This window comes from Salvelinus fontinalis, chromosome 20, assembly GCF_029448725.1.
Source record: "Salvelinus fontinalis isolate EN_2023a chromosome 20, ASM2944872v1, whole genome shotgun sequence".
NCBI lineage: Eukaryota > Metazoa > Chordata > Actinopteri > Salmoniformes > Salmonidae > Salvelinus > Salvelinus fontinalis.
Genome location: NC_074684.1, coordinates 7,046,901 through 7,160,174, shown reverse-complemented (window position 1 = coordinate 7,160,174; position 113,274 = coordinate 7,046,901). Strand labels below are relative to the sequence as shown.

Sequence of the window (113,274 nt, the reverse complement as noted above, 5' to 3'; positions counted from 1 at the left end):
TGTAAAACTATGGGCCCATAATGCACCAAGTCACTGACACCATTGTGCGGGTGTCTATTCATTATTTCATGAGTTTCTTTTTTTTAACCTAGCACCTGCAAGTCATTGGATGTGCTTACACTACGTTTGAAACATGAATTATCTATTTCTGGCATGAAAAAAGGACAGCACCGTCATCGCGTATGATTGTGTGCAATACATACAATGTGACTGTTTTTGATTCAAGGTTCTCTGTCCTCCTGCATTCATATCAGCTTACACAGACACACACACACTCCCGAGTTCCACAATGACATGCAATCATATTGCCAAGATCCCTTTGGCGTCCATGTGCCTGTGTTTGACTGTATCATTAAATCAACCCTGAATGTACCTGTCTGATCAGGTTTGGTCATTCTAGTTGATTATAGATCCCATATGGGCATTGGGATCCATATACTGTCTGGGGGAAATTAACTCTAACACTAAAATGTCCAGGTTTTGGGTACAACATTTATCGCCCACAAGGAGGCGCCATAGTGAAACCGAAGTGTGTCTGTGTCTGAGGTTGTGGTTGTTTGCCCTCAGACGTCACGTAAATCATAAACTGTTTAGGTGGTTGCTACTGTGTGTCTGAACTGATGTGGCGTCATTACCCAAAAGATTGGCAAAGACTCTGAGGAATTCTGCTGCACCTCAGACTCCGAGACCAATCACCAGTTTGACTTCATCTCTACCGATATACACACATGCACACACCAATAGTGCACGCACACACACACACACACACACACACACAAAACATGTCTCTCTCTTTCATCAGCCCCGGAGCTATCTCTGTGGGGGTCTCCCCTGTGGCCCTACAGGACCACCTATACTGTATGTTAGTGACAATGAACCCAACAGGACTTCCCTGACCCAGACTCCTCAAGGGTCACACTCCTGTTCTCCTGAGATTCCGCTCCATGTTAGGAGAAATCTGACTAAGCACTTCTTGGCAAACTCTATTCTCAAGTTCAAGTTCAAGTTTGTTTATTCGTCATATACACATGATATACACTGAGTATACCAAACATTAGGAACACCTTCCTAATAGTGATGTCCTTTGGGTGGTGGACCATTCTTGATACACACAGGGAACGGTTGAGCTTGAAAACCCCAGCAGCGTTGCAGTTCTTGACACAAACCTGGGAGCCTGGCACCTACTCCTATACCCCGTTCAAAGGTACTTAAATATTTTGTCTTGCCCGTTCACCCTCTAAATATGTCCCAGGAAAAAGATTGTGCACAATTCCCCGGCACATATACGTCTTAATTTGTTGAGTGCCTTCCTACTCTCTCTCCCTCTCTCTCTGTAATGTCTCTGTCCACATCTGGGTATGAGGAGATGGGTATCCCAAGGAGACACTCATATAGAACAGTCCCACCTAGGGTTGCAGCAAAACTTTCCCAAAATTCCCTGCTTTTCCAGAATCCCTGGTTCCGGGTTTCCTGCTTATTCCCTCCTGATTCTAGGCATCCTCCAACTGGGCTTTCGGGAAAAGCAGGGAGTTTATTGAAAGTTCCCAGAATTTCGCAACGCTTGTCCCACCTGCTGTTGCTCTATCCTGGGAAAACTCCACCAAGCCTGGTCTCCATTTCCCGGTTTCCCTCCTCTGAGACTGGGGAATCACAAGTCACTGAGGCTGGGCTGGGAGTGGGACTTGGGCGTCAACTCAGTTCCCAGGGACAGAAAGTCACAGCTGTTAACTTTGACCCCGCTATAGGGCCCTCCCCGAGTAAAAAGCTGACCGACTGACTGCTATACTGTTCTTTTCGTTCATATTGTGGATTTCTCCCAATTCAATGAATTATAGGGCTGTGGTGAAAGAGTCAAACCATTGTATACAGTATACATCACTCAGAAGGATAACAGTGTCTACCACTCTTGTATACACACCAAACTCCCCAGAGTGTGTGATAAGTGAGATGTGTAAGACGGAGGGCATCATCTATCCTGGTTATCTCTCCTCATTCAAAACAAAACGACCTATTTAGCTGGTTGTCTATCACTCTGGTTTTAACAACAGAAATGTATGATGATTCCACAGGTCCACTACCAGTAACTGCCCACTGGGCAAAAATCGGTTGAATCAATGTTGTTTCCACATCATTTCAACCAAAAATGTCAATGTGAATCAATGTGGAAAACTGATCAACGTAAGGGAATTTCCTCTTTTTTTCACCCAACTTTTAACCAAATTACAATGTGATGGTGAATTTGTTTGTTGATTTCACATTGACCTCACATTAGTCGACAACTCAACCAAATGTAAGTAAAAAATAGACGTTGAACTGACGTCGGTGCCCAGTAGGCATATTCATCATCATCAGGTGTGAGAGTTGTTCTTTGAACTAATAACAGAGCTGTACCGTTATCATGGATGGAGATACAAGGTCATCTTTCCCTCTAGGTGTGAGTAGCATGGCCTATGAGTTGCACATGCACAGTGAATTGTGTATGTACACTGGCCCCTCAGAGTGTGGTCCCTGTCGGGTCTTACCCCAGACATGATGAGGTTATCATGGCACCACTCCAAATATGAGCAGAATGTCTGAAAGGGATCCTCCTCCTTCATTCCTGCAGTCGTGTAAACGCACCATCTCCATCACACGTCTAGACAGATAAGGTGTGTTTGTGTCTACTGGCAGAGGAGGGTTCTAATCTACTCACCCTTAGCCACTGTAAAGACTCGCCGCTGTGATGGGTCAGAAGCACCAACTCACTCTAACTTGGGTGGTGAAAATGAGCTCTGAGAATACTGCATAGATTGGAAGTCGATGACGTGCTTTCCTTCCTTATGAAGTGTTTTGAGCACTTGAAAAAGCAAAATATCTGGTTCATTATCCTAATTCATTCATTATCTTGGAAAATAAATGGATGATGAGAATTTGTAGAGGCTGAAGGTAAACAATCAAGACTTCAGTGCGAGGGAGTACTGGCATGTTGTCATATCTCTCCTGCACATGTCTCAATAATGAACTATCATGTTCATTCCTTCATCAAAAATCACTAAGTATCATACCCTATCACTTATAATTACACATCTGCTGTATTAATTAATCATCACGCAAAGGGATTCAGAGATAATGAGTAATTTCCAAGAGTGTGCAAAGCTGTCATCAAGGCAAAGGGTGCAAAGTTTTTTTTTAAGAATCTCAAATATAAAATACATTTTGATTTGTTTAACACTTTTTTGGTTACTACATGATTCCATATGTGTCATTTCATAGTTTTCGTGTCTTCACTATTATTCTACAATGTAGAAAAACGTTTTTTTTAATATAAAATAAAAACCTGTAATGAGTATGTGTTCAAACTTTTTACTGGTACTGTAAGTGGGGAGAAAGTGTTCGTGTGAGAGGGAGAGAGAGAGAGAGAGAGAGAGAGAGAGAGAGAGAGAGGGAGAGAGAGAGAGAGAGAAGGGAGGCGGAGGAGGTGGGTCTGGGGCAAGACATAACATTATGGGACACTGGAAAGCTTTGATAAGCACTTTAGTGAAAGTAACCTAATTGAATTTCACTAATCACCTTTAGATTAGGCTATATCCAAGCGCTGCAATATAGTATTTGACAAAAAGTCAGTCCTACACTGACTGCTCTTCACGGGCAGCGATAGTCATCCAAGGGTCCCTCACTCTGTTATCGCGTCATTTCTACAGTGGTCGATAATACGCGCATCTCTTTACCTTGACTCAGGACTGTCAATGCCGACAGCCACTCAGATTCAGTGAAATTATTTTGTAAAAATTTGACTGCAAAAAATGAACACCTTTTCCTTCAAGATGCACAATCTCGTCGGCGTCTCGCAGATTTTGGCAACTCTTATGTTCCACTTGGCACCTACTCAGGTAAAGTAGTATGACTGTTTTATAGCCTGTCACTATCAAGGACAACAGAGAACATGTGTTGTGTAAATGGTTAATACAGTTTGTCATGTTGTGATGATATCATTCGGCTTTAGTTCTTGATAAACAATGGTTCAGCCTCCTTGAAAACCTCTGTACTCAGAAACAAATAATGATAGGCTATACATCTTCCTATTAGTTTTAATATAGCAAGTAACACTTTATTAATTTTGTACTTTATTGTATGCTATGTTCCAAACTGGACTCTCTGTAAAAGGTGAGTTCGTAACTGCTTCACATGTCTATATCTCCAATTTCTTCTCTGGACCCAAAATGTCACTCCCATTAAGACTTCACGTGAAAAAGTAATGAGTCACATTTAGAGCAATTTTTTTCTAATACTGTATCTCACTTTTTGTCATTACGCCTCACTTTTACAGTGAGTTCAACATTAGGGAGATCGTAAAATATAGTTAATCCTCTCCTAGCGTATATTGACCTCCTAATACTGAAGTGGCATCAAGATAAATAATGAATAACGATCAGGGTATTACAGTAGTCAGCCTACAAACGCATTAGCAACACATTCAACAGACACCGAGTGGCGACCACCTGCATTGGGCTGTTGAGGTTTTCTGGGAAATGTAGTTTAAAGTTTATACCGACGTAATAGTTTATACAGGGATGCTTTGTGCTGTTTATCGCGACAGCGTGTTGCTAATTAGTCATGCGAGCAGATATTTACAGCAGTAGAAGTCACAGAAGCAGATATCCATCTGCAGCTGCTGGCTAGACCACCTGGGACGGAGCAGATATGTCACAAGAAGATGGATGATATTTACATTTCTAAACGCTACGGTCTGAAAGTGAGAACAGCTGGGAACGTACACACATATTTGTTGCAATATCTTTGTGGCACCAAACGTATGGACAGCGCGCACCAAATAATGCAGTAATGATGAGTTAATGTTGCAGCTGGGAATGTAAGACCGAATGAGTGTGTTGGGGATCGATAGTGAAAGCAAATCATGATTTTGTCGGGTGGAGGGAGCTGGGATCAGAGGAGAGATAGAGACCCGTCGATCACACGGTGTTATATGAGGACGTCCTAAATAAGAGGGTAAAGATGTATAAAATGTGTTCTTTATTACATGTAAAGTACAAGTCTCATACACAAAGAAAGCACTGTGGTGTTGCAGGCAGGGAGAGGTGGAGGGACATGGGTTGGTTCTTAGGGACGTAACGGTAATAGTCTCATTACGCAGGTGCTTCCTTTTCCTGTAGCAACGCCTGACCCGTATTGAGACTTGGGATGTATCTCAACAATCAAAAGTGGCATCCTCTCCCCTTCTCCTTGTGGAACAGCAGGACTGGTGATACTGTCAGCTGACCACTGTTTTCAGATCAGTACAGATAAATGAGAGGAGATGTGGAACCCACATTAATGCGATGCACTCGGCAGGGTGTGCAGTGTCATTGTCACACTACTGCTCAAGCGAGGAACTGTACCACTGTAGCCCCCATGTATGTGAAGTGTACTATGTTCCAAAATAGAGGAGGGTTGTCAAAGTTTTAGTTTTTGTTTGGGGAGGGTTGTGTGTTTTTTTTATTGGGCACGGGAGGGTAGTGCGTTTTCCCCCTGGTTTACATTCTCTCTTTTGCAGGTTTTACTATATAATTTCTTCCATCCTAGCCTAATTTCCTAATCTGCTTACATGCACCTCCCCTATATCATGGTGTTTTGGTACTTACCTTATGCACAACTCTTTCCCGCCTCGAACTTTTACTATACCACATGTCAATATAGTCTACCAGTCGAACTGTTTATCCTGGCCTCTATCCACCATTCATAGTGACAATAGTGGTAGGTGGAGGCCAGGTGCATCATTGCGCATGAAAGAACAGTGAAGACTTGAGACACGCAGCTCAAAAAGGTACCCCATTGATATTGCTTAGGGACAAGACAATTATCCTAGCAGCCTACAACCCCACAATGCAATGAATCATTGTATTTTATTTTATAGCCTATTTAAACAAAATACTCAAACCACCCACCGGCTGGATTAGACCCCCCCACGTGCCGTATGTTTGACGCCCATGCTCTAAAGACTCTGGCAAGTGCACTAGTCCAGTGTCACTTTGATTATGCCTGCACATCATTGTTCACCAGCAGAACCAAACATCTAAAGAATAAGCTACAGACCAGCCAAAACAAGCTTGTAAGAATTGTAATACTCATCTGAATGTCGAGCATTTTTTGTCTGTGTTTCTGTAATGTGTCTGTATCTACGTAATGTGTCTGTATCTACGTAATGTGTCTGTATCTCTGTAATGTGTCTGTATCTCTGTAATGTGTCTGTATCTACGTAATGTGTCTGTATCTCTATAATGTGTCTGTATCTACGTAATGTGTCTGTATCTCTGTAATGTGTCTGTGTCTCTGTAATGTGTCTGTATCTACATAATGTGTCTGTATCTCTGCAATGTGTCTGTATCTACGTAATGTGTCTGTATCTCTGTAATGTGTCTGTGTCTCTGTAATGTGTCTGTATCTACGTAATGTGTCTGTATCTACGTAATGTGTCTGTATCTCTGTAATGTGTCTGTGTCTCTGTAATGTGTCTGTATCTATGTAATGTGTCTGTATCTCTGTAATGTGTCTGTGTCTCTGTAATGTGTCTGTCTCTGTAATGTGTCTGTATCTCTGTAATGTGTCTGTATCTACGTAATGTGTCTGTATCTCTGTAATGTGTCTGTATCTACATAATGTGTCTGTATCTCTGTAATGTGTCTGTATCTACGTAATGTGTCTGTATCTCTGTAATGTGTCTGTATCTACATAATGTGTCTGTATCTGCGTAATGTGTCTGTATCTCTGTAATGTGTCTGTATCTCTGTAATGTGTCTGTATCTACGTAATGTGTCTGTATCTCTGTAATGTGTCTGTATCTACATAATGTGTCTGTATCTGCGTAATGTGTCTGTATCTCTGTAATGTGTCTGTATCTCTGTAATGTGTCTGTATCTACGTAATGTGTCTGTATCTCTGTAATGTGTCTGTATCTACATAATGTGTCTGTGTCTCTGTAATGTGTCTGTATCTACGTAATTGTATATGTATTTATGTCAAAAATACGGACACCAATGGAAATAAGTCTCCGACCTTATTGAGCAATCTTGATGATTTTCCTAAATCGTTGTACTGTGAACAAAAATATAAATTAATCAATCAATCAAATTTACATCAGCTGATGTCACAAAGTGCTGTACAGAAACCCAGCCTAAAACCCCAAACAGCAAGCAATGCAGGTGTATAAGCACGGTGGCTAGGAAAAACTCCCTAGAAAGGCCAGAAACTAGGAAGAAACCTAGAGAGAACCAGGCTATGAGGGGTGGCCAATCCTCTTCTGGCTGTGTCAGGTGGAGATTATAACAGAACATGGCCAAAATGTTCAAATGTTCATAGATGACCAGCAGGGTCAAATAATAATAATCACAGTGGTTGTCGAGGGTGCAACAGGTCAGCACCTCAGGAGTAAATGTCATAGCCGATCATTCAGAGTATCTCTACCGCTCCTGCTGTCTCTAGAGTTGAAAACAGCAGGTCTGGGACAGGTAGCACGTCCGGTGAACAGGTCACGTTTCCATAACCGCAGACAGAACAGTTGAAACTGGAGCAGCAGCATGGCCAGGTGGATTGGGGACAGCAAGGAGTCATCAGGCCAGGCAGTCCTGAGGCATGGTCCTAGGGCTCAGGTCCTCCGAGAGAGAGAGAAAGAAAGAAAGAAAGAGAGAATTAGAGAAAGCATACTTAAATTCACACAGGGCACCGGATAAGACAGGAGAAATACTCCAGATATAACAGACTGACCCTAGCCCCCCGACACATAAACTACTGCAGCATAAATACTGAAGGCTGAGACAGGAGGTGTCGGGAGACACTGGTAAGGCAACATGCAACAATTTCAAAGATTTTACAGTTCATAGAACAAAATCAGTCAATTGAAATAAATAAATTAGTCCCTAATCTATGGATTTCACATGGCATGGGCGCAGCCATGGGTGGGCAAAAGCCCACTCATTTGGGAGCCAGGTCCACCCACTGGTGGGCCAGGCCCAGCCAATCAGAATGAGTTTTTCCCCCACAAAAGGGATTTATTACAGACAGAAATACTCCTCAGCATCCCCCCTCCACAGACGATCCTGCAGGTGAAGAAGCCGGATGTGGAGGTCCTGGGCTGGCGTGGTTACATGTACTCTGTGGTTGTGCAGCCGGTTGGATGTACTGACAAATTCTATAAAAATCTTGTTAGAGGCGGCTTATGGTAGAGAAATGAACATTAGATTATCTGGAAACAGCTCTGTTGGAAATTCCTGCAGTCAGCATGCCAATTGCACACTCTCTCAAAACTTGAGACATCTGTGGCATTATGTTGTGTGACAAAACTGCACATTTTAGAGTATCCTTTTACTGTCCCCAGCATAAGGTGCACCTGTCTAAGGATCATGCTGTTTAATTAGCTTCTTGATGTGCCACCCCTTTCAGGTGGATGGATTATCTTGGCAAAGGAAAAATGCTCACTAACAGGGATGTAAACACATTTGTGCAAAACATTTGAGAGAAATAATATTTTTGTGCATATGGAACATTTCTGGGATCTTTTATTTCAGCTCTTGAAAAATGGGACCAACACTTTACATGTTGCATTTATATTTTTGTTCTGTATATGTATGACACATAAAATCAATAAATAAATCAATCCAAACTGTGCAGCAGCCATTTGATGAATGGGAAGAGACATCTGTTACTAAACCATGTAGGGAGGGATGTATTTTCTGTTTGTCGAGGTTGACATAGTCTATTTATTGTGGTGTTGAAAACGCAAAACATGATATTGAAGAGCCCAAAGTTAGTATGCTCTGTTTATTGGTTGTGTGGTGCAATGGCACAGAAACCATTTGGTGGAAAATGTGTAGCATATATTTTTTATAATTGTAAATATGGCATCGAAATGTTGAAAATCTGATTTCCCCCTAACTAATCATTGTCTTCATCCGGCTCTGATCGTATTGTCACGAAACAGGCAGGGAGAGTGAGCTCGTCCGTGGTGGTTGGCAAACCCTTAAACTTCTGGCCCGTAGCCCTACATGGCATCGACTGTGTGTAACAGTATAACTTTAAACCGTCCCCTCGCCCCGACACGGGCGCGAACCAGGGACCTTCTGCACACATCAACAACAGTCACCCACGAAGCGTCGTTACCCATCGCTCCACAAAAGCCACGGCCCTTGCAGAGCAAGGGGCAACACTACTTCTAGGTTTCAGAGAAAGTGACGTAACTGATTGAAACACTAGTAGCGCGTACCCGCTAACTGGCTAGCCATTTCACATCCGTTACACTCACCCCCCTTTCAACCTTCTCCTTTTCCGCAGCAACCAGTGATCCGGGTCAACAGCATCAATGTAACAGTATAACTTTACGTCGTCCCCTCGCCCCGACACGGGCGCGAACCTGGGACCCTCTGCACACATCAACAACGGTCTCCCACGAAGCATCGTTACCCATCGCGCCACAAAGGCCGCGGCTCTTGCAGAGCAAGGGGCAACACTACTTCTAGGTTTCAGAGCAAGTGACGTAACTGATTGAAACGCTAGTAGCGTGTACCCGCTAACTGGCTAGCCATTTCACATCCGTTACATGTGCCACAAAAGCATGCGGAAGTGGCAAAGTCGAAATCCACGTTTATAAACACAGGGTCACTACAGTTATGGTTATTTGCGGTCGTAAACATGATTTTGAGTTCATTCTAGGGTGCGCAATTTATTTTGAATTTAGATTTGAATGGAGAAAGCTGAGAGCAGTGCTCCCTTTCTGTCACTCTTAGCGACCGTTCTCTCTGCATGGTGTTTTGGGAAACGCATGTTACATCACTCGTAAACCGGGCCCGGGACTTTCCACTCTTCTACCTAAATCACTACAAAACCTGACCACCGCCTCCGTCTCACTTCAGGGGGTTGTGTGTGATAAAATAACCAGCTGAAACCTGTAGAGAGAAAATAACTCTTAGTGTCAACAGGATACATGTAATGGAGGCCAGTATAAAAAGAAGCTAATGGTGAGATTTATTAGAGCCATTGAAACCAGCCCAGATGGGACCACTGGATCCAGAGATACAAACTGACATTTATAAAATACAACTTATGAGAGAGAGAGGGCGAGAGAGAGAGAGATGAGAAAAGAGAGAGAGAGAGAAAGGACAGGAAGAAATCGAGTGAGGAGGAGAGAGAGGGAAAGTGAGACCCGTGAGGTCAAGGGTGGCTAGCAGAATACTGTGAGAACTCTAAAACTGTGTCTCTCCCATTGTCTCTGTGAGCTGCCTGTTCACTGTCTGGGCTTGTATTTGTGTTTGTTTGTGTTCATAGTTCCTGACCGGAGACATGTCTCTCACTGTGTCCAAACAAAGACTTACAGTAGAGACATCCTGGGATGCCTTTTTGTACTTGTGCGTTAGTGGCCAGTGGGAATGGTCATGTATCGTTGGCTATGGTTGGTTATGCGGCGTCACTATGGCGACAGAGATGGATGGCTGCAGTTTTGCCACATCACTGCTTCTTGTTGCTGCTGAGTGACAACACTCAGGTTTTCAGCAGCACTGTAACACCGAGGAAAATGTGTCTCCTTATAGACAGACGTTCTCGTTGCATGGCCTAAGGTTTGTTGAAACCATGGCTTCCTTCCATCAACCCGGCTGACGCAAGCAACGTGAGCTTGTGTCAGCAAGACTATCCTTTCCATGGCTTCAAGTTCACAAAACAGCTTGATTATTAACATCATGTAACAGTTTATTAAAACAGCAGGGGGTATCATTCTACATTTGGAACTTTGAGCTTATCCAAACCATGGCTTCACCGGAACTGTCAACCCTCATTGGAACTCAAAAAGCCCCAGAGTGGGTGGAATCAGTACGGGAAAACAAGGAGAGAACATCTTTGGTCCTGAGGAAAAAGATCTCTCTCTCTCTCTCTCTCTCTCTCTCTCTCTCTCTCTCTCTCTCTCTCTCTCTCTCTCTCTCTCACTCTCTCTCTCACTCTCTCTCTCTCTCTCACTCTCTCTCTCTCTCTCTCTCTATTACTGGAGATGATCCTGCTATCCTACATTATCCCACTGCACTGCTTTAGTCTGGATATAAGTCTATGGTCTGGACTCTGGGGCCCTGTAAGATTATCATGTCTGCCCCCTCTGCCTTGGTTGAGCTGAAAATAGGCTATTACAGAACTCGTGCTTGCTCACAGCTGTAGGATTTTCTTTCTACCACAAGAGTTCGCCGCCCAATAAATATGTTCAGAGTCGACGTTTCTGTGACTGACTGAGTGGGCGTCAACTGTCACTATGTATTGGCTATGTTGTTCACAGTGATGTCTACCTGTGGTCATTTCCTTCTATCTGAAATATAACATAGCATTTTTTCGCCTTCTTTTTATTCCAGACTTCTCACTCCCCAGTGGAACCACACTCTAGAGGTAAGTGCCTCTTTTGTTCCTTAAATTAAGTAACTGTCTTATTAATATTTCTTAGAGACAGTGAATACATTGGTCAGCTGTCAATCAACCTGGGTCTGCGTGATAGTTCATTGGTCAACTCTTGTTGCAGTGATGCTGTTCCGGGAAGTCTTGGAGCGGAGTTTGTGTCGTTCGATGGAGCGATTGGTGGAGGTGGAGCAGGAGTACCCTGGAGGGGTGGAATATATTTTTAGCCCTGCCTGCGTGCCCCTGTGGCGATGCGCTGGTTGCTGTGGAGACGAGAACCTGGAGTGTCACCCCACCCTCACACGTAACGTCACCATGCAGGTGGGGGTCACTTTGTGTCAGGAGGCCACATATTGCCTTGGGCTACCCTCTTCCAACCTTAAATAGATATATGTTCCGGTAAAACACCCAATGCCTGTCCACATCTTTGAGCGCATGGACACCTCAATGCATGTGTTTGTGTTTTCCTCTGTGTGTTTGTATGTGTGTCAGTTGATGAGGATAACTCCGACTGAGAGGACAGGGCAGTACGTGGAGCTGACGTTTGTGGAGCATCAGACCTGTGAGTGCAGGTAATAAAGCCTAATATCATCTGACATGTAATGCTATCTAAGTAATTCAAAATAGCTCTTTCACCCAGGCACATTCTCTTAAAAACGGAGTTGTATTCACTGGGAACGAAACGGAAGCAATCAGGCCAAAATGGGAAGGGACTACCCTGACCGTATTGAATAAGAAATGCTTGTTTTCATTTGCCGTTGCCAAATGTTTTGCTATGGTGCGCACTAATGAATATGAATGACCTTGATGAGACTCATAACACCGGTCCTCTTGTTTTTAGACACAGGAAGATGCATTTGAATGAGAGGTGAGTAAGTTAATGATTACTTCTATGGTTACAGATCTGATATTGGGTAGCACTTTATTTTACAGTACAGTAATAGTGAAATGGTAATCACATAGTAACTACCTAAGAATGACGTGTTTGTTTCTGTAGATTTGTTAACTCAAGCCCCACTGCTTTCCCTCCTTTTCAGCAGTCCCAGAGTCAGGATCCATCCCAGGAGGAGGAAGCACAGGAAAAGATCCAAAGACTGTGGCAAGTAAGTGGCACTAGACTGCCCTCAGCTGGTGATGGGAAGTCTTACACACACACAGAGATACACACCAGAGAGAGAGACAGCGAGAAAGAAGCGGGAGAGAGGAGAGAGAGAGAGAGAAACTTAATTGCCTACGCATAAGACTGATACTCACGCCGCGGTGGTGGGTTCGAGGGTGGGAGCTGAACTACGCAGCGACCCAGACCTCCCACTGTCGAAGACAACACACACTCCCATTCATATATATATATATATATATATATATATATATATATATATATATATATATATTGTTGTTGTAATGTACGTAATCTGTAATGTACGTCTTGTATTGTAAATGTTTGGTATGCTTTGGCCATACATACTGCCTGAATATCATGCCAATAAAGCAACCTTGAATTGAGAGAGTGAGACAGAGAAAGAGAGAGAGAGAAAGAGAAGAGGAATAGAGAAGTGCTTTTAACAGTGTGAGCATAGCATCAGATGATGGAGCATTTACTCTGCCTGTTTCTTTGCAGGTGTCAGAACCCACACAGCTAGTTGGATACTTGGGTCCCCGTCCTTCCAGTCCGCTGTCCAATCACCACTCAGCTGTGGAATGAAGACAGCATAGGGGGAAACCAGACACCTACTCGTTTACCCCCCAGATACAAAAATTCCTCAACTCATTGTCCATGATAATACACTAACCCCAAACTGCAATTTATACCAGAGTAATATCAACTTTAGTTTTCTGATACTGGATACCCAATATCAGCCTTGAGAATACTTTTACACTTTTACATGGATGATATTATACTGTAATAGCAGATACAGTAGCTCCACCTCTTGGACATAGAGGAGATGGACAGAGGGACGGCAGGGCAGGAGATAAGCAATTGCCAAGGGACAAGGGATTAAGCCGCACCTTGCAGGCAGTGTTCTTGAAAAGCAGTAGGCCAATAAATGGATTTAGCTTCAATCTGGTATGGAACAACAACGAAGAAGGCTAAAACAGATGCAGAATGGGTGTGGACTGAACTAGGGAGAGAACGGACACCTTCACAGTATACCTCTCCCTATGATGATCATATTACAGTACAGAATGTTCTGAACTGAAGAGTGCATGATCAAAGGGAGGGATGGACATACTGTAGGTTATATCGAGACCTATAATGTTTATATCTCTAACTTTCATCAGACAGAGAAGAATAACAACTCCATATGGATTCCACTGTATTATATATGAAAATGAAATATATTCAAATGTAAATAAGTTTATAGCGATCACTGTATCAGGAATGGCATCTGGGAATTACATTTTGAGTTGTTTATGTTAGAATTACATCTTTGTCTTGGGAATGTGCTGTGTTCATTTACTGAGTGTCATGATGTGTCTGACTGACTCTCTTGGAAAGGAGTAAATATAAGATTTAACTCAGGTGGGTTGTTTCGATTGTGTGTGTGTGTGTGTGTCCTGATGCCCTCCCCTTGAAAACTAGTATGTCATGTAACAGCACACTATGGTCTTACATCACGGATTCCCCATACAGGCGAAATGCCAGGTTTCCACTCGTTACCACAAACACAAAGTCAAAATGAGCTATATCGTGAAAATTAATGAAAACAAAAATATGCTTTTTGGTCAGGGTTAGTCATAAGGTTAGGGTTAGGCATAAGGTTAGGTTTATGGTTACATTTCTAACAAATTGTAGAAATGGGCGGGGTTTGGGCCTTTGTAGTTGTGGTAACTAGTGGTGGCCGAAATGCCTGTACTGTGCTACCTAAGGTGTTTATAACTAAACCAAGATAGATAACAGCCTGTCGTTTCCAACGGGAACAAATTAGTCATAGTGGGCAGAACAAGCAAGGATGTGGGCAGAGTCAAGCACGAGAAAGCGAGATCATATTAGCCCCGTGTGGCTCAGTTGGTAGAGCATGGCGCTTGCAACGCAAGGGTTGTGGGTTCGATTCCCACGGGGGGCCAGTACAAAAAAAGTATGAATGTATGTACTTGTAAGTCGCTCTGGATAAGAGCGTCTGCTAAATGACTTAAATGTAAATGTGAATCATATTGGCTTGTTCTAGAATATATCTGCATATTTCCGTTAGGGAACGCCTCCTTTGTAAATTCTCCTTTGCACTCCTTTTAAACAACGCAATTTGTATAAACGTTGTTGTTTTTTTTAAACAAAGAGTAAAGTATCCTAAACTTAGTCCACTCTGTTCATAACAGATTTTAGTTTTGGAAACAGAAAACTGTATTGGGATCAAATGTTTCATCGATGAGAACATTTGCAGAAGGTCGGCCAAAATCCATCTCGTTCCATCTTCTCCCACTGCCAGCAAGAGGGCTTCCTCTCACTACCGTATTTGAAAGGCCAAGCGGATGCTTCACATTTATTCATCCGGTGAAATATATGTGTCATTGTTCTATCTGTGGCACAACTCCCATAGTTCACTGTTGAACACAAAGTCGTTAGATGGCATACGGGTGAAATATAGTAGTGGGTGGGCTAGACAGCACAAAAAACGCTTAGAACACGACGATACGCCCACATACTTCCAAATATGGATAGGTGAGGTACAAAGACTCTAGACTAGAATATGGCGTCTCATCCGGTTTCTCACTGCCGGGAGAACATTGTTGATCATTCGGAACGTTAGCTACTCACTCCCTGTGGTGTTGCTGCACCGTCTCGATCAAGAAAATCGCATCGCATCGGATTCTCCTGGAGTTCCTCGCTGCATGTGCGCTAGCTGGCAGGAGTGTACCAGAAGTCTAGTCCCGTGTACATGTGTACTTTACCTTGCCGACTAACGTTACACACTCACACCAGACCGACAGATAGACTGTGGCGGAGACTGCGAGCGGACGACAGAATCCAAGTTAGGGTTGGGCAAGGACACGAAGTTGGCAACATTTGTATTGTTTCAATCATGTCTATGCATTGTTCTGTATTGTAATCGTCGCTAGCTAATACGTCCAAAGGAAAGATGTAACTAGATACGTTGCATTCAGACATGCTAACGTAGTTGGTATAGCTAGCAGGTGGTCTGTAACAATCAAGTAGCCAACGTTAGTTAGCTAACTTCAAAAGCCAGAAATTGGAGTAGCTAGCAGTTATGCTAAAAGTGCAGCTAGCTACTGAACTATAATCCTAGCAGGAGGGACACAAAAACGTCTAGATTCTAACAGAATAGAAAGAGTATTGCACCCCTAGAACAGTATTGCACCCCTATAACACGGAAGGAGTTGCAATAGATATGTAGTAACTAACCATACAATAATGCTGATTTTGTTTGGGGGGGTGCATCCCAGGTTTCCTACTGATACACTGATGTGGGTGTAGTAGTCTGAGTGACTGACAAGACCATTGAAAAAAAACAGACAAGATGAGTAGTACCAAGAAGAAAGCAGAAGGGCAATCTAGGACCATGGGCAAACTACGAACCATGAAGTCAGGAAGCTCCAGAACAGACTCGGAGAGAGACTCTGGCTTCTCAGGTTAGTCCCTCACCGAGTCCCTTCGTTCTGATGTCTTTACTACCATCCTCATCATTTAGCTTCGAAAGGTGATTTCTACTATACTTCCCTTTGTTGATTCCCAACTGTCTTCCACCACCATATCATTGAAGTTGTCTCTATTTTTCTGGTCCCGAAAACACTAAATCGATCTTCTCCTCCTTCCCTCCACAGATGCCAGCACCATAGACCTGACAGATTCTGAGGACTCATCTCGCGCTGTGTCCAAGAGAGAGGCTCAGCGCCCTGCATCGGGGTCTCATCCCTCACAGCTAGCTGTGGTGGGGGGGTCCTACTCCAACATGTCCCCCATGATCATGAAAAATGTCCTCCTAAAACAGGTATGTTAGAAATGTCCCTCTAAACCATCAGTGAAGTTGTAGCTGTTCATGATTTCTTGGAGTGTCTGATTTGATTTGTATTACTTTGATGGTTCATAAAAAATAAAAAATCATTTCCAGGATGTAAGAATATTTTGTCGTTTCATTTTCCACCTTCTTTTATCCTAGTCATGGATTATTAATCTGTGTATTGGGACTGATTTCTATGTAGCCTTCTATAATACTTAAAGTATTGTCCATGGGCTAGTCTGTATTGTGATTGACTGTGTCCTCTGTCTTGAGCCTTGTGATACTCTCTTATACTATTGTTCATGAACTAATCTTTCTGTTTTTTGTCTGTGTCGCTCTCTCTCTCTCTCTCGCTCTCTCCAGCCCGGGAACAACCCTCCCTCTCAGAAGCCATGGGGGTTCAGCCCAGCTGTGGAGATGGTCCAGCAGCCTCAGGTGGTCTTCGTCCAGCCCGTTGTCTCCCCTGTGGTCTCCCACTGCACCACATCCAACCCTAAGGAGGCCTCCTCCAAACGCCGGCGCCCCAAGAAGTATCTGCCCATCCTCAGGTCCTACCCGAAGATCGCCCCTCACCCTAGAGATTGTTCAAGTTCCTCCGGGAGAGAAAGCTCTTGTTATTTCCCCTCTTCTTCCCCCTCGGCCTCCAGCCACCGGGAACACCATCACAACCACAGAAACAAACATCAGAGGCACCAGTCTAGTAGTTTTAGCTGTGGTTCTTCTCGTTGCAGCACCCCCAGTCTCCCTCCTCCCTCTAGCTCCCTGTCCCCCTCTCCCCAGCATAGGCTCACCCCCTCCCTCACAGACTCCAGTGCTTGCAGCAGCCCTGCAAGATCCTCTCTCGCCGTCAGTAGATCAGAGTTCTCCCCAGCCCCATCCCCTGCCTTAACCGTAACCCCTTCAGACACCCTCACCACTGAGGTCCCTGAGAAAACCAACACCCTCTCCCTCCCACAACCCACCGTCGCCACAACCAACGACAACAGCTGCTACGATGACGGCAACCACGACGACAATGGCGATGACCATAACATAAAGCGCAAGCGTTTCTGCAACACGTACAACATCCTGTCCAAGTCTGGCCTGCTGGAGATCACCCTGAGTACCAAGGACCTGATTCGTCAGAACCGCAGGACCCAGGTAGACCTGGACCGGCTCAAGGAGCACACCAACCTCTTCCTGGAGGCCCTGCAGACCGGAGATACCAGCATCTGGAGCAAGCTGCAGACCAGCCTCCAGGAAGAGCAGGAAGAGAAAGGCAGTGGGCAGCAGAGCAGCTTAAAGGCGGATACAGATTAGATTTGAGTAAAAGCAGGGTTTCATCTGTTAGACTGGGCAGAGACGGAGTTGAGGTGGGGGAGGCTGAGGCAGCTAGACTGGCAGTAATATGCCCATAATGATCACACAGACATATACTCTAACCTACATAGTAGCAGTAGTCTCTACTAGCAGTATATATATATATCTATATACTATACTATAGCCTGCCTGCCTTACCCCAGGCCAGGTTGGATAGCAGGCTTCTGTACAATATGAAATCGCTCTATTCCCCATAAACTGCACTACTGTGACTCTAGTGCACTACTTTGATTCTCCTGAAAGTCTACACACCCCTTGCACAGTCTTCACATTTTGCTGCCTTAAAATCAAATCAATTTTCTTTCCCTACCGATCTACTCCACATTTTCATATTGAAAGAATATGTGTAGAACATTTTCCAAATGAGTAAGAAATACAAAAACAAAGATGTATTGATTGCGTATGTCTTCACAACCCAGAGTTAATACTTGGTGGAAGCACCTTTGGCAGCCATTACAGCTGTGAATAATTTTGAATAAGTTTCCTCCAACTTTGTACAATTCTTAGGGCAATGTATATCCATTGTTTTTGTCAAAATACTCTACATTTGATTGGGAGTCATTGATGGATACCAATATTCAAAGCTTTGTCTCTGGTTTTCAAGCTAATTTAAATCAGGAAAGAGACTGGACCAATGAGGAACATTCAACACCTCTTGGAAAGCCATTCTGGGGGGCAGTGCTAGCTGTGCAACTAGAGATTCTGGGTTCGAGTCCAGGCTCTGTCGCAGCCGGCCGCGACCGAGAGACCCATGGGGCGGCGCACAATTGGCCCAGCATCGTCCGGGTTAGGGGACGGTTTGGCTGGTAAGGGTATCCTTGTCCGATGGAGCACTAGCGACGCCGGGTGCAGTGCATGCTGACACAGTGCATGCTGGTAGCCAGGTGTATGGGGTTTCCTCCGACACATTGGTGTGGCTGGCTTCCAGGTTAAGTGGGCATTGTGTCAAGAAGCAGTGTGGTTTGGTTGGGTTGTGTTTCAGAGGACGCACGGCTCTCAACCTTCGCCTCTCCCGACTCCGTACGGTTGTTGCAGCGATGAGACAAGACTGTAACTACCAATTGAATACCATGAAATTGGGGAGAAAAAGAGATTAAAATTAAGAAGAAGAAAAAAAGAAAACCATTCTGGTGTTTCTTCGACATTAACTCTTGTTTTATTGTCCTGTGGAAAAAATAAAACTTCCAAGCGTAGGTTATCAGAAAACTGCGGCGGGTTTCCCTCTAACTTTTTACCTGAGCTTTGCTCCTTTAATATTTATTTTGATCCTGACAAACTCCCTAGTCCCTGTTGGTGACAAGCATACCCATAACATGATGCTGTCAAAAAGTTTATTTGTATATTTATTTGCTGTGTTGTCTTGCAGTATTGTTCAACGTCCTTGTTGCAAACAGAATGGATGATTTGAAGTGGATTTATAACACAGGCTTCCTTCTTTTCAATTTGTCATACAGGCCAATAATGTGGAGTGACTGCAAATGTTGTTGATCTGTATTTTCAAGTATTGTGGTGGCAGCATCATGTTATGAGTGCTTGTCATGCTGGGTATCTCTGAGATAAGTCATAGGGGGCTGTTTTACTGAAAATGTAAGTGTCCACCAGCTGACACTTTAACCAGTTGTAGTTATGACTTGAAATGGGGCATGCTGAGTAAAATAGGCCTATTTTGAGGAAAGCTTGCGTGGTATGGTTAGTGAGAGTGCTAGAATGGGTACCTGGACTGAACCCAACAAACAAACAATTCAAATGTATGGTCTAAATTTAAAATGAAGATCTTTATTGATAGGTTTTACAATAGCCAGTAGGTTTCCACTGTAAAATGTCTAAGAAGAATGGAAAGCAGGCAACACAGAATACTTTATTCCTTTGTGAATTCATGGACTTCTGGACAAGGAAAGACAGTGATTTACCTAAAGACTCCTTCAGGACTCCAGTGAGGATTCTGTTCATCAAAGCATTTTTTTAAACAACAAAGACTGATGTAAGAAAATGTTCAAGGCCTTCTCAAAAAGCTGAACTTTATTTAAAACCTTGTATTGTATTTGCATGGGAAGTTACTCCCAAGTAAGACTTAAGTTGGCACAATTTATCATGAGGTTTAAGTTATTTTTAAACCTGCGATTGTGTTTTTGTAATAGACCAAGCATCATATCTTCCTGTCCTATGTTACTTTCATGGCCTTATTTAGACAATTGATTATGTGGTGTTCAATTACTTAATTTTTTCAAATAAGGAGTTCTCCATAAGAAGATAGACTGTCAGGGGTACAGTAGCCCTTCGTGACATATTTTGTTATTTAGTCCTGCAAAGCATTGGAGTGCCTCAAAGTTATTACAAATGCAAAGAAGGTGATATAATTTGTGCTTTACAGCCTAAAATGCAAATAACAGTAGATGTTATCTTCAGTGTAAGTAGTAATAGGCCTCAGGGAAGCCATTTTAAAACTTGAGCTTCCTGAATTTCTCATCTATAAGAACTGCATAACACCTGTATGTGCTTGTTACCACAGTTCAAATAGGTAAAAACTGTAAAAGTTTGTCTTTATATTTAAATGTTGGCAGCTGTTTTTCTATCATTGTTATCCTGCCTCCTCATCGCAAGGACATGAATGAAATGTAATTATATGTATATTATAAGCTCAATGTTTCAATAGCACAGCAGTAGTAGCTTGTGATTGATAACAAAATTAGAAAATAAATCTTAACAGATTCTGCACCAATGTTTTATATTACTAGTCTTTATTTAAATGATAAACTTTGTAAAAGCTGCAGAAAAATACATTGATCATGATGTTGACTTCCTTGCAGCTATGCAAATCACGATCCTTTTAATTGAATGACGGTTAGTAAAATGCAGTATCTGTGTTTGTGTTGCTCAAGTGAACCTTTTTTTGTTCATTTTCTAGAAGGTACATTGCTTGCTCAATAAACGTTATTTCCAAGAACACGGTCTCTGTCTGTGGTGATGAAGCACGGTAATATCTAAGTCAATATAATTGAGAAGAGAAGGTGGATGAGATCACACACGGCTGACTCCTTTATATTGCAACAACATAAGTAACTCATGATAGAGGAAACCAAGTGAACAGACCCATGACAGTCATATCAAACATACTAACTGAAAGATTATTGGAATCTGTTTGGGTCGCTAGACAGGTAGGATGACTGACAATAGTGAAGGTGAACAGGTGGTCACAGGTCAGGTGACTGAAAGGTATGGAGGAGACTGAGGCAGGAATTCCTTTAGCCACAAAGTAGTATGTTTGACTGGGTAGTTTGTCTGTGCTGTATAACAAAGGAAACAGAGTAACATGTGTCCAATCAAATTCATAATCACAAAAGTCAAATAATAACAATCATTCTCATTAACATTATTAGGTAATTCAGCAATTCAGATCAATAGGAATCATGATCGAGCCATTTAGGATCATAACCATTTAATTATAATCATGAGAATGATAATGCAAATAAATCGAACCAGTTATCAATTATTCAATCAGTAATCTCAATCAGTTTGATATCAGGATTGATCAATTCAGCAAATAATAATTACGTTTCGAATTTCATCCTTCCAGGTTTGTCTTCATATGTACATGTAATTTCGTTACATTTTAACCTTATGTCAATGGCATAATTAACCTGTGATGATCTGTAGGGCCGTGATCATTGTCCATTGTCATTGTAAATAAGACTGCGCAAGTGGCCATGAACTAAAGGGCGATTCCACCAACTCCATGGACCTTTTCTACACTAACAATCCAGAGAGAGGATCGGATGTGTTTTACCAAAGATTTGTTATAACTAACCCAAGAAGACCACAGCCTGTCGTATTTGTAAGAAATTGTAATAGAGACTGGAAACTAGTAATAACTACATTTCAACATAAGCCATATTTTATACAAAATACACATACTCCTCATTTCTCTTGGACATATGCTGGACTTATTAAGACACCAACTACAGACACACATAATTCCCCTCCCCCATGATAACCATAGACACACAACACAAGGTTGGAGCTCAAGACAAAGAACTATCTCAGGAACCAATGGAACGTGGACACCAGGCCTGTTCAGGACTACCCAAGACCCAGATCGACCAATCGGAAGGCCAGACTCACAGATCAACCTACTTTGCTTGTTGTCTATATAAAACTGTACAACTGTTGAAACTAGCCTCTTTTCCGGACGGTTCCATAAGAATCAGAAAGAAAGAGCCTTGCTGCAAGATTTTACTAAGATATCTTTACATGTGATTAAACGGCCTTATTATAAAATTATCCACCTCGTCCTATTGTCTCCTCTTGTTCTCCTGTCAACAGTAAACGTTTTATCAACATTTCCAATGGGAACAAATGAGTCGTAGTGGGCAGAACAAGCAAGGAGGGGGCCAGAGCAAAGCACGAGCTAGCAAGATCCTATTAGCGTGTTCTAGCATGTATTTGCATATTTCCGTTAGGGAACGCCTACTCCGTGAAGTAGGCGTGTCGGCCAAAATCCTTTTCCCTCAATCTTCTCCCACTGCCGGACTCTGGGTTTCTTCTCATCACCATATGTGGTAGTAAGTGGAACCCCCAACCGGATTATTCACACTTACATATCCGGTGAAATATCTGGCTCATTGTTCTATCTGTGGTTTTGCTCACTTTTACACACTGTCAACACTACAAGCATGGTACAAGAGGGGAAAGTCCATATTTACATAGGAAGGCTGTACTTCTTTCAAAAAGTAATTTACATTTATTTTAGAGCTGACCCAGACAGTAGAAAGGTTAAAAACTGTATTCTGCCTTTGTTGAGATAAAAGTAAAGATGGAGAGTAGTCGAGTGTAGCCTCTTCCTCTTTGTTTTTATACATTTAACTAATCAGGGTGGCATCGGAAAGACTGCCTTAGTTCCTACCCTGTCACACCCTGTATACCCTGTATGATCAGTAAATAAATAAACATCAAATTCATTGCTTTGACAAGACTGACATAGACTTCAGAGACGGAACTAAAATGTCCAATAAACATTAAACCTTTTATTATAAGCCACAGTTAACTTCTTCCTTGCAGTGGGCTGTACACCGATCGTAGATAAGATATATATTGTTGACAGCCTTCCTTCGAAATTACGCTACACTATCATCTTTATCATCTTTACCTGCAGCTGAGTTTCTCGCCGGGCACGGTGGCGTGTGCCTGTAACCCAAGTCACTGGGAGGCTGAGGTTGGTGGATCAAGTGAGCTGAGGAGCTCTGGGCTGCAGCATGCTATGTCAAACGGGTGTCCACGCTAAGTTCGGTATCGACATGGTGATCCTGGGGGAGCCTGGGACTACCAGGTTGTCTAAGGAGGGGTGAACCGGCCCAGGTCGGAAACGAAGCAGGTCAAATCCCCCGTGCTGTCCAGTAGTGGGTTAGCGCCTGTGAGTAGATGCTGCAGTGCAGCCTTGGCAAGACAGCGAAACCTAATCTTTTTAATTAATTTAGTTGTATTTGTTAAAAAATAAGTAAATCGCGGTGGCAGCTGCTGCGATACAAATAATCGAGCATCCCACAAAAATAGTAAAAAAGAAAGCAGAAGAACAAATTTAACAGGCACTTTTCTCCTGAACATTTTGAATTACACTGACTCCTACTGGCGAAGTAGTACAGTATTTAGAACAGCTCGCCGAAAGCAGGCTTTTTATTTTTTATTTTATTTTTTATGTTTTTTATTCAAAATACAGATCAACAATTTACATTCTTACATCATACAAAACAGAATGCAGGTATTAACAAGAAAATACTAAAACAAACTAAAAATATAAAAAATAAACAATTCTAGTGCAATTGGTAATCACTCTGAAAAAATCTTATTGTAATGATTTCGGAAAATGTTTTTCTTGTTGTTATTCACTAGGGTTAATGTGTATATGTGACAAATAAGATTTGATTTGATTTGTTTTAATAAAATAGTTAAATTCAATAAAAAAAATCTGTAATTTTGGTATAGAATTTTGGAATTTTTGTTTCTGTATAAAGCATTTGGCAACAAGAATTAAAAAAATTCACAATCATTTCAATGGTCTTGTTATTATTGTAATAGTAACATATAATATCTTTTATGTCAAAAACATGGGTAGTGTTCATAATTGTAAATAAGTATTTTGCAAGGTTTTCCCAAAATTCGGACACAAATTTACATTCAAAGAACAAGTGAGACAGATTCTCATCTTCTTTTTCACAAAAAACGCAGATATCATCAATAGCCACTAAATTTGAATATCATGGATTTACATGGATATATCTTATGTAAAATTTTAAAGTGAACTTTCTTAACTTTGTTTGGTATACAATATTTGTAAGGCTTTTACCAGGAATAAGCATGTTCCAGAAAAATGTTCCTCTCGGTGTAAGTTGGTTTTATGAATGAAGAATTTGTCTTATATATTAATTACAACAAGATTTCTCAAGTAAGCCCACGCCTTCCAATCTGAGTTCTGGATAAACTTTGTGATCATTACCAAAGCTAAGATGAGTTTTCATTAGTGTAGTTAGACCACTGGGAATGGCTTTGATCACAGAAATAAACTCTCTGAAAGATATTGGAAACTCTTTCAATGTTATAGATTGTTCATGTGAGAATATTGCCCTTGTTGTCAAAAACGTCAAGAACAAAGTCAATATTCCTCTCATGCCAGCTGGGGTAGAACAATGGTTTATTCCTCACAGTTATGTCTGAATTATTCCACAAAAGAGCTTTATGTGGGGAAAAATTGTGCAGGAAACATATTTTCCAGGCCATTAAAGCTTGTTGGTGAAACCTAGCCATATATATAATTACATTTCAGTAAAAATTGAAGAGCTCCCAACTTATTAAACACATTATTTGGAATGAAATTCCATATTGAATCAGTATTAATCAAACATCTTTTCAACCAGTTGATCTTGAAAGTGTTATTTATGTCAACAAAATCCAACACTTCCAGACCGCCTTCTGCTCTTTTGTTAGAAAGGACTGACTTTTTAAGTTTGTGAGACTTATTTTTCCAGATGAAGTCAAGAAAGGTCTTATTGATCTCTTTACATGTAGCAGGATTTACACATAAAGATAATGAGGAGTACACAAAACAAGACAGTCCCTCTGCCTTGGACAGAAGTACTCTGTCCAAGCAAGTATAGAAAGATATCTTTGTAGTCAATTATTAAATATATTTTTGGTTTTCTTAATTTTAGGAGAGAAATTCAAATGTTGTCTGACTAAGTGTTTTTTTGACAGATGTATTCCTAAATATTTAACACAGTCCTTTACAGGAATATTTTCTATTTCTTTATCATCAGAGTCAAGTAAACATAAGATTTCACATTTAGAAACATTCAGTTTTAATTCTGATGTAATAGAGAATGCAGTGATAGCATTAAGGGCATGGGCGACCTGGTCTCATCAGCCAGTTGGGAAATGTTGATTTCTTTGTTAAAAATGGATATCCATACAAATTTGCATTATTCAGAATATCTAGAGATAGAAGTTCCACAACCAAAATTAATAAAATGGCGAAATTGGGCATCCCTGTCGTACACTTCTGTTGATACTGAATCTTTTGGAAGTAATAAGGTTTAGTAACACAGAACTATTTATATCTTTGTAAAACATGCGAATTACTTTGGTAAAACCTTGACCGAATCCCCAAAAATTAAGGGACCTAAAGAGAAATTCATGTTCGATTATGTCAAAGGCTTTACAGAAGTCCAAAAATAAGACAACCGCATCTGAGTCAATTGCATCTGAATAATTTATAAGGTCCAAGACTAAACAAATGTTAGGGTTTATGTGGCGGCCCTTCATAAATCCTGTTTGAGTCTCATTTATAATGGTATCCTTTCCTTTCTTTAATCCTTTGGCATAAACAAGAGCAATCAATTTGTAATCAATATTTAATAAAGTCATTGGTCTTCAATTGTCAATGAGAGAAGGGTCTTTATCGGGCTTCGGAAACAATGAAATAAGGTCTTGTTTCATAGTGGAGACCATTTCCCCACTTTTAATGCAATCTTGAAACATATTAAAAATCGGGTCTTCTAGTAACTCCCAAAACTGTCTATAGAATTCAACTGACAGGCCATCAGGGCAAGGTGATTTCCCTTTTTTCATTGAATTCAGAGCCTCTCTAATTTCTTCAATTGACACAGGTGAATCGCAATCTGAGTGGAAATCATCCTCAATTACAGGGACATAATTCTGAATGTGGCAAATGTAGCTTTCACAACCATCTTCCTGAAATTGAGAGCTGTAAAGGTTTTCATAAAAGGAATTGACAAATGATGATATTGTAATGGGATCTTTGCATAAAACATTGTTTCATTTTAAGTGCAGTTATAGATTTTCTTTTGTAGTTTCTCTTTTCAAGTGCAAGAAAGTAACTAGTGTTTCTTTCCCCCTCTTCAATCCATTTTGCTCTTGACCTTACAAAGGCACCCTTTGCAAGATCCGTGTAAAGCTGTTCTAATTTTAGTTGTAAAGACTTGAATACAGACTATTCTTCAGATAGATTAACTTTCTTTAGAAAACTGTCACGCTTGCTCATCATCTCTTTTTCTCTAAGGTTCTTTAAGTGCATCAGCTCTTCGGCCCGTTTAATGGCTACCACTCTGACTTTTTATTTGAAAAATTCCCATCTACTTCCATGACCCAAGTCTTTTCTTGCAAAAATATCTTTAGCTAACGATTTGATGTGTTCAATGTGAGTAGTATATTTTAGAAGTGTGTTGTTTAATTTCCAATATCCTCGAGTACCTTTGGATTTTTTAGTAGCTTGTAAACTCAGGGAAATCAAGTGATGATCAGAAAAGGGAGCCAACTGATGATCTACATCTATAACAAATTGTAACAAAAAGGGGGAAATTAGGAATAAATATATTCTAGATTTGCGTGACAGTTTTGTTGGTCCAGGTATAACCTTTCGCATCCTGATTGAAACAACGCCAGGCATCCTCAACACAGAGATCCTTGCATAAAGTAGTGATACTATTTCTATTTTGAGGGCTTTGACTCGTTCTAGGAGGAAAACGATCAGCAGATGCATCGGGTGTTTCATTAAAATCCCCTGAAATAATTAGAAAAGCCTCTGCTCGAAAAGCAGGCTTCTCTCAACAGGAAGGGGAGGCGTGACGACTAGATTTTGGAGGTTTAGCAACGCGAGACTACAGCTGACCACACAGCAACCAGCAGATATCAACTGCCGTTTCCAAAACTGAAATGCGGAAGTACCTGTTTTGTCTCTCAAGAAGTGCCGTAGAATTGGGTTGGCTGGTACATTTATTTTATGTACAAATAAGAAAAAAAGGTAAAACGTTTAAATTAATCTTTAATAATGAATGTTTTGTCTTAGTGTTTTGATTATAGTGTAGATGTGCGACGTAGATTGACTGTTGAGAAGCTTTGTTTTGGCATAAGAAGCTAGCAAGATATTAACTGCAATGTTAACAAACTCACCGGCTAACTAGCTAACGTTAAAATAGCCACAGTTTTCGATTCACTTTTTTTATTTATTTTTGTAGCTGCAATAGGAATTAAAAAATACCCCACAGTATGAAGATAGCCAGAAACTGCTTAGCCAATAGAAATCCCAGATCACGGTTGTAGGCGATGATTGCTAGCTGCTCATGCGCAGTTAAACGTCATCGTGTCTAACGGTCGTCTCGTGCTGAATTTCTAAGTACAGGCTGTCAAATCGAAGGCACTCCTTCGATATAGTGTTTTTTTGATGAAAAGGAAAACTTGTCAGTTTGTCACGTTCAGGAAGTTGGAGTAATGACATGTTCAAATACTTAAAGCATTGTCTCGAATCTAGGTTGTTCCTTTTAGATTTCGAGAAAATGACCAACTAAGGAGTTTCTAAAAAACTTCTCACATTGATTTCTCAACTCCCTAAACCCCGGCCTGGTCTGTTTGGTCTGTTTTGCAAGCGTTCCCGGAAGTCTCGCGATGTTGCGACTCTGTGTTTAGAAACTCTGTGGATTTGGTGTTGACCAGTAAGTAACACAGCGGTAATCTATCATAACTGGTAACATAGCTATATTCTGTTTGGAGAAACAGTAGCTACTGTGCTGGTGGTGTTGGTAGCTTGCTATGCAGCCAACCAACAGTATTGATGTTGCATTAGCTAAACATAGAGGCTGTGCTAATTAGCCAGCTAACTAGTTAGCTTTCACAGATTATGCAAAGCTTGTTGTGATTCATAGTGAGTTTACGAACTAACAGCTCAGTTAAGTAATAGACATTGTATCCAGCACGCACTTTTGTTGAGATTGTTGTTTGCTAGCTTCAACAAGTCATTCAACCAAAGAGGTGTATATAATCTATTTAGGTTTATGACGACTTCATGAATGGAAAACACTGGAAACTGATGAAACCGAGATGATCATTCTCACCCCAACCCTAATAGGACATCTCACTTAAAAGATTATTTTTGGGGTAAGTAATGGACAGTAAAGTACAGTAAGTTTGTGTAAGGTTGAAAATTCCTCCTCAGTGTAATGCATCGTTTGATTTATCCCAACAGATCTCTCAAGGCGTAATCCATGCTGTCAGATGAGCTTGACTCCAAACCTGAGGTAACAACACACTATTCACCTGCCAACATGAATGCATGGCTGTATTTATTTGGAGTCTTCCATTTGCACTTATAGATCCACCCTTAGCTACATAACAGTTTGATAGATTCTCTCTTCTTCACTTCCCCCTCTGCTTCTGCAGCTGCTGGTTCAGTTTGTCCAGAACGCATCCATACCTCTGGGGCAGGGTCTGGAGGACTCGGAGCCCAAACACATCTGCCTTCCCCTGCTGGCTCCCGCAGACAGCTCCCTGTGTACACAGCTGGGTCTGACAGGTCAGACAGATAGCATGAGACGGCTATCGAAAAGAATGACTGGAAATCATCATAGATAATCTACCATAAAAATACCTTGTGTTTTTCATATGATATATTCCCACTTGGACTAAATCTCTCTATGAACCTGCTCTGTCATTGGTCCTCAGGCAACTAACCACTCCACTAATGTAATCTGTTACTTTATTCCTCAGAGGGTGGTCTCAGCCATGTGTCAGCAAGGTCTCCGTCCCGTTCAGAGTTTGGGGGTGCAGAGAGGAGCCCCATGGTGGTGCACCACCACCCCCGCAGCCCTCACATGCCCCCCAGCCCCCCTCCCGTCCTCCATGACCTGCAACGGTCAGAGAGCACCTCCTATGTCCTACTGAACCTCGCCAAAGGTATGGAGACGCAGGCCCTAGGCATAGAAAACCCCCACTTCTATCACCATATTTCTATATAGACAGCCCCCCTTTCTTCCAGGGCATGCCTGCATGTGGTGCTGTAAGATGAACATGAGATGTTGATACTCTTTGAAGAGGTAGGGTTTTAGACATTTTCGGGTATGGGCATGGACTCTTCTGTCCTAGCATCATGGGGAAGCTGGTTCCACCATTAAGGTGTCAGGACAGAAAAGAGCTTTGACTGGGCTAAGTGGGAGCTGACCTAAGTACTTGGACAAATTTCACTTATTGTGTATTAAAGTAGTGAAATGTAGTATTTGGTCCCATATTCCTAATGCAATTATTAAATCAGGCTTGCGACTCTACACACTTGTTGGATGCATTTACAGCTTATTTTGGTTGTGTTTCAGGTTATGTTTTGTTTTATAGGAAGTGACTGGTGAATAATGTATAGTGTCATTTTGGAATCACTTTTATTATAGAACATGTTTGTGAACAATTCTACATAAATGTGGATGCTACTATGATTATGGGATAATCATGATGAATGATGTAGCCTAGAGGTTGAGAGTGTTGGGCCCGTAACCAACAAGTCTCTGGTTTAAATCTGTAACTGGTTTAAATCTGTAAATATGTGACTTTCTCACTCATCATTATCTACTCACATAGAAAGAGAATCACTCCAGTCATCATTCACCATTCAGTTCCTATCGTTTCAAGTTTAAACGTTTATTCGCCATGTGCACAGGATACAACCGGTGTAAAATAGTACAGTGTGATTCTTCCCTCGATAGCCGTTTCCCAACAATGCAGTGATAGTAGTAATATGAATATAGAAAATATAATCAAATGAAAAAACACCAGAAGTGCGATATAGGTTGAAGAAACAAGAGAATACAAGTATTATACATAAAAAGTGACAGGTAGTAGGATATATACAGTTGAAGTCGGAAGTTTACATACACCTTAGCCAAATACATTTTAACTCAGTTTTTCAACAATTCCTGACATTTAATCCGAGTAAACATTCCCTGTCTTAGATCAGTTAGGATCACCACTTTATTTTAAGAATGAGAAATGTCAGAATAATAGTAGAGTGAATGATTTATTTCATCTTTTCTTTCATCACATTCGCAGTTGGTCAGAAGTTTACATACACTCAATTAGTATTTGGTAGCATTGCCTTTAAATTGGGTCAAACGTTTCGGGTAGCCTTCCACAAGCTTCCCACAATAAGCTGGGTGAATTTTGGCCCATTCCTCCTGACAGAGCTGGTGTAACTGAGTCAGGTTCGTAGGCCTCCTTGCTCGCACACGCTTTTTCAGTTCTGCCCACAAATTGTCTATGGGATTGAGGTCAGGGCTTTGTGATGGCCACCCCAATACCTTGACTTTGTTGTCCTTGAGCCAATTTGCCACAACTTTGGAAGTATGCTTGGGGTCATTGTTCATTTGGAAGACCCATTTGCGACCAAGCTTTAACTTCCTGACTGATGTCTTGTATATATAAACACTTATGGTAATATATTAATGGTAATATATACATGTAAAGAAGAGTAATAGTGACCAGTAGCAGTATTTAGATAACCCAAAACGAACTGCAAATGCACCCAACGTATTTGTAGAGTCACAAGCTTGATGTAGTCATTGTGTGCTAGGAATATGGGACAAATGCTAAACTCATTCCAAAATCATGGCCATTAATATGGAGTTGGTCTCCCCCCTTTGCTTCCATAACATCCTCCATTCTTCTGGAAGGCTTTCCGCTAGATGTTGGAACGTTGCTGGGTTTACCTGCTTCCATTTAGCCACAGGAGCATTAGTGAGGTCGGGCACTGATGTTGGGCGATTAGGCCTGGCTCGCAGTCGGAGTTCCAATTCATCCCTAATGTGGTTGAGGTCAGGGCTCTATGCAGGGCAGTCAAGTTCTTCCAAACCGATCTCGACAAACCATTTCTGTATGGCCCTCGCTTTGACTGCATCAAATCTGAGAAAATAAACTTTCTAGCTAGACTAAGTGAGGCAGCATTTGCTGCGCTCCCTGAGCTTGTCTACAAAAACCAACGAGTCCATTCAGATTAAACAGCCTACCTGATGGTTGCTCATTGTAGCCTACTGCCTGCTTGTTCTCATTTAGCTAACTTTTAATTCCCTAATTTAAATTCCATTTTGCATTGCATCGCTCACTTTATTTACTGCACATGGATCCTCTTTGACTGTAGTGGCGCTTTGATAGGCTGACAAAAACAACTAGCTACACACATGAAGGCTACTGGTATGTGTTTATTTTTCTTTTTCAGGCACACGTCATAAAAACTACATTCAAAAGTATGTTTTATTAAATTAAGAATTTCAAATGTCATGGTATATCCTTGTATGTAACAATGTCACATGGATATTTTAATTTAATTTAGACAATGCCTTTCATTGTTAAAATAGGCCTATACAACAAACAAAAAATAATTCACACAAGTAATCGAATACTAACGTCCGTTTGGGTATTAGAATAACCGTGGCCATCCCTAGTTTTGAAATGCTGTATTTAACGGTTATCTGTACTGTGGTGTGACAGCAGCTTTGAAATGTCATGGAAATGCACTGACAAGTGTTATTATCTCATCTCTGGATGCTCTGTCTTTGCCATGCTCTGTCTCTGTCTGGCAAATGATCACAATTATTCTCTTATGACCTTGTTTTGTTTACATTGTAGGACTTGAGATAACGTGACAAGGACACTTCATCATGCCCTGACAAACTCTCTCCCCCTCCACCTTCCCTCCCCTCATTTTTCTCTCCGCCCTCCCCTTCCTCCCTCTTCTCCCAGGTCTAGCAGCCTCCTCTGAGCCCCTAATCTTCTCAGCAGATGGTGCAGAGGAGGAGGAACAAGAGGATATCTCGTCCGGGGACTGTGGCGTGGATGGCACTGCCCCCTGGTACCTGCGGGTACAGGAGCTGGCGCACGACAGCCTCATCGCAGCCACGCGGGCACAGCTGGCTAAAGATGCCAAGGCTAGCCAGGACGCTAGGGCTGGGAATGGCACCAACAGTAAGTCAGATCTGTGGAAGACATTTGACTTAGTTGTGGAAACTACTGAAGATCCAGAAAAAGGAGGGTATAGGAGCAAGCATTGCGAGTGTGCCAAAAAGTTGCTGTAAGATTACAATATAATTTTTTTCTGACCATTTGGAGCAGTGTACACAACATTCAGTAAATAAGTGGACCTGAGAGTCTGTTCTAACGAAAAACAAGATATTTAAAGCCTTTACTACAGCAGACGAAAAACAGTTGCATGCCTTTGTGAATTGAAGTTTGTTTTTTGTTTAGGCTAATTATTCAAAGCTCCCTTTGTTATTTAACTTTAAAACTAAAATGCTCGATTGCTTTTCAAAGCATGAATGTCTCATATGCTGTGTGATGGCATGAATTAATAAATTATTGGTTGATACATTAGCCCATTAATTCAAATATACAGTAGGCCTAAGTAAGTTAGGGTATTAAGCCTAAATATGACTTGTTCTTAGGCCTACAGCTCGAAGGTGGTTATACAAGGCTACTATACTAAGCCTACTAATGATAACGACATTACTTATTATAATGATGATCATAATAATAATTGTAATAAGAAGAAGATCTAGAAAAAGGAGGGTATAGGAGCAAGATCTACTTGTATATTGTGTGTGACAAACAGGTGCTGTTAGATTACAATATTATTTTTCTGGTTTGGAACAGTGTAAATAACACTAAGTAGTAAGTAATATTTAAAAAAAATCGTACACTTTTTTTTCTCCCCCAATTTCATGATATCCAATTGGTATTTTTTTAGTCTTGTCCCGTTGGACTCGGGAGAGGTGAAGGTCGAGAGCCATGCGTCCTCCAGGAACATGACCCCGCCAATTCGCACTGCTTCTTGACACTGCCCGCTTAAACCGGAAGCCAGCCGCACCAATGTGTCGGAGGAAATGCCATATAGCTGGCGAACGAAGTCAGCGTGCATACGCCTGGCCGCCACAAGGAGTCACTAGAGCGCGATGGGACAAGGACACCCCAGCCGGCCAAACCCTCCCCTAACCCGGACGACGCTGGGCCAATTGTGCGCCGCCTCATGGGTCTCCCGGTCGCAGCCGGCTATGACACAGCCCAGGATCTAACCCTGATCTGTAGTGACGCCTCTAGCACTGGAATACAGTGCCTTAGACCGCTGTGCCACTCGGGAGGCCCCATACCACTCTGTTCTAACAAAAAAAATGTGGCTTGGTGCTCAGTAGGTTATTCAAAAATCACTGAGGCAACTGAAGCATGTAGATATATAGTACCAATCAAAGGTTTGGACACACCTACTCATTCCAGGATTTTTCTTTATTTTTACTATTTTCTACATGGTAGAATAACACTGAAGACATCAACACTATGAAAGTAGTAACCAAAAAAGTGTTAAACAAATCAAAACATGTTTTATATATGAGATTCTTCAAAGTAGCCACCCTTTGATTTGATAACAGCTTTGCACACTCTTGGCATTGTTTTAACCAGCTTCATGAGGTAGTCACCTGGAATGCATTTCAATTAAGAGGTGTGCCTTGTTAATTTGTGGTATGTCTTTCCTTCTCAATGCATTTGAACCAATAGTTGTGTTGTGACTAGGTAGGGGTGGAATGCAGGCGATAGTGCTATTTCGTAAAAGACAAGGTCTATATTATGGCAAGAACGGCTCAAATATGCAAATGGAAATGACATGTCAGTCAATCCGGAAAATTTCAAGAACTTTCAAAGTTTCTTCAAGTGCAGTCGCAAAAAACATCAAGCGCTGTGATGAAAAAGGCTCTCATGAGGACTGCCACAGGAAAGGAAGACCCAGAGTTACCTCTGCTGCGGAGGATACGTTCGTTAGAGTTACCAGCCTCAGAAATTGCAGCCCAAATAAATGCTTCACATAGTTCAATTAACAGACATCTCAACGTCAACTGTTCAGAGGAGACTGCGTGAATCAGGCACTTCATGGTTGAATTTCTGCAAAGAAACCACCACTACTAAAGGACACCAATAAGAAGAAGATACTTGCTTGGGCAAAGAAATATAAGCAATGGATATTAGACCGGTTGAACAAATGAACAAATGATCTCCGCATGTGTGGTTCCCACCGTGAAGCATGGAGGAGGAGGTGTGATGGTGTGGGGGTGCTTTGCTGGTGACACTGTCTGTGATTTATTTAGAATTCAAGGCACACTTAACCAGCATGGCTACCACAGCATTCTGCAGCGATACGCAATCCCATCTGGTTTGCGCTTAGTGGGACTATCATTTGTTTTCAACAGGACAATGACCCAACACACCTCCAAGCTGTGTAAGGGCTATTTGACCAAGAAGGATGGAATGCTGCATCAGATGACTTGGCCTCCACAGTCACCTGACCTCAACCCAATTGAGACTGTTTGGGATGAGTTGGACCACAGAGTGAAGGAAAAGCAGCCAACAAGGGCTCAGCATATGTGGGAACTCCTTCAAAACTGTTGGAAAAGTATTCCAGGTGAAGTTGGTTGAGAGAATGCCAAGATTGTGCAAAGCTGTCATCCAGGCAAAGGGTGGCTGCTTTTGAAAAATATAAAATGGAGTTGAAGTCGGAAGTTTACATACACCTTAGCCAAATACATTTAAACTCAGTTTTTCACAATTCCTGACATTTAATCCTAGTAAAAATTCCCTGTCTTATGTCAGTTAGGATCACCACTTTTTATTTTAAGAATGTGAAATGTCAGAATAATAGTAGAGTGATTTATTTCAGCTTTTATTTCTTTCATCACATTCCCAGTGGGTCAGAAGTTTACATGCACTCAATTAGTATTTGGTAGCATTGCCTTTAAATTGTTTAACTTGGGTCAAACATTTCGGGTAGCCTTCCACAAGCTTCCCACAATAAGTTTTGTCCCATTCCTCCTGACAGAGCTGGTGTAACTGAGTCAGGTTTGTAGGCCTCCTTGCTCGCACACGCTTTTACAGTTCTGCCAACAGATTTTCTATAGGATTGAGGTCAGGGCTTTGTGATGGCCACTCCAATACCCTGACTTTGTTGTCCTTAAGCCATTTTGCCACAACTTCGGAAGTATGCTTGGGGTCATTGTCCATTTGGAAGACCCATTTGCGACCAAGCTTTAACTGACTGACTTGAGATGTTGCTTCAATATATCCACATAATTTTTATATCCTCATGATGCCATCTATTTTGTGAAGTGCACCAGTCCCTCCTGCAGCAAAGCACCCCTACAACATGGTGCCATCTCCGTGCTTCACGGTTGGGATGATGTTCTTCAGCTTGCAAGCATCCCCCTTTTTTCTCCAAACATAATGATGGTCATTATGGCCAAACAGTTCTATTTATGTTTCATCAGACCAGAGGACATTTCTCCAAAAAGTACGATATTTGTCCCCATGTGCAGTTGCAAACCGTAGTCTGGCTTTTTATGGCGGTTTTGGAGAATTGGCTTCTTCCTTGCTGAGCGGCCTTTCAGGTTATGTCGATATCGGACTCGTTTTACTGTGGATATAGATGCTGGAGGAAACAGTTACAAGGTCCTTTGCTGTTGTTCTGGGATTGATTTGCACTTTTTCCACCAAAGTAGGTTCATCTCTAGGAGACAGAACGCGTCTCCTTCCTGAGTGGTATGACTGCTGCGTGGTCCCATGGTGTTTATGCTTCAAATCAAATTTGATTTGTCACATACACATGGTTAGCAGGTGTTAATGCGAGTGTAGCGAAATGCTTGTGCTTCTAGTTCTGACAATGCAGTAATAACCCAAGAGTAATCTAACCTAACAATTCCACAACTACTACCTTATACACACAAGTGTAAAGGGATGAAGAATATGTACATAAAGATTTATGAATGAGTGATGGTACAGAACGGCATAGGCAAGATGCAGTAGATGGTATCGAGTACAGTATATACATATGAGATGAGTAATGTAGGGTATGTAAACATAAAAGTGCATAGTTTAAAGTGGCTAGTGATACATGTATTATATAAAGATGGCAAGATGCAGTAGATATAGAGTACAGTATATACATATACATTATATTAAGTGGCATTGTTTAAAGTGGCTAGTGATACATTTTTTATCAATTTCCATTATTAAAGTGAGCTGGAGTTGAGTCAGTATGTTGGCAGCAGCCACTCGATGTTAGTGGTGGCTGTTTAACAGTCTGATGGCCTTGAGATAGAAGCTGTTTTTCAGTCTCTTGGTCCCTGCTTTGATGCACCTGTACTGACCTCGCCTTCTGGATGATAGTGGGGTGAACAGGCAGTGGCTCGGGTGGTTGTTGTCCTTGATGATCTTTATGGCCTTCCTGTGACATCGGGGGGTGTAGGTTTCCTGGAGGGCAGATAGTTTGCCCCCAGTGATGCGTTGTGCAGACCTCACTACCCTCTGGAGAGCCTTACGGTTGTGGGCGGAGCAGTTGCCGTACCAGGCGGTGATACAGCCCGACAGGATGCTCTCGATTGTGCATCTGTAGAAGTTTGTGAGTGCTTTTGGTGACAAGCCGAATTTCTTCAGCCTCCTGAGGTTGAAGAGGCGCTGCTGCGCCTTCTTCACCACGCTGTCTGTGTGGGTGGACCAATTCAGTTTGTCCGTGATGTGTACGCCGAGGAACTTAAAACTTACTACCCTCTCCACTACTGTCCCGTCGATGTGGATAGGGGGGTGCTCCCTCTGCCGTTTTCTGAAGTCCACAATGCTTGCTTACTATTGTTTGTACAGATGAATGTGGTACCTTCAGGCATTTGGAAATTGCTCCCAAAGATCAGCCAGACTTGTGGAGGTCTACAATCTTTTTCAATGTCTACAATTCTTTTCAAGAAATTTCTGGAGTGGTTGAAAAACGAGTTTTAATGACTCCAACCTAAGTGTATGTAAACTTCCGACTTCAACTGTATATTTTGATTTGTTTAACGCTTTGTTTTGGTTACTACATGATTCCATGTGTTATTTCATAGTTTTGATGTCTTCACTATTATTCTACAATGTAGAAAATTAGTACAAAATAAAGAATTCTCACGGGACTAGTATTACTAGAGAAAGATGGTTACGCAATTATTACCCCAGAATGTTCGTTATTCCAGAGGATGACTCGGACGGGATTATCTTTTATCGAAACTGCCCCCTGTTATTCTTTTTTACCAATAAATTGACAGTTATGATTAAGCCTGGAGGTTTTTATCTTGGCGTGAAGATAGTGCAACACCTCCAGGCGATAATAGGGCTACACTGATAACCCAAACTTGGTTCCCAAGTCTCTAAACCATACCAAACCATCTTTGGTATAGTGTCTCCATAATATTTGGATTGAGAAAATGTGATCATAATCATTAGGATATTTTAGCAATCTGCAGTAGATGTCCTAAATGCCCCCCAGCCTTCATGTGAGCTAAACAGTGCACTTGCACTTGAGATGCGTTTTAAGGCTATAGATGTGAAAGTGAACTACAAACGTTTAGGTCAGTTACATTAAATATCCGCAATATATTTTACTGATGCATTTGGCGATATTCAATTCATACGCACAAAACATATGAACAACAGCATTCACTGTAAACATTGATACATGGAGGCCCTTCATATATAGGCTATGCGCAGCACTTTGTTCAATTTATCAAATCACTTATTGTTTTTTTTCTCAAACCTTGTGCAACCCCTGTCAAACAGACATTTGTCTCAAAACACAGATGTCGATTCGCACGGGACTAGTATTATCGCCAATAAACAGTAGGTTATTCTGGCTGGAATTGTTACTCTCTTGCCATGTACAAATTACTGACATGGAAGATTCGTACAGGACAAAAATGACAGATGTGGTGTTTTGCACTGGTACATGTAATTACATTCCCCTCCCCAGTAAAACTAATCCAGTCCGAATAGGGCTTAAGGAAAGGGCCGTTCCTGCTGCTGCCTCCGCCGCATTGTTCTCAATCCCAATATGCTGGTTTATTATGCATATAGCAATATGGGGTAAGGCGCCAATTCTACAGTGCACTGAAGATTGTTTCAGAACCGCGGACAGCGACCGTATCCAACGAGGGAGAAGGCGCATTTGTTATACAATTATATTAGAGTGCACCATTATTTTTACATAATATAACCATGTACAATTTCATCATCACATATTTTAGAGTGATGGACTGTGCCATCCCTGTGGCCTCCGCAATTGATTAGTCCACGAGACAGGCGTGAATCAGATAGTTGTCTTGTGCACCATGGGGGGAAAAAATGAAAAATTGTGACTGCTCGACTAAAGAAACCTCGGTCGACCAACAGCCTGTTAACCAAACAATTGACCTGTCGACTAAATGGGGTCAGCCCTAGTTTACTGTCACCAACTGGCCATTGAAGAGCAAGTGTTATCGCTGATACTGATACTTTAGCTGATACTGAGTATTTGGTATGTATTAGGATCCCCATTAGCCGCTGCAAAAGCAGCAGCTACTCTTCATGTGCACTATAATGCACAGGAAGACTTCAGTATATGGAATCACATCCCATTTCTGCTTTTGTTGTCTAGGTGACCACCTGCCCAGCTTCCTATCGGAGGGGGCGAAGAGAGAACAGCCGGCGAGGCCCAATCGTACGCTGTCGTCTAAACAGATCCTCCGCTGCTCCTTTGAGGGGTGCTACAGAACCTTCACCTGGCCTGCTCACCTCAAATACCACCTCAAAACACACAGGTATACACACACACACACACCATATTCTCCATATTCTCAAATATCACCTCAAATGTTCATATACGTGCGTGTGCTTGCGTGTGTCAGGAACGACCGCACGTTCCGGTGTGGGGCAGAGGGCTGTGGGAAGAGTTTCTACGTGCTGCAGCGTCTGCAGGTCCACATGAGAACTCACAACGGCGACAAGCCCTTCATCTGCAAGGAGAAAAACTGTGGCAAGAAGTTCACCACCGCAGGAAACCTCAAGAACCATAAACGCACACACACAGGTGGGGACAGTCAGAAACACACACACACACACACACACACACACACACACACAGAGAGGTACACAGCGCTAGAGCTCAAGTGCACATACGCAGGAAGGACATCTCTTTTAGTCTGCTCTGTATCCAGTTGTAGGGCATAGAAGTAAACTAAATGTATATTATGTGTTTTCAGTGCTGTTTTCAGTGCTGTGGGAGGATATGTGATGCGTTTGTGTGGGAGAGAGTGGTATAATGGTTGGTCTGAGAAAAAAAGTGTAATCATTGTATTTGTATTTATTATGGATCCGCACTCTTCTTGGGGTCCAGCCAAATTAAGGCAGTTTATACGATTTTTAAAAACATTACAATACATTCACAGATTTCACAACACACTGTGTGCCCTCAGGCCCCTACTCCACCACTACCACATATGTACAATACTAAATGTATGTGTGTGTATAGTGCGTATGTTATCATGTGTGTGTATGCATGTGTCTGTGCCATGTTTGTGTTGCTTCACAGTCCCCGCTGTTCCGTAAGGTGTTTTTTAAATCTAATTTTACTGCTTGTGTAAGTTACTTGATGTGGAATATAGAGTTCCATGTAGTCATGGCTCTATGTAGTACTGTGCGCCTCCCATAGTCTGTTCTGGACTTGGGGACTGTGAAGAGACGTCTGGTGGGGTATGCATGGGTGTCTGAGCTGTGTGCCAGTAGTTTAGACAGACCGCTCGGTGCATTCAACATGTCAATACCTCTCATAAATACAAGTAGTGATGAAGTCAATCTCTCCTCCACTTTGAGCCAGGAGAGATTGACATGCATATTATTAATATTAGCTCTCTGTGTACATCCAAGGGCCAGCTGTGCTGCCCTATTTTGAGTCAATTGCAATTTTCCTAAGTCCTTTTTTGTGGCACCTGACCACACGACTGAACAGTTATCAAGGTGCGACAAAACTAGGGCTGTAGGACATGCCTTGTTGATAGTTTTGTTAAGAAGGCAGAGCATCGCTTTATTATGGGCAGACTTCTCCCCATCTTAGCTACTACTGTATAAATATGTTTTGACCATGACAGTTTACAATCTAGGGTTACTCCAAGCAGTTTAGTCATCTCAACTTGCTCAATTTCCACATTATTTATTACAAGATTTAGTTGAGATTTAGGGTTTAGTGAATGTTTTTTCCCTACTACAATGCTTTTAGTTTTAGAAATATTTAGGGCTAACTTATTCCTTGCCACCCACCCTGAAACTAACTGCAGCTCTTAAGTGTTGCAGTCATTTCAGTTGCTGTAGTAGCTGACGTGTATAGTGTTGAGTGGCTATGTATGAGGATGACTCAAAGTCAGTGGCATGTCGTTAGTAAAAAAGCAAACAATTTAAAACCAAAACAGCTACCCTGGGGAATTCCTGATTTTACCTGGATTATGTTTGAGAAGCTTCCATTAAAGAACATCCTCTGTGTTCTGTAAGACTAGTAACTCTTTATCCACATTATAGCAGGGGGTGTAAAGCCATAACACAAGTGTTTCCAGCAGCAGACTATGATCGATAATGTCAAAAGCTGCACTCATCTAACAAGACAGCCCCCACAATCATTTTATCATCAATTTCTCTCAGCCAATCATGAGTCATTTGTGTAAGTGCTGTGCTTGTTGAGTGTCCTTCCCTATACGTGTGCTGAAAGTCTGTTGTCAATTTGTTTACTGTGGGCCTCCCGGGTGGCGCAGTGGTCTAAAGCACTGCATCGCAGTGCTAGCTGCCGGCCGTGACCGGGAGGTCCATGGGGCGACGCACAATTGGCCTAGCGTCGTCCGGGTTTGGGAGGGTTTGGCCGGTAGGGATATCCTTGTCTCATCGCGCACTAGCGACTCCTGTGGTGGGCCGGGCGCAGTGCGCGCTGACGAGGTCACTAGGTGTACTGTGTTTCCTCCGACACATTGGTGCGGCTGGCTTCCGGGTTGGAGGTGCGCTGTGTTAAAAAGTAGTGCGGCTTGGTTGGGTTGTGTTTCGGAGGACGCACGGCTCTCGACCTTCGTCTCTCCCGAGCCCGTACGGGAGTTGTAGCGATGAGACAAGATAGTAACTACTAACAATTGGATACCACGAAATTGGGGAGAAAAAGGGGATAAAAAATGAATTAACAAAAATATAAAAAATGTAAAATTGTTTGCTGTGAAATAGCATTGTATCTGGTCAAACACAATTTTTTCCCAGAATTTTACTAAGGGTTGGTAACAGGCTATTTGAGCCAGTAAAGGGGGCTTTACTATTATTGGGTAGACTTTCACTTCCCTGAGGGCACACACTTTCTAGTAGGCTTAAATTGAAGATGGGGCAATATCGTCTGCTATTATCCTCAGTAATTTTCCATCCAGATTGTCAGACCCCGGTGGCTTTTCATTGTTGATAGACAAACAAACAAAAATCACCTCTTCCACACGGACTTTACGGAGTTAAAAAGTACAATTCTTGTTTTTCATAATTTGGTCCGATATACTTGGATGTGTAGTGTCAGCATTTGTTGCTGGCATGTCATCCCTAAGTTTTCTTATCTTGCCAATGAAAAAAATAATTAAAGTAGTTGGCAATATCAGTGGGCTTTGTGATGAATGAGCCATCTGATTCAATGAATGATGGAGCGGAGTTGGCTTTTTTCCCCAAAAATTTCATTTAAGGTGCCCCAAAGCTTTTTACTATCATTCTTTATATAATTGATCTTTGTTTCACAGTATATTTATTTTTATTTAGTTTAGTTACATGATTTCTTAATTTGCAGTACGTTTGCCAATCAGTTGGGCTGCCAGACTTATTTGCCATACCTTTTGCCTCATCCCTCTCAACCATACAATTTTTCAATTCCTCATCAATCCAAGGCGATTTTAACATTTTCGTCATGGGTGCGTGCTTATTAGTGATTGGAATAAGCAATTTCATGTGTCAAGTGCAGCTTCTGGTTGCTCCTCATTACACACCACAGACCAGCAAATATTATTTACCTCATCAACATATGATTCACTACAAAACTTATTGCATGACCTCCTTATACACTATATTAGACCCAGCCTTTGGAACTTTGGTTTTCCTAGATATGACTATTATATTGTGATCACTACATCCTATGGATTTGGATACTGCTTAAAAGCACATTTCTGCAGCGTTAGTAAAGATGTGATCAATACATGTTGATGATTTAATTCATGCGCTGTTTGTAACTACACTGGTAGGTTGACTGACAACCTGAACCAGGTTGCAGACACTGGCTACAGTTTGAAGTTTTTTCTTGAGTCGGCAGCTTGATGATAGCTAGTCAATATTTAAATCACCCAGATATTATACTTCTCTGTTGATATCACATACATTATCAAGCATTTCACACACATTATCCAGATACTGACTGTTAGCACTTGGTGTTCTTCAGTACCTTCCCACAAGAATGGGCTTTAGGTGAGGCAGATGAACCTGTAGCCATATTATTTAACATTAGATCGTCTCTAAGCTTTACAGGAATGTGGTTCCTGTACTGCAACACCGCCCCTTTTCGTTAGATGTTATTACCATGTATTGCTACCACTATCATCAACGGTATTATCTAAGTGAGTTTTAGAGATAGTCAGAATATGAATGTCATCTGTTACAAGCAAGTTATTAACTTCATGGACCTTGCTTCTTAGGCTACATATGTTAATATGGGCTATTTTTTTAGCACATTTCTGGGTTCCTTGATTGTCTTTAATTCTTTACTGGGAAGCTTATCAGAAGTAGACTTACTCATGTTATTTACATTGGAGCTGATAGTGCAGGGTGAGCTGCACAAAGTGGTCTTCCTGCTAGGGCACACTGCCTCAGTGCTAACAGTGTGTGTTGTCTACAGGTGAGAAGCCTTAACTGTATGTGCCTTCAAGCGTGTTTGTGGGGGGGAAACATGTGATCATTAATTGGTGTGTGTTGTCTGCAGGGGAGAAGCCCTTCTTGTGTGAAGCAGATGGTTGTGGTCGGTCCTTCGCTGAGTACTCCAGTCTACGCAAACACATGCTCGTACACTCAGGTGAGAACAACATGCCAGTTTCAGCTTTTCATTCTATATATAGTGAAATTACAACAGTTAGCTTCGTTTATCTATGTCAACTGAATATGTGGAAATCGACTTCCTACTGTCTACAAACAAATAACTTTAGCTTCAGTGTGTGTCACTGGTTGTCTCTCATGACACCCTATTCCCTATATAGTGCACTCCTTTTGACCAGAGCCTAGTGGCCTTATGTGCAAAGGTAGTGCACTGAATAGAGTTCCATTTAAGATGCAACCACTGATATGTGTTACTGTGTCTATCGTGTTCCAGGAGAAAAGCCCCACCAGTGTGGGATCTGTGGGAAGACGTTCTCTCAGAGCGGTAGCAGGAACGTTCACATGAGGAAGAGACATGGAGAGGAGGCTCTGGGGAACGAGGGCAGAGAAACGGGTAACACACACACAAACTAGGCTAGTGGTCGCCAAGCCTGGTTACGAGCGTTCTTCCAGTTCCAACCCAGCACAAACGCACCTAATTCAGCCGCAGCCTTGGAGTGTGTGTGTGTATGTGTGTGTGTGCGTGTGTGTGGAACCAGCCCTTTGTTTTCCATCTGGAATGTTCAATATGGCACACAAACATACCTGTAATGTACAGAATGTCCCCTGTGTGTTATTGACAGGTGAGGCTTTGACACACAGCAGTTTACTGGAGGCCGACGGGTCGCCTGGCGACACCATGGTCACCATGACTACAGGGGTTGATCCAATTAACGTCCACCATGCCATGCTGCGAGCCCAAGGTAGACACAGTCACACACCCCGTCACAAATGCAAACCCCGATACTCTCCAATCCTAATACTCTTTAAGTTAGCAACGCTGTTATATTCTTGTCCAAAACCAGGGGAACAGCCTATGACCATGTTAGTTATTTAATGCCTTCCCTCCTCCTCTTCCTTTCTTTCTAGGCTCGGCAGACTCGGTGGTTGTTCTCTCTCAACCCCATGACCTGGTCACCATGACAACAGCAAGTCACACATACCCAGAGGATGTGGTGGCCCTGTTGTAGTCAAGTCTGTTGGGCAAATCTCAGGCATTTGAGGCAAAGCTCTCTGTACATAGATGCATCCTTCACTTTTAGCCCTGTAGATATCTGTAATTAGCTACTAAGGGTTTTATTATGAGAAAGACAGTATGAAATGTTCTTGAACTTGTACAAAGACTTTCTGTAGTTTATAAATACAAATAACTATCAGGTGACTTTCCAAAGAAATAAGACAGATATACAAATCATGAGTTTTATTAAAAGAAAGTACATGTATAGCTACCTGGATTTGTCATTGTGAAACGTCCTTAATCAATTGTGTAAGCTCACCTGAGAGCAGATGAGGTTAACATGCAGTGATATTCCTTTTGTAAAACAATATTAAGGCTGTTGCTTTTAGTTTAATTCACAAATTAATCAAGTCAATAGCTGACGTAAAACTATTTGAAAATGACATTAAATGTGCTCCGTCCTCCATCATTAATAGAAAGGAAACTTTGAAATCAGTTCCAAACTCACAAGCTGCTATTGGAACTAAGGCACAGTAAGATTTGATGCACAGAGGGCTGCATGTAGAACAATTGAACACGCTATTTTTGCAAAGCACACTCATACCAGTTTTTTTTAATTGAAAATAAATTTCGCACCCAAGTGATATTAAACAGACGGTCAAAATATCCACCTTTTATACAGTAACACAACTCAGTGGCGTTTGTCAGCGACAGCCCCCAGTGCTTTAATAGAGATGTAAATAATATAAGACCACTGTGCTATAGCAACCAGTCACATGAAAACAACAGACCTACTGAACTATAGTACCAGCCATTTAGGTGTTGGGTAACACAATAGTTGTAACAATTGTAATGTTATCTCAGAAAGGTCAAATCTTGATAGTCAAAGATGCAAGGCATATTTTTAAGACATTACAAGGCAGGAACAAAGGCTGTTAAGTTTAAAACAACAAGAATTCCTCAGTCCATTTATTTTTGAGCACCATCTAATCCAGTGGTTTTCTCCTCCTACCCACCCAGACCTGTGGCTCCTTGTCTATCTGTGGATCTTTAGGTTCTGGAAGTGGTTGAACGTGGCACCTAAAGCCCAGCTAGTCTCCACGTTGTTGACTTTCTTAGTCAGCTAGGGAAATGAGACAACACACACACACACCAAATCACTCAACATGCCTTTTTGTATTTATTTAAATAAATAAAACATTTGAACTGATCCTGTCTTTAAAAAGTGTGGTTTTGCTTTACTGACTTGCCAAAAAGGACTATTGTGCATTACGGCTTTACTGTCTCACCTGCAGTACAGTGTTCTCCTTGAAGCCAAAGCCGTCTTTGAGCAGACAGGTGATGTAGGTCATGTCCATACACAGGAAGGGGCTGATCGGACGGTACTTAGACATCTTGTTACACACTGGAATAAGAAACAAAAATCAGTGCAGTAAATGAAAGAGGAGAGGAAGACACTTTCAGCCAATGAGACTTCTCCAGTACACAGCGCAGTAAGTCTGATATGGGTATAATACATTGCCATGCACGGCATGTCTGAAGTGCACTGCGCAGAGAAAGAAGCAAGTCTCCCACTAAATAGTAACGATAAATCCATAAATCCATTGCTATGCATATCATGATTCAGGCTTATCTGGTTCTAACCCTCTTTAGCTCTCTTCTTGAAGTCCCTGACCTCCAGCATTCCTCCTTGGGTCCTGTCTGAAAGAGAGGAGCGATAGGGGTCGTTAACCTTTCCATCAGAAAGAAACACTTATCACACTATCATTCATAATGACAGCAGGGCTACACACTACATCTCCATCATACTAACAATTGGGCCTGCAACCTTTCTCATCTCACTCACTGATGAGTCGACAACCAAGGACACCACTGTAATAACTTCACATCTACAACGCACCACTGAGTCCAGTGTTTCCCCTACAGTTGAAGTCGGAAGTTTACATACACCTCAGCCAAATAGATTTAAACTCAGTTTCACAATTCCTGACATTTAATCCTAGTACAAATTCCCTGTTTTAGGTCAGTTAGGATCACCACTTTATTTTAAGAATGTGAAATGTCAGAATAATAGAGTGATTTATTTCAGCTTTTATTTCTTTCATCACATTCCCAGTGGATCAGAAGTTTACATACACTCAATTAGTATTTGGTAGCCTTGCCTTTATATTGTTTAACTTGGGTCAAATGTTTCGGGAAGCTTCCACAAGCTTCCGACAATAAGTTGGGTGAATGTTGGCCCATTCCTCCAGACAGAGCTGGTGTAACTGAGTCAGGTTTGTAGACCTCCTTGCTCACACACGCTTTTCAGCTCTGCCTACAACTTTTCAATGGGATTGAGATCAGGGCTTTGTGATGGCTACTCCAATACCTTGACTTTGTTGTCCTTAAGCCATTTTGCTTAAGGACAACTTTGGAAGTATGCTTGGGGTCATTTTCCATTTGGAAGACCCATTTCCAACCAAGCTTTAACTTCCTGACTGATGTCTTGAGATGTTGCTTCAATATATCCATATAATTTTCTATCCTCATGATGCCATCTATTTTGTGAAGTGCACCAGTCCCTCCTGCAGCAAAGCACCCCCTCAACATGATGCTGCCACCCCCGTGCTTCACGGTTGGGATGGTGTTCTTCGGCTTGCAAGCTTCCCCTTTTTACTCCAAAGATATTGATGGTCATCATGGCCAAACAGTTCTATTTTTCTTTCATCAGACCAGAGGACATTTCTCCAAAAAGTAGTACGATCTTTGTCCCCATGTGCAGTTGCAAACTGTAGTCTGGCTTTTTTTTATGGCAGTTTTGAAGCAGTGGCTTCTTCCTTGCTGAGCGGCCTTTCAAGTTATGTCGATAGGACTAATTTTACTGTGGATATAGATACTTTTGTACCCGTTTCCTCCAGCATCTTCACAAGGTCCTTTGCTATTGTGGGATTGATTTGCACTTTTCGCACCAAAGTACGTTCATCTCTAGGAGACAGAACGCGTCTCCTTCCTGAGCGGTATGACGGCTGTGTGGTCCCATGGTGTTTATACAGATGAATGTGGTACCTTCAGACGTTTGGAAATTGTTCCCAAGGATGAAAAAGACTTGTGGAGGTCCACAATTTTTTTCTGCGGTCTTGGCTGATTTATTTAGATTTTTCCATGATTTCAAGCAAAGAGGCACTGAGTTTGAAGGTAGGCCTTAAAATACATCCACAGGTACACCTCCAATTGACTCAAATTATGTCAATTAACCTATCAGAAGCTTCTAAAGCATTGACATTTTCTGGAATTTTCCAAGCTGTTTAAAGGCACAGTCAACTTAGTGTTTTGTAAACTTCTGACCCACTGGAATTGTGATACAGTGAAATAATCTGTCTGTAAACAATTGTTGACTTGTGTCATGCACAAAGTAGATGTCCTAATTGACTTGCCAAAACTATAGTTTGTTAACAAGAAATTTGTGGAGGGGTTGAAATACGAGTTTAAATTATTACAACCTAAGTGTATGTAAACTTCCGACTTCAACTGTAAATGCATTTAGCAGCAGCATGCCGCTGCCAATGCAAAAAATATATATTTGGGGATGGTAAAATATTTTAAGTGTAAACTTAAACTACTAAAACCAGAGAAAGTATGTAGAAAATATAATGGCGCAATATATTTTCAAATATGATCACTTTTCAAACTGAAATTTGTCTCTCAGCCTCGGGACAAAACCTGTAGAATTGCAGGAAACTAGCTTTAAAACGTACTCTGCCCAATGGCAAAATGTGTAGAATTGCAGGAAATTTGCCCTAAACCCATGCATTGGCCCCGCCCACTACCATGTACCCCCAACCCCCCACCCGCTAACTTTGCCACCGCTGCTGAAAGAAATCCTAGGGGAAACACTGGAGTCAATCACCTCAGCAATGAGTAATTTTTCCCTGTCGAGAGGGAGGAGGTGAATAAATCTAATTCTAGCAGTGAGTAATTATACTAACTGTGTGTGTGTCCTCTCACTGAAAAGTCCACTGCTCGGTTGAAGTATTGTGTGTAAGTCATAGTGTGTGTGTGTTTCCTCTCACCAATAAGGCCTGCATCCACGGCTCGGTCAAAGTAATAGGAGAAAGCGTAGAACACACTGTTGTCTTTCAACTCATAGGGCTGGTGAACTATTCCCTTTACCACCTTCAGCACTTCCTGGTAACACAGCTTGTATCCCACATAACCTGGGACAGGGACAGAAACAGGATACTATTATGACCTCAAGTTTTCAATCAATCAATGAAATGCATGTGTATAGCACTCTTCACACACATTAGTGACAAACTGCTCAACAGCAACCGAGACCTAATACCCCGATGAGCAAACTCAGGTAAACCTTACCACCCTGCATAGAGGACATATTGAGAGGTACCTCAGCATGCTATGTTTTGTGTTACCATCCAAAGAACTGTTCCAAGCTTGATCTACTATGGTACATATTTGACTGTACTTCTAGCAGATATAGTGTTGGCTGACTCTCACCATCAGGTATCCCACTGACTATGTAGGTGAGTCCTCCAAAGCTCCACTCCTCTCTGAACTTCTTAGGCAGGCAGGAGCTTTTGAACACTCTCCACTCTAACCCTGGAGGGTAAAGTAACATAATAATATATGGGGGGGGTCTATGACTAACATGGGAAAGTAAACATTTGATACATGTTCTGAAACCTATATTGTCGAAATGGAGATAACATGCTGATGATGATATGTAAAATATGTAATCCCTGTACCGTCTGCCCCCAGTGCTCCTAGGGCTGCAAGTCTAGCTGCCATCAGTCCATTACCCAGGTAGCTGTCAATTAAATCAATCAATCAATCTTACGTGGAAAACAGTTTTACAAAGACCTACATTTATGGATTTGTTACAAATAAATATCACTGTTTATACTTGCTGCATCAGTGGATATAGATTGTATACCTGTGAGTGTAGAGTTCATATGTCGAGTTGAACATGTCAATTCTGGCAATGTAGTCATCAGGAGAACTTCCAATGGTTTTCTGCACAGGAAAAAATTAATCAATAAATGTTATTACCATTCCAATAAAAACTGTATTAACACAACATAGAAACACAATATTGAAAATGAACCAAATTGTACAAATGGACACTAACCTTGGATTTAGGAAGAAAAGTGATTTGAGTCGATCCTCCCCCCAAATCCAGAATCCCCACTGTCTTCCTGGTCTCAGCATACAGATGACCTAAAATAACATGCTTCACATTTGAACCAACTTTATTGACAAGTTCCCTCTGTAGACGGTGGGAGTCAGCTGTCTGATTTATGTGTATATACAAGTAACTGCCAAAATAAATTAAACACCAACATAAAGCGTCTTAATAGTGCGTTGGGCCCCCCGAGCCAGAACAGCTTCAATGCACCTTGTCATAGATTCTACAAGTGTCCGGAACTCTATTGGAGGGATTCGACACCATTCTTCCACGAGAAATTCCATTATTTAGTGTTTTGTTGGTGATGGAAAACGTCTCAGGCGCCGCTCCAGAATCTCCCATAAGTGTTCAATTGGGTTGAGAACTGGTGGCTGATAATGCCATGGCATATTGTTTACTCGTGCCCTTTGGATGGGGGCATTGTCATCCTATGGTGGCATAACCATGGTAGCAAAATTAATGGCCTGCCCAGAATTTTTATACATGACCCTAAACATGATGGGATGATAATTGCTTAATTAACTCAGGAACCACACCTGTGTGGAAGCACCTGTTTTCAATATACATACGTTGTATCCCTCTTTTACTGTGTTTCCATTATTTTGGCAGTTACCTGTTTATATCTGACCCTACAACCTGATAATAGAATAGCCTAAACAAAATAGTTTGAAAAGTGACAATAATGCATTACAATATGTACTATGAAAAAAAGTTACAAGCCTCACCTGTCAAAAAGTTCACAGTAACCCACGCCAAGATTCCTACAAGAACAAAAGAGTAGAATTCAAGTGAGGCTAATACTGATCTGACAGTGCAGTTAACGCGTCACTTGTTTGACATGCATAAGCATTAGTTTGACATTAGTTTGTGTAAGAGGGCTATCATTTTCGACAAAATGCTGACAAATCAATTACACCACACAAGGTTTGGTAAACCACTAAATCCATTCACCACATAATTACACCTTTTTGAGTTGTAACCAAGACCAGACTATCAACAACAACCCTCTTTTTCTACAGCGTCATCATAACAGACCGGGGTAAGAAAGTGTACAGCAAGCTGTCGAAGAAGAACAGTGACTGATGCCACCAAGAGGCGAGCGCTGCTGAAGCATGCCTCCGGAGTGCTGATGAATAGGTCTGACTGGAGGTTGACTACGGGTTATGGGTAGACGAGGCTTTACCTTCATTTGTACCGTTCATTATGCTGACGCTATCGTCTGGCACGAAGAAGGGAGATTCATCAAAAACATCCTGCACCTGTGGGGTGGAGTGGGAACGGAGAGATGACAGCAGAAAGGGTGAATGCAGTGTCAACACCTATGGCAGTACCATACCTGATTTAATAGTCCTCCAGCCCCCTATCAGACATAGGAGTGCCCTAACTCCCACCCAAACCTGTTCCAGCAGAGCCTGGGCTTTCTCTGAGGGCAGCAGCCTGAGTCCTGCTGTAGCTTTCAAGACCAGCGGGGTTCTCTTCCATTCCAGCCGAGGGACGGTTTTCTTAGCCACTTTCAGAAGCTGCCTCACTGTATACCCACCCTGGGGAGAGAATGTGGTGGTGGAGATGATGATTATGATGTGCATTTTAGGGACTCAAGCCATTTGAAGTGTTTTTGAAATATTTGAATATTTGAATACCACTTGCTGCATCGACAATTATAACCACTGCTGTCTCACCATTTCAGGCATGTCTGCATATGCTGACAGACCAGGCTTGATGGAATGGAACATCTCATTATCCAACACTGGTAACTCCTCTGTCAGACAAAAGATACACATGAACGATCCGTCAACAGAAAAAAAACATACAATTGAGATGACAAAATCCACTTGGATCAATAAGCATTTAATTTACAATTTGCAAACATGAACAGTATTTTATGAAGATGTGCATAGTGTTATGTTTACTGATGAGCATTTAATAATATACCAATTCAATTTTGCTTGAAGTAAATGGGCAATTCAATACCACAACATTGCACAGAGTAACACATCAGGGAGCATCTAAACACCACCTCTCTCTCCAGTAGAGTTTTAGCATAACTCACCAGGGTCTTTCTGTATGAAGGTATAGACGTGGATGCGTGTGCCAGTGCTGCCAGCGTCAAACATTACCACATAGAAGATCCGGCTGGAGTTGGCTGGTCGGCTGAGGCTGGGGAGGAGGTTACCCAGGCTGGCTGAGAAGTCCAGGACAGAAGCCTTGGGGTGGGCATGGGTCAGCCCTGTCAGAACCCACACAACCAGAACCAGTGACAGGACCACCGCAGGTAGGAGAGAAGCCTGGGGAGACATCTCTGGGGAAGGAGTAGGAGATGAGTGTCCCTCTGATGGGTACGAGGCCAGGAGGATTAGGCAGAAAATGAGGGACTGAAGGGTATCTTAGTCAACTCAACTAATAGGAGAGTGGACCACTGAGGCAGTCATGCAGAGGAAAGTTTATTTTAGCCAACAGCACGCTAGATATTTGACACTGCTCCTGAGTCCTGACCTAACTGGATAGACGACACAAGGTCCCAAATAGAAACAACAACCAACAGAAGAGCCCCAAAGCAATAGCATACAGTTATATGCACTTTGACCACACCCTAACTAGCCATTCACCAATCAGAAGGGAGCCTTCTGGAGGATGACGTTGACACTTCCACCAAGCAGGATTGTTAGACAAATGTACAGTACTCCCCTTACAACTGTTTCGCCCGAGTGGAGCAGCGGTCTAAGACACTGCATCTCAGTGCTAGAGACGTCAATACAGACCCTGGTTTGATTCCAGGCTGTATCACAACCCAACGTGATTGGGAGTCCCATAGGGTGGTGCACAATTGGCCCAGCGTCGTCCGGGTTAGGGTTTGGCCGGGGTAGGCCGTCATCGTAAATAAAAATTTGTTCTTAACCGACTTGCCTAGTTAAATAAAGGTTAAATAAATACAAATAAAATAAAAAGAACTAACTCTCATATGTGTGACAAATACTATAGACTATTGTGAGAAATTCAGATGCTCTCTCTCCTGTCCACGCGGTCCACCTTGTTTGAACATCTTGAAAAACGATCTGGCCACGTATACTCAAAAACGGTCCCGGTACAGCCAGAAGAGGACTGGCAAGCCCTCTGAGCCTGGTTCCTCTGTTGGTTTCTTCCTAGGTTCCTGCTTTCTAGGGATTTTTTTCTAGCCACTTTGCTTCTGTCTCTGCATTGCTTCCTCTTTGGGGTTTTAGGCTGGGTTTCTGTAAAGCAGATTGACAACTGTGATGTAAAAAGGGCTTTATAAAATACATTTGATTGATTGACCTTGTTTAAATGTTTACAGGAATATGTTACTGGTTTTTAATAGTGAATAAACATGTTATAACCTCATGTTATATAAGCTAACCCCATGGAAAACCTACAGTATTGCAAGAGAAACCACAACGCTGCAGCTGTCAAGAATATAACGTAAACTCACCCCATTCCGTACAAATGTGCGCAACCGCAACATTCAAACGAGGCTACAAAGAAAACTAATGGGACTGTAGCGACTGTGTTGACTTCAAAATCGGGGGTGTGAACTACGTTTCTATTCAAGCGTTGATCGACATGGTAATGGCTCTATAGTATTGGAGAAAAGTTGAAAAACGGACCCTCCGTTACATCGTGACGTGTCATGTCGTAATGTACAGTACGCATAAAGCAACTATTTCTGTCTTACAATCTCCCTCCACCAGGTGTAGCACTTCTCTCATCGTTTAAAAACAAGAAATGGACAGTGACGGGGGTAAGGGGGGATACCTAGTCATTTTTTGCGTCATCATTGCATGCGATCATCATTCTCAAAGCCGCTGTTTACTTTAAGATCACTTAGCACCTCCCTAAAAACCTGATTCAAATTCAACACAAACCTTCAAATATGTATGTAATGACACATTATATAAACTCTTTATAGTGTTTTATTTACATTTTAGAGGCGATAAGGTGATAAGTTGGGACAGCTCGAGTGAAAAAAAGCTATTTTCCCACACAACATCTCTCCTTCTCACTGTCATGCATTAGTTTCGCTTCCCCACCCGCCATTTTTAAAAAGACCTGACGGGGCTCAATGCATGCTTGGATTATGCAGAAACGGGCAGCGTGGGGGTCATGTAATTGATTCTGTTGGAAAGGGGAGAAATTGTGCTATACAATGGTATTGACATTACAGTTGACCTGGAAGTATTACTTTTTTGGGGTGCTAAAATAAGGGCAATTGTACGGACCAAGGCAATGTACGAGTTTACGTTACACAGTTCTGTAATGATCCTGTTAAAAAACAAGGCTGTTAAAAGGCTACTCTGTTCAAATTTCGAGTGCAGTGCCGTCAAATTCTCAAGACTATGATAGCTAGCTGCTAGCCACCGAGGGCTTCCTCTTTGGTCCTCAGTTGATGCATAGAAGACTGAATGGGATTGTGTACAATAGTCCCGAAGCTTTTTCTACACTTTAATAATGCTTGTTTCTAATGCGATTTTGGAAACCTTTGGAAGTTTACTTTACTATAATCCAGAAAGATGTTTCATTAAACAAATTGTTGAATTACGACACACACCTGTATAGCGTTAGGGTTCCCACATGTCCATGTTACAGCGCTTGTTTACCCAAAGACAGAAGAAACCACCAGTTCTAATTAGCTATAGCGTCTCCAAACACCTGTGTGTGATGAAAGGACGCCAGAAGTGTTCCATGTAACTGAACTAAAACAGAGTACAGTAGTGTATATTTAGCATTTTTTAAATTATTTTTGTGTGTGTGTTATGAAAGTAGATATTATGTTTCTAGAACGAAATCGGAATTGAGAATCGATTCATGTTCAGAGGGAGTATTTGGCTGTTTTGGCTGCCAGAGCCAGTTTACCTCTGAAAATGTCATGGTCCTGACCTGTCGACTCGCCTACATTTCTTTAATTAACATATTATTGTGCTAGCTAGCTAACTTACACTGCATGCAAATAAAGAAACGATAGCTGCTACCTATATAGTGGCATGTTGTGTAAATAAATGCTGGGAATAAAATAGGCACAAAAGTTTATATTTAGCTCATTTCTGACTGCAGTTGACCCATGCCGTTGCACGATTTACCAATTGACAGCTAACGTGCTATCTAACTGGCTAACCAGTGACTTCTTCCGAAGAGACCACAAGATGTACTGCAAATAAAACAAACTATATACATTTCTTCTCTGGCAATGCAGGTAGTCACAGCCATAAAAAATACATATCTAGCTAGCTAATGATTTTACTATTCATGTCAACTAGCTAGCTTGTTTGGCAGCTAAACTGGAGGACAAACCTACGTCATCAATGTTATGCTTATGAACGTCGCCTCATAGCTCTTCGCGCTATTGATGCTGCAACAATGTTGCCACACACATACCTACTTGTTAACAAAATTAAGGAAGTTTCCTTTAAAATTATTCATAAATATTATCCTGCCAACCACTATATGAAGAAGTTTAAGGAAAACATAAACTCTAATTGCTCCTTTTGTAATGATCACTCAGAAACAGTGTTGCATCTTTTTTGGCATTGTATTCACGTAAGATAACTGTGGAAAGACATCAGTAGATTTATAATTGAACACATTTATAAGTGTATTATTAAGGTCCTTGTGTAATGTGATATTGTACCCCCAAGCCCAATTGTCCTTTGTATATTATTTATATATACTCGTGTTCCCACATGTACTTCCTGTATTGATTTTTTGTTAATTAAAAAATATAAAAAAGATGCGGCAAAACAACTGGGAACTCAAAGAAAAAAAGCAGGTAAAATCATGACTTTGGTGATCTTCAGGTCAAAAGTTAGAGCTCTAGAAAGATGCCAGAATTTCCCTCTTGGAATTCTGAGCTGTTTGACCGTTCAAAACGATTTTTCCCAGTCGGAGCTTCTTTCCTCCCCCCCGAGTTCCCAGTTGGTTTGAACGCGGCATCTGTCAAACCACTGACAAAATAAAACTGTATAATTCTCATGTAGATTGTTGTTTTCCATACATTAAGGTAATCTTGCTGACAATGTAAATAAAGACCATAAAGGTTAATCCCGAAAGAATGAACATGCTGAGGAAACGAAACAATCAACCCACAATACCAATTTTCAGCATGTTCAATGCAGTCAAGGGAAACTCACTGTAATTAGTTTTGTGCCAGCACGGCAGAAGCATATTTCTATTGTTGGGATTTTGCAACAAGTAGCATGGTCTGTCTGTCAAAACATATGAATTTCTTAGGCAGCAAAATACCAGTTTTACTGCTTAAAGTTTTTAACTCTGCCGCTTTACTGTTCACAATGTCTATGTGAAAGGGTTTTCACAACCAAAATAACCACCAGACATCAGATTTAGGATTGCTAGGAAAATCTCTGGGCCCTGGTCAGGACTCCGCTATTTATGAATAGAAAAGCAAGGTCTGTAGCCAAAAAAAAACATTGCAAACCCCATGGTAATCTGACTACCTAGTGTTATCAAATGTTTATGATAAACATTTACATCCATGTCTAATTCTGTACTTTAACAACAGCAAAGCCTTGTCAAAGCTTGTTCACGAAGTTCCGTTTATGTAAGTTACAAAATGCAAACATCCATACAACCTACCAGTCGCGTGTGTTATTCTGTGGCCTAAAGAACATATAATCAGGAACTTCAGGGACCACAAAGCTTAACGACTCATCAAAGGGTGGCTCTAAAAGGTGTCTGACTCGCAAATACCTGCATTTACATCTTCAACAAAACATGTTTTCCCCAGATTCATGCTTGAGAGAGCAATATTTAGTTATAGTTGCAATATATAGAGCTCATTGAAGAAGTGTCTTTAGCAACAGTATTCAATGGAAATCTTTATGCCATGTAAAACAGGGTGCATCATTGCATCATTTATTTTTTAAATCTTTATTTAACTAGGCAGGTCAGTTATTTACAATGACGGCCTACCCCGGCCAAACCCTACCGACGCTGGGCCAATTGTGCACCGCCCTATGGGACTCCCAATCACGGCCAGTTGTGATACAGTGCCTTAGACAGCTGCGCCACTCGGGAGCAGAGGTCTCGGCACTAACATCACAAATTGGATTATTCTAATGTATACTCACTGAAATACTAACAGAGACCGGTTAGCACAAAATACATTTGTAGAAACAATAATGTGCCCAGTGTCACTAACCAGGTTTCCATGAACCCTTATGTGAATAATGCACATTTCAGATAAAAAACATGGAAACAGCAAAATGTCAGTAAACTTTCCAAATGTCGACAAAACAAAATACACTAGTTGAGGTGGGATGTTTTGTATCTGTACAATTAGTTATATTATTAATGTCAGTGGAAACACCTTTATGCTCAAATATTAATATAATAACCATCATATCGCAGTAAACTTGGAATAACGTGATATGTTGTGTGGTCCTTCTACTACCACTCAAGAAAGCATGCTGTTTCCAGCAGAGGCGCAGCCAGGGATAGGCCTACCACCCCAAAAAATTCCCAGAAATGAGTCAATATAAATTGTATTTTATTTTATTTACATTTTTAAAATAAACGCAGGTGAGATGTATTTTCTATGGGTAATTGTATTATAATGTAACAAAGTAATAGTCAGCGACAATCAAATTGGCTTCCATTTAAAGCTGGTGGTTCCTTTTAACATGAGTCTTCAATATTCCCAGTTAAGAAGTTTTAGGTTGTAGTTATTATAGGACTATTTCTCTCTATACCATTTGTATTTCATAGACCATTGACTATTGGATGTTCTTATAGGCACTATAGTATTGCCAGCCTAATCTCAGGAGTTGATAGATTTGAAGTCATAAACAGAGCTGTGCTTCAAGCATTGCGAAAAGCTGCTGGCAAACGAAGGAAAGTGCGGTTTGAATGAATGCCTGCTGCTGCCTACCACCGCTCAGTCGGACTGCTCTATCGAATATCAAATCATAGGTCATTAATATGGTCAAATCCGAAAACTATCATTTCGAAAACAAAACATTCGCTATATAATGCAACATTTGATGTGACAAAACAATCAGAGTTAAATGCGATGGAAACCAATTTACAGTGTATTTTTTGATTCGGTACATGGGAATTTAACCGCAAAAGTTTATATGTGCACCTCGTCATAACACACAGCCTTTAAAATCGGCAACAAGTCAACTTCATGGAAACATCTCTGGTGAGAAAATTCACATTGTATGCAGATTTTAGAATATTTGCATGAATCTATCGCCAATTGGATGGAAACCTAGCTAGTGTCTCCGTTACACAGATTGGGAACACTAATGCCCACAAGAGACTGGGTGAAGCTGTTTATCTATGGTGTCCTGCTGTCCCCCTCCTAATAGTTAGAGTTAGGATGCAAGCTGAGAAAGATCTTAAAAATAAATAAAATATTTTTAAGATGTAACCTTTATAAGTAAGCAAGTCAGTTAAGAACAAATTCTTATTTACAATGACGGCCTACCGGGGAACAGTGGCCTGCTCAGGGGCAGGCAGCCAACAGATTTTTACCTTGTCAGCTCAGGGATTCGATCCAGCAACCTTTCGGTTACTGGTCCAACGCTCTAACCACTAGACTACCTGCCGCCGGCCTTCTCTCACCCATTGCATTCCACCAGCACATGACTAGTGTTTGAACAGAGGATTTGTTGCTACAGTAACAGTACATTTCAGATTAAAATCTGCCATCACCCTACAGGAAGCAATTTCAGTAACAGGGTCAAACTCAAATACAAAAACTTTTCTCATATAGTACACTCTGTATAAAACATATTACATGACCGCAATAGACTTTTCAGTTGTTCGTACCCCTTCTGAATGTTAACGCATGTCAGTCAGTATGTAGAACGTCGTGCCAGGTAGAGAACACCACATTAACAAGTGCACATTCCGTTTAGCGTCCCATGGTCGGCATGGTAACGGCTGGGCTCTTCGTGGTGGCGTCTTCGGCCTTCCACTGTGATGTAACAGTCTTGATCTGAGTGTAGAACTGGATGCCCTGTAGAAAGACAACACAGAGAAGAGGAGCAGACAGTCAACACTAGAAAATGTCCACCTCATACTGTATAGCTGACTGCAGAAACGATTAATTAGGACCAATATGGTCATATGATTAAAAAAAAAAAATATATATATATATATATATTTTTTTTTTAATCGATGGGTGAGAAACAGTTGTGGGCTTGTGCTGGTTGTTGCGAGCTAACCTGTTTGCCATAGAAGTTGGTGTCGCCCCTGAAGGAACCTCTGGAGCCGGTGAAGGAGAACATGGGAAGGGGGACAGGGATGGGCACGTTCACGCCAATCTAAATGAGAAACGCACACACAGTAGGGTTTAATATTTCCCCCGAAAAAGATGTCAGACAGCTTTGTTGGCCCTTTTCTCTCCTCTTGCTCCTGGCTTTCGGGGAAATTTGGGAGCGTTGTTTTTACTTTACGATCACCCGTTTGTGACGACTCAGATTATCCCCTGAATAAATCAGATAAACTAATAGTCGCCCTAGGCCAGCGGAGATTCAGCACCATAGATATCGCAGTTGATCGCAAATCTAACCAATTGGCCCACAGTGCGCTTGCTTTGCAAATGTCCATTTCCTCAAGCGCTCGTGGACACACTGCATCAGCCGTTTTGTGATTAGCAACAGTTTATATTCTCAGCCTGTGTCACACGTTAGTTTGGAGATCTGAATGTGAGCTGGAGATTGAACGTTATCGACCATAACTGCGTCGAGAGGTTGTGTGTAGCCTGCACATATAGTGAGCAATTAAAATGTATAGAAGCTATGCTGTAGCCTAAGGGTCTAATATCTGCTAATTTGCCCTTCTTTCTCAGCATATCCTCTCACCAGTTGTGATTAGGGCTGTGACTGTCTTGAAATCGAAGTTACGGTAGTTGGCCAGGGGGGGGTTTGCGCATATCAGACAAAAGAAAACGTGGCTTTTCTCTGAAACTTCACTATTACACTTCGTTATCATTAGTAGCATCATTATTATTCATGTTCTCTAAATATTAGTCTAGTATACAAATTAAGAAGTTTCAGATTGGCAAGGAATCCCCCCCCCCAAGGATCTGTCTGTACTTTGCTCTGTTCATCTTTCCCTCAATCCTGACTAGTCTGGCAGTCCCTGCCGCTGAAAAACAGCCCCACAGCATGATGTTGCCACCACCATGCTTCAACGTAGGGATGGTGCCAGGTTTCCTCCAGACGTGGTGCTTGGCATTCAGGCCAAAGAGTTTATTATTGGTTTCATCAGACCAAAGAACATTGCTTCTCATGGTCAGAGTCCTTTTGGCAAACTCCAAGCGTGTTGTCATGTGCCTTTTACTGAGGAGTGGCTTCCGTCTGGCCACTCTACCATAAAGGCCTGCTTGGTCGACTGCTGCAGAGGTGGTTGTCTTTCTGGAAGGTTCTCCCATTTCCACAGAGGAACTCTGGAGCTCTATCAGAGTGACCATCGGGTTCTTGGTAACCTGCCTTACCAAGGCCCTTCTCCCCCACGATTGTTCAGTTTGACCTGGCAGCCAGCTCTATGAAAAGTCTTGGTGGTTCCAAACTTCTTCAATTTAAGAATGATGAGGCCACTAAGTTCTTGAGGACCTTCAATGCTGCAGAAATGTTTTGGTACCATTCCCCAGTTCTGTGCCGACACAATCCTATCTCGGAGCTCTACGGACAATTCCTTCGACCTCATGGCTTGGTTTTTGCTCTGACATGCACTGTCAACTGTGGGACCTTATATAGACAGGTGTGCCTTTCCAAATCATGTCCAATCAATTGCATTTACCACAGGTGGACTCCAATAAGTAGAAACATCAAGGATTATCAATGGAACCAGGATGCACCGGAGCTCAATTGAGTCTCATAGCAAAGGGTCTGAATACTTACGTAAATAAGGTATATTTAATACATTTGCAAAACATTCTAAACCTTTATTCGCTTTGTCATGAAGGTGGATTTTCTGTGTAGATTGAGGGGAAAAAATCTATTTAACACATTTTAGAATAAGGCATAACAAAATGTGGAAAAAGTAAAGGGGACTCAATACTTTCCTGAATGCACTGTATTTATGGAAGTAGTTTAGTGCCTAACAAAGGGTTAAATGTGCAAACAACAAACTACAGATCTTTCTCTCTCAGATATAGGACAGACACTTCAAAAATAAACTTACGATATTTCCCATCTGGTACCGGGTCGGATCTACCTTTGCCCCCAGAACATCCTGAATTCTCAGGGGCATTGATTCTACAAGTCAGAAACATTCCACAGGTATGTTGGTCCATGCTGACGCGATACACCGCCGCCACTAGACTGGGTCCATTGACTCATGCCAAATCCTAACTGCCATCAGCATGATGAGGCAGGAACTGGGATTCATCGGACCAGGCCGTTTTTCCCACTCCTCAATTGTCCAGTGTTGGTGATCGCATGCACACTGGAGCCGCTTCTTTTTTAGCTGATAGGAGTGGAACACAGTGCGGTCGTCTGCTGCAATTGACCATCTGTGACAAGGATCGATGAGTTGTGAGATGCCGGTCTGTGCCGTTATTTGTCTGTTTGTGGCCAGCCTGTTAGCTTGCACGATTCTTGCCATTCTCCTTCAACCTCTCATCAACAAGCTGTTTTTGCCCGCAGGATTGCCGCTGACTGACAAAATGTTTTGTTTTTCGCACCATTCTCAGGAAAACCCTAGACCCCGAAGATCATACCATGCTCAAAGTAAATGTATTTTTATTGAATATATAAAAAAAAAAATCAGTCATCTAACAGACTCCCAACTAGAGTGACACAGAAGCAACCAGGGTCAATGCCTTGCTCAAGGACACGTCGACAGATCTCCCACCAGATCAAAAAACGGGGACCCGAACCAGCGACCCATCAGCCACCGGCCCAAACTCCCAACCGCCAGGCCACCAGCACTCCAAGACCCCCCCCCCCACAGTTCACCAAGAGCTGCCCCTCAACCATCCAAGAACCCCACCCATCCCTCGTCCAATACACCAACAACCAACGAAATGAACCAATGATAGAAAAGGAAAACAATGCAAAAAAAAAAAACAAGACTTAAAAAGGACAACAAAAATCATAACAGCAAGGCCAACTGAGTAGGTTTGAGTGCATGTATGGCACTATTTCCATGTGAGTGTGCATTTGAATGAGTGTGTGTGTGTGTGTGTGTATATGCAGGTGTACAAACACCTGCACGCCATCAGCCTCAGGCAAACAGGCATTAGCTGTAATGATACCGCCCCTCAGTGTCATTCAAACATACTTTTTGTTACGTTTAAAAAAAATCTTTGACCGTCATTCTATCCCCCGCCAAGCAACTCCACTCCCATATACCAACCCTCAGACCACACATCTCTGCCGGCCACCCTCTTCGGATTTCGACGCACCATATCTATCTATATATCTCTTTCAACTACGCTGTGATGTTTTACATACAATTTGAATCTAATCGAATCCACAGACTGCGAGTTGAAGATACTTTTACTACGAGTATTAGTAATTGACTGACCAGGTCTCTCCAGATCTCCCAACAATGCTATTTCTAGGGTCAATTTTATGCATTTTTAGCCATTCTTGAACCCAAGACCAGAAACAGGCTACCCGAGGGCAATAACAAAACAAATTGTCTATTGACTCTGTATCCTCACAACAAAATCTGCAGAGTTGCGATGATTGCATGCCCCAAATATTCAACATTTTGTTGGTGGCAAGCATTCTGTACAATCATTTTAGCTGAAAAACACAGTCTTGAATCTCGTGGTGTTTTATATCTCAACTCATACACCCTATACGATGGAATTGGTACATCAAAAATGCTTAAAAGTTGCTTACGTCACTAATTCTGCCCATTCTAACGTTCAATCGAAACAGTAACTGAATGCCTTGATGCCTGTCTGCCTGCTTTATATTGCAAGCCACGGCCACGTGACTCAGTGTCTGTAGGAGTGATCCATTTTCATGAATGGTGTGGTGTACCTAATAAATAGAGAATCAGCGAACTCCCCCCCCCCCCCCCCCCCCCCATAAATGGACTTGTCAATCAAAGCCACCGGTGTATGTCAGACAAGAGCAAATACTTCACCTTTCCTTGAAACATATATATTTTTTTAAATGAAAAACCTTAGGCTTTCTGAAAGTAGGCTATAAGATAATGAATTGATAAGTATGAAGGGGACAGCAATGCGATAGTATGAAGATGAAATGGACAATTATTAAAATAGAAACAAATACACACATGTCCATGGCCTATTTATCACTGTTGATTAGTCTATAAATTAAGAAAAGATTCCATATCAAATTATACCTTGCCAGGTTGGATAGGATTGGCGCATTGTCTATTTAACAACACTAGCGCATTATAAGCCTCAGAGCCAGAACAACCTTGTCGACTGCTGTTGAACAATTTAATGAAGTCAGGCACATCCAACCTTAATTCTAATCATTTGTACACTGCAAACTGACCACAACTTACCCCAAAAATAGATTGTATTTGAAAATACCAACTGCCATAATTTGATACCTTGATTATTGAGACACAATCACGTCTCTTTTTATTATTTGGAGAAGATTTTCTAAAAAAAAAAGGTATTTATTTTTTAGCTGAATTCCTGGTGATTTTAGTATTTTTACCAAAAACTAAATTCCTAAACTTTGGGGAGGCCAAATATTTTCTTTAAAATGAAATAGAAAAACGACCCCTGGTATAGGCTATGGACATCATTTTTGACCGTTGATCTGATGTAGCCTAGCCCATAGGCCTACTTACTGTTTGCAATGGCATAGTACTGTAGGAGAACCAGTCACACACAGCACATTGAATTTATGGCCATTTCTTTTTTGTAAGTAAATAGGCCTACGTTAGACTAAAACAGCACACACACAGATGAACCAGCAGAGAAGGATGTAGAAAAGACAGATTTAGACATCGCATATCATTTAAATAGTAAGTTTTACGTTACACTGTTCATAAAAATTACTTATCATTTACTGGTTTCTCACCATAATTTATCTCAGTAACTCGGTTCCTGCTATTAAACCCTAACACACACAATTATACAGCCCAACGTTAACCTACAAATTACACCTTCAACGACCCATGACAAAGACTTGCATACACAACAAAAATAGTGTGGTAAACAATAGATGACCCCGTATGGCTCAGTTGGTAGAGCATGGCATTTACAACGCCAGGGTTGTGGGTTCGATTCCCACGGGGGGCCAGTACGAATTAAAAATGTATGCACTCACTACCGTAAGTCGCTCTGGATAAGAGCATCTGCTAAATAACTAAAATGTAATTAAAGTTGCATTAAATTATCCTCAGAGTTACCACAAGCTATGAATCACTGCATAGTCGCCCATCTATCTAGAAATGAAGTTAAATGGGAAATACTTGTACTGTTGGACGCCAATCACACAAGTCTTACTTCCCCACGCACCTACCGGAAGTCTCTGAACTATGGCTCACCTGTCCGACATCCACCTCGTGTGTGTACTTGCGGGCGGTGGCGCCGTTGGTGGTGAAGATGGCGGTTCCGTTACCGTACTGGTTGTTGTTGACCAGGGAGATGGCTTCATCCAGAGTGTCAGCCTCCAGAACCACCAGCACCGGCCCAAAGATCTCCTCCGTATAGCACTTCATCGCTGGCTGGGGAGGGGAGAAAAAGCCTGAGATTAAGTCATCATCAGTTTTCCTCGTCATGTCATTCATTGCATAGAGAGCTATTTATAACTTGTCAGAAATGTCCAGATCAACTAGCTAACTTTTTAATCTAGGTTTTGTAGCCCTAGATTGTCGTGTTGGGTTCTGAGAATATGAAATACGTATTCAGGGAGAGAGGGGGATGTATAACGTTTACATTCTGTCCGGATATGTTATTGCCATCAAGGATCCTACGGGAGGAAAAAAGACAGTCTGGTACGAGTCAACATAACAGCCGTGAGTTGGAGAGGAGTGAGCACTTTGGGGCAGAGGTCAGATGAAGTGAGGAAGAACAGATATCACTACGGTTCTGTCACGCAACAGAGATGCATTGGCTGTTCAGATGTGTAGGAGACTCCCCATAGGAGAAAGGGTTAAATATCAGTGCTTGTGTGAATATGTCTTTTGTCTTATGCAGCTGTATGACCCAATGGGGGTATAAACTTGGTTTGAGCTTTATTAAGCGTCCATGAAATTTTATAAGGTTCCTTTAGAACCTAACACTGGTATATCAAACGTTTGTATTTATTTGTTTTTACTTATGTCAAAGTGTAATTTCCACAGTACCAAGCTTCAACGTTGTTCTGAGATACTCCATTGATGCATGACCCTTCCAAGTGTAGTGGAGATGGTTCACCAAAATGTACATGATCTATGAAATACAGTAACCTGTGTAGTTTGTAGATGTGGAAACCTAGGATTTAGCTAAGCGTGCTAACAGTCAATCAAAACTCAAATGACACAATTCTTGCAAACTGAATGTTCTATAAACTCAGCAAAAAAGAAACGTCTCTTTCAAAACCCTGTCTTTCAAAGATAATTCGTAAAAATCCAAATAACTTCACAGATCTTCATTGTAAAGGGTTTAAACACCGTTTCCCCATGCTTGTTCATTGAACCATAAACAACTAATGAACATGCACCTGTGGAACGGTCGTTCAGACACTAACAGCTTACAGATGGTAGGCAATTAAGGTCACAGTTATGAAAACGTAAGACACTAAAGAGGCCTTTCTACTGACTCTGAAAAACACCAAAAGAAAGATGCCCAAGATCCCTGCTCATCTGCATGAACGTGCCTTAGGCATGCTGCAAGGAGGCATGAGGACTGCAGATGTGGCCAGGGCAATAAATTGCAATGTCAGTACTGTGAGACTCCTAAGACAGCGCTACAGGGAGACAGGACGGACAGCTGATCGTCCTCGCAGTGGCAGACCATGTGTAACAACACCTGCACAGGATCGGTACATCACACCTGCGGGACAGGTACAGGATGGCAACAACTGCCCAAGATACACCAGGAACGCACAATCCTTGAAATACATCCACAGGTACACCTCCAATAGGCTAATTGACATCATTTGAGTCAATTGGAGGTGTACCTGTGGATGTATTTCAAGGTCTACCTTCAAACTCAGTTCCTCTTTGCTTGACATCATGGGAAAATCAAAAGAAATCAGCCAAGAACTCAGAAAATACAGACCTCCACAAGTCTGGTTCATCCTTGGGAGCAATTTCCAAACGCCTGAAGGTACCACATTCATCTGTAAAAACAATAGTACGCAAGTATAAACACCATGGGACCACGCAGCCATCATACTGCTCAGGAAGGAGACGCGTTCTGTCTCCTAGAGATGAACGTACTTTGGTGCGAAAAGTGCAAATCAATCCCACAACAATAGCAAAGGACCTTGTGAAGATGCTGGAGGAAACTGGTACAAAAGTATCTATATCCACAGTAAAATGAGTCCTATATCGACATAACCTGAAAGGCCGCTCAGCAAGGAAGAAGCCACTGCTCCAAAACCACCATAAAAAAGCCAGACTACGGTTTGCAACTGCACATGGGGAGAAACATCGTACTTTTTGGAGAAATGTCCTCTGGTCTGATGAAACAAAAATAGAACTGTTTGGCCATAATGACCATCAATATGTTTGGAGGAAAAAGGGGGAGGCTTGCAAACTGAAGAACACCATCCCAACCGTGAAGCACGGGGGTGGCAGCATCATGTTGTGGGGGTGCTTTGCTGCAGGAGGGACTGGTGCACTTCACAAAATAGATGGCATCATGAGGATATAAAAATTATGTGGATATATTGAAGCAACATCTCAAGACATCAGTCAGGAAGTTAAAGCTTGGGTCTTCCAAATGGACAATGACCCCAAGCATACTTCCAAAGTTGTGGCAAAATGGCTTAAGGACAACAAAGTCAAGTATTGGAGTGGCCATCACAAAGCCCTGACCTCAATCCTATAGAAAATTTGTGGGCAGAATTGAAAAAGCGTGTGCGAGCAAGGAGACCTACAAACCTGACTCAGTTACACCAGCTCTGTCAGGAGGAATGGGCCAAAATTCACCCAGCTTATTGTGGGAAGCTTGTGGAAGGCTACCCGAAACATTTGACCCAAGTTAAACAATTTAAAGGCAATGCTACCAAATACTAATTGAGTGTATGTAAACTTCCGACCCACTGCGAATGTGATGAAAGAAATAAAAGCGTCTCTCTAATATTATTCTGACATTTCACATTCTTAAAATAAAGTGATGATCCTAACTGACCTAAGACAGGACATTTTTTACTAGGATTAAATGTCAGGAATTGTGAAACTTAGTTTAAATGTATTTGGATATATATATACACACACACACACACAGATACATACATATACAGGGATGTCAGCTGACCTGGGTTCAAAGCCAGGTCGGTTATAGCCCCCCCCCCCCCCCCCCCATACCGTAACGTTGCCGATGATGGTGGGCCCTACAAAGTTGCCATTCTCGTATCCTTTGACGTGGACATTGCGTCCATCCAGCAGCAGCGTAGCTCCCTCGTCCACGCCGCTCTGGATCAACATTTCAACACGGGCCCTGGCTTCAGGGGAGATCAGAGGACCCACGTCGGCACCCGGCTGGTCACCTAAACACACACAGAGAGGAAGAAAACACACAATTAGAACTCTATTCTATGACATACACTATGCGTACTGGCGCTGGTCGTCATATTGGATGCACTATTTGAAATGTTTAATTAAATCAATGTTCTCACACATAGGGGGAAACCATTTTGATTTGTAAGAAGTTCTGCTGAGGAAAAAAATAATCATCATATATCCACACAGGGTATTGAAAGTCCCTTTAGGTAAAAGAGTGAAAGGTACAGTGCCTGGTGAAAGTATTCACCCTTGGCATTTTTCCTATTTAGTTGCCTTACAACCTGGAATTAAAATAGATTTTTGGGGGGTTTGTATCATTTGATTTACGCAACATGCCTACCACTTTGAAGATGCAAAATATTTTTTATTGTGAAACAAACAAGAAATAAGACAAAAAAACTGAACTTGTGTTTATAACTATTCACCCCCGCAAAGTCAATACTTTGTAGAGACACCTTTGCAGAAATTACAGCTGCAAGTCTCATGGAATATGTCTCTATAAGCTTGGCACATCTAGCCACTGGCATGTTTTCCCATTCTTCAAGGCAAAACTGCTCCAGCTCCTTCAAGTAGGATGGGTTCCACTGGTGTACAGCAATCTTTAAGTCATACCACAGATTCTCAATTGGATTGAGGTCTGGGCTTTGACTAGGCCATTCCAACTCATGTAAATGTTTCCCCTTAAACCACCCAAGTGTTGCTTTAGCAGTATGCTTAGGGTCATTGTCCAGCTGGAAGGTGAACCTCCGTCCCAGTCTCAAATCTCTGGAAGACTGAAACAAGTTTCCCTCAAGAATTTCCCTGTATTTAGCACCATCCATCATTCCTTAAATTCTGACCCGTTTCCCAGTCCCTGCCAATGAAAAACATCCCCACAGCATGATGCTGCCACCACCATGCTTCACTGTGGGGATGGTGTTCTCGGGGTGATGAGGTGTTGGGTTTGTGCCAGACATAGAGTCTTCCTTGATGGCCAAAAAGCTAAATTTTTGTCTCATCTGACCAGTGTACCTTCTTCCATATGTTTGGGGAGTCTCCCACATGCCTTTTGGCAAACACCAAACGTGTTTGCTTATTTTTTTCTTTAAGCAATGGCTTTTTTCTGGCCACTCTTTCATAAACCCCAGCTCTGTGGAGTGTACGGCTTAAAGTAGTCCTATGGACAAATAGTCCAATCTCCGCTGTGGAGCATTGCAGTTCCTTCAGGGTTATCATTGGTCTCTCAGTTGCCTCTGATTAATGGCCTCCTTGCCTGGTCTGTGAGTTTTGGTGGGCAGGTTTGTTGTGGTGCCATATTCTTTCCATTTTTTAATAATGGATTTAATGGTGCTCCGTGGGATGTTCAAAGTTTCTGATATTTTTTATAACCCAACCCTGATCTGTACTTCTCCACAACTTTGTCCCTGACCTGTTTGGAGAGCTCCTTGATCTTCATGGTGCCGCTTGCTTAGTGGTGTTGCAGACTCTGGGATCTTTCAAAACAGGTGTGTATGTATTTATGTATGTACGTATTATATAGATATATACCCATACTGGTGGACTTTCATGGACTTTAATTAATTATGTGACTTCTGAAGGTAATTGGTTGCACCAGATCTTATTTTAGGGGCTTCATAGCAAAGGGGGTGAATACATATGCACACACCACTTCTTTTTTTTTTTTTTTTAAACAAGTAATTGTTTTTCATTTCACTTCACCAATTTGGACTATTTTGTGTATGTCCATTACATGAAATCCAAATAAAAATCAATTTAAATGACAGGTTGTAATGCAACAAAATAGGAAAAACGTCAAGGGGGTGAATACTTTTGCAAGGCACTGTACCTGCATTGACACGCAGGGCTTTGGAGCGCTCCACCAGCTCTGGGAGCCATTCACGAGCCTCGCCTACGAGAATGGCGGTTGAGAGAGCCATACAACGCTGTCCTGCAGCGCCGAAGGCCGCGCCCACCAGCTGGTTCAGAGTGTTCTCCTTGTTTGCGTCAGGCATCACCACACCGTGGTTCTTAGCTCCCTACGAGGCAGAATACAAGGGTTGGTAGGTTTACTGCCATGCGTTTTCGGAATGTGCGAAGACAGACCTAAGCAATAAGAAACTCAAGGAACTTTAGCCATCTACTGGTTCAGGATTGATAATGTGGTAGAACTATTCATCTTGCAGTATGGTTAAGGGCACTGTAGACAATTTAAGACAGACATATTTCCCTAAGCATCTAAGGATTCCCTTCATTCGTTTAGTCCCCAATTGACCCTATTCACAGACCCTATTCGGTTATCATATTTACCATGTTGGACTGCACTCTCTTTCCATTCTTGGATCCTCTCTCGTAGATGTACTCTCCTGCCTGGTTGGAGCCCACAAAGCTGATGGCCTTGATGGCAGGGTGGTCACAGATGAAGTTCACAGCTACGGAAAGAGGTCAAAGGTCATGTTATTTCACTCCTCAACATGGTACTAAGGGCACAAGATGGCGGTGTAATCACCTTGGAAATGAAACCTGCAACAAAACAAACAGTGTTTCCTATATGGACTGCTACCCCCTACGGCACTTAAACACATTTACCTACACACACATTAAGCTAAGCGTTCACTTAACATAAAGTGCTGGGTCGACAGGACACTCAAAGAGTACCAATGTACCTCAGGCACTAACTAACACACATGATCAGCATAGCCTGGTTTTTCCTTACATCCTGGGAAACAGGACACACTTCAATAGCAGGTTTTATAAAGACTCATCACACACACGCCCCCTGGTCTTACCAGCGTGCTGTCCATGGATGATGTTCAGGGTCCCGTCGGGCATCCCTGCGTCCTGCAGCAGCTTGGCCAGCAGCATGGTGCATCCTGGGACGCGCTCGGAAGGCTTCATCAGGTAGGTGTTGCCACACACCATACCCATGGGGAACATCCACAGAGGGATCATGGCAGGGAAGTTGAAGGGGGCAATACCAGCACACACCCCGATGGGCAGGCGGTAGGTGTAGGTATCCATGTCTTTGGCGATGGAGGGCAGGGTCTCCCCCAGCATCAGGGAGGTGATGCTGCAGGCGTGCTCTGCCACCTCTAGGGGGCAGAGAGACAGTGAGTAAAGCCAAGGTCAAACAGTATATGTGGAGGTAGAGATAAGAGTAGCAGTGAAAGACATACAAGTGGTGGGCAGAGGGTCAAATATTTGTGGTGCAAGGAGATAGCGATTGCAGAACAGAGACTTCAATACAGACTACAGAGACAAGTTGTTATCTCCCGGTTTCAATCAGTTCAAACATTTTCTCCCGTTTCCCCATGCCTACTTAGCATGACTGGTCTACCTACGCAATCCTCTGAAGACGTCTCCCTCCGCGTCAGCCAGAGTCTTGCCCTGTTCCAGGGTGATCAGCCTGGCTAGCTCTTTCTGAAAACACAGATGAAAATAAATAAATGAACCAATCATCTTTGATGAACATTCATGTTTTAGGCCCCAGTTGCTGCAAAGAAATATGTTTGTAGCTTATTCTTTGGATCACGACTTTCAATACAGCTCAAAAGGCATAATATTGAACAAAGAATTGGGAACCATTCCTATGAAGGCTCGTTTTCAGACCAGGGTCTTTCCTTACAATGTTTTCCTTGATGAGCTGCTGGTATCGGAGGAAGATCTGCTGGCGGGTGAGGATGGAGGTCTCGGCCCAGGAGGCGTAGGCCCTGGAGCAGGACTCTACTGCAGCTAACATCTCTGTCTGGGTGGCTTTGGGCACGCGACCCACCACCTCGTTAGTGGCCTGAGGTAGGGAGAGAAGAAGGATAATATATAAATAATCACATCATTGTGAACAGAGACACACTACATAAGGGGCCTGTCCAGGAGGGTGTAACATAAAAATTGATTGTGTACAGGTACAACATTATATCATGACATGTAGAATAGGCAGTTGAGTCAGACAGCGCTTCATTATGGTCTTTTTAGTGAGACTGAATGTTTGAGGGGGACTTTTCTATCTTTTACCAAGGTTTTTAGCATTATAAATAATACATAAATAATTTTTAGGTTAACATTTAGATTAAATTATTTGTAGGGAAGAGATTTATGGTCTTCTGGGTGTGTAGCTGATTCCGCATTCAACAGCCGTATATAGTTGCCTTGCCAAAAGCAAGTCAACAGCAAGTTTCCCTAAAGTAGATGCAGAGTTATAGTGAATGTTAGAATAAGCTTTCATTTCTACACTTTGCAAATCATACAGATTAAATATGACACCCTCAAGACATATTCAACTTCCAACCCGACCGGCTTATACATTGTGTACACCTGTTGTGATGTGTGTGTGTGTGTGTTGTTAGTGTGTGTAAAGATTGACACTTACAGGGTTGTGAATATCCAGCCATTCTGAGGTGTTGGACTCTACAAACTTGCCGTCAATGAACAGCTTGGTGGTGGGCTGCAAGAAGACGGGAAATGACAACCTCACAATGGACATGTCATCGACAATGTCAAACATGTCTGTGCAGGTGTAAATTGCATGAGCATATATTTTAATACAAGTCTTAGATAGCGAGCTACAGTATATATACGACCACTCATAAATATAGTTATTATACGATTGCAAGATGTTAACTCACCACTGATGATGATGAATAACACACGAGACCCATCCGAAGTGGTGCCTGAAGAGAGGACACACGAGGATCAATTTTCAACATTACGTTTCCATTGCCCAGCTAGCTAAGATCCAAAACCCTACCTTTCTGCTAGCTAACTAGTTAGCTAAGCTAACTAACTGTGACATTGAAGCTAGTTCGCTAACTAGTTGACTCGTTCAACCTGTTAATCATGCATTGACCGCATGCTACAGAATATAGCTAACGTTACATGTTGCAATGCCAAAAAGGAAATAATCGTACATGACTGCTTAGACTTTTTTTCAAAAGTGTGGCGATACTTAGCTAACTAGCTACTGTGTCATGCTACTATGCTAGCAATTTATATAGCTAGCTAGCCAATCAAGTATAAAACAATGCATTTAGCTAGAAAAGCTGCACCGGGAATGTGGTTGACCTTTTTGCTCCATAACGATCTCGCTAGAATCCCTGCCATGGTAGAAGAGACTATGACTGCTTTCACCCCAAAGTACGCACACCAGAGTCCCTAAACACAGACACCTCTGGCCACTGATAAGGTTAGCTATCTAGCAGTTATACGTTCATGAAGTCAAACAGACTGAGAACGTAGAAAACGCAAAAGCTGCACTTTTTATTTGATCTTTCAATGAGACAGCAACTTTAGGCCACGTTGATGAATGCAGCAGATACTTTATTCATCTGTGAAATGGAAACGCTAGATTCCCGTGAAGAGGACGCAACATGTGAGGGACATACGCTTGGAAGAGAACCAATCAGTTGGCGAAAACAAAAACACGCCCCAAAATGTATGAAGCGGATTGGCCGGCCTCTCATGATAGGGACCAGTCGTCGTTGACATTGGGCAAATTCGTTTTACACGGTCCGGTATTCCGGTTGAGTGAATTTGAAATCCACTCAACCGGAATACCGGAATAACCGGAATAAGGACCAATGGAATAGTCGAAAATGTATAACTCCAAACCCAGGACACCGAGTTATGCAAAATAATTTATCCTTGCAATTAGTGCCCGCCCCAGCTCTGTTACATGTCTTTCATTGGTGCAAAATCGAGTCCATAATTTTACTTTATGCATTTTTTTCTTATCCAACAGAGCTTAAAGTATCATGTGAGAACTGTTCTTTTTTCGGAACATACATTAAATTAAGTAAATTTAACTTTATAGAATAAGGTAGAATACATTATAATAGTATAGAATAGACCATAGTCAATAAGTCACTACATTACTTTATTTCTGATTCCACTTTTTATAATGTGACAGACACTTTTTACATTGGCCTTGGTCTGAGTTTTAATGCTATAATTAAGTTACATCAGGATGCATTTTAACATATTTCTATAGCTAACATGTTATATTTAGGCGTGAGCAAAGTAATTTGACCCAATGGAAAACTGCGACTGAGCTACGTTGGCTTCTTTCCTTACAGCTAGGTTGAAGATGACATAAACACTTTCAACCTAGCTTGACATGTGACGGTTTCTATGATACCGCGCGCGCACACACACCCAGGCAACATGGCGTTCCTTCACTGGAGTTGCCAGGCCTTGACAAAATAGATAGGATCCTTAGGATATCCACAGTATACAGTGAGTGAGCTATCACATTGTTTTATGACGTTACTAATTTCTTTACAATGCCAAATAACTTTTCCATTTTCTTTTTGCTAGCCTAGCATTAGTGTACAGCAGTCCACTTTGCTGATGGCGACTAGTCAACGACTCTGTCTTTATCCACCCCAGGCCTGTTTCACTGAGAACCTCATCACAGGTAAAAAGCTGATTTATGTAAATTGCCACTATCTGTCATGATTAGGAATCACAGACTTTGAGGATATGAAGGTAAAGGGAAATTAAGCTGAGAAGCTTTCAGATTCTAAGCCTGCACTGGATACTTATAGCAATTTCAGTAGAGTGGTGTTGATTGAAAAGGTCTGAATGTAAAGTAGAAATAGGCTAGGCTACAGTAATCTCTGCATTAAGGCACTAAAATGTCCTGGAAGCGCCACCATGAATGTATGCAGGATTGTTCCAACCCAAATAAGAAAACCTTGGCCAATCTTCCCATCTCAGTGGTAGGCTAATTATTCAAGATGGGTCACACAACATGATATATCCAGGAAGGGGATATATGCAGACAATCAGATTCAGCACTGAGAATAATTCATATTTCATAGGCCAACTAATGAGGGTTGCATCTAAACTGGAGCCTGAGTTTATATTTCTAATGTGCATGGTGATATCATCATTTATAGCCTTTTATTAAGTTAGGGTTATCCCTACCTTTCAAGCACACTTGAACATTCCTGTAAATAGAAGGATGCAACCTACTGAACATTGCAGATAGAAATACTATGAATAGAGCTGCGATTTTTTTTTTCTCCCTCTGTACATTTCAGAGGGACATGTCTATTCTAAAATACAATACATTTCTATCTGAAGATTCTACAACATACCCGACTGAATATGACCCTCAGATCTAGCCTACGGTTTGGCTCAGCTCCTCCCTGTATTCCCCCCTTCCCCCCCATCTCTGCCTATGTGCGTGAGCTGCTGGGGATTTCAGAGCCGATGTGGAGGCACAGCATCGCAGATCCCCCCCAGAGACAGCATGGGCCTTTTCCTGGAGAAGAAGAGCAGGACAGGGGACTGGGACGACTCCTTCACCTACAAACAGCTCCTCAACGACAGGAAACAATGAATGGGATTTGGTGTCTGATAAAAGAAACGTGAATGGATTAAATGTCTGTCAGTGTGTTGTTGGTAAGAATCAGAATCACCTTTTTTCGCCAAGTATATTTAAAATTTCTAGAATTTTACTTGGTGATGTGCTACGAGCAATAGACAACAGATAGAATACAGACAGAGGAATTTACACAAAGTTTATGTACATTATATACAAAATAGATAAAGTATGCATAGAACTGTACAGTAAGAGAATTTACAGAGAGGATTTACAAATGTACATTATAAATATATATGTGCAGAGGTAAGAATGCTCCGTGATGTAGTGCAACAACAGGTGCCTATGTACAGTTTATATGCAGTGTTAATGTGCAGAGCTGAACAGAGTGCAATTATGGTAGTGCGGCTATTATATGTGCAGTTCGAAGATGGCTTGATGCAGTGCGCAGCAGAGAGTGCATAGTCCCTTAGTTTCTGTGGACCAGATGGCCAATTGGTGAGGAACACAGCGTGGGGAAAGAAACTGTTTAGCTGTCAGGTTGTTTTGGTCATGATTGCCCTGAACCGTTTACCAGAGGGGAGTGTTTGGAAGAGGGGGTGTCTGGGGTGGGCGGGGTCGGCAATGATATTTCCTGCACGCCTCCTTACCCGGGGGGGGGGGGGGGGGGCAGGTCCTCGATGGAGGGCAGGTGGTAGCCGATGACCCTCTCCGCAGACCGGACAATGCGTTGCAGTTTGCCCTTGGAGGGAGGAGTGGTTTAGTTGTGAATGACGCAGCAATAACGTTCCAATCAATTACAGATGTTGACGTTGATTGTAACGACAGGGGTTTGTAAGGCGCTTTGTGATTAAATTGGTGCTCTGGAGAGTGTGCTAATGTTTTTCTGATGATTTCATTTGTAATATCATAGTGATTGAGGAGTAACACCTGGTTCAGTGCAGGGTTTAGAACTATGACCCTGTAGTTATTATACTATCACATGTGCCAATAGGGTCCAGACCTCCTGGCATAGTATGCTGAACAGATACATATCCTTAGCCAAGGGTCCAAGGCTATGTTCCACATATTCTCGTTTTCTTTCTAAAAATGTTCTACTCCGCTAGCCAGCACTTCGCCTAACCAGGCTTGCGTTTCTTCCACCTCCAGATTGACCACTTATTCATGGTCCAATAGAGTAGGAAGGTTTGATTGGAGAATATTAATACTCCATTGGTCCATGAACAAGTGGGACACAGTTGCCTTGTCACAATGTCCTTTATTGATTAACTAGGTAATGAAAGCTACAACAACAGGATGTCATTTTCTGCATTCTAAAGAATATATTAGACAGACGAAAACTGCAAAGGCTCCTGGAATCACCATAGATTCCTTCATTCCAACACCTTGGGCATACATTGTCTCTATTGATCTGAACCCTGCCTGTATACAGTGGCGGAATGAGGCTATATATTGATTCGCAGTAGAACTCCTCAGTGCAGTGCTGTAGTAGATGAAACACAACACCTTGTGAATTATGAGGAGCTGGGCTAAGAGGCAGGAAAGGCTTTGTTTTGAGGACAAAAACAACGAGTCTGATGGTATTTCCTGTTCAGAGAATGCATTTAGAGAACACACATGGGCTTTGTCAACGTGAAGAAGTGGAGAATAAGATCAGAAGATGACATACGATGTATCATCCCGGGTATCATCTTCTGCACGTCACAGTACCGTGTAAGCCTGCGGGGCTAAAACCGAGACATTAGCTCAGGTAGCTAACACAAATATTTAGGTCTCAAGCAAGGTTGCGATTCACCGAACCACCTCCGTTACGTAACCACAGCAGCAGTAGCCTTTGGCTAGCCCTGTGCTTTAGCCTGAGGAGTGGGTGCCAGAGACAAGGCAGAGAGTGCCAAGATGGTTACAGCCAACCTGCCATTTTCTTGTGACCTTATTGAATGCAGAAGTAGTCATGTTGGTACCCAGCTACCTGGGCATCTCTTGAAAGCTTTTTAAATGAACATATGGTCATTTTTCAGTTTGCCAATAGTTCATACACATTTTAAGGCTATGTTCAATAGCCTATACATTTTTGGTTATTTGTGTGCTTGCTTGTTTGCAGAGGTGCCTGCAGCAGATCAATTCTTAAATTGTGTTTGTATGTCACTGCATCAAATCATTGAGCTTAATGATTGCTCATGAATGTGTTAAGCTCACAATCATTGTGATGATAAATGAATAACAGCATGGTGATTAATACAGTATTTCCATATAGCCTACTATAGGGACAATGCACTGTCAGATTGAAGCTGAGTTCATACAGCCTACTAATTTAAATAATCAGTATACAGGTGCAAGATTGTGCTGGGAGGCATTGCAACTGTCTGTCTGTCTGTGGATGAATGCACAAATGGCCCTAGTGCTGGGGGGCGCCCTCGATTACCATTCCAAGCACAGCAGTGCACCTCTGGTCACCCGCGAAATTGAGTTGGCTCGCTGGCGGGGAAAGGTTGATAGTATAGTCCACGACTTGTGTGACGCCCGGACCGGAGGACAGAGGGGATCTAGCGGGGTGTCAGTCTGACTAGGTTGCTTTGAGCCGGCATGTCACCGGCGGACCTGCTGAGAAAAAGCGATGCGAACATCTGACTTCTACGCGATCCGAATGCAGCACCAGCAGTCAGTAGACAGCGCCGTATCGCTACAAAGGCGTTTTCTCTGCTATTAAACGGTTCATGCCGTCCGAGTGCGCAGAGGCAATCCTCTGTGGTGTGGTTGGAAAGCTGTAGACTCAAAGCGATAGCGGGACCTCATCCTCCTGCAGTTTTCTTTTAGATAGCCAACATCAAGTGTGCATTTCCCACGTAGATACACCGGGGAAGTAAGTAAGACGTTGGAATGTTGCTTTCTATGGTCATGGATTTCTTGAAGGGCATCGCTGGTTTCGAAGGCCATTCTCACAGACTATATTAGGATCCAGCGCACATTTTTGGGAGACCTGAGTCGGCTCAAGGAACCACCATTTAGATTACACAGAATTCTGTCAAAATGTTTTGGCGCTCATAACAGCATTTGCGGAAGAATTTACGCGGTAGGCCTACTACCCCAGATTGAACAGGGCTGATGCTCCGTCTTCAAGGTAAACTTTAAGCAATATTTTTTTATAGCCTACCATACATTAAATGCATCGCATTGTTGTTGAACTCTTTTGGGTAATCGGCTTTGAAGAAATTGCATGAGGAGCAGCAGTACGGTTTTTACTGCAATTAGGCTCCCATCCTCATTGCCTCTCACGGCGGGGTGTCTGAAAAGGTGAGGGATCTCCTAAAGACAGCTGTCATGCGCCTAGATCTTTGAAAAGCTAGGCTATAACACCTCAAGGTCAAAAAATCCCTTCAGATGATGAGCAAAGCGGTCAGATTACAAATTGTATTTATATAACCCCCTTGTTTGCGTGCGGAGTTTTTTTTGTCTAGTTGAAACTGAAAATCATGTAATGTACCAATTAGGGTCTTGTCCACTTACAGATGCATGGTGGATCGCATCAGATTGAATTAAGATGGGAAATGACTGCGCTTGTGCTCGGACATTATATGAGTTCTTGTTAGTCCAACCAAAATAACTTGCAGAGTGGTAAGAGAGAATGAAATATGACCACAAAACAAAATATTCGCCATAAACAGCCCTTACTGGAATGCAAATGAGGCATCAGTCATTCACTTGTTATCTTGTTGTAGGCTATTGCCTATAATAAAACAGCCTGGATTGAGTAGCCCAATGAAAGACTGGACAAGGTACAGTTCAATACAGATGTATGTTGATACAGGTCTCTGCAATGTGAATTTGTGGCCCTAATGACTTATAAACGTGTTTCATCTTTTTATGTCGGGTGTTGGTTATCATCTATTTGATTATTCATGGTAGCCTGAGGCACCATTGTAACTGCCACACCAAAGCACCCTGTAGGCCTGATTATAATGCTTCTGTTTGCTGACTCCTCGAAAGGCTACAACGCTCTCTGATCACAACATTCAATATCACGTTGAAACATTCATCATGGCGTAGCCTTTTCATTGAAGGCAATGCTTATGTCTTTCACTAACATGATTCATAGTCTAAAAAGAGAGGGATGTGTAGTATAGTTCCTTTCACCACCAACGCATCCAAGGAGCTGTGGCTTGGGCTACAGTAGACTGAGCACATCGACCTAATTTACATTGCTTACCTCACAATAGCTTTGCTGAATGCACAGCATATTCAGTAAGAAAGGGGGGAAGGCAAACAGTGGGCCTATTGATTATTCAGCTCATAGGATTGGATGTATTTGCCAGGAGAAACAATCTATTCCCTCTACAAGGTGAAAAACAACAGATGCATTTTTGGATCTTCACGCCAAAGGGAAAAGGAGGGTTCACACCAAAAAAGGAAGACTCTAAAAGCACTGAAGACAATTCTATTGATAGAGAGGGGCCTGTTCACTCAGCCTGCTAAGACATCCCTCTTCATTCTGAAACTGAACCAGTGCCACCTCAGACCCCACAGTTCTTTGGGATCTCCTCGACTGGAGAACGTAGCTGGCGGCTCATTACATCCACGGTTTAGGTCACCTCAGCCATGTTACCTACGGTACCTATCTAACATCAATGGGAAGAAAATGAAAGGATTGAAGCGTTATTTTATGCCTCTGTGTAGATCGATCTGACTGTGTGTGTGTGTGTGTGTGAGAGAGAGAGAGCTATAAGATCAGTTGGATCCAGCCACCCCTTTCATTAGGCCACGCTAAATGTATTTGACCTTTTCCTCCATAATTCAGACCTCATCAAAGTATGACCCCAATGGCAAACAAAACACCAGATGTTATTGATGGACCTACCGTAGTAGCATTGGAATCTAATAGGGCAATGAAATCTGTGGGACAATAGTACTGACTCAACGCAGTATTAGGTTGTCTGAGAATGAACCTTTAAAGACATGCCATCCCAAAGTGAGGTTTTGGTGTTGCCATGGTATCAAGGATGTCACCCTAGACCTAGCACATCGCATTGGCAGACACTGATGTAAATTGGTATTCCAACAAACACACACTCTCTGTCTCACACACCCACACATACTCTTTCTCTGACTCGCTCTCGCATGTGCACACGCATGCATGCACGCACGCACAGACACACAGGCTGATGGTGTGTTCAGGACATACTTAAACCGTTCAACACCAATTTATCCAGTTTAATTAAGGAATGTTTTTAATCAAACACTAACTAATTTCATGTGGTGAACAATTCTCTCCTAGGTCAACAAATCAGAACGTGTTTATATCAGCATGAGGGTGTCTGTAATGCTACCAAGCATTAATGTGTTTCTCCTTATAAAATAGGAAATATCAGTTTCATACCACAACCTCAATACATGTACTGAAAGCATTTTGCTTCCGATGGAGAATGCAGTATCTAGCTTTGTCTCTGCAGTACCTAGGTGAGACAGGGCCACTACGCAGAAGTTCCATCTGTAAGCATGACAAGCATTAGTTTTCTCTCTCTCTTTCTTTCTTTCTTTCTCTTTCTCTCTCTCCCCCCTCCCGGTTCCAAGCCCAGGGCCCACAGCCCAGCAGCAATGTGATGATGCAGTAGAGGCTTTCTCTATATGAGGCCCAGCATACGTTAGACCATCTGAAAACAGATCCCTCATGACCCAACTGGCCCAGCTGCCTGCCTGCTGCAGAAGTGTGTTTGTGTGTGTGTGTGTGTGTGTGTGTGTGTGTGTGTGAGCGAGAGAGAGTGTGTGTGTAGGATGCTGTATAAGGCTTTTCTGGATGATCGCTGCCCCAGGGAGAGCATAGATATCCTCCACTAAAACAGTAGTATGCCTCTGCTGCTGCCATTGCGCTTGAGTGTCACTGTAAATGTTGATGTCTACCAAGCTGCTTTCTATTAGGAATAATCCACCCATGTGTGTGTGTGAGTGAGTGTGTGCATATGTGTGTGTGTCTGAAAGTGTTCTCTATATTATCTAAGGTTTGACATTCTAAGGTTGAGTAAAGCATTGATTAAATCATTGATTGATTATCTAGTTATTTGTTCATCTACGGGATGAATGTGACCTGCTATGCAAATTGCTGTGTAGAAACCCCACCGTAATTAAATGCAAATTAGGGAGACCGGCGCCGACATGTATTTCCTGCTTCTCATCATGTCTTGGCGATGGGGTTGTACTTTTGTCCTCACAAAGCGAATTTCGCAGTGATAACCGTCTCAACCATTCTCTTCACGTTTGGCTGAGTTATCACCGGCGAAAAAAGCCCCATCTCTACGGAGTGAATCAATATCGCGTCTCCATTGCCATTTGAGTCGGGAAGGAGCAGGTCCTCTCTGCCTCATTGCACATCCAGAGGCTGTGCCATCCAGAGCAAAGCAGAAGGTTGGTTGGCACGCACGCATAAACACACACTTGCACGCATACTAACTCGCTATCTCTCTTTCACACACAGAAAAGCACACACACCTACACACATGCAAACCCACCTACACACGCTACCACTATCACAAAAACAGACAAACACCTAACCCCTCAACACACGCACACACACATTCTCCCATTACACACTCTCTCTGGCGCACCCACACACCATCAGCCGTATTTCCTCAGTTTGGGTCACGATCTGGCAGTCGTTTGCCATGCTTAAGGAGTGTCATAACTTGTCCATTTAACAATTACACCACAGTCCATTTGTCATTGACTTACTTAGGCCCTCACTGCTAAGCCTACTACTCCCCTCTCACCAGCACCAGCCACCCAAGCAGTCAACACAGGACAGAGAGTCAACACATTTCTATAACTGTTACTCAGTCGTGGTAAAACGTCCTATAAAACAAGGGCATAAACCTGTTCTCCAAGAAAAGTGGGATTTTTATGTAGCGTGGCGTTCATTGAAATGTCAGACCAGGGAGACAGTGTGTGCTCTGCTCTCTCTAAAATGATTTCACTGTGTTCTCGTTTTTATTGTCGGCCGCACACTCCTAGGCGGCAACCTTTTTCCTTTAGTCGTCAGGCCAGGATGTGTTTTACAGCTGTCAGATGACAGGTGTTGTCACTATGTTCCCACCAGGCCTCAGTCTCCGTTAACGTTGCAACAGAACGCTCCCCCATGGCAGTTTGTCACTCATGTTCCATCTGCAGAATTCTTCATTCCCTGACACATTCTGAGAATTCCGAGACATTCTGAGAATTCCTCAAACTATTTTGACAGTTAAGGTTATTGTTTTACAGATTCTATATCAAAAGCTGCAGGTGGAAAAAGCTTTTGAAGGTGTACAGAGAGCTTCCAGGCTTTTAGGCAGATAAAAACGCATTTATACTGACACATTATTCAAGACACAGAGATATAACCTCAGTTATTTAAAACATTTTTTATTCAACCAGGCAAGTCAGTTAAGAATCAATTCTTATTTACAATGACAGCTTACCAGGGAACAGTAGGTTAACTGCCTTGTTCAGGGGCAGAACAACAGATTTTTACCTTGTCAGCTCAGGGATTCAATCCAGCAACCTTACGGTTACTGGCCCAACGCTCGAACCACTAGGCTACCTGCCACCCGAGGACCAAAGAAAAACCAATGATGATATAACATTCTGTGTCTAAAGGTTCGGCTTTGAGTTATGCTGCTGTTGTGAGATCTTTAGGCGTTAGACATTGCACCTTCCTCCCGTAATCAAGAACCATGAGACACGCATGGTAGATTCATGTTTTCTGTACATGTAGCCAATAAGAATGAGTTATATAACTCATTATGAGCAGTATTTCACGTGTCGTTAGGCAAACTCTCTCTGCACTCCAGCTGCAGTATCCCCCGCTACTCACTAGACTACCTGCAGAGCTCTTTTTCTAAGGTCTCAGGATTCAGAATAGAATACTTTGCACTCTCTGGCATTGTTTTTGTCTGGGTGTATGATTGTTTTGTCTGAGCTCCAGGAAGAGTAGCTCTGGATAAAGTAACAGCTAATGGTAATCCAAATACAATTCTGTCTCTCTCGTCTCTACTTCGTTGCTTTTCTGTGGGTGTATATGATTGCTTTGTTTTGTGATTTGAGTGGACCCCAGGATCCAGGAAGAGAGCTGTACCCAAATGAACAAATACAATCTTTTCTCTCCAGTCTCTACTTCAGCGTACACAGCCATCCTATCAGGAGAAAAAAAACGGACCTTAGATCAGTCTGGTGAAACTTCATCCAACTGCATGTAATTAAAATCCTTTCTATGTTGTCTCCTATTTAGGCGGAAATTACCTTAGATCAGTGTCTTGGGGTTATCTCTATCCAACTCCACGTAGGATATTACAGTTCTTTCTCTCTCTTATCTGGCCAGGTGTGTTAGCCTGACTGGAAAGCCTGATGGAGACCCTGCTAGTTTACCTGATGGTCCTTGGCATGGCTGTAAAGGCCCACAAGGTCCAGCTGTGCCCAAAACGCTGTGTCTGCCAGATGCTCAACCCCAACCTGGCAACCCTCTGCGACAAGAAGGGCCTCCTCTTCGTCCCCCCAAACATCGACCGGCACACCGTCGAGATGCGTCTGGGCGATAACTTCGTCACGAGCATCAAACAGCGGGACTTTGCCAACATGACCAAGCTTCAGGACCTGACGTTGTCTCGGAACACCATCGGTTCCATCTCGCCTCACGCCTTTAAAGATCTGGAGAACCTCAGGGCCTTGCACTTGGACAGCAACCGTCTGACGAGGCTCACCAACGACACCTTCAGCGGGATGTCCAAACTTCACCATCTCATTCTTAACAACAACCAACTGATTCATATCCACACTGGGGCCTTCAATGATCTCACGGCACTAGAAGAGTTAGATCTGTCCTACAACAACTTAGAAAGCACCCCCTGGGTGGCCATCCAGAGAATGACCAGCCTCCACACCCTGGGCTTGGACCACAACATGCTTAGCTACATCCCTATAGGAACCTTCTCCGGCCTGCAGAAGCTCAAACGGCTTGACGTCACCTCCAACAAGCTCCAGAAGCTTCCGCCAGACCCTGTGTTCCAGCGGGCTGGGGTTCTGGCCACGTCAGGAAGCATGGGTCCGTCGTCATTCGCGTTGAGTTTTGGGGGGAACCCACTGAGGTGTAACTGTGAGCTGCTGTGGCTGAGGAGGCTGAGGCGGGAGGATGATCTGGAGACATGTGCGGCTCCGCAGCACCTGGCTGGGCGGTACTTCTGGACCGTGTCTGAGGAAGAGTTCCTCTGTGAGCCGCCTCTCATCACCAGACACTCCCAGGTAAGGCTGAGATGATAATAAGATCATTTGTCAATAGTATTGCAATAATCCAGTGATAACAGAAGCATTATAACTGTTTTTATCATGCTATTTGACACGGACAAAAAGTAACTATCATGTATATCACTGAACACACTTTTTTTAACATGATAATTAATGAAATATTGATCATCATGTCATCCCTTTCCAGAATAAACACATTTATTGCAATAATTGTCAAACATCGATTATCGTGCTATTGCTAACCACGATAACTGTTTTAATCACGATAATTCAATACCTATCACGGTAATATCGTTCACCCTACCCCACCATCTAACTGCCTCCAGGAGCTGCGAGCGCTGGAGGGTCAGAGTGTAGCTCTGCGCTGTAAGGCCAGGGGCGACCCAGACCCCATCATCCACTGGATTGCGCCAGACGGCCGGCTCATGTCCAATTCCTCCCGGGCTGTGGTGCACAGTGACGGGACTCTGGACATCCTCATCACCACTGTGAAGGACTCAGGTGGGTGTCATTGAAACGTCTGTTGTGGTAGACTATGTTGAGTGTTTCTGTTTGTATGCTCTGGTTTTTCAGTAGGCCCTGAGGTCAGCTTTTCAGACCATTTGATCTGTATCAAAATGATCCTACGATGAACTCTGTTCTCCCATTACATTTAGTTCCCCCTTTTTTGTTTTAAAGGAAACAGAAAAGCTAATAAATGTTCATAGAGTTGTGAATGTTAATAAAGTTTCAACATTGAAAAACAATTATCCATACGCCCATCCGCCAATATTTCACACATTACCAGGCAAATCATTTATTTATATATTTACAGCAATGCTGGCCTATAGAGACCATTGGGAAACCCAAATACTGAACCGTCCAATGATGGGATTTATAAATAATTGATCTGGACTCTCAAAGGAATGATCTCTATAATATATAAACAACTTTTTTAATCTGAACAACCGTTTAACTTGAGCAGAATATGGAAAAATATGACCTTGGCATCCTGTAACCCGAACCATAAACATATACATTTTAAGTTTGTTTACAGACTGTATTTAACACGAACTGTTCATAGAGTCCCCTAAATCAGGTAGGCACATTCCTCCGTATGATGTGGGAGTGCCCTGCAGTTAAATGTTTCTGGGGCAAGGTCACAAAATTCATTTTGAATTGCTTGAATGTAAATATTCAATGCTTTGCATCTGTTATGCTACTTAACGATGATATCTCCTTGAATCTCTCAATCAATCAAAGACATTTGCTGCAAAACAATGATGTTGGCTCTTAGATTGCAATCACCTCACTCTCTTCCAATTCATAAGTGAATACAGTTACTATTAGAAGCTGTAACATTAGAATTATCGACAGCGAGAATGAATGGTGCTAGTCAAGGAACAATTGAGGCCTGGACAAATATACTTCACTCTGTAAAGAATAATCTTGGCTAAAGCCCAACACATTCTCTCTCTCTGTCTGTCTGTCTGTGTGTATATATATATATACATACACGCACAGTACCAGTCAAAAGTTTGGACACACCGACTCATTCACGGGTTTTTCTTTATTTTTTACTATTTTCATTGTAGAATAATACTGAATACATCAAAACAATGAAATAACACATATGGAATCATGTAGTAACCAAAAAAGGGATAAACATCAAAATATATTTTATATTTAAGATTATTCAAAGTAGCCACCCTTTGCCTTGATGACAGCGTTACACACTCTTGGCATTCTCTCGAGTTCCCACATATGCTGAGCACTTGTTGGCTGCTTTTCCTTCACACGGTTTATGGGAGTGGGGGTAGGGGGTGGGGCGGGTTGGATGGAGACATGTTGGCTGGGTGGGGTTGGGAGAATGGGATGGGAGGTTGGGCTGGAGGCCTACTTATTTTTTTGTTTTGCTTTTCCTGTTTATACTGAATTTATCACTTAAACGCTGTAAATCAAATCAAATTGTGTTTGTCACATACACGTGTTTAGCAGATGTTATTGCGGCTGTAGCAAAATGCGTGTGTTTCTAGCTCCAATAGTGCAGTAATATCTAACAATACACACAATCTAAAGTCAAGGAATGGAATTAAGATTATATAAATATTTGGACGAGTAATGTCAGAGCGGCATAGACTAAGATACAGTAGAATAGTTGAAGTTGGAAGTTTACATACACCTTAGCCAAATACATTTAAACTCAGTTTTTCACAATTCCTGACATTTAATCCTAGTAAAAAGTCCCTGTCTTAGGTCAGTTAGGATCACCACTTTTTATTTTAAGAATGTGAAATGTCAGAATAATAGTAGAGAGAAATTTATTTCAGCTTTTATTTATTTCATCACATTCCCAGTGGGTCAGAAGTTTACATACATTCAATTAGTATTTGGTAGCATTGCCTTTAAATTGTTTAACTTGGGTCAAACGTTTCGGGTAGCCTTCCACAAGCTTCCCACAATAAGTTGGGTGAATTTTGGTCCATTCCTCCTGACAGAGCTGGTGTAATTGAGTCAGGTTTGTAGGCCTCCTTGCTCGCACACACTTTTTCAGTTCTGCCCACAACTTTTCTATAGGATTGAGGTCAGGGCTTTGTGATGGCCACTCCAATACCTTGACTTTGTTGTCCTTAACCCATTTTGCCACAACTTTGGAAGTATGCTTGGGGTCATTGTCCATTTGGAAGACCGATTTGCGACCAAGCTTTAACTTCCTGACTGATGTCTTGAGATGTTGCTTCAATATATCCACATAATTGTCCCCCCTCATGATGCCATCTATTTTGTGAATTGCACCAGTCCCTCCTGCAGCAAAGCACCCCCACAACATGATCCTGCCACCCCCGTGCTTCACGGTTGGGATGGTGTTCTTCGACTTGCAAGCCTCCCCCTTTTTCCTTCAAACATATTGATGGTCATTATGGCCAAACAGTTCTATTTTTCTTTCATCAGACATTTACATTTAAGTCATTTAGCAGACGCTCTTATCCAGAGCGACTTAAATTGGTGCATTCACCTTATGACATCCAGTGGAACAGCCACTTTACAATAGTGCATCTAAATCTTTTAAGGGGGGGGGGGGGGTCAGAAGGATTGCTTTATCCTATCCTAGGTATTCCTTAAAGAGGTGGGGTTTCAGGTGTCTCCGGAAGGTGGTGATTGACTCCGCTGTCCTGGCGTCGTGAGGGAGTTTGTTCCACCATTGGGGTGCCAGAGCAGCGAACAGTTTTGACTGGGCTGAGCGGGAACTGTACTTCCTCAGTGGTAGGGAGGCGAGCAGGCCAGAGGTGGATGAACGCAGTGCCCTTGTTTGGGTATAGGGCCTGATCAGAGCCTGAAGGTACTGAGGTGCCGTTCCCCTCACAGCTCCGTAGGCAAGCACCATGGTCTTGTAGCGGATGCGAGCTTCAACTGGAAGCCAGTGGAGAGAGCGGAGGAGCGGGGTGACGTGAGAGAACTTGGGAAGGTTGAACACCAGACGGGCTGCGGCGTTCTGGATGAGTTGTAGGGGTTTAATGGCACAGGCAGGGAGCCCAGCCAACAGCGAGTTGCAGTAATCCAGACGGGAGATGACAAGTGCCTGGATTAGGACCTGCGCCGCTTCCTGTGTGAGGCAGGGTCGTACTCTGCGGATGTTGTAGAGCATGAACCTACAGGAACGGGCCACCGCCTTGATGTTAGTTGAGAACGACAGGGTGTTGTCCAGGATCACGCCAAGGTTCTTTGCGCTCTGGGAGGAGGACACAATGGAGTTGTCAACCGTGATGGCGAGATCATGGAACGGGCAGTCCTTCCCCGGGAGGAAGAGCAGCTCCGTCTTGCCGAGGTTCAGCTTGAGGTGGTGATCCGTCATCCACACTGATATGTCTGCCAGACATGCAGAGATGCGATTCGCCACCTGGTCATCAGAAGGGGGAAAGGAGAAGATTAATTGTGTGTCGTCTGCATAGCAATGATAGGAGAGACCATGTGAGGTTATGACAGAGCCAAGTGGCTTGGTGTATAGCGAGAATAGGAGAGGGCCTAGAACAGAGCCCTGGGGGACACCAGTGGTGAGAGCGCGTGGTGAGGAGACAGATTCTCGCCACGCCACCTGGTAGGAGCGACCTGTCAGGTAGGACGCAATCCAAGCGTGGGCCGCGCCGGAGATGCCCAACTCGGAGAGGGTGAAGAGGAGGATCTGATGGTTCACAGTATCGAAGGCAGCCGATAGGTCTAGAAGGATGAGAGCAGAGGAAAGAGAGTTAGCTTTAGCAGTGCGGAGCGCCTCCGTGATACAGAGAAGAGCAGTCTCAGTTGAATGACTATTCTTGAAACCTGACTGATTTGGATCAAGAAGGCCATTCTGAGAGAGATAGCAGGAGAGCTGGCCAAGGACGGCACGTTCAAGAGTTTGAGAGAAAAGAAAGGGATACTGGTCTGTAGTTGTTGACATCGGAGGGATCGAGTGTAGGTTTTTTCAGAAGGGGTGCAACTCTCGCTCTCTTGAAGATGGAAGGGACGTAGCCAGCGGTCAAGGATGAGTTGATGAGCGAGGTGAGATAAGGGAGAAGGTCTCCGGAAATGGTCTGGAGAAGAGAGGGGATAGGGTCAAGCGGGCAGGTTGTTGGGCAGCCGGCCGTCACAAGACGCGAGATTTCATCTGGAGAGAGAGGGGAGAAAGAGGTCAGAGCACAGGGTAGGGCAGTGTGAGCAGAACCAGCGGTGTCGTTTGACTTAGCAAACGAGGATCGGATGTCGTCGACCTTCTTTTCAAAATGGTTGACGAAGTCATCTGCAGAGAGGGAAGAGGGGGGGGGGGGGGGGGAGGATTCAGGAGGGCGGAGAAGGTGGCAAAGAGCTTCCTAGGGTTAGAGGCAGATGCTTGGAATTTAGAGTGGTAGAAAGTGGCTTTAGCAGCAGAGACAGAAGAGGAAAATGTAGAGAGGAGGGAGTGAAAGGATGCCAGGTCCGCAGGGAGGCGAGTTTTCCTCCATTTCCGCTCGGCTGCCCGGAGCCCTGTTCTGTGAGCTCGCAATGAGTCGTCGAGCCACGGAGCGGGAGGGGAGGACCGAGCCGGCCTGGAGGATAGGGGACATAGAGAGTCAAAGGATGCAGAAAGGGAGGAGAGGAGGGTTGAGGAGGCAGAATCAGGAGATAGGTTGGAGAAGGTTTGAGCAGAGGGAAGAGATGATAGGATGGAAGAGGAGAGAGTAGCGGGGGAGAGAGAGCGAAGGTTGGGACGGCGCGATACCATTCGAGTAGGGGCAGTGTGGGAAGTGTTGGATGAGAGCGAGAGGGAAAAGGATACAAGGTAGTGGTCGGAGACTTGGAGGGGAGTTGCAATAAGGTTAGTGGAAGAACAGCATCTAGTAAAGATGAGGTCAAGCGTATTGCCTGCCTTGTGAGTAGGGGGGGAAGGTGAGAGGGTGAGGTCAAAAGAGGAGAGGAGTGGAAAGAAGGAGGCAGAGAGGAATGAGTCAAAGGTAGACGTGGGGAGGTTAAAGTCACCCAGAACTGTGAGAGGTGAGCCGTCCTCAGGAAAGGAGCTTATCAAGGCATCAAGCTCATTGATGAACTCTCCGAGGGAACCTGGAGGGCGATAAATGATAAGGATGTTAAGCTTGAAAGGGCTGGTAACTGTGACAGCATGGAATTCAAAGGAGGCGATAGACAGATGGGTAAGGGGAGAAAGAGAGAATGACCACTTGGGAGAGATGAGGATCCCGGTGCCACCACCCCGCTGACCAGAAGCTCTCGGGGTGTGCGAGAACACGTGGGCAGACGAAGAGAGAGCAGTAGGAGTAGCAGTGTTATCTGTGGTGATCCATGTTTCCGTCAGTGCCAAGAAGTCGAGGGACTGGAGGGAAGCATAGGCTGAGATGAACTCTGCCTTGTTGGCCGCAGATCGGCAGTTCCAGAGGCTACCGGAGACCTGGAACTCCACGTGGGTCGTGCGGGCTGGGACCACCAGGTTAGGGTGGCCGCGGCCACGCAGTGTGAAGCGTTTGTATGGTCTGTGCAGAGAGGAGAGAACAGGGATAGACAGACACATAGTTGACAGGCTACAGAAGAGGCTACGCTAATGCAAAGGAGATTGGAATGACAAGTGGACTACACGTCTCGAATGTTCAGAAAGTTAAGCTTACGTTGCAAAAATCTTATTGACTAAAATGATTAAAATGATACAGTACTGCTGAAGTAGGCTGGCTAGCAGTGGCTGCGTTGACTTTGTTTGAAAGTGTAGCTGGCTAGGTAACCTCAATAGCTGGCCAGGTAACCTTGGTAACTGGCCAGATAATTAGTCTAACTACACAATTGTCCTAGATACAAGGACAGCAAAGACAACTATGTAGCTAGCTAACACTAGCTAGCTAACACTACACTAATCAAATCGTTCCGTTGTAATGTAATAGTTTCTACAGTGCTGCTATTCGGTAGAAGTTGGCTAGCTAGCAGTGTTAGCAGTGTTGACTAGCAGTATTGACTAGGTAGGGGAACGGCAGCGCGGCGGATGAAAATAGCTGGCTAGGTAACCGAAAATTACTCTAGACTCCACAGTTATCTTAGATACAAGGACAGCAAAGACAACTGTGTAGCTAGCTAACACTACACTAATCAAGTCGTTCCGTTGAATGTAATAGATTCTACAGTGCTGCTATTCGGTGGCTAGCTGGCTAGCTAGCAGTGTTGATTACGTTACGTTAAAAGGACGAAAATAGCTGGCTAGCTAACCTAGAAAATCGCTCTAAACTACACAATTATCTTTGATACAAAGACGGCTATGTAGCTAGCTAAGATCAAACAAATCAAACCGTTGTACTGTAATGAAATGAAGTGAAATGTGATACTACCTGTGGAGCGAAGCGGAATGCGACCGGACTCTCCAAATCCTTTACAGTTACACCAGAGGACATTTCTCCAAAAAGTACGATCTTTGTCCCCATGTGCAGTTGCAAACCGTAGTCTGGCTTTTTTTTAATGGCGGTTTTGGCTTCTTCCTTGCTGAGCGGCATTTCAGGTTATGTCGATATAGGACTTGTTTTACTGTGGATATAGACACTTTTGTACCTGTTTTCTCCAGCATCTTCACAAGGTCCTTTGCTGTTGTTGTGGGATTGATTTGCACTTTTCGCACCAAAGTACGTTCATCTCTAGGAGACAGAACGCGTCTCCTTCCTGAGCGGTATGACGGCTGCATGGTTCCATGGTGTTTAATCTTGCGGACTATTGTTTGTACAGATGAACGTGGTACCTTCAGGCGTTTGGGAATTGCTCCCAAGGATGAACCAGACTTGTGGAGGTCTACAATCTTTTTTTTTGAGGTCTTGGCTTATTTCTTTATATTTTCCCATGATGTTAAGCAAAGAGGCACTGAGTTTGAAGGTAGGCCTTGAAATACATCCACAGGTACACCTCCAATTGATTCAAATTATGTCAATTAGCCTATCAGAAGCTTCTAAAGCCATGACATCATTTTCTGGAATTTTCCAAGCTGTTTAAAGGCACAGTCAACTTAGTGTATGTAAACTTCTGACCCACTGGAATTGTGATACAGTGAATTATAAGTGAAATAATCTATCTGTAAACAATTGTTGGAAAAATTACTTGTGTCACGCACAAAGTAGATGTCCTAACCGACTTGCCAGAACTATAGTTTGTTAACAAGACATTTGTGGAGTGGTTGAAAAACTAGTTTTAATGACTCCAACCTAAGTGTATGAAAACTTCCGACTTCAACTGTATATATGAGATGAGTATTGTGTAAAAATATGTAAACTTGTAAACATGTTTTTCTTACTGGGTTTATTTCTTCTTTTGAGTAGCAGCCTACAGGTACATGTTTTAATAAACATATCATTTAACATGGAAAATGTACCTTTAACCCCCACTAACAAAAGTTACAAATTTGGTTTTTAAAAAAAAAGTAAGTTCTCAATCGCTCCATCAGGCTCCTTCACCTGTGTCGCCTCCAACCCGGCCGGGGAGGCTCAACAAACTGTGGACCTGGTGATCGTCAAACTCCCACACATCACCAACGGTACTGTGAAGAAGGAACCGAACCCAGGTTCTTCTGATATCGCCACGGTAATGAAGACGGCTGGGGAAGGCGGAAGCGTGGTGCCACTGGGAAACACGAAGACGAGCCAGGAGAAGAAGGTGGTGATCACTGAGGCAACGTCTACCTCCGTCCTGGTCAGGTTCAACTTCCAGAGGAGTATACCGGGCATCCGAATGTTCCAGATCCAATACAACGGGACCTACGATGACTCTCTGGTTTACAGGTGAGCCTTGGCTTATATAGGGACTATTTTTGATGATTGATATTGATGCCTCATTTCGACTCTCCGAACCAAATGAGAACTAGGCACAATGGTCTGTTGTAGTATACCTGATGGTGTTGAGGGGTGTTTAAGTTGTTGAAAAATGTATTCAAATGTTCATTGTTTGACGGGCTATTACTCTAACCGCATGAAGTAATTAATTTACATTTAAGTCATTTAGCAGATGCTCTTATCCAGAGCGACTTACAAATTGGAAAGTTCATACATATTCATCCTGGTCCCCCCGTGGGAATTGAACCCTGGTCCCCCCGTGGGAATTGAACCCACAACCCTGGCGTTGCAAGCGCCATGCTCTACCAACTGAGCCACACGTGACCACATTAATGTACTGGCATTCTTGTTCAGTGACTTACAAAGTCACCTTGGTACAGTGTGTTGCAGTACGTATACAGTACAGGGTCATTCCAGCAATTAGGTGCCTTTTTGAATAACTTGGAGAAAATGTTTACATTCTGTCATGTTCAACTTAATAAAAAAACATGTTTTCCCATCTCTTAAATAAAACAAAATGACTACGGTAAGTGCCTATTAAGTGCCAAATAAAGTAACAGGGTTGATGATTTCATCTTAAATCCTCTATAAATATCCTTGTGACAGGGGGATTGGAAGCTTGTTGTGTGTAACAGGGAGTGGCAATTGAAGGCAAGCTTCACAAAAAATATTACGTTGTTAATCTTTTTTTGCCTGTCTATCTATGGGTAACAGGGTTGACGTGTTATGCTCACCTTGCTCCGTTGTCCACCACAAAACACCAGAACATTGCCAAAAAGAGTAGAACCAGCTCACCTGCTTTTGCACTATAATTTGACTATTAGATGTTCAATGTTTCTTTTGAAAATAATTCAGTTCATGACCTTAAAATGAGGGACAGATTTATAGAATTTTCCATGCAGTCTATATTAAGGGGCACTTCATTTATAAAGGGCTTTTAAAATTCTATATTTGTGCTTTCCTCCTACAATATCAAAGGGACGCAAAAGGCACTCATTTCGTGGAATGACCCTACACAAAACATGTACACTACATGACCAAAAGTATGTAGACACCTGCTCGTCGAGCATCTCATTCCAAAATCATGTTGCTCCTAGACATTTCCACTTCACAATAACAGCACTTACAGTTGACCAGGGCAGCTCTAGTAGGGCAGACTTGTTGGAAAGGTGGCATCCTATGATGGTGCAACGTTGAAAGTCACTGAGCTGTTCAGTAAGGCCATTCTACTGCCAGTGTTTGTCTATGGAGATTGCATGGCTGATTTTATACACCTGTCAGCAAAGGGTGTTGCTGAAATAACCGAATCCACTAATTTGAAGGGGTGACCTCATACACTATTACACAAAGATAAATGACATAATGAATGATAATAAAAAGCTTTGGAGCATTGGGAAAAAGGCAAAATCAGCCCCATCATTAATTCATCACAAAACCACTGATATTGCCAACTACTTTAATGATTTTTTTCATTGGCAAGATTAGCAATCTTAGGCATGACATTCCAGCAACAAACGCTGACACTACACATCCAAGTATAGCTGACCAAATTATGAAAGACAAGCATTGTAATTTTGAATTCCGTAAAGTGAGTGTGGAAGAGGTGAAAAATGTATTGTTGTCTATCAACAATGAAAGGTCACCGGGGTCTGACAACTTGGATGGACAATTACTGAGGATAATAGCAGACGACATAGCCTCTCCTATTTGCCATATCTTCAATTTAAGCCTACTATAAAATGTGTGCCTGCAGGCCTGGAGGAAAGCAAAAGTTTGCTACCTAAGAATAGTAAAGCCCCCTTTACTGGCTCAAATAGCCGGCCAATCACCCTGTTACCAACCCTTAGTAAACTTTTGGAAAAATTTGTGTTTGACCAGATACAATGCTATTTTACAGTAAACAAATTGACAACAGACTTTCAGCAAGCTTATAAGGAAAGACATTTAACAAGCACAGCACTTACACAAATGAATGATGATTGGCTGAGAGAATTTTATGATAAAAGATTGTGGGGGCTGTTTTGTTAGACTTGAGTGCAGCTTTTGACATTATCGATCATAGTCTGCTGCTGGAAAAACGTGTGTTATGGCTTTACACCCCCTGCTATAATGTGGATAAAGAGTCACCTGTCTAACAGAACAGAGGTTGTTCTTTAACGGAAACCTTTCGAACATCATCCAGGTAGAATCAGAAATTCCCCAGGGCAGCTGTCTAGGCCCCTTACTTTTTTCAATCTTTACAAACGACATGCCACTGGCTTTGAGTAAAGCCAGTGTGTCTATGTATGCGGATGACTCAACACAATACATCTACTACAGCGACTGAAATGACTGCAACACTTAAGAAAGAGCTGCAGTTAGTTTCAGAATGGGTGGCAAGGAATAAGTTAGTCCTAAATATTTCTAAAACTTAAAGCATTGCATTTGGGACAAATCGTTCACTAAACCCTAAATCTCAACTAAATATTGTAATAAATAATGTGGAAATTGAGCAAGTTGAGGTGACTAAACTGCTTGGAGTAACCCTAGATTGTAAACTGTCATGGTCAAAACATATTGATACAGTAGTAGCTAAGATGGGGAGAAGTCTGTCCATAATAAAGCCCTTCTCTGCCTTCTTAACAACACTTTCAACAAGGCAGGTCCTACAGGTCCTAGTTCTGTCGCACCTGGACTACTGTTCAGTCGTGTGGTCAGGTGCCATTAAAAGGGACTTTTTGCAAGGAAAATTGCAATTGGCTCAGAATAGGGCAGCACGGCTGGCCCTTGGATGTACACAGAGAGCTAACATTAATAATACGCATGTCAATCTCTCCTGGCTCAAAGTGGAGGAGAAATTGACGTCATCACTACTTGTATTTAGGAGAGGTGTATGTTGAATGCACCGAGCTGTCTGTTTGAACTACTGTCACACAGCTCAGACACCCATGCATACCCCACAAGACATGCCACAAGAGGTCTCTTCACAGTCCCCAAGTCCAGAACAGACTATGGGAGGTACTACATAGAGCCATGACTATATGGAACTCTATTCCACATCAAGTAACTGATGCAAGCAGTAAAATTAGATTTTAAAAACTGATAAAATACACCTTATGGAACAGCGGGCACTGTGAAGCAACACATACACATGCATACACACACACAATAACATACGCACTATACACACACGTACACATGGATTTTGTACTGTAAATATGTGGATGTGTTTGAGTAGGGGCCTGAGGGCACACAGTGTTGTGAAATCTGTGAATGTGTTGTAATGTTTTTAAAATGGTATAAACTGCCTTAATTTTCCTGGACCCCAGGCTAGAGTGGCTGCTGCCTTGGCAGGTCCATAATAAATACAAATATTTGTGTATATATAGTATACCTAATCAACAGAATCAAAATGAAATGTCAGCACTGAGCTGTAAAGAGAAGCCGAGATGAAAGAGAAAGCAGAATGTTACAAAAAGCTTCTGAAGATCTTTCAGGCCCCTTCTGAGAAATGAGTCGACACAATGTTCTTTCATCCGGCAACTCTTTCATTCCATATTTGAAGCTTATCTTCATGATACAATATGACGTGACCATTTAGAACACACTTTTATTCAAAGTGACTTACAGTCAACAAATACTGTACATACAGTATATTGATCGTATGAGATCCAGTTGGGAATAAGAAATCCACAGCTCTAGTCTTTCAAGCACACAGCACCATGATCCAACCACCGAGCCATTGGATCTAATGTGACTTTCTCTCCTGAGAGATGGATGTGCATACAATCTTTCATCTTTAATGCCTCCGACTTCTCAGTGGGTGTTTTTGTGTCTCAAGGGGGTTGGGTAAAAAATAACTCATTTGGACAATAAAGTATTCTTTTTCATCTTTCACCCCTTTCACTGCACATTAGCAATTCTACTTTCTTTTTTTAACCATTGGAATCCCGGCGACTCTGTTACTCGTCCACTCACGACAATGCTGCTCATAGCATTCTCTCTTCTCTTACCATTTCCAAGCCATAGCCCTGTGCTCTTTGTTATTGCAATATAATGTACAGTATAATTGGTCTACAGTTGGTCTAGTATGCTCTCATCTCTTTCATTCCACACTAACTGTCTCTCTCTCTATATTTTCAGAATGATCCCTTCAAGCAGTAAGAGTATCCTGGTGAACAACCTGGCGGCCGGTACACAGTATGACCTGTGTGTGCTGGCCATCTACGACGACCTGGTGACCTCCCTGACTGCCACGCGGGTGGTGGGGTGTGTCCGCTTCACCACCGAGCCACAGTACCTCCGCTGCCACTTCATGCAGTCCCAGTTCCTGGGAGGCACCATCGTGGTCATCATCGGAGGGATCATCGTGGCGTCCGTCTTAGCCTTCATCATCTTCCTCATCGTGAGGTACCGAGTGTGTAACCAAGGCGATGAGGATAAGGTAGGAGTATTGAGTAGTACTCTTTTCTTTGGGGCTACTGTCTCTGGATTATTTGTGTTGTACAGATGTGATGATGAATGTTGAGGTCATTTCTCCCTGGGGATTAATAAAATCTCTCTCAATCTCTTTCATAAGGCTTTGGAGATGGGTGAGATCCCATCTCTGAGCAGTGATGGTCAGCTCCAGGGCTGCGGCGTCCCCAAGACCATGTCCAAATCTCTGTCCAAGCAGATCCTCCAGCCAGAGAAACCAGAGACGGAGGACCAGGAGTCTCTGAGGGTGGCCCTTCCTCCTCGTAAACCGGTCAAGCAGCAGCAACCCTCAGCCCCAACCACCACCACATCTACCAAGCCCTCCATCCCCGACTGCACTGTCTCTACTTCCGCAGCCAGCCACTCCTGGCACCCTGCCTCCCCGGTCACCCTGAGGCAAAAACGGGCCGATATCACTGCCACCGGGGGTCCGAAACCCGGAGAAGCTCGCCGAGCCGAAGGCCAGACAGATGTGGAGTTAGAGAACACAAACCGTAATAACTCGTCGGAAGCTAAAATTGCTGCCGCCTTGGCCGTACCTGTTCCTGCCCGTTCCACAAAATGGACGCCGGTCGCTAGGCGGCCGCGCCCCCCTGGAGCCTCCTCCCACCATTACATGACGGTACCTACAGGGGGTGTGAGGGTGAACCGGCGGCACTCGCTGAACGTGGACTCGTACAAGGAGCGCTGCTATGTCAGCCTGGTACAGCAGCAGCCAAAACCTGGCGGGAGTTTGTGCTCCAAACGCAGTCTGTCCATGAGCGGAGAATTGCCCACGTTGGAGAGTGCAATGGCAAACATACGCAGAGGCAGAGACAAGCTGTCCCGATCTGAGTGGCTTCTCGAAAGCACTCTATGATCTGGATTTCACTGGCTTATAGGTTCTTTGTTTTACTGGATTGGATTTGTGGCCCGTCGTGGAGCATACAGTAACTTTATGCCTTGTCTTTTATCTACAAGACCCATAGATTCCTCTTGTATTTCTGAAGACAAGGCAGCAAAACAGGGTTTTAACAATGTTTCACATTTTGTCTTTCTACCTAAAAAGCAAATATCCTCTCAAAGTCATCTGTATAGCGACTTCGGATATAACTTTGATGAAAGGCACAAAAAACTGTATAAAGCAACTTCATGTACAAAAATGTTGAGTTGTGTAACATATAGGCTAACACGATACACCCGTAAGTGTTCATATGGTACTGAATGCAGTATACTTGGAAGTCTAGCATCATTTAGAGAGGGTGAAAAAGGGATGGATGATCAAGTTTGTTATAACATTGCCTGTTACTTAAAGTGATTACAATAACTGTGTAGACAATGAACGGACATATTTCTTGTCATCAGTTTTTCAGACAGTTGGTGACATGTCTTAACTTGGCGGCGTTTGGAGGAATTGTGAATGTGCAGAGATGTAGAACACAATGTATCCAGGTGGTGTCCCAAATGGCACCCTATTCTCTATAGTGCACTACTTTTTGACCAGGGCTCTGGAAAGTAGTGCACTATATAACGAATAGGGTGCCATTTGGGCCACACACCTCAGTCTAGTGACAGAGCTGGATCTTTTCATCAAGCCGCACCAGACACACAGCACAATGCAACATTGATGGCAACCCGTCGGTGTCGATTGAGCCTAATACTGCCCTCCGGGTTGAATCAATACATTTTTATCACGTAATTACACATACAGACTCACGCTCATAGGATTCCTGTCGCAACTGATATGACAGTCTAAACCAACACAGACAGGATTCCTGTCGCAACTGATATGACAGTCTAAACCAGTCTAAACCACAGACAGGATTCCTGTCGCAACTGATATGACAGTCTAAACCACAGACAGGATGACTGGTGCGATTCCAGTACGTCAGCAGGTGGATGGGGATCCATAAAGGATTGGTGGTCCATTTTCATGTTTTTTTTACTATTATTAAGACAATTTGTCATGTCAGGCCAAGAACCGTTGTAAATTGACTTGTTGGTAAAGAGAAAACGAAAGCCACCAAAACAGTAGGCTATCTGAGAAGTCGGCTCTTGATTTTGCTGTTGTTTCTGTTTGATGTTTACCAGTATAAATAAACCAATGAGAAAAATCTATCTAATGTAGAAAATACCTGTACAGTTATTGCTTGTGACATTCATTAGCCAGGTATCTACTGTAGCTTTCTTGAGTCCTATAACATGAAAGGCAACACTGAGGACACAGCAGAAGTCATTTCAGTTTTAGCTCCATTTTCCAGGTACCGTCTAACACGAACCCTTCTGAAGTCTGACAACATAACATGCAGAGGGATACCTAGGACGTCATGTTCACAGTAGCCCACATTTTGGTGGATAGATTCCATCTCAAACTACCTTCAATCTCGAGTCATGACTGACAAAAGAAATGAGATCTTTTTCTCTGGCGAGCCAGCCGGGAGATTCATCTCATCTGTAATGATTTTTCAGGTTCATTATAATCTTAAAACATTTGAATCTCCCCTCCTTCTCACTGAGAGTAGAAAGAACGGCAGATCTCTGCTCTCAGCTCCTGTGTTTGTTCAAAGGCAATGAGAAGCAAATGATGAAAAGAGGCCATGCTAGTCACCTGGGACTCCCCCTTTCCCTCCCCCTACACACACAGAGAGAGAAGGAGTAGGGCTCTTAGAGAGAGAGAGAGAGCCCTCTGCAGAGGTTAAAGACTCCAGCGTCGGTCAGTAGGAATCATGGCACCATGGGCCTCGGAGTCACAGAAACGAATCTGCCATCGCAGTAATGTTTCAGATCGTGGAGAGTAGGGTCCATTTCACTTCAATCATATGATCAGTATTTATATCTGCTGTTAGACAGTATGCGCTCTGAATCCACGGTTTAGATGTTGGATAGATTTTTTTTTAATGTGGTCTGATTGACTCCATCCCTGAATTAGAGCTGCACCTTGAAAGGGATACGCCCCATCACCTTCGCTCTGAAACTCCCTGGTAAAATATAGTTGAGTATTAAACAGTAGGCTTGTTAAGATGTGCTGCACATATGTCAGACATAAATTAATTAATGTCATCCAAACAGACCGGGCCTTTTAATACTGATTTCTCTCTCATTAGCATAATTATAAATGTGTCGTGGAGGAGCCGGGTCCGGACATCCACTCAGTCTCTTGAGGGTGCCAGAGGTGTGTGATAATAATACATGAGTTCCTGGGGAGAGAAAAGAGAAAGAGAGAGAGGGAAAGTGAGAGGAAGAGGGGAAGAAGAGGGATGTTTGAGAAAGAGGGAGAGTGGGGAGGTAAAGAAAGCGAAGGAGAGGCCAGAAAGAGAAAAACAGAAAGTGAGAAGGAGAGAAAAGAGCATCTGTGTAAGTCAGCCATGCAGCCTACAGCTTCTCAGCATTCACTGCACCTCTGCAGGAGTGAGGTAGGGGGTGAGGAGGGTTGGACGGGTTGGACGGGGGGGTCACAGGAGGCTGCTGAGGGGAGAAAGGCTCATAATAATGGACGGAACAGCGCAAATGGAATGACATCAAACACCTAGAAACCATGTGTTTGATGTATTTGATACCATTCCACTAATTCCGCTCCAGTCATTACCACGAGCCTGTTCTCCCCAATTAAGTTCCCACCAACCTCCTGTGGTGGAAATGGACCAATGCCGAGTGAAGTGTGCCCCGCGGCCAAATACAGAACCACACGTTTCCCCTCACACACTGCGGGGTTCTGCCCGACTTCTAACCCCCCTTCTGCCCTGCTGCTGCCCCCTGCCAACTCCTGCCTTCCCCTCTAGCACTTACTCCTCCACCATCCTTCTACTCCTGCATGTTTCTGGAACTACTCCCACTGCCTCCCTCGGGCCCTCCTCCCCTGTTAACCCGCACCTGCCCCTGCTCCCTCCTCCTGCACCCTCTCCTCCCCTCCATCCTTCCTTGATCCACTGCAGGGCTCTTCTTCCGCACTGAGCACCGCCCTGTCATCAAATCCTGACCTGCAATGCCCCTTAGTCCCAATCGCTGTCACCCGCCAATCATGTGTCACTGGCCCTGCCAGTCTGTCAGAGTCAGTCAAACAGCCAATCACCTCTCTGTGGGGTTTTGAACAGTCAATCATAGATCACTGGGCTTTAACAAACTGTCAGAGCAAGAGGCAAGCTGGCCAATTACTTCTCAGTGGGGGAACTGATCCGCCAATTATTTCTCACATGTTCATCATACCTGTTACATTAACTACCTGCTGGTACAGGTGATGGCATTGGCATAATCCTTTTTTTCGCTGTACAAGTGTTTCTCAGAATTGGTTCACAACCGCTAACATTCCGAAAGAAATCTACTGGAACGATTACTGACGCCACAATTATCTTTTGCTAATTGTAATTGGGACAGGGAGAGTAGTTATCCCACCAGGCCACTGATGGCAACAATTTGTGTCCAATTGCATGGTTTAACGTGATCTTTGAGTCTGTTTCAGTGTGAAGGGGCTATTACGATCACAGTGAGAGAGAGAAGATGATAGAGATGTTTAACTGTTGATGACAGGGGTGCTACAAATGTTGCATTACATTGTTTTGCGAACACTTGGCACCCCTTCATAGAGTAGGCTAAATCGCCTGTCAGACATTTGTGAAACATTGAAGAAGAGGAAGAGTAGTTTATTGTCAATTTGTAGGGATGTAAATTGTGTCTTTTCAGCTTCTTACAGCTGGAATCCTTAATGGTGAAACAGCACATCCGTTTGCAAAATTACAACAATAAAGACGTTACTGCAAACATGGAGCACAGTTTTTCCACCTCTGACATCATTGCACACGCGATAAAAGCAGGGGCGAAAATCTGATATCAACCTTGGAGGGGACAATTACATGAAATTTTCTCAGGAGCAATTCCTGAGGGGGACACCAAAAGTAGTGCTGTAACACATAGACTATGTTGTAATATGTTAAATGTATATTGAGGGACCATAATCACTACTACTGGATAATTGTTAGGTACAGTAGTTAACTGAAGGGTTGTCCCAACTTGTTTAAATCATTATAATACTAATAATAATAATAGTTATAGCAATGTTCCTTATCAGTGCAGTGTTCCTCTCTTGAAACGTTTGCAAGAGTTTGCGGTTCTATAAATTGTGGGTGTGGCTGATATGGTTTTGTGTCATCACTGAGGTAACTGGACGATGCTGTGCCACTGTCCCCTATACTGGTGCTGCTGGCAACAAGGGTGACACCTGGTCCTGCCGTGGCTGTGACACTGTCCTCAAGTCTCTCTCCTTGGCTCTTTCCCTTTCACCACCCTCACTGACTCACAGTCTGTCTCCTAGAAAAGAAATAAGGTGTTTGCTGTACTCCTAACTACCGGTACCCAAAACTACACAATTAATCACAACAGCAATACCATTGCCTTAAACAAATCTTGGTTCAGTCACCAGTTTAAATTGAGAGTGGGGGTATCCATGGCATTTTCCAATTATGTCCCTATTTTACAAATCAAAAAAATTGAGAACCTTTCATAATGTTGCCAAACAAAGACTCAACAAACTTACCTGAGACTCCCTGTCTCTGCCAGTCTGTCCCTGCATATCTGTCCCCAGCTCTGCTGTCTGTGTGCCATCTGTTACCTGCTCTGCCTAATGACATCATTGTGAAATATTTCCATTAGCATTTCACTTCTTTCTTATGAACATTTTATCAACTGGTCTTTGAGATATTAGGCTACTAGAGTTCTTACTTTGCGTTTTGGTGTACTGAAAAATACTCTGATGTCCGTCTTTTTACTTTTTTCTGACATTTTTCTACCTGGCTGGCTGGCTGACCGGTCTAGCTGCACACACACATTTACACAACACATGCTGCAACGTTTTGAAATTTTAACATAGTTTGTTTCATATTGGCAGGCTTCCAACAATAGCTGAATTTGCAAAGCTAGCGAGCACCAATTCCGTTTCTGTGGTGTTTGCTATAATCTTTGCTACCTGGTTAAAGGTGAAAAAAATAAAAAAATCACTAGCGACAATTTAGCTTTTGCAACGAGACCATTAAATATATTTAAGACAATGGTATAAGAGAGTGTAGTTTTGTTCAGTTTGGACTTCAGTTTATCGCTAACCTTATCACAGGGACTTTGAAGCACTACAGCTGCATGCTAATCTTGGAATAAACTGACGATAGCAAATATTCCATCTTTGACGACGCCACATAAATGGAATAGGTACTAGCTAGCTTGATAGTTAATGTTTGCTTTAGTTTGCGCGCTAGCTCTGCAAATTCAGCTAGTGTGTGAACCCTGCAACATGAAAAAAATATATACATTGCTAAGGCGCGATTGACTGGATTACCTCACGTCAGTTACGTACATTGAGTGACTTTCGGACAGTAGATACGAGCCCTCTATTACCTTGCCAGCTAAAGAACTGGCAGTGGATCAAACCATTGTGAGGCAATCTTGTGAAATTTAAAAACGCGCTATTAAGTGTCTATAATCAGTACAAGTGCTTTCATTGCATATTATTAATATTATTGAAATTACATAGTTATGTTTACAGTGATATATTGGGGGGGACAAATCATATTTTCCCCAGGATGGGGGGGTCGTGTCCCCCCCGTCCCCCCTGGGATTTCCGCCTATGGATAAAAGAGCACAATATGTAGGTGACTTTTTTCAACTTAAAAAAACAAAACATTTATTTATTCAGGGGAACCAATTGAGACCAGGCTCCCAATTACATTGGTGCCCTGAGGACAACAATACAACAAATTCAAAATTATCAATTAAAATAAAATAGTCTACAAATGACAGAATCAACAAACACTACAGCTTCAAACACCACAAATTCAATCCAAACAGTTGCAATTCTCATTAAATTCATTCAACATTAAAGTCCTAAACTGCCATAGAGGTACCAGTCAAGATGTTGGGAGTTTTGTAGGCTATTCTAAAAATGGGGGGCACTAAAACTGAAGGCGGATTTACTGGTACATATTAGTTGAACCTCGAGAGTTAACCATCCCTGTGAACGGGTTTGGTGTCTCATATTTTTACATTTTAACAGTGAAGTTATGATCTCTTTCTATAAAAGAAGGCTAGCCTACTTTAAATCTGAGCTTCTTAAACTCATCCATATGTTTTTTTAATCGTAAAATTATTGTAAATCCAAAAGCCCAGATATTTATTGGCGGGAACCTGAGCGATGAAAGAATCATCCAATCCATAAATGTGTAAGCCATCTGAAATATTTCTATGAGAATTAGAAAATGGTATACATTTCGTTTTTCCTGCATTAAGTACCAATTTTAAATCAACAAGGACTTTCTTCAAGGTGACAAAATCAAATTGCAGCTACAACATAGCCTACTGTAATTTTACCATGCTGCGCAACGCTCCTCAGCTTAGTAACAAAAACAATAACAAAGGTGGTGGAGCGCTGTTTCCACCTACTACGGATTCCATCTTTGAACAACCCCTGAGATACAAACATACACACGCCCGCATACAAACAGCGTTTTCCTGTTTGTATACTGCCATAAGCAAACAGGAGACCACTTATCCAGAGGCGGCACTCCTAGTGCCCGGGGACTTTAATGCAGGGAACCTTAAATTTGTTTTACCTCATTTCTACCAGCATGTTAAATGTGCAACCAGGGGGAAAAAACTATAGATCACCTTTACTCCACACACAGAGACACATAAAAGCTCTCCCTCACCCTCCATTTGGCAAATCTGACCATAACTCTGTCCTCCTGCTTACAAGCAAAAATTAAAGCAGGACGCACCAGTGACTCGGTCAATAAAAAAGTGGTCAGATGAAGCAGATGCTAAGCTACAGGACTGTTTTGCTAGCACAGACTGGAATATGTTCCGGGATTCTTCCGATGGTATTGAGGAGTATACCACATCAGTCACTGGCTTCATCAATAAGTGCATCGATGACATCGTCCCCACAGTGACTGTATGTACATACCCCAACCAGAAGCCATGGATTACAGGCAACATCTGCACTGAGCTAAAGGGTAGAGCTTCCGCTTTCAAGGAGTTCGATCCTAACCCGGAAGCTTATAAGTTATCCCGCTATTCCATCCAACGAACCATCAAACAGGCAAAGCATCAATACAGGACTAAGATGGAATCATACTACACCGGCTCCGATGCTCGTCGGATGTGGCAGGGCTTGCTAACTATTATAGACTACAAGGGGAAGCACAGTCAATAGCTGCCCAGTGACACAAGCCTACCAGACAAGCTAATTTACTTCTGTGCTCGCTTTGAGGCAAGTAACACTGAAACATTCATGAGAGCATCAGCTGTTCCGGATGACTGTGTGATCACGCTCTCCACAGCCAATGTGAGTAAGACCTTTAAACAGGTCAACATTCACAAGGCCGCAGGGCAAGACGGATTACCAGGACGTGTACTCCGAGCATGCGCTGACCTCTCCTTGTCTGGGTCTGTAATACCAACATGTTTTAAGCAGACCACCATAGTCCCTGTGCCCAAGAACACTAAGGTACCCTGCCTAAAATACTACCGACCCGTAGCACTCACGTCTGTAGCCATGAAGTGCTTTGAAAGGCTGGTCATGGCTCACATCAACACCATTATCCCAGAAACCCTAGACCCACGCTTATTTGCATACCACCCCAACAGATCCACAAATGTTGCAATCTCTATTGCACTCCACACTGCCCTTTTACACTTGGACAAAAGGAACACCTATGTGAGAATGCTATTCATTGACTACAGCTCAGCGTTCAACACCATAGTACCCTCAAAGCTCATCACTAAGCTAAGGACCCTGGGACTACACACCTCCTTCTTCAACTGGATCCTGGACTTCCTGACGGGCCGCTCCCAGGTAGTAAGCGTAGGTAACAACACATCCGCCACGCTGATCCTCAACATGGGGGCCCCTCAGGGGTGCGTGCTCAGTCCCCTTCTGTACTCCCTGTTCACTCATGACTGCACGGCCAGACACGACTCCAACACCATCATTAAGTTTGCCGATGACACAACAGTTGTAGGCCTGATCACCGACAACGATGAGACAGCCTATAGGGAGGAGATCAGAGACCTGACCGTGTGGTGCCAGGACAGCAACCTCTCCCTCAACGTGATCAAGACAAAGGAGATGATTGTGGACTACAGGAAAAGGAGGACCGAGCATGCCCCCATTCTCATTGACAGGGCTGTAGTGGAGCAGGTTGAGAGCTTCAAGTTCCTTGACGTCCACATCTCCAAAAAACATTGTCCAAGCACACCAAGACAGTCGTGAAGAAGGCACAACAAAACCTTTACCCCCTCAGGAGACTGAAAAGATTTGTCATGGGTCCTCAGATCCTCAAAAGGTTCTACAGCTGCACCATCGAAAGCATCCTGACGGGTTGCGTCACTGCCTGGTATGGCAACTGCTCGGCCTACGACCGCAAGGCACTACACAGGGTAGTGCGTACGGCCCAGTACATCACTGGGTCCAAGCTTCCTGCCATCCTGGACCTCTATACCAGGCGGTGTCAGAGGAAGGCCCTAAAAATGGTCAAAGACTCCAGCTACCCTAGTCATAGACTGTTCTCTCTGCTACCACACGGCAAGCGGTATCGTAGCGCCAAGTCTAGGTTCAAGAGGCTTCTAAACAGCTTCTACCCCCAAGCCATAAGATTTCTGAACAAATAATCAAATGGCTACCCAGAGTATTTGCATTGCCCCCCCCCCCCCCCCCCTCATTTACACTGCTGCTACTCTCTGTTATTATCTATGCAGAGTCACTTTAATAACTCTACCTACATGTACATATTACCACAATTACCTCGAATAACCGGTGCCCCCGCACATTGACTCTGTACCGGTACCCCCTGTATATAGCCTCGCTATTGTTATTTTACTGCTGCTCTTTAATTATTTGTTACTTTTATTTCTTTGTTTATTTCTTTGTTACTTTCTATTTCTTTGATCAATGTTACTTTTATTTCTTTAGTGGACTACAGGAAAAAGAGGACCGAGCACGCAGACATTCTCATCGACCGGGCTGCAGTGGAGCAGGTTGAGAGCTTCAAGTACCTTGGTGTCCACATCACCAACAAACTAACATGGTCCAAGCACACCAAGACAGTCGTGAAAAGGGCACAACAAAACCTTTTCCCCCTCAGGAGACTGAAAAGATTTGGCATGGGTCCTCAGATCCTCAAAAGGTTATACAGCTGCACCATCGAGAGCATCCTGACTGGTTGCATCACTGCCTGGTATGGCAACTGCTTAGCCTCCGACCGCAAGGTACTACAGAGGGTAGTGCGAACGGTCCAGTACATCACTGGGGCCAAGCTTCCAGCCATCCAGGACCTCTATACCAGTCGGTGTCAGAGGAAGGCCCTAAAAATTGTCAAAGACTCCAGCCACCCTAGTCATAGACTGTTCTCTACACTACCGCACGGCAAGCGGTACCGGAGCACCATCTAGGTCCAAGAGGCTTCTAAACAGCTTCTACCCCCAAGCCATAAGACTCCTGAACATCTAGTCAAATGGCTACCCAGATTATTTGCAGTGCACCCCCCCCCCCCCCCCCCCCCTCTTTACACCACTGCTACTCTCTGTTGTCATCTATGCATAGTCACTTTAATAACTCTACCTACATGTACATACTACCTCAAATAACCGGTGCCCCCACACATTGACTCTGAACCGGTACCCCCCTGTATATTGTCTCGCTATTGTTATTTCACTGCTGCTCTTTAATTACTTGTAACTTTTATCTCATTCTTATCTGTATTTTTTTTTAACTGCATTGTTGGTTAGGGGCTCGTAAGTAAGCATTTCACTGTAAGGTCTACACCTGTTCTATTCGGAGCATGTGACAAATAAAATTTGATTGGATGCCTGTCTCAAACACTTTCTCCCAGACTCTGTCTCTCCTCTCTCTTGTCTCTTCTTCTCTTTCTCACTTTTTCTCATTATGCTTTCTCCTGTCTCTCTCATTCTACCCCTCCGTGTTCATTATGCCCTCTTCCTACCTCACTCTGTATCTATCACTCTTATCCTCTGTCTATGCCTCTCTCTCCTTCTCTCCCAGTTCCTCATCTGCTCTGGGGGGGTGGGTAAAGAGGCTGGCAGCAGTTTACACCAGACAAGCCAGGCACCATTAGGAACCATTTTCTGCCCATTTGCCTGATAGCTGGTATCGCTTATGGAGGTTATTTTCTCTCTGTCTCCCTCCTAAGCACCTGTAGTGATGGATTCCTCATTGATTAGCCAGTGATAGAGATATGTGAATAGGAGCTACCTAATGGGCTAGCAGACTGCCAGTCAGTCAGAGTCAGCTCTATAACTTTCAGCTCCTGGCGAAGGAAGAGGGGAGACTAATCCTCTCTAAGAAGCCCTTTCATTCTCAGTGACTTTCTAAGACAAAGCTTATGCTAATCTTGTTATCACTGCAGATTTCCGGTAATGGAGGATATTGGAGGATAGAGACTGCTAGGGGAGTCCGGGACCATTTCTCTTTGTTCAAACACAACTCAGTCAGAGAGGCCCTTGCAGTCAGCTGTGCAGAGTAAGATGAAGTTGACCCTAGCTGCTGATCTGAGGCCAGTGTTGCATTTTTGATTCACTAATGGTTACGGTTAGGTTTGAGGGAAGGTAAGCTGATCCTAGATCTGTGCCTATGGGCAATGTCAAAATAGGTCTATCCTCTGCAAACTGCTGATCGTATGTAGTATATGAAGACGGGTCATTTAACAACAAATCACTACATGGATGTCACCCCTCTTGGTTTATCACGCGATTACAAATACAGTAAAACTATTTATTAACACCATAGCTCCACCTGCTCAATTAGGGGTTGCTTATATTTGTCTCGTTTCACTGCTTGTTCAAGTTATTTTAACCTGCACAAGTGTGAGATGGAAATGTGTTTCTTGCATATCCCATCTTCCCCCTGAGACACATCAGCCATTATCGCCAGTGACCCTGGAGTATTTAGGGTTAAGTGCCTCGCTCACTTCGACGGATGTTAACACCTTGCCGGCTCAGGGATTCGAACAAGCAACCTTTGATATCTGATGCTTCCTCTACGACCGTGCATAGTAAATTGAGATGTCAAACCATTCTCAAACAATGTCCCATTGGGCAGAATGTCATATTACACTAACTTGTCTAAATAAACTGAAAATTGGAGACAAATGAACTGATCAGTCGAATAGTAATACAGTCATTTGTTTGATCAGTTGTCACTGGTTTAGGTTTATGGCACCGTGCCCCAGGTGGGAATTCATGTGTTTAGGGAGAAAATGTCAGCTAGCTCATCAGAAACAAGGCTTTAAGGGTATTTTGATCTAAACGTGACCATGTTTTCCGTGTAAAACCAGCTACAGTATACAGCCGTTCCTATTGCTATTCAGTGCTTTTGAGACCGCTGACTTGAAATGTAGATGCAATAGCTATGCTCTTTTGAAGAGGAGCGCACGTGGCACATTTGGTAACTGGGTGGAATGAGGACGAGACTTAATAAGGATTATAAAATAGAAGTTATCAAATAAAAGGTTGACACGTTTGTGATGTGCATTGGATTTGAACGCTTTGCATTGAACACTTTGCATTTACATCAAGGTGATGAGAAAAACACTTTGATCCTTATGAGGAACATTTTGGCTAAATTGTCACATAGACACCTAGGCTAAAATATAACATTTCAATGTTTCAAAGCTACACAATGGTAGGCCTAATGTTTTATTTCTTTCTTGAGCTAACCTATCTGCCCTGTTCCTGATGCAGAGTGACGTATTTTGGGGCTCTGCTCGCCCCACGACTACTGCTGCAGTCCTGGAATTCAGATAATTTCCCAGCGCTCACTCAGCCTCTCACGTCTCTGTTACCTTGGCAACATATTCCTGCATGAAAATAGCATCTGAGAGAAGCGAGCTGTTCCCACCGCAAAGAACCACAACCACAACATTTATATGTGTCAGTGTCAAGAGCGGCAATGATCCTCAGAGAGAGACACCTCAACCGCCGTTATCACTGCAGCAATTGGACAGGCATAAGTGAACCGTTTCATGCATGTCATTTGTTATAGGCTATTTAGCTGGCCCCTAGTGAAAGGCCGGGTAAGTGACTACATGTGCAAATTTTTAAGGAAAAGTGGTGCACTATGTGGGGAAAATGATGCAATTTGAGAATTAGCCTAATCTGTAACCAAATGTATGGTAAGGAAATTGATATTTGCCACACTAGCAAATGCATGCACTCATAAGGCAGAGTACAGAGCAGCGCGAGGATCAGGAACATCATTAATAAATGTAAAATAATAAATAATAAATCAGAAAAGGGCTCAGGGTCAAATCCTGGTGGATTTCCTACTTTAAATTTGCTGGGGAGGATTTAGTGCTGTATCTTTTGCTTATGCTTCCTTCCCAGTTAGGATTGGTATTGATTGGTAACCATTCCATATACACTACCGTTCAAAAGTTTGGGGTCAATTAGAAAAGTCCTTGTTTCTGAAAGAAAAGTACATTTTTGTCCATTAAAATGACATAAAATTGATCAGAAATACAGTATAGACATTGTTGATGTTGTAAATGACTATTGTAGCTGGAAACAGCTGATTTTCTTTTTAATGGAATATCTACATAGGCGTACAGAGGCCCATTACCAGCAACTTCTGTGTTCCAATGGCACATTGTGTAGCTAATCCAAGTTTATCATTTTAAAAGGCTAATTGATCATTAGAAAAACCTTTTGCAAATATATTACCACAGCTGAAAACTGTTGTTCTGATTAAAGTAGCAATAAAACTGGCCTTCTTTAAACTAGTTGAGTATCTGGAGCATCAGCATTGGTGGGTTCGATTACAGGGTCAAAATGGCCAGAAACAAATAACTTTTTTCTGAAACTCATCAGTCTATTCTTGTTCTGAGAAATGAAGGCTATTCCATGCGAGAAATTGCCAAGAAACTGAAGATCTCGTACAACAATGTGTACTACTCCCTTCACAGAACAGCGCAAACTGGCTCTAACCAGAATAGAAAGAGTGGGAGGCCCCGGTTCACAACTGAGCAAGAGGACAAGTACATTAGAGTGTCTAGTTTGAGAAACAGAAGCCTCACAAGTCCTCAACTGGCAGCTTCATTAAATAGTACCCACAAAACACCAGTCTCAACGTCAACAGTGAAGAGGCGACCCCGAGATGCTGGCCTTCTAGGCAGAGTTGGAAAGAAACAGCCATATCTCAGACTGGCCAATAAATAGAAAAGATTAAGATGGGCAAAAGAACACAGACACTGGACAGATTAACTCTGCCTAAAAGGCCAACATCCCGGAGCCGCCTCTTTACTGTTGACGTTGAGACTGGTGTTTTAATGCTGTGGTAATATATTTGCAAAAGGGTTTTCTAATGATCAATTAGCCTTTTAAAATTATTAACTTGGATTAGCTAACACAACGTGCCATTGGAACACAGGAGTGATGGTTGCTGATAATGAGACTCTGTACACCTACTTAGATATTCCATTAAAAATCAGCCACTTCCAGCTACAATAGTCACTTACAACATTAACAATGTCTACACTGTATTTCTGATCAATTTGATGTTATTTTAATGGCTTTTCTTTCAAAAACAACAACATTTCTAAGTGACACCAAAATTTTGAACCAAAGTGTAAATTGTATTGTTATGTGCTCTAGGGGAAAGTTTTTGGACAAACAGCAACACCAAATTACATTTGAATGTAATGTCCGACTGTTAGATGCGGTGAAGGCCAGAATATTTGGCATGGCAACAACAATCTAGAAGAGTTGTCTGAAGCAGAGAGCGACAGAATGGTATCCAGGCTAACCTTCCACCAATCCATCATAAAAACAAGAAGTCTCTTCAACATGGGAGAGAAGCGCTTAATGAAATAAGCATCTGAGAGAGCAGGTGTTGGAGGCTTGACAGACTTTAGCTGCATAACAAGTAGCACGCTTTAACATCCCTGCCTTCGTCAATCAAACGGCCAATCGCCTGAATAAATGCTCCCTAAATAAGCAAAATGCTTGGGCGCCCATGTCGTCATGCCTGAGCAAGATTTACAATTATAGGCCTACTAGTACAAACAAAACCATACACACACACACACACACACAGGTAGGAGTAACACAGTTGCTTTAAACACCAATCAGAAAGTTGCATCCCACGTGGCGTCTTCAGATTCAATGGAATGGATAGACAGTTTGTGAATATTAACCAGGTGTCAGAGGTGCGCCTGTGAGTTCCCTGCGATGTTTAAGAAGCTGACAACACATCAAGAATGCACTTGAATTGAAATGATGTATTTCTTTAGGAGGTATAATTAAATAAGTAGCCTACTTTCCCTTTTATATGTCAGTGATCTTTGAAATAGTTGTATTCTCACTTCAGTTCAGTTAGAAAATCCACTGTAGACACAAGGTGCATTTGGGAGAGGGGGAGAGACAAAAGAAAATAAACCAATAAACCTTCTGTTGTTGTTGAATGCAAATGCTGTTCTGTCTGTAAGCCATGATCCAGATTTATTAAAAAAGGGTATTTTCTTTTAAGCATTGACCAGATGCCAGTCTTTGTATCAGAGCAAACAGAGCTTATAGACTTGTGCTGCACAGATATAGCCCAGCCAGGCACCGTTTCTCAAATCCAGACCTCTAGGTCAGAATAGAAGAAGGCCTACTGCCCTCTTATCACGGACCGATTCAGCGCTCGGACACCAGGTGAGAGAAATCTTGCTAGTCAGTGATATGAACCAACTATATTAGGTTTCACACCTTAAGTATTGAATTCAAAATAAAATTAACCATAAACATGAAAAATAAAGTTGAAAATGTAAAAATAGTATTTGAGGAAAGGTTAAATTATAGATTGTTGAAATAAAAAATGTAATAAATTGAGAGCAAAATGAGTAGAATTGTAAACAAAAATGATATCAAAAGCAAAACAAAAAACACTTGCAAGCAAATTATTTAAAAGGTAGGGCAAATTGTTTGAAAACTAATGCAGAAATTGTTCAGTTAAACTTTTCCAACAACCCTATTGAATCCATTTTGCAGTTACATGTACCTTTAGTTAGGTTACTCAGATATTTTCCTTCTCCATCTGTCTCTTAGCTTTCAGTGCCATTTCTTTTGATTGCAAGATTTGGCACAGTTTTTCCATGAATGTGGGATTTAAAGGGAAGCGTAGATAATGCGTCTCCATTGGTCCACTACGGAGTAAAGAAAACAAGCACTAATGCCTTCACTGGCTCGGATTTGGCGATCACTGTCGTGCAAGTTTGCCAGGTCTAGCAAAAATGTATAGTCCAATGACATCAGAAAAACGAACCACAAGGCCTGAAAACTAGGCTAAAAATGTTTTTTCGCAGCAAGAGAGGGGTTGCTACATTTATCCAATAAACCCTTTTTACATAGTGTTATTGAGCACATTAAGGAACATCAGTCATTTTTAATGATGTAGGCTAAGACGCAAAATATATTTTTCCATCAAAATAATAATTATTGCGAGTTGAACAATATGTTGCAAGAGAAGAGAAATCACCCTTATTAAAATCTCCAGATCATTTTCCATCAAGCTAAGACCCAGATGCAGACACAGGGGGCAGATAGTACGAGTCTCCGAGTTTATTATAATACGAGTCTCTGAGTTTATTATAGTACAAGTAGCAGGCAAAAGGTAAGCCAAGGCAGGCAAAGTGTCGTAATCCAAATCAGAGTCAGGGAGGTACAGGACGGCAGGCAGGGTCAGGACAGGCAGAAAGGTCAGAACTGGGAAAACTAGAGCACAGGAAACACGGGAACATGCTGGTAGGACTTGACGGGACAAGACGAATTGGCAACAGACAAACAGAAAAAGCAGGTATAAATACACAGGGGATAAGGACAGGAGATGGGAGACACCTGGTGGGGGGTGGAGACAAGCACAAAGACAGGTGAAACAGATCAGGGTGTGACAACGGCTAAGGGCTGTTCTTAGAACATGTTTAAGGGCTGTTCTTAGGACATAAGCCTTAGCCGTGGTATATTAGCCATATACCACAAAGAACAGCCATATACCACAAGCTCCTGAGGTGCCCTATTGCTATTATAAATGGGTTACCAATGTAATTAGAACAGTAAAAAGTATGTTTTCATTCCTGTGGTACACATCCGATATACCATGGCTTTCAACCAATCAGCCTTCAGGGCTCAATTGTAATTATAAACTGGGTGGTTCGAGCCCTGAATTCTGATTGTCT

The 113,274-nt window shown here is 42.6% G+C and overlaps 6 protein-coding genes and 1 non-coding gene across 13 annotated transcripts; 5 read left to right on the top strand and 2 right to left on the bottom strand.

Moving 5' to 3' along the window:
- Positions 1 to 3,493: 3,493 nt before the first annotated feature.
- LOC129817214 (vascular endothelial growth factor A-like) lies at positions 3,494 to 13,915 on the top strand. The gene is made up of 7 exons (XM_055872243.1): positions 3,494 to 3,869; positions 11,355 to 11,388; positions 11,519 to 11,715; positions 11,887 to 11,966; positions 12,236 to 12,262; positions 12,432 to 12,497; positions 13,013 to 13,915. The coding sequence occupies exons 1-7, from the start codon at positions 3,783 to 3,785 to the stop codon at positions 13,032 to 13,034; spliced, it is 513 nt and encodes a 170-aa protein (XP_055728218.1). The 5' UTR covers positions 3,494 to 3,782; the 3' UTR covers positions 13,035 to 13,915.
- Positions 13,916 to 15,022: 1,107 nt separating this feature from the next.
- cipcb (CLOCK-interacting pacemaker b) lies at positions 15,023 to 20,652 on the top strand. 2 transcript variants are annotated; one of them, XM_055872241.1, is made up of 4 exons: positions 15,023 to 15,386; positions 15,796 to 15,981; positions 16,174 to 16,340; positions 16,713 to 20,652. In XM_055872241.1, exons 2-4 carry the CDS (start codon positions 15,870 to 15,872, stop codon positions 17,646 to 17,648), a joined length of 1,215 nt encoding a protein of 404 aa, XP_055728216.1. In that variant the 5' UTR covers positions 15,023 to 15,386; positions 15,796 to 15,869; the 3' UTR covers positions 17,649 to 20,652. The 2 variants fall into 2 exon arrangements, with proteins under 2 accessions (XP_055728216.1, XP_055728217.1); XM_055872242.1 differs by having other exon boundaries at positions 15,024 to 15,362.
- A 6,224-nt stretch (positions 20,653 to 26,876) lies between these two features.
- Positions 26,877 to 45,181, top strand: znf410 (zinc finger protein 410). Of its 2 annotated transcripts, XM_055872238.1 has the most exons (13): positions 26,877 to 27,015; positions 27,638 to 27,703; positions 28,039 to 28,145; positions 28,234 to 28,285; positions 28,428 to 28,560; positions 28,755 to 28,940; positions 31,767 to 31,988; positions 38,494 to 38,656; positions 38,744 to 38,925; positions 42,865 to 42,954; positions 43,249 to 43,368; positions 43,598 to 43,717; positions 43,884 to 45,181. In XM_055872238.1, exons 4-13 carry the CDS (start codon positions 28,253 to 28,255, stop codon positions 43,982 to 43,984), a joined length of 1,350 nt encoding a protein of 449 aa, XP_055728213.1. In that variant the 5' UTR covers positions 26,877 to 27,015; positions 27,638 to 27,703; positions 28,039 to 28,145; positions 28,234 to 28,252; the 3' UTR covers positions 43,985 to 45,181. The 2 variants fall into 2 exon arrangements, with proteins under 2 accessions (XP_055728213.1, XP_055728211.1); XM_055872236.1 differs by lacking the exon at positions 27,638 to 27,703.
- LOC129817212 (ectonucleoside triphosphate diphosphohydrolase 5-like) lies at positions 44,200 to 54,411 on the bottom strand. 2 transcript variants are annotated; one of them, XM_055872239.1, is made up of 14 exons: positions 52,599 to 54,411; positions 51,204 to 52,380; positions 50,833 to 50,912; positions 50,551 to 50,694; positions 50,337 to 50,412; positions 49,879 to 49,914; positions 49,097 to 49,185; positions 48,902 to 48,981; positions 48,714 to 48,775; positions 48,466 to 48,567; positions 48,024 to 48,167; positions 45,616 to 45,672; positions 45,261 to 45,376; positions 44,200 to 45,094 (listed from the first exon to the last, which is right to left on the bottom strand). In XM_055872239.1, the coding sequence occupies exons 2-14, from the start codon at positions 51,448 to 51,450 to the stop codon at positions 45,008 to 45,010; spliced, it is 1,320 nt and encodes a 439-aa protein (XP_055728214.1). In that variant the 5' UTR covers positions 51,451 to 52,380; positions 52,599 to 54,411; the 3' UTR covers positions 44,200 to 45,007. The 2 variants fall into 2 exon arrangements, with proteins under 2 accessions (XP_055728214.1, XP_055728215.1); XM_055872240.1 differs by having other exon boundaries at positions 54,020 to 54,411.
- A 2,244-nt stretch (positions 54,412 to 56,655) lies between these two features.
- Positions 56,656 to 71,997, bottom strand: LOC129817210 (methylmalonate-semialdehyde dehydrogenase [acylating], mitochondrial-like). Its single transcript, XM_055872235.1, has 12 exons — positions 71,822 to 71,997; positions 71,386 to 71,430; positions 71,130 to 71,204; positions 70,389 to 70,550; positions 70,105 to 70,183; positions 69,553 to 69,855; positions 69,074 to 69,195; positions 68,613 to 68,802; positions 66,590 to 66,771; positions 63,620 to 63,799; positions 58,351 to 58,449; positions 56,656 to 58,142 (listed from the first exon to the last, which is right to left on the bottom strand). The coding sequence occupies exons 1-12, from the start codon at positions 71,858 to 71,860 to the stop codon at positions 58,038 to 58,040; spliced, it is 1,581 nt and encodes a 526-aa protein (XP_055728210.1). The 5' UTR covers positions 71,861 to 71,997; the 3' UTR covers positions 56,656 to 58,037.
- trnav-uac (transfer RNA valine (anticodon UAC)) lies at positions 63,299 to 63,369 on the top strand. Its single transcript has one exon. It is a non-coding gene; the product is annotated as a tRNA-Val (tRNA).
- An 869-nt stretch (positions 71,998 to 72,866) lies between the features above and the next one.
- On the top strand, positions 72,867 to 98,188 carry LOC129817209 (leucine-rich repeat and fibronectin type-III domain-containing protein 5-like). Of its 4 annotated transcripts, XM_055872232.1 has the most exons (8): positions 72,867 to 72,991; positions 73,073 to 73,172; positions 73,879 to 74,164; positions 82,423 to 83,339; positions 83,669 to 83,843; positions 91,252 to 91,585; positions 95,759 to 96,059; positions 96,195 to 98,188. In XM_055872232.1, exons 4-8 carry the CDS (start codon positions 82,449 to 82,451, stop codon positions 96,948 to 96,950), a joined length of 2,457 nt encoding a protein of 818 aa, XP_055728207.1. In that variant the 5' UTR covers positions 72,867 to 72,991; positions 73,073 to 73,172; positions 73,879 to 74,164; positions 82,423 to 82,448; the 3' UTR covers positions 96,951 to 98,188. The 4 variants fall into 4 exon arrangements, with proteins under 4 accessions (XP_055728207.1, XP_055728209.1, XP_055728206.1 ...); XM_055872234.1 differs by lacking the exons at positions 72,867 to 72,991; positions 73,073 to 73,172; positions 73,879 to 74,164 and adding exons at positions 76,422 to 77,202; positions 82,212 to 82,296; XM_055872231.1 differs by lacking the exons at positions 72,867 to 72,991; positions 73,073 to 73,172; positions 73,879 to 74,164 and adding an exon at positions 76,424 to 77,202.
- The last annotated feature ends 15,086 nt before the right edge of the window (positions 98,189 to 113,274 follow it).

Excerpts from the sequence above, each read along its gene's own strand:
- LOC129817209 (XM_055872232.1), top strand. The coding sequence starts at position 82,449 with ATGGAGACCCTGCTAGTTTACCTGATGGTCCTTGGCATGGCTGTAAAG. Across the intron at positions 83,340-83,668 it reads TCATCACCAGACACTCCCAG|GAGCTGCGAGCGCTGGAGGG; the intron begins GTAAGGCTGAGA and ends AACTGCCTCCAG. Across the intron at positions 91,586-95,758 it reads GATGACTCTCTGGTTTACAG|AATGATCCCTTCAAGCAGTA; the intron begins GTGAGCCTTGGC and ends CTATATTTTCAG.
- cipcb (XM_055872241.1), top strand. The coding sequence starts at position 15,870 with ATGAGTAGTACCAAGAAGAAAGCAGAAGGGCAATCTAGGACCATGGGC. Across the intron at positions 15,982-16,173 it reads GAGAGACTCTGGCTTCTCAG|ATGCCAGCACCATAGACCTG; the intron begins GTTAGTCCCTCA and ends TTCCCTCCACAG. Across the intron at positions 16,341-16,712 it reads AAAATGTCCTCCTAAAACAG|CCCGGGAACAACCCTCCCTC; the intron begins GTATGTTAGAAA and ends CGCTCTCTCCAG.
- znf410 (XM_055872236.1), top strand. The coding sequence starts at position 28,253 with ATGCTGTCAGATGAGCTTGACTCCAAACCTGAG. Across the intron at positions 28,941-31,766 it reads CCTACTGAACCTCGCCAAAG|GTCTAGCAGCCTCCTCTGAG; the intron begins GTATGGAGACGC and ends CTCTTCTCCCAG. Across the intron at positions 31,989-38,493 it reads GGCTGGGAATGGCACCAACA|GTGACCACCTGCCCAGCTTC; the intron begins GTAAGTCAGATC and ends TTTGTTGTCTAG.
- LOC129817210 (XM_055872235.1), bottom strand. The coding sequence starts at position 71,860 with ATGGCAGGGATTCTAGCGAGATCGTTATGGAGCAAAAAG. Across the intron at positions 69,856-70,104 it reads AGACGTCTTCAGAGGATTGC|AGGTGGCAGAGCACGCCTGC; the intron begins GTAGGTAGACCA and ends TCTGCCCCCTAG. Across the intron at positions 58,450-63,619 it reads ACGAGGTGGATGTCGGACAG|ATTGGCGTGAACGTGCCCAT; the intron begins GTGAGCCATAGT and ends TTTCTCATTTAG.
- LOC129817212 (XM_055872239.1), bottom strand. The coding sequence starts at position 51,450 with ATGTCTCCCCAGGCTTCTCTCCTACCTGCGGTGGTCCTGTCACTGGTT. Across the intron at positions 50,695-50,832 it reads ATGCAGACATGCCTGAAATG|GGTGGGTATACAGTGAGGCA; the intron begins GTGAGACAGCAG and ends TTCTCTCCCCAG. Across the intron at positions 48,568-48,713 it reads AGGAGCACTGGGGGCAGACG|GGTTAGAGTGGAGAGTGTTC; the intron begins GTACAGGGATTA and ends TTTACCCTCCAG.
- LOC129817214 (XM_055872243.1), top strand. The coding sequence starts at position 3,783 with ATGAACACCTTTTCCTTCAAGATGCACAATCTCGTCGGCGTCTCGCAG. Across the intron at positions 11,389-11,518 it reads AGTGGAACCACACTCTAGAG|TGATGCTGTTCCGGGAAGTC; the intron begins GTAAGTGCCTCT and ends CTCTTGTTGCAG. Across the intron at positions 12,498-13,012 it reads AGATCCAAAGACTGTGGCAA|GTGTCAGAACCCACACAGCT; the intron begins GTAAGTGGCACT and ends GTTTCTTTGCAG.